Raw genomic sequence first — 111354 nt, forward strand, 5'->3', positions numbered from 1 at the left:
TTTAAAATAATTTCTGATTTTCATTATGGCTTTCTTTTCCTTCCATGAGGTAACCTTTGAATTTCCCATGGTGAGGCTTTTGTTTGTTTGTTTTTGTTTTTGCTTTTGTTTTTTGTTTTTTCGAGACAGGGTTTCTCTGTGTAGCTTTGGAACTCATTGTGACGTTTTTATAGAAGTTATGAGTTTTTAAATTCTGTCCTCTATTCAAAGACTGTGATGCTGACTATAATAGGTGTATCCAAACTTTTGACATTGAATAAAGTTTACCACACAATTGAGTTACAAAAAATTGCAAAGAAAAAAAATCTCTCATAAGGTTTTCAGTACGCTTATTATTTTGTGTTGAGTTGCATCCATAATTATTTTGGGTCAGGAGTTGCACATACCTGCTAGAATTTTCTGAGACTTATTTTGTGGCCAGTAAAGCATGAAGCATTCAAAATTTTCATATTTCCTTTAGAAAAGTGTTCATATTCTCATATGGGTTGTAATGATCTAGTTAGAGATTAAACCAAACATATTGATTGTGTTATTTATGTCTTTTATATATTATCACTTATTTGCCTTTGAACTATTGGTTATTGAGTTGTAATAAAATCTCAAGAATACACATTTGTCCATTTCTCCCTTTATGTATTTGGTGGCCTGTGCATAGAAATTTAGAATTGTAGTATTTTCCAGAGAATTATTAATTTTAATTTTAAGAAGTAACACTATTTCCAACAATACACTTTTGTCTGTGATCTATTTTGTCTGATATTGCGATTGCTAGGTGTGGTGGCGTGAGTGAGAATGACCCTTATGGGCTCATATATTTGAATACTTGGTCCCCAGTTGGTGGACCTGTTTAGGAAGAATTAGAAGTTGTGACTTTGTAGAAGGAGGTATGTCATTGGGAATGGGCCTTGAGGTTTCAAAAGACTCCCATCCCTAGTGTGTCTCTCTGTTGTGGGTTAGATGTACACTGTGTGAAGTTGTGATTGGTGTAATTAAAAGCTAAACAGTTAATAGCTAGGAAGGAGGTGTGGGCTGGATTTCCAGGGAGAGAAAGGAAGAAGAGGAAGATTATAGGCACACAGGAGAAGCCAGGAGACATGGAGAACACCAGGATGTGCAAGATGGAAGAGAGGTAACGCCACATGATAGCATGTAGATTAATATAAATGGGTTAATTTAAGTTATAAGAGCTCATTAGGAATAAGCCCAAGCTGTAGGCTGAGCTTTCATAATTAATAAGAAGTCCCCATGTCCTTATTTGGGAGCTGGCTGGAGGGACAGAAAAGCATCTCTCTGCTGCAAGGTCCACAGATTGATAGTGAGTTCTCAGCTATTTCTTCACTTTGCCATCACGAACTCTAATCCTCTACAAGATTAGAGTAGCCAAATTAAATGCTTTCTGCTATAAGTTACCTGGGCCATGATGTTTTATTGCAGCAATAGAAAAGTAGACACTGTATTTGTCTTTTCTTCATTCTCTGGATGCTCCAGATAGGTCAAGTCATTGGGCTATGCAATGATAGTTTGATCCCCAGACTCACATGACAAAGCTGGTTATGGTGGCATAGACTGCAATCCCAGCACTGGGGAGATGGCGGCAGGCCGGTCCTTGGGGCTCACTGACTAGTCAGCCTAGCCTACTTGGTGAGTTCCAGGCCGGTAAAAGATCCTGTAACAACAACAATTAAGTGAATGACACCTGAGAAACATTTGAGGTTGTCCTATGATCTGAACTTATGTATTTATGTTCACACACACACACACACACTTTAAAAGGAAAAAGAAAAATTTTAATTAAATTTGGTAAGTAAAACAGAAAGCTTGGGTTGGAGGAACATGAAGTTCGGGACCTGTGGCACTCAATGACAGTTTTAAATCACCTGAACTTTCTCTGAGATTTTAGGAATCTCAGTACCCTAAGATTTAGGATTAGAGTAAAGAATGAGTTTTCAGCACTTAGCCTTAGTAATTAAAAATTAATAATAGAACAGCAGGGGGCACCTGGGTTTGAACTAGAGACCTCTTGAGCTACAGTCAAATGCTCTACCCCTGAGCTATACCCCTGATAATAATTGGGATCTAAGTTGTGCCTTATACCTGTGTAACCATACTCAGCACGTCTAATATTGCTATGGGTATTAATTCAACCGTGGTTCCTAGAAGCCACCACGCTTGTCTCACTACAAATTTACCTCTATGACACATAAAACAAGCAATGGTTTCTTCTCTCAGATGCTTTCTTGAACTGTCTGGGACAGGACTGGTACTGCCACTGATGGCTGAAAGGGTCTACAGAGTCAGTCAGCTGTGCCCTTCCTAGCAGGCATTTGGCAACAGAGAGTCAATATGAACATACTTCTCAGGCACACATAGCATTAAGAACTAAGTCCATTCTTTGTCACTGGGTTTAGTACCCTTTAATAAACCATTTCATACCTTCCCCTTGTCTCAGTGCAAACACCATACCAGGAGTTTTACGAATAGACCCTTAAGGCATTGGAACTGGGGAACTGAAACAGAGATTTGAGAGGCAGGAACATCCTGCACAACTCAAGGCCCTCAGGGTTGGCAGATAGGGACCTTGAGGATTTGAACAGGTTCTGAATTGCTCCTTTGGGGACAGTCTACAGATTTTATGTCTTAGGGGGGTTGCTAAAGACATCAATTGAGATGGACAGTCAGGAGACTCCCTGGAAGAACTCCTGCCCCAGATGGAGATCTGCTGTCTGCTCTCTGCAGGAAGAAGAATCTGGCTTAGGCATCTCATAGTAGCATCCAGTGTTGGTGCAAAGTGCCAGGATTTAAGCAAGGACCTTGCTACATGCTCTGAAATGTGCTAGTGGCTCCTAAATTTAGGGTGCATCAGGGTACCAGAAGCAGGTTCAGAGAGTAAGCCTAGTGAGAAAGGGGAGCATTCCAGTGAGGAAGGTCAGTGCTGGAGGGGAGATGCTGGCAATGTGCCAGTCTTACATCTGCAAGCAGCACTCAGGAGGTGTCTGACCTTGTGACCAGGGAGTGTGAGAGCTGAGGGTTGGCTGGGCTTACTCCAGGGGTCTGACTTGGGAAGTGACACTGCCACTACAGACACAAACCCACCTCAGATATGTGCTGCACTGGGATCTGGGCTTTTATGTCCTTGGTCACTATAAATCTAAAAGTCCACATGGAGTGCTGCATGCAAGAACCTCTTGCCTGAAGCTTTGCTTGTGGGTGGAACAGGCATGCTCTGGCCAGAGTGACTCAGTTCCTTCAGATAATAGGATGCTGTTTTTCCTCAGAGCCTCCAAAAGGGAATGTCAACCTGTTCACACCCTAATTTTGGCCCAGTGACACAAATTTTGAATATCAGTCCTCCAGGCCTATATGAGGATAAATTTGTTTTGCTTTAAGCTATGAGTTTTAAATGGATTGTTGCATTCTTACAGGCAAACTTTGAAGTTCTGATAGTCTGACTTTGGAGGACAAAGTTTCTCAGTAAATAAAGAAGCTTCTTTTTTTTTTTATTAGTTCAAATTAGGAACAAGCTTGCTTCACATGTCAATCTCTTCTCCTTCCCTTCCCCTCCCCCTGCCCCTCCCCCAATCCCTCACCTGCTCCCCGCTCCATCCCCCCTCCACTCCCCAGGGAGGGTAGGACCCTCGATGGGGGCTCCCCAAAGTCCACCACATCATCCTGGGCCGGGCCTAGGTCCTTCCCTCATGTGTTCAGGCCGAGAGAGCTTCCCTTCATGTGGGATGGGCTCTCAGAGTCCCTTCTTACACCAGGGAAAAATACTGATCCACTACCAGGGGCCTCCTAGAGCGCTGAGGCCTCCTCTTTGGCAAACATGTTCAGGGGTCTGGATCAGTCCTGTGATGCCCTCCCAGACAGCAGTCTGGGGACCATGTGCTCCCCCTTGTTCAGGCCAGCTGTTTCTGTGGGTTTCACCAGCCTGTTACTGACCCCTTTGATCTTCATTCCTCCCTCTCTGAAACTAAGTTCCAGAGTTCAGTTCAGTGTGTATCTGTGGATGTCTGCCTCTGATTCCATCAGCCCATGGATGAGGGCTCTAGGATGGCATAAAAAGTAGTCATCAGTCTCATTACAGGGAAAGAGCATTTAGGTTATCCTCTCCACCATTGCCTGGATTGTCAGTTCCTGTCATCCTTGTAGGTCTCTGGAAATCTTCCTGGTGCCAGATCTCTCCTCGGACCTATAATGGCTCCCTCTGATATGGTATCTCTCCTCCTGCTCTCCTCTATTCTTCCCCCAACTCAATATTTCTGCTCTTCTATTTCCTCCTCTCCCCTCCTCTTCTCCTCCTCTCATTCTGCCAGCTTCCTCTCCCCTACCCTCATGTTTCCAGTTAGCTCAGGAGATCCTGGCCCTTTCCATTCTCTGGGGTTCATGCATTTTTCTCTTAGAGTCCTTCTTGTTTCCTAGTTTCTTTGGTAAAGAGGATTGTAGGCTGGTAATCCTTTGCTCTATGTCTAAAATTCATATATGAGTGAGTACATACCATGTTTGTCTTTTTGTGGGTTACCTCACTCAGGATGGTTTCTTCTAGTTCCATCCATTTGCCTGCAAATTTCAAGATTCCATTGCTTTTTTCTGCTGAGTAGTACTCCATTGTATAAATGTGCCACATTTTCTCTATCCGTTCTTCAGTTGAGGGGCATCTAGGTTGCTTCCAGCTTCTGGCTATTACAAACAATGCTGCTATGAACATGGTTGAACATATGTCCTTGTTGTATGAACGTGCATTATTTGGGTATATGCCCAAGAGAGGAAGTGCTGGATCTTGAGATAGACTGATTCCCATTTTTCTGAGCAACTGCCATACTGATTCCCAAAGTGGTAACCCTGATATTAACCCACACATGTATGAACACCTGATTTTTGACAAAGAAGCTAAATCTATACAATGGAAAAAAGAAAGCATCTTTAACAAATGGTGCTGGCACAACTTGATTTGCACATGCAGAAGATTGCAGATAGATCCATATCTGTCACCATGCACAAAACTTAAGTCCAAATGGATCAAAAATCTCAACATAAATCCAGCCACACTGAACCTTCTAGAAGAGAAATTGGGAGATACCCTTGAATGAATTGGTACAGGAGACCACTTCCTGAACATCACACCAGTAGCACAGACATTGAGATCTACAATTAATAAATGGGACCTCCTGAAACTGAGAAGCTTCTGTAAGGCAAAGGACACAGTCAGTAAGACAAAAAACACAGCCCACAGAATGGGAAAAGATCTTCACCAACCCCACATCTGACAGAGGACTGATCTCCAAAATATACAATGAACTCAAGAAGCTAGCCACCAAAACACCAATCAATGAATTTAAAAAGTGGGGTGCAGAACTAAATAGAGACTTCTCAACAGAGGAATCAGAAATGGCTGAAAGACACTTAAGAAAGTGCTCAAAATCCTTAGCCATCAGAGAAATGCAACTCAAAACAACTCTGAGATACCATCTTACACTGGCCAGAATGGCTAAAATAAAAAACACCAATGACAGTTTATGCTGGAGAGGATGTGGAGAAAAAGGAACACTCCTCCATTGCTTGTGGGAATGCAAACTTGTAATAAAGAAGTTTCTTAAAGAGAGGGCTTGCTTTGACATTCTGGAATCTTGGGATGTCTTTGGGAGAAAAAGACTTTCACAGTAACTTTACAGTTTAATTTCATGTCTGCGAATAATTAACCAGAGCAGATATTCACTTTTACACACTGTAGATGGAATTTTCTGCACAAAACCTTCCATCAACAACATACTGAGTTGATCATTAATTTTATGGCCTCCTTTTGTGGAACAACAACAACAAAAAAGCAAAACAACAATATAAACCAGAAAGTAAGCAAGGTGGATGAGACTTAGAACCAGGGACCTCATGACTAGCAGCTAAATAATGCTCTTAATTTTAATTCCAGTGTATTAAATTGGTACTTTTAATTCTTGGCAGCACATCCAAGACTCCAGTAACTCTTTGCTACTTGTGCATATCTGAGGAGGCCTTGAGTGTAGGTTGAGTTGTATCTTAAATCTATGTATATTAAATCTCTACTCCTGGTAAATGTGATCTAGTTAGAATTAGGGTCACTCAGTCATAATCAAGTTGATTCATGCTGGGATAGAATGGCTCTAATCCAATATGGTTGGTGTCTATAAAGGAGAGGAGACCTTCAAGCAGGAAGGAAGGCTGTGGTGACAGGGGATATATAAATATATATATTTATATTTCTCTTATTGGTTGATGAATAAAACACTGTTTGGCCAATAGCCAGTGGAGGCAGGAAGATAGGTGGGGCTAGGAAACAAGGAGAATTCTGGGAAAGGTAGGGAGAGAAAGACTGGGAGAAGATGCCATATAGCAGAGGAAGGAGTAACAGGTCCGGATTCTTCTCCGGTAGATAAGACCATGTGGAAATACTTAGATTTCTAGAAATGGGTTAATAATTAAGACAAAGCTACCCAATAAGAAGCCCTAGCCATCGGCCAATAGTTTTATAATTAATATAGCATCTGTGTGCTTATTTGGGGCAAGGTGGCTGCAGGACCAGGTGGGAAGAAAACTACAGCAACAAAATGGTGCCAGCAAGTGGGTTGAGTGAATTTCTATGTAAAACCCGGCAAAACTTAATTAATAACTGTCTCCATGTGTTTATTTGGGGCTGAGAAGGGCAGTGGGACCTGGTGGGACAAGAAAACTTCAGCAACATGTGGGGATAGAGACACCATGGGAGTGGTGTGTTTACAAGATGAAGTGACCCAAAGCCTGCCAGCAATTATGAGGAGATGTAAGGCCCTATAGATTAGTGTCTTGATTCCAAACAGAGCGATGAAATAAGAAAGTCCTTTGTATGGTGACTTCTGACCACAGCTCTAAGGAGCTGATTCACCTTCCAGTTAAGTGACATAGCCACTGGTCCTACCAGACTTCCCCTGTCTGGTCCTCATCTCTCCAGGCTTGGGTGAAGCCCCAGCAGGGAGAGTGCTTACCTCCATAGTCAGTGGAGATTTCAGCGATCAACTAGGTGTCTTGTCTTACTAAAAGAAACAGAGTATCTGACCCAGAGCCACCCTGCTGTTTCCTCAGCCCGCACCCAAGGTCCACATCCCAGACTCCTTACATTTTTATTTTGTTTGTTTTTTATAGGAAGAAGGACAATAATAATAAGTTACTTCCAGGAACGGGAGGAAGAATTGACCTCCAAGGAGATAAAATAATCCCCACTCAGCTAGGAAAAGTACTTCTGAAGACACAGAAAAGTACTTCTGTGGGGTGGCAGAGTTCCCGCTTTGGGGGTGGCAGCGTTCCTGGTTTTGTGGTGGCTCACAGTGAGAGTGTGTGGTGTGAAATACAGATGCAGATTTGGGGTTAAAGCTGAGTGAGCTCTTACAAACAACAGGAATGTCACTGATGGCACTTTTGAACCTCATTTTTTTTTTTTACTTTCACATGAGCCTGATTTACTGGGCTATGGTGGGAATTGTGTGGGATTTTATAATTGAAGGGGCTAGCGCACAGTATTGGCACACAGCATTGCCTTGTGAGAGTTCCTATCATGCATTTGTCTTCCGTGTCCCTATGGAAAAGTGACAGTCATTTTTTTTCCTAATAGGGTAAGGATACCCACAGTTTCCCTCACTCTTCTCACTCCCCTTCACCTCTCATTCTTCCCTTGCAGGGAAGCAGGACCTGACTTTGTCCTGTACTTTAGAACAACAGAGGGATCGGGGATTTGCCTTTGTTTCCCTACCATGGGAGCATCTACAGTGCACCAGCCAGCTCAGAACCGGGACTGCTGAGGACTTTATGTCTCTGTCCACACATATGTTAGCCTAGGAAGTCTAGGTTGTTATCAGGACTATACCAGGCTTTCAGTTTCATTGTGTAAACTCCACTTCTAGCTTCTGTTACTGTACATCAACCAACCAGGTATGCAGTGTGCCAGGAAACTGTCTGGAGAATGAAATTAAATTAAAGAGATTCATGGACTTCGTTTTTTTGTTGTTGTTGTTTGTTTGTTTGTTTTTGTTTTTTTTTTACAGACTTACCTATTTAAATTTATGTGTTCAAATGTTTTGCCTGCAGGTGTGTATGTATGTATGTGCATTACATGCATTGGTCAAAAGAAGGTGTTGGATCCCCTATGAACTACCATGTGCATGCTGGGAACTGAACCTCAGTCTTCCATAACAGCAACAAGTGCTCTTAATCCTTGAACCATCTCTCCAGACCCAACCTATGGGTTTTTACTTGCTCTATTTCAAGACTTTCTTCTTATAGTCTCTAAAACAAACAAAGCAATAAAGAGATAAAAATTAGGACAAAGAAGATAAAAAAAAATAGCCAAATTTTCCAATGTTAAAATTGAGTGTAGCGACTGGAGAGATGACTCAGTGGTTGAGAGCACTGGCTGTTCTTCCAGAGGTCCTGAGTTCAATTCCCAGCAACCACATGGTGGCTCACAACCATCCATAATGAGATCTGGTGCCCTCTTATGACCTGCAGGGATACATGCAGACAGAACACTGTATACATAACAAATAAATAAATCTTTTTAAAAAATGAGTATAATATATGAAATGCCAAGTTAAAAGACAAACTGATGGATTAAAAAAATAAAGTTCAGCTCTCAAGAGGAAGAGCCATGTGGATCTTTGGGAGTTCAAGGCCAGCCTGATCTACAGAGCTAGTTCCAGGGCAGCCAGGACTGCACAGAGAAACCCTGTCTCAAAAAAAAGCCCAATAAATTAATAAATAAAGTTCAGTCAACTAAATATTTTTGATTTGAGAGACAAATCTAAAACATAAGAATACAAAAATGCTAAGAAATGAAAGGACAGGAAGAAAAACCCTTCTAAAATAAGCATGAACTAAAGCAATTCATGACCAGTGAACCTCTACTGTGGAAGAATTCTGTACAGAAGTGAGGAAGAAATAGAGTGGCAAACATTAGAGCTCTGTAGAGAAATTTGATGAGAAGATTAACTGGAAGCAAGAATTAGAAAGGCATCAAACATATACTCAGTAAACTAGGAAATTCCCATACTAAGCAGACAAATCAACAAACAGTGCTTGTATCAACCAGGACAAAAAAATCCGACAAAATTTCAGGACTCATAATGCTCAATGGAAACCCTAAATGTAAATGATCTTAACTCTCCAATTTAAAAAATTCTGACTAGATAACTGGATTGAAAAACCCAGAGCCTACTGGCTTTTGTCTGCAGGTAACACACCTTACTGGCAAAGATCCACACAGGTTGAAAACAAAAGGATAGAAAATAATATACCAAGCAAATGGAAGCTGAAAGCACCTAGAATACATATATTTTAGCTAAAATAGTTGAGACAAAGATGCACTGTATATTAGGAAAATAAACAATCCACTACATAGATATAATGATATGAATATATCCACCAGATGCCGATGCCCCGGATTTCACAAAACTAACACTACTGGGTGTAAAGACTTGGATAGGTTGAGACACAGCAATGGTGAGTGCCTCCAGCACACCATTATCTTTGAAAGATAGATCACACAGACCAGAAGAATGAAGAGAAGGACTCCAGCGACACATGCGTCAAACCCCCGTGCACAAAGAGTTGCACCACTTGTCATGTCAAGTGTTTCAGAAAGAAATGATGTCTTATGCTTCTGGAGAATAATGCTGTCTATGAAATGGTGCCTTCTCTGAGTCTGTGATTCACCCACTCTAGAAAAGTGGCTCCTGTATTCATCTCATACACTGACAATATCTATTTCTGAAATAACCCAAACTAGGACAGCAGATTAAAGAAAAATCACATATCATTAAAACAGACGAAGAAGGCCTTTGCCAAGAGTGAATTCATGTTCATGGTTTCAAAATGGTTTTGGTCGATTAGGGCAAGCATTTTTACCTCTTTAGTGTGCTCTGAGGAATCTCTCTAGAATAAAATAAATCCTATTAATGGTGGGATGTTGAAAGTTTTCCACTGAAACTCAAAACAAGATAAAAATATCCATTGTAACTACACTGATCTTTGGTAAATGAAGGTCTTAGCCAGGGAAAAGGGAATTGATATAAACACCAAAATATATGGTTTTAAGGGGAGAGCACTTTTTTTTGAAGATGAAGTTATTATAGTATAGGTGAGAAAGTTGCAGATCGCCACATAACATAAGGCCAAATTAGAGTCCATCATTTATTGTTGGCTAGCAATCAAGAGTGGGCTACAGCCCCAGCCTCTGGATGCCAAAGCTCAAGGGTACAGCAGTTTTAAAGGTAGAACCCACAATTACATTTATCTTAGAGCTGAAGTCAGAGTTACTGCAACATCTGATTTGGCAGAACACAGAACTTACTTCCAACACAACATGGCAGTTCATTTTGACTTATCCTTTTCAGTTATTTTAGTTTATGTTTGGTTTTATAAACACTATGTTAGCTAATACATGTGGACCCTGATCAGGATCTTAGAAATCCCAAATGTGTTACCAAGGCAGACATGGGTGTTGGGAGCGTAGAGAACTAATTGAAAGGTGTCATAGCAGACACAAAATGGAGTCAGGACGTGATAGTGTTACCTAGCCATTTCAATATGATTGTATCCGTAGAACTTAAAAAGATGTTGAAGACACACTCACTAGGATTATTAGCTGTCCATCAATGTATCTGGACTTAAAGTTGAAATTATTAGACCAATGATTATATTTCAGTTTACCAGAAAGAAACTGGAAAGGGAGGAAAATTCCAGTTAGAATAACACAAAATGTCAACCTTCTGTACTAATTTCCTTATTGTTTTGAAAAATACCTGGTAAATACAACTCAAGGAAGAATGTATTTTGTCTTACAGTTTTAAAAGGGATACAGTCTTGTCATGGTGAGGAAGGCTTGGTGGCAGGAGCATAAATGGCTGGCCAAGTTACTTCTGCATTCAGGAAGCAGAGGAGATGGATGCTGGCGCTCAGCTTCCTTTCTCCTTTTCACTTAGTCCAGGGCTCCAGCCTGTGGGTTAGTGCACCCTGCCTTTAGGTTGGGTCTTCCCTCCCCAGTTTAAACCTTTCCAGAGTCACCTTCATGAATACCCACAGGTCTGTTTTTATGGTATTTTAAATCTAGTCAAATTTATGAGATTAACTGTCATTCCTTCTAAACAAAGATGAGCAAAAATTACACAAAAATTTTCTGCAACTGCAAAAGTCTGAGAAGAAACTGATGGATCAAAATGTTAAGAAGACAGATGACTTGTGGACTGGAAACGTAGTTATCAGAATTATGTAGATTCTCCCTGCATTTGTCTAAAATACCAATTCAAGTTAATAAAAGTACTGGAAGTGTGTGCTTGTGTGTGTTTAATTGTGCAAATAGTTTCTAAAACATATAAGCAAGAGCAGTAGCCAAAACAAGGATGGTTTGGGATAAATATAGAAGGATGTGTTAAACCAGACCTCAAAAAAAAAAAAAAAAAACTCATTTGAGAGAATGGAAGGAAGTATGGTGTTGTCACAAAGATGGCAGAAATTCAAAGGCTGAGGCTAGACCATTAGAAAGAATTCTTTCTGTGTGGATTGAATGTGAAATGTCCCCAAGGGTAAATTAATGTGTTAGAGACTAGGTCCCTCCCACCCCAGCCCCAAGCTAGTGGATCTATGTTGGGAGGCAGTAGAAACTTCGATGTAGGGCCTAGCTGGAGGAAGTATGTTACTGAGATGTTTTAAAAATATTTTTTTTAATTTTTAAATTATAATTATATCATTTCTCCCCTTTCCTTCTTTTGATACCTCCTGTGTACCCCCTTACTGTCTCTCTCAAATTATGGCCTGTTTTCTTTAATTGTTCACACACACACACACACACACACACACACACACACACACACACACACACACGAGCACAGACCCATGAGGCAAAACATTCCATAAAATAAAAATAATATAAAAAATTTAAAAACTTCTTTATTGCGTTTTTGGGGAATGTAAATTTTTAAAAAATGTTTCTTTTATTCCAAAAAAGCCAGGAGCCTGTAGCATTGCACAGGCTACAACTTAAAAAATTTCAAACACCGGGCCTGAACATATCAGTCAGCTTTAGGTCCCAGGGTTGGTTTTCATTTCTGGGTTCCCACTCATCCCTCCTTCCAGGTGTGACGCAAGGCTGTCGCTTTTCTCGCTGCTCCCATCTGTGCCATAGGAAACACTTCTCAGTGCTGCTGTGCAGGACTCCAAACCTTCTACTGAACCTCAATTCCTGGCCACAGGCTGCAGCCTTCCTCCCCCTGTCCGCTTCCATGGAGTTCTTTGAACTCTCACAGTTTCAAGGATCCTTTCCACAGTGTGTGGCAGTGTATCCTGTGGCTGACAGGAAAGAGCTGGAGAATTGCAATAGCCCCATAGAATTCCATGCAGAAGGCAGCATCTCTTCATCTCTCATGAGAAGGTGACTAGGACTCCAAGGGAGAGGCCTGTGGATAGAAGAAGAAATTTCCTTAAGAGGAAAATATGGGTCGGAGGGAGAGAGAGAGAGAGAGAAAGAGAGAGAGAGAGAGAGAGAGAGAGAGAGAGAGAGAGAGAGAGAGAGAGAGAGAGTCTGAGACAGATAGACTCATGTCCTTGGTTGGCTGAGGAGGTAAAATGGTACTAAGGGAAGTATATTTTTTCCAGATCGGGAGGGCTTTGCCCACTGATTACCAGATCTGCATTAGATGGGATTCATCACTGGTAGCATTTCCTGGTCTTGATCTATGCTGCCCTCTGTGCTTTCACAGGCTGGGAGATTCCAAATCTGCCTTTGCCTGTTTCTTTGAGGAGCCCATTGTCTATCATATTTATCTATTTTAACTGAAGAGAAAATGGAGGGGCCGTCATATATCCTAGTCTGTAGTTGCGTAGGAAGTGCCATGAGCTCTGTATTGGCCCGGGTGGGTCAGGCTTGACTTTTGTCATCAAGTGTGACAGGACAGGCACTTCAGTCCTATACAGTTTCTGTTTGTAGGTCTCCATCTTGGTGGGCTCTGGCTTTGGCTCTAAGGATCATTCTCACAGACAGGTCCATGCTTCACTAGCTGGCCCTAGGGGTTTGTGGAAAGAACAAAGTTGTAGGATTTCCAGGGGGGAGTGACCCTGCCATTTGGTACACAGCAGAAGCAGAAGATAGGTTTCCTTTGACTCGGGCTTGGAGTTCCTGAGATCGCCATCCTATAATGTGAATAAATAGATTATAAAGGATATGGGTGTGGCTCTAGGAGTAAAAGGTGTTAATTAAACTCCATGTGAGTAGGAGGGGGTATAGCTCAGGGGTAGAGCATTTGACTGCAGATCAAGAGGTCCCCGGTTCAAATCCGGGTGCCCCCTACTCTTACATTTGCTTTTGTGTGTTGCAGGTTGGCATCCACTTTTTTTGAGACACGGTCTCCTATTGCACCTGGAGTTTACTGGTTGGCTATATTGACAACCCCTCTTCCTCCTCCCTTGCACCTCCACTAGACTGGGTAGCTAGAAAGCTGCCACCAATCTTCCCAGCTTCTTTTTCTCTTCATCTTTGTCCTCCTGTGCTTGTCTCCCAGTGCTGGTATAGCAGGCACACTATACCTCTGTTTTTTTGCACAGGGGATGGAGATTTGAGCTCAGGGTTAGAACTCACAGGGCAGGGCACCTTTCCCACTGAGCTGTCTTCACAGCCCCATCACTAGTTGGAATTGGTCTTCTGACCTTCAATTTGAAGTGGCCTGGATTCTCGCTTCCTACCAGGGCTTTTCAAAACATGAAAGGTCTTATTTTGTGTTGTACCCTATGTCTTTGTAAAGGGGAGATATTCCCATTCTTTAACATTTTTCTTGACTTTGGTTCTTTTTTTTTTTTTTTTCTTTAAGCAACTGTATTAGTTATTCCCATTTGGAATACCCTGCAGCTATGCATGTCAGAACTTGTGACTTGCCTTCTGTTCCATTGCTGAGTGGATGGTGGGTAAGTGCATATCTGCATTGCACTTTTAGAAAACAATACAGTGCACTTCACCCGTGGGCTTCCTCAGCACTCAAATCAGAAAATATATGTCCACTCATTTGCATATACCAGGGCTGTACAGAGTTGGCCCTGCCCCTCACTGGCTGCAACACTAGGGAGAACTGGTCCTGAAGCACTCAGGATGTAGTGTCCTACACCTCACCTGGGATGCACAACAGAGCTGACCCTGTTGCAGGGGTATAGGCGAACTGGTCCTGAGGATCAGAAGATCATGCCCTTCTTGTATGCCATGTGGTGGCATGGGCAGGGAAAAGATTCCCTGCGCCTCTTGCATCTCACCACTTGCAGCAGGTGGGGGACCTGACCCAAGCCCTCACCAGCTGCAGCATTCAGGAGAGTGGGCCCTATACCTCGCCTGAGCAGCACACTAGAGCCAACCCTGTTGGCCGAGGTGTGGGTGAGCCAGCTGCAAGGTTGTGATCACAGGAAAGCTGTCTCCATTACTCATCTGTCTTGAGGCAGCATAGGCTGAGGAGAGATGCTCCCCATCCCCAATCAATGCCTGAGTCAGGTGGGAGAACTGGCCCTAAGGTCATAAGAACAGAAGAGCTGTCCCTGCCCCTACCAGCTTCAACACTCGGGAGAGTAGCACCTGCACCTCGCCTGAGCAAAGCAGTAGAGCTGGCCCTGAAGGTGTAGGTGTGGGGGAACCAACTTGAGGACATGGAAGTCAGAGAACACCCTGCCAGTTGACAGAAGTTTCTGTCTCACCTGGTCCTGGTCCCAAATAGACACACAAAGGCCTATATTAGTTATAAATTGTTTGGCCTATTGCTTAGGCTTCTCAATGGTTAGTTCTCTCTAAATTATTAATTCATTTCTATTAATATGCATATTTCCACATGGTCTTGTTTACTGTGATGCCTGGATCTCTTGCTTCCTTGGCAGCTACATGGCTTCTCCCTGACTCTGCCTACTACCTTTCTTTATCTCTGTTGGATTTCCTGCCTGGCTAAATCCTGCCTGTCCATTGGCCAAAACACCTGTATTCATCAATGAATAAGAGAAACATATAGTCATAGCACACATCCCATCTCATCATTTCCTCTTTTCTGTCTAAATAAAAAGGAAGATTTTAACTTTAACTTAGTAAAAGTATATATAACAAAACAGTTGTCAAGTAAGAACTATAGTTAACAATATTTAGTCCACTAACATTTGGCAAAATTTAAAGAAAATATTTTATCATCTATCCTATATTAGATCTAAAGTTTTATAACTAACTTATTTTTATGATAACTAAGGAAAACGATAACCATAATTAACTCTGTCAAAGACCCCAGAAGTATAATATATAAACTCTAAAATTGACAGAGACATCTTTTTGCCTGGACAGTCACCTCTTTAAGCTCCTCTGTAATGTTGGGCATTCATCTTCAGCCTAAAGCCCAGAGCGTCTGGCAAACATTTTTTTTGCGAAGCAGAAACCTTGAAGGAACATCCTGCCCCATGGCAAATTTAGCAGTCACTTTTCTTTGTAATTAAAGTTAGAATTCAACAACACAAATTGCAGAAAACCTACAAACTCATGTAAATTGAACAATGCATAATTGCACCATTCCTGGGTCAAGGAAGAAATAAAGAAATTAAAGACTTCCTAGAATTCAATGAAAATGAAGACACAACATGCCCAAACTTATGGGACAATTTGAAAGCAGTATTAAGAGGAAAGTTCATAGCTCTAAGTACTCACATGAAGAAACTAGAGAATAGTCACACCAGAGAATTGACAGCACAACTGAAAGCAACTTCTTAGGGAAGTGTTTTCTCACATTTATCCTGGAAGGCAGTTAGAGGATGGAGCAACTTGTGGTCTAAGGGGAGCAGACTACACCTTAGGCTGCAGCAGAACTTGGAAGCACAGTTCCGTGGTACTCGTTTTGCAGGCATGAAGGATGCAAAATTTAGGTGGTCCAGAAAGCTTTTGGGGCAGTCAGTGTATGGTAGGGTTGGATTCTCTGTAAGGAGGCCCTTAGACAACATTACATAAAGCTGGAAATCTGGGGATAGAGATGGCTCGGCAGGTAACAATACTAGCTGCTCTTGGAGAGGCCCCAGGTTTGATATATAGCACCCACATGGCAGCTCACAACCACCTGTAACTCTAGTTCCAGGGGATCCAATGCCATCTTCTGGCTTTTGTGGGGCCTGGATTCATATGGTACACAGATATACATTCGGGCAACTATTCATACATTTAAAATAAAATAATACATTTAAAATTTAAAAAATTAAAGCTGGGAAATTAAAGTTTAGATTGCAATAAAGACCCTGAGGTATAGCGAAGCCAGGTTTATGGAATGACCACTCAAGAAAGCTTTGGGCAGAGACTATAGCCAACCAAGAAAGAGCTTATATATGCTTCAGGGAGCAGAGTTGGGAATGTAATGCTTCCCAAGAGTGTTGAAGCATAGGTGTCCATTATGAGCCTTATACCAGGCATGGAACTGAAGGTGTCTTCCTGTTGAGTTTCAATCTTACTTTGGTCCAATCTTTCTTTTACTGCACTCCCATTCCTACCTTTTGGAACAGGAATGTTTATACTGTCTATTGTATGTGATGGTTTGAGTGAGCATGGTCCCCAAAGGCTTTTATATTTGAATGTTTGATTCATAGCTGGTAGAACTGTTTGGTACACCAATCAAGGTTCTCACAGGGCCCTAGCCAGCACTGGCAGCAGCAACACTGTAGGGTCCCTCTCTCCCTGGTACAGCAGCTGAGCCAGGCGTTAGCCTTTGAAGATGAACCAAGTGAGCAGTGGGCTCTGGCAGGCAAAGAAGCTCATGTGGGAAACTCCCACCCTCCACAGTGCCGGCTATGGCCCTGTGAGAACCTTGAGTGGTGGCCTGTTCTGTTCTCTCTTTAGAGAAGGTGGAGAGGTGTGTCTTGGGGCCCAGGTGGAAGGCAGTTGGCCAGGTCAGGAGTTAACCCAAGACAGCAGTGTGAAATAGGCTCAGGTCTCCAGGCTGCTCCTATCCATTTCCTTGGCAGGTGATGCTAATCAAGGATGGGCCTGAAAGCTGCAGAGCTGAGGAAGACATCTCACCAGTCAGGTCTGGCTGCCTCTGGAAAGTAGGTCTGAGAGGATCTGTAGTTTAACTTTATAGTCAGAATGTATCATCACTCATGGTGAAACTTATTAACTCAGTACACTGGTCCCAGTGGGGGTATAGCTCAGGGGTAGAGCATTTGACTGCAGATCAAGAGGTCCCTGGTTCAAATCCAGGTGCCCCCTTATTTATGTTGGATTCTGGTTATTGACCTACCACATTCATCTTAGTGAGGCCACTCATGAAGTTAGAAAGTCTTCATTTACTGAAGTTTCTAGAACCAGTTCTTCTATACCCCATTAATTCTATGGGCTACATTCTCAGTGACACTATAATCACCAAAAGGCCAGAAGCAATGGGAGTTGGAGACAGGAGATTCTGGAGGCTCCTGGCTGTTAGCCTACAGTGTATTTCCCAGTTTTAAGCAATAAGAGACACTCTGCTTCAAATAAATCAGAAATTGAGGTCTGACATCTCATGCTTTCCTTGCACCTTCCCATGTGCTCCATGGTATACATGTGCCCTCTTGTAGAAACACATCAAACATGCATGCATGCGTGCATGCACACACACACACACACACACACACACACACACACACACACACACACACACTCCCAGGGTTGGGAAATTACAGTGTCCTTTCTCTTCTTCATACTACTTTTTATTCTTGGTGAGTCTGGTTCCCTAGGGAACAGGAGATAAGAGTCACAAAGAACATTATGCCCTTTGGAGAGGCAGTGCAGGGATGCAGTAAAATGAGGAGAGTCTACACAGGGACAAGGGCAAAAGTCACAGGTAGAGCAATAGGCTACATGTCAGGTAACACCAGACCCAAGATTGTATGCTGCTGGCCATGTTATGCTCCTGAGACCATAGACTCTCTGGTTTTCACTCCTCCACAATTCTGAGGACTGATTCAGTTCTCAGGTTTATCTTCGTCTGATACACTGAGGGTGTATGCAAATGGAGACTAATAGGTAGGAAGAAGAGAGACAATGGAGGCTGCTCCATCCTTGCTCAAGAAGGTGGGTACAATGGCCCCTTCATCTTAAAATGTGATTCTGCTATGGCATGGTCATTATGAGGCTTGTCTTCTTTAGGCCTGATTTATCAAATGTTTTCCACATCTGTAGCATAGAAATGATTATGTAAAATTAATAGCTATAAACAACCCATGAGTCTGAATCATCCCCAGAGTGTCTTAGAGACAGATGTCATTCTCAGGTCCTGTTCCCAGAGAATCTGGTTCAAGGATTCTCAAGTGGAGACCAAGAACATTTGCTTCTGGCCTACCTTGCCCTACCTGCCATGTGTTCTTAGATTTGCAGTACCACATATCTAATTCCTTGTGTGGAGCAGGCCATGAATCCAACAAAAAGGGCTGGTTACACTCATAAACTGCCATGCAGGTCACTATTGCAGTTCACAGAGTCTACACATTGGTGAGACAATTGATAACTTTGTAAGTACCCTCCAGCAGGATGAAAGTTAATCAACAGGAAGGAAGGTTCCTGGTCAGTGCCAACTTGGTTCACATGTCTTGTGACTAATTTATGTGATGTCTTCAGCACATAGGTTTTTCTCAGAAAGTTCTCTTGTGCAATTGAGAGCAATGCCAATGGACTGTGCTGTCCTGGGGGGATCTATGGGATACCAGAGAGTAATTGGAATTGCCCTACACAGGGGATATGATTTTCTGAGAATCCATGTTTGTCAAATAAAACATCCCAGTTCCAGGGATGGGACACAACCTTTTGTGGTGTTGGTGAGGGGTGTCCTGGAGCCCCAAACATATTTATCGTCTTCTAGTGTCAAGAGTTCCTGTTGAAAAATTATCTACCCTCATAAATTCTTGTCCTGTATGCATCAGTTCTTGTAGCCTAGGTTTTTAAATCTTCCCTTTGGTCTTAGATTTCTTTAACATTTGCTACTGAGGTCACATTTCACTCATTGAACCCTGTACTTGCAAAAGTCTGAGTGAAGCCCACATCTTCCTTCCTTTGTGATAAATTTTCTTTCTTTGTCCTTCTGACGTCTTCAGTTTCTGACCATTATGCATATTAGGTAGAGTGTGGAGTCAGAGTCATGAGTGTCTGGGCCCTTGGGTGAGAGTTCTGCTAGGATACTAAGTTGTCCTGGTTCACACCATCAAATTACTACATTATGAAGCCCAGAGAGGGAGGCTCTCAAGTTTATTCATCACACCTCAACTAATGGAGACTTCCATGCCTCATTGATGTCCTCCCCATGATTAACTACCAAAATCATACCTAATTAAGGGGGCACCTGGATTTGAACCAGGGACCTCTTGATCTGCAGTCAAATGCTCTACCCCTGAGCTATACCCCCACTTATAGGTAAGGTAACCTCTCATTAGCACCTCTTTCACCCTGGCATCACACCAAGGCTCCCTACGTGTTCATGATCTACTGGTTCCTCCTAATGATCTTGGCTTGAAAGATTGTTTTATTGAAGTCTGCCTTCCTCCTTTCCCCTCTCCACACTTGGGCAGCCATCTCAATGCCCACTCTATTGAGGGGGTGCTAAAGACATGAGCTTTGGCCCTGGAAAGGACACTTAGCTGTGGTGTTTTTCTTGAGTTCACACATAAGTTTCTGTAAAGGACCAAAACAAGAGCTGATGGGTCTGGGTTTTCAATGGACCAAAGCTGTAGCCCGGAGAGACTTTACCTGTCCTCCAAGATATCAGAAGGCTGCCCTTTACATCATATATTCACTCAACAAACACCCATGGAGCTTCTTAAGGTCTGGTCACTATGAGCCATGCTGAGGACACAAAGGGAGGTCAGCATTTTCCTTTTCCTCAGAGTCTCAGTCTCAATAGGAGACAAACTCATGGATCAAGTCTTTCCTCAGAAGGAGCAGGAGCCAAGGCACAGTCTAGTGGGGAGTAGCATGTAAGGCACACCCTTTCTGGGGGGTTCAGCAGGGCCTTCCCAAGGGGTTGAATATAGAAAGTTGCCAGAGTAAGAATCCCACTCCTCAACTTCATAGGACTCCTCTTTGCTGACTTCCTGCACTGACTGAGCCCTGTGCAACCTTGGAGGGCAAGCCTGTACCACAACATGAGTGTGAACTGAATGAGTCTCACATTGAGTCCAGGATGAGCTCCTCTCAGAGAGGAGACCAGGGACCAGGCATGAACAGAATCCAGGAACACAGTACATTGGTTGTCTCTATGTTAACCAGTACTTCAAATTTTGTCTGTTGTATCTAAAAGATACAGTAGGAAGGGGGCACTTGGATTTGAACCAGGGACCTCTTGATCTGCAGTCAAATGCTCTACCCCTGAGCTATACCCCCATCTGATTCATGTATCTCTAATAAACATCTTTGAACCTGTATGGCCACTCCCTGAAATGTGTACTTGCTAGTATTCTGCTGTCATTTGCTTTCTCCTTTGAGGCCCAGCCCTGAGCCAACTGCAAGCCTTTCTTCCTCCTCCTCATGTCCTGTTCTCTCCTATCTGAATTCACAGCTGGGACAGAAGCACTGATGCCCAGAAGCCTACATACAGCTCCTTCTACAGCCCCACCTGTAAAGCCAAGCTCAAAGGATTGGGTCTTCAGCAATTAATGGTTTATGAGGAGAGAGAACAGTTTTTTAATTGGTGTGACTCATGGTATGTCAACAATATTCCAGTGGATGGCTCCACACCCAGAAGTGTGGGGATAGTACAAATTGGAGGACACAAAGCTGGGGTTGTAAAGGTGGGATGGATCTGTGAAGAGGAGTTAAAAGAAGGCATTGAAGGTGAATATGATCAAAATACATTGTATGAAATTCTCAAAAGCTAATGAAAATATTTTCAAAGAAACAGTTTTTTTCTCTTCGGTTATAGGGTCTTACCATCAGGTTGTGAATAGTTGGCGATGCTCATTTTGTTCATGCAGCCCACTTAGCCACCAATTCAGCCAGGTATAACAGATTCCTGGCCCTGGAGGTTTTATTTGGTGGCATTTCAATTCATGTGATATAGGTATATATTTTAGGGAACCTCTATTGAAGTAGGCTTCCACATCAGTTTCAAAAGGCCAGTGCTAATTGTCTCTCCCCATAGTACTTCTCTTTCCCTTCTTTCCCATTCTCCTTCCTGGTTAAATCTTCTATTCTAATTTCCCATTATCTCTCCATAGTGCTATATGCTCTTTTTCCCTTCTTTGGAAGATCCTTTCCTACCACATGGTGGCTTAATATGTACCTAACCTCTGTGGTTATTTCAGATGTAACTCACAGATCAAATGTTTAAAAGCTTGCATCTGCATATAAGAGAAAAATCCAATATTTGATTTTTTATTATTTAAACCTCATTCAGGATGATTGTTTCTAGCTCCATCCATTTTCCTGAAATTTTGAAATCTTCATTTTTCTTAATGTCTGAATAATAGTCCATTGTGTACATGTCCCACACTTTCAATATCCAATGATCAGTTGATGGATGTCCAGCATGTTTCCTGTCTCTGGATATTATGAACAGAGCAGCAATGAAAATGGATGAGTAAGTACATTTTCTGTACAAGGGAGAGTCCTTTGGATAGATACTTAAGGATGGGATTGCTGCATCTTGAGGTTGACTTATTCTCTGAAGCCAACACTTGTTTATGTTGTAAACATGGAGAAGCTAAGCTGGTGCTCTACTTCCTCATCCATATTGAGAAATACTCATGGTGCTGGAAGGTCCACACATTACCAGAGGAGATAGGTAATCATCAATATCACCCAGATAAAACCCTGTTACCTATAACAGTCATCTGCTTCTAAGACACACTGGTTCAATATTGACATGAATGTTATGGGAGTAATCACAACTTTAATTTATTATCTTTATTTGATGTGAAATATCCTTCTGTGAATATGTTTATTTTATTGCTTGTTGATTAAACCTGCCTCTTTAATTTTGGCAGTGTTGTTTAACAGTTAAAAGACTGTGTGGGCAGAATAAGGTAAAGATTTCCAATAAAGCCAGTTTCAGATGAAAAACCTCTAAATGTTTAAGCTGTGTTTAAAAATATATGTAGGCTGTGAGAAAAAAAGAAACAGGAAGAAATAGATTAGCTTGGTGTCTAGGTACATGCCTTTATTCCCAACACTCCAGAAGCAGAGGCAAAAAATAGAGTAGCTGGGCAGTGGTGACAGATGCCTTTAATCCCAGCACTCAGGAGGCAGAGGCAGGGAGATCTCTGTGATTTTAAGGCCAGCCTGGTCTACAGAGTGAATTCAAGGGCAGCCAAAACTACACAGAGAAACTCTCTCATAATAGAAAAAAATAAAAATAAAAGAAATAGAATAATAAAAAGCCACATAAAGATGGAAAATACTCACAGAATCTGGATACTATATGTTAAATTGTCTTTAAATTGCTGAGGAAAGAGTTATAGCTGCTAAAATACATTTGAATATATATGCTGCTAAATTAATACAACTTATATATTTTTAAAATGCTTTGACTTCAAAATTTAAGTCTAAAGACAGGCTACTTGGGAAAAGATTTCTTGCTTGTGTTTTCACAGAAATGAAAAGCTCTGGATTCCTTCCAGAATAAATTGGTTTGTTCAATCAAGACCCCCTGAAGCAGTGGCCCAAATGATCCTACATCCAAAACAGCTGAGATGATGTAGCCATAGATGACTACGGCCAGATTTCTGTGTTTTATCATGATCCATATGGTATGGACATTGCCCCCAACCAGCAGGAAGCAGTTTGGAATGAACGACGCTCAAATTCCCAAATTGTTTAGAAATGTTTGTTTTCATTTAAATGGGGTTCATTATAAATGGTAATGATCACAGCCAGTTCCTTTTTAAAGAAAAAAGAGGGAATAGGATATGGAGATTAATACATTGGTATGGATTTTCATTTATTGATACAAATTTAAGGTCAATTTTGTGATATGCATAATTAAATACAGATTATATAGTCACCAACAATAATCACAACCTACAGTTAGGTTAGTTATGTTTTCTAGATATACAGAGATGTATTTGAGATGGATAGATAGTCTTCAAACCTTTCAAAGATCTACAGAATACATGTCATTTAAATGGTTTAGGGTCCTTCTTGACAGTGAACCCCACTGCTCCTGGCACACCAATTACATCAGAATGGAGAATGGGCATCGAATAAACTCATTATGGAGTTTGCCTTCAACATGGAAAGATTAGCCATTTGGGCAAGAAACTGATCTTGCATGGACTGTTTGTTGCTGCATAAACTGGATATGCAGGACCCACAAAAAAGTGACTGATGAATTTACAAAACAAGATGAGCAGTCTTGAAGGGTTCCTGCTGAAATAGACAAGTGTGCCAGACACACTGTGGCCTATGGGCTGAAGATGGATGCCCCAACTTTACAGAGGAATTTTGGTTGACTGTCCAGGTAGTGAAATGTCTCTGTCAATTCTAGAGTTTATATATTATCCTTCTGTGGTTTTTGATGGAGTTAAAGACAGATTGTCATGGTTACAGTTTTCTTCAGTTATTATAAAAGATAAGTTACCCTTCTATTTATTTAGACAGAAAAGAGGAGATGATGGGAGATGTCCTTCTGTGTATGTTTATCTTATTGGTTGTTGAATAAAGCACTGTTGGCCAATAGGGCATCAAGTAAGGCTGGACTAGGAGTTGAGGAAGAATCTGGGAAATGTAGTAAAAAGAAGTCTTGAGATACAGGCAGGAAGTGACATTGCAGGCAGACTCATATATAAGCAGGACAAACCGGAAGTCATCCCTTCTCTCTTCCTCTTTCTTTTTCTCCTGCTCTCTGCTCTGGAGCCACCATGTGATCCACCAGCAAGAGAGGGCCCTTACCACCAGCATACTTCATAAGTTACGTCTTTTGATTATGGTTGATAAGACTGAGCTAGCATATAAGAAATTCTACTGAATTGGAGACCAGCATTGTTAAGTAATATAAGACTCTGTGTGTAACTTGGGACCTTACTGAGGCTGTGGGCAGAACTTGGTGGCCTGGCAGAGTGCGCCCACATGGCAGTAGGGCTTGACGAGAAGATTTATTGTTACAATTATTATTAAATTTTTTGTGGGAGACCGAATATCTCTGTTATGGAATATTTTGGGTCCCAGTCTCTGGCTGCTGTAAACAGTGGTGGTGCCAGGAAGCTCAGATCACCATTGATTTGTTAATTGCCACGAGGCTACTACTGTTTACCATGGCCTCTTATTTGCATCTGTATGTGCCTAAGCATCTGGGTAGGCCCTCACCTGGGTGGAGGAGCTAGAGGTGTGTGAATAACTTGTGAGGACAAAAAGTTAGTAGTTAAGAGGCAAGTGGCCAGAGCAACGAGGGAACAAAGAGAGAAATGGTTGCCTCGTGGTATTAGCAGGATGGTTAAGAAACACCAGAAAAGATGGCTAATAAAGAAATGACTCTAGTTCCACAACATGGAACTGAGAGCTCTCTGAAGATGACAAGATGCCTATGTTTGATCTTTATCGCCATTGGGTTGCTCGGAGCTTCCAGGTCCACACACCCCCACTCAGGTAGACCCTCATGGACTGAGGCTGAGACTTGCTGGGTCACGACAATTTTTATTGGAACAGGGTTTCTCTGTGTACTCTGGGCTGTCATGGAACTTGCTCTTTAGACCAGGGTGTCTTGGAATTCATAGATCCATCTGCTTCAACCTCCAGAATGCTGGGACTGAAGGTGTGTGCCACCACCACCTAGCATAACCACAACTTTTAAAACATTGGGTTTATGCCCAATTACATGAGATGGAACAACTATCAGACAATGCTAAACTGACCATGACTCTGAGATGAAATAGGGCATGGGCCCTTGGAGAAAAACCTTCTACTATTTCTTTTGCTAAATGAGCATGGCAATAAAATGACTCCTAAAGACACATTGCTATACCCATAGATCAGTGCTTTGCTCAATCCATATCAGAGAATTTCTCCTCATAGTACACGGAAATTAACCCAGAGACCCACAACTGGACAATGTACAGAGAATGAGAGACTTTGCAGCACTCAGTCCTAAATGGGATGTCTTCATCAAACCCTTCCACTAAGTCTCAGGGTTCTGTGTTGAAGACGAGGCAGAAAGGTGGTAAGAGCCAAAGGTGATGGATGACTCCAAGGAAACAATGTCATAAACTTTGTATTTTCCTTTGCACCTCTTGCTCCTTTTCATTGTAGATTTGTGTAAGAGTGATGAGCAATACCACATGGCACAGTCAACAACAAGCTGTCTTGGAATCTCCTCTGACATCATTAGTCCAAAACTCTGCACTTTAGCCTCTGGAAGATTTTTAAGACAAAGACAAGTAGCCACATTCTTTGCCAAAACATCATGATGACTAAGTCTCTTCCTCTCTAAAGCTGTTTGAGCTGGACCTCTACAACCACATTGCTCTGAGCACTGTTTCCCAAGCTCCTATTAACATTGGCATATTAAGTACCACTTAACCCATTCATCTGCTTTCAGAAACCAAAGTCCTATCTTCTTCCGTAATCCTCCAACAAGCAGCATGGTCAAGTCTGCCATTACAATAACTCAGGCCATGATATCAATTGCTCACTTACTATTATGTATTATTATAGTGTTACTTATAGTTACTATACTGTACTAGTGCCATGAAATCACCATGATCAAGGCAACTTGTAAAGAAAGCACTTATTGAGGGGAGATTGCTTACAATTTCTGAGGTTAGTTCATTATCACCATGGTGGCAAACATGGTTCCATATAGACAGGCATCGCACAGAGACAGTAAATGACAGTTAACATCTGATCCACAAGAAGAAAGCAGAGAGTAACATTGGGCCTGATATGGGATTTGAAACCATAAAGCCCCCTTCCAGTGACACATCTCCTCCACAGTCCATACCTCCCAATCCTTCCTAAACAGTCCCCAAGTACAAACCAAACATAGGAACCTATAGGGGTTGTTCTCATTCCAAAGCCACATTATTTCATGAAAAATCTTTAAATTAAATGTCCAGATTCTCAGCATAGAATGGGGAAAGAATTATAGGTCACATGAGGAACACAAAGGCTAGAAGTTTACTTCTATTTACCTCTCACACAAAGGGTTCATCTCCCAAAAGAAGGAATGTCATTTTGTTAAGAAACATTGGAGAACTTGCAATCTATGAAAGAGAAACTTCCACACAGAAGAGATGGTGGTAAAGAAGCATCTCATGGTGAAGGTGAAGGAAGTCACAGGGCCTTTATCATCAAACAGACCTTTGGGTCAACCAGAACAAAAGGATCTGGAGCCCAATTCACTCCTGGAAGACAAAGTAGAAATGTTCACTATCTGATGACCTATGTATGGAAAATTGTTCTTAAAGCATTTCATAGAGAACTTAAGGTCTGTGGAAAATGTACATGTGTAAAGGATATGCCATAGTTTATCCATAAGGCTGATATAAGCTTCAGGAATATAAAAAATTCTACCAGATGACTTCTTCCTGTTTAGAATGATGCACATTCAACATAACACAGTGTTAAAAATCATCATGATAAAAAAATAGACGGTCAACCAACTAAAGGTTGGGTCATGAAATTAATGGGAAAGAGAGTATTAAAGAAGAAAGGAAATACACTTTGCATCTATTAAGTCAGTTAGTTACTGATGTCTAGACCTGATTGAATAAGGCATACCATGGTGTATGTATTTTGCATAAGTGCACAGAGAAGAGAGAATGGTTTCCTTTGTGTGACAGGAGCAATAAGAAAAGAATTTGTAGAGGCTTTGTGCTTCTTTCTCAATAATGTTTTACATTAATAATGAGTTTTCACAATAATTGAATTGTGTCATATATGTTGATGAAAACAAACGGCAATGAGTCTATGTAGTGGTGATAGACCTGAAGGCCACGGTAGAGACCACATCTTCAGCATTCCCTGACCCTCTGTGTCCTCCTACTATGCTGTCATAGCTCATGGATGACAAACTCGGGCCTGAAGAGACATCTTTACCATCAACTCAGAAACCACCCTCAGGGGCTAACGCACAGATCATCCATAGACTGGAGAGACGAAGTCACATGCAGGGACCACATAGTTCTCCAAAGAAGTTAGGCAGGATCTCTTCACACTCAGAACATGGGAATAACTGAAGAAGTCATGCAGGTAAATCTAATGTCCTTTGTCATGGCTTATGTCTCTCTGTCCCAGTTGTGCTATTCACATAAGCTGATATGTGTGTGGGAGGAGCTGACATGACAACAGCAGACTGGAGAGGCACCTGTCTGGGATGAGTTTGTGGAGGCAGTGGTGCCGGAATGTCCAATATAAAGTATAAGTTAGGAATGTTGAACATACTATGAAGTTGAAAAGAACTTATTAAACATTTTTGACAGAGAGGGGGTATAGCTCAGGGGTAGAGCATTTGACTGCAGATCAAGAGGTCCCTGGTTCAAATCCAGGTGCCCCCTATAATAAATTTATGAATTGTCTTCTGTTCATGGATTGTCTTCTGTTTATTGCACGTTTGATCCTAAACAAAGCTGCCTCTTTTTACATGCTCAGTGTCCCTCCTACTCCTATTAAATGTCTCCATTATTGTTGTATATATCTAGTTTCTCTGGCTGTGCAGCCTTTAAAGAGAAGGCAAGGACATGATATAGAAATCTGCAATTTCCAGGCACTTCAGCCTTACAGACAGCCATTGTCCAGGGACCATAAATGAAAGTCATACCATAAATTATGTTCCTCCATGCTGTCTTCTGAACATGTGGTCAGAAATAAGAAGACAAAGCCCAGAACTGGGCTGGCAGTGGAGGGTGGGCATTTCCCATGTGAGCTTTTCCCCCCTTCAGATGGGTGGAGTACACTAGGAGAACATGGCCTACAGAATCAACTAAGCTGGGCTCATGGGGCTCCAAGACTGAAGAGGCAATCATGGCACCTGCAGGGAACTGTCTAGGTCCAGTGTATATATGGTTGTTTAGCTTGGGGTTTATGTGGGACTCCTAATAGTGGGAGTGAAGATGTCTTTCAGTCTTTCCCATGCTCTCAGTACCTTTTTTACTATTGGGTTGTCTAATCTCCTTGCATCTCATTGTGCCAGGTTTATTGATATCACCAAAAGGTCTTCTCTTTTCTGAAGGGAAATGGAGGAGCAGTGGTTCTTGAGCGGAAGGAGGAGCATGAGGGGTGACTGGCTGCTTTGGAGGGATGGGAGGCTGAGGTTGGGATGCGTTGTATGAGAAAAGAATCAATAAAAATTCAAAGGAAAAAGTATGGGCCTGAAAACTTCAGAGCTGAGGAGGGCATCTCACCAGACAGGTCTGGCTGCTTCTCTTAAGTAGGTCTGAGGGGATCTGTAATTTAACTTTATAATTAGAACACATCACCACTCAGATGAAGTTTATTAAGTGGGCGCATTGGTACCAGTGAGAGTATAGAACTGGAATGAATTACACCTGATAGTGTGTCATTCAGAATTGTTCACAGAGATTGTAGAGACACAACAGACACTGGGTCCCTCCCAGAGAGTCTGACCAAGGAGTTCTCAGTGGACAGAGAACTTCCCCTTTGCCTACTCCTGCCTCCCCCTCACCTCCAAAGGACATCTAAGCAGGCAGTGCATTTGCATATGGCCCCATTGGATGGGTTGAAGAAGGCTAGAGCTGCAGGCCCCCTGAATTTAATGCCCCTGCCTCAGCTAGGATCTAAAGCAGGAGGATGCTAGTCATTCCTGAGTACATGGCAGTCATGTGCAGAGACAGCACAGGGTTGGGCCTCATAGGAGGAAGCAGATGATGGCAGAGCACTGGCAAGTGCACCTGTGTTGCTAAGAGCCAGGGAGTGGCCATGCAGGTTCTGAGTGTCTGTGAGACAGTTACAGACAGGTGGGGGTATAGCTCAGGGGTAGAGCATTTGACTGCAGATCAAGAGGTCCCTGGTTCAAATCCAGGTGCCCCCTTTCCATGTGATTTTTGCAACCTAAGTGACCATATTCACAGTATGGACCTACTTACTTGTGTCAGATGGATTGGACCCAAGCAGTGATGGCAGGTCTCTGCTATCACCCATCAGACTCCTCATTAGTATAAGAATGTGACAGCTGGTTGTGTATATAAGTTCAAGTCTTCAAAGTCATCAAGTCCTCAGAATTTTTAGAACACAGAGTGAGTTCTCTAAACCTAAAAATGCAGTGTTTAATTATAAACAACCATTGGTGGTTCTCAGTCAGAGTATGGAAGTCAACACACAGATGCAATGGACAGCAGGTAATGGACCCTAAAGAAAATGGAGTGAGGCCGGTCGTTGGTGGCACGCACCTTTAATCCCAGCACTTGGGAGGCAGAGGCAGATGGATCTTTGTGACTTCTTGGCCAGGCTGGTCTAGAATCGAGTGCCAGGATAGGCTCCAAAGCTATACAGAGAAAACCTGTCTCAAAAAAACAATAAAATAAAATAAAATAAATGGAATTGGGGTACTGGAATGGTATTCCCCAGCAGTTGGAGACATCTAATTGGCTCATCAGAGCTGGTGATTTGGGATCTCAGGATGACAGAGGTGACATATCAGAGCCACAAATCATATGGATTCCAGAGACCACAGGCGTAATGCTAATGGGCCTGGTTCACAGCCAGTGGTGGCACCTGACTGGCATGTGTTCTAAAGGCTTAACATCTGTGCTGTGGCACCCATGTGACAATGTTTTAAATGTCACTCCTTGTAACAAACTTCCCACCAAAGACCCTGACTTTCTTGGCAGCTGTTCTCTGTGAAGGCCCAAAGAGCCTCACCGAGTTGGATCTCTGGTGCATATCATGGGGAGCTGCCTGATGTTTTTACTGAAGGCACAGAGGGGACATGCAGACACCCATACACTTTGCACTGTATTGATGGCCTCAGTGCTTTCTACAGACAGACTGAGATTTTGTAAACCAAACACAGAATTAAATCTGCACAGTGCTGGGGGCACAGTGTCCTTGTCTCTTGTGTAAATTGCCACATCAGTGACAGACTCCTGTGGAGTTTGGAGGATGTTGAAAGACAAGTTCCATGTCTCACAAGAGCCTTTCTTGGGATATTTTTCTGTAATGAGTGACAGTGGCAAGGAAGAGCCAATGCTGAATCCAGAAGTCTTCTGGAATATTCCTGTGAAACCCTGGGGAAAGTTGATGGTTAGTAGTCACCAAATACAAACAGCATGCTGTCTATTTCTAGTAACATGAAAACATTTACCTAAAAATCATTAATGCTCATCTGGAGAATCACACACACACACACACACACACACACACACTCACACACACACACACACACACACACACACACACACACACAATACAAAGGCACACACACACAGCCTCTCTGTAAACTGTATATTACGGTTGTGCTGACTCCACAGTGCATTGAGCTGTGGTAATCTTCTGTTCATGTTATTTGCTTACATATTTGTAGGAATTCACCCATGAGGCTCCTGAGCCTGGTGTTGATGTAATGGTTTTACCTCTTTGGAAAAGTCTTGTTCTATGGATGAAATCTACAGTGGAGGTATGTTTACTAGATAGAATGCAAATGAATATTTTCCCAAGAAGAAGCTTTCTGTGATTGTCCTGATCATCTTAGGTCAATCACAAAAGTTTGCTATAGCCTCCCTGGTTTCCTCTCTCATTCTGTCTCCACACTCTGCATCCTCTGGCTGCTGTCCTCTCTTACATCCTTGGCCTCGGTGAGGTCTTTTACCCTCACTGTGATGCTTCCTGAGAAAGGGTTCTCAGGTCAGAGATACCTGAAGCCACTTCAGTGCAGGCTGTGGGCTGAGCTCTGACTACCTGGTCCCTGCTGATGCTGAGATGATAGATTAGGTCAAGCATGGGGCTAAAATCTCTCTGATTTTAACATTTTTCTTTCAAATATAGGAGCAGAAAATGATGAGGCAGGAGAGCAGAGGGTGAAAAGCCCAGAAATGATTTCACAATACAAGCTTCTGCTGAGGGTCAGAGCCGGGTGGAGTGTAGCAGGCTTTCTTTTGGCAGCCAGTCCCCAAATCATGACATGGAGACTTATTCTTAGCTATGAATGCTCAGCCTTATCTCATGCTCATCCCAGCTGCTTCCGAGAACTTATTTGAACCTGCCTTTTCATTTGCCTTTTGCTTCTAGGTTTTTAATTTTCTTTCATTTTGTATGTCCTACTTCCTTTCTTACTCTGTCTGGTGCAGGCTTCCTGGATGACTGGCTCTGGGGGTCTCCCTCTCTTTCTCCCCTGTTCTCTCCTCTCGCCTTCTTCTATTTATTCTCTCTGCTCACCAGCCTCGCCCAGCCCTCCTCTTCCTAGCTATTGGACACTCAGGTTTTTATTAGACTAATCAGGTGCCTTAGGCAGGTAAGCTAAAACATAAACACATCTTTACATAAGTAAACAAATGCACCACAAATGCAACACATCTTTGCCTAGTTAAATGCAACTCAAACAAATGCAACAACCTTTACATGGTTAAAGGAATATAACACAACACAAACAAATGCAACACATCATTGCTTAGTTAAAGTAATATTACACAGCAGTGGGGAGAGAACAGCCAGGGTTGAGAACTTGGAGGCAAAACCACAGGAGGGAAGTAGAGCAGGACTCCAGCCCTGCACAGTGGGTCTCCACCTGAGGCCACATACTGCTGTTGGGGAATATTATTTTAAGGTGTGTGACTTTTGTTTATACTGCATTTGTTTAACTCTGTCAAGTTGTGTTTCTGTGCCAGTCTAATACAGCTGGAGGTCCTAATAAAGAGCTGAATGGCCAAGAGTGATGCAGGAGCAAGGAAAGACAGGGCTGGTAGGCAGAGAGGAAAGCTATGATAAACATGGAGTAAAGAGAAAGAGAACAAAGAGAGGACGCCAGGGGCCACTCAAGCAGCCATGGAGTAAGGAGGAAAGTAAGATACACAGAAGTAAATAAGGTAAAAGTCCAGAGGGCAAAGGTAAATGGGATGATTTAAGAAAAGCTGACAAGCAACAAGCCAAGCTGAGGCCTGGCATTCATAACTAAGAATAAGACACTGGGTAAAATTTACCTGGGAGCTGGGTTGCAGGACCCTCAAAAGAGCACAAAATCCAAAAGAGATAAAACATCTTACCACACATTGCTGAGTAGCAAAGGCTTCAGTGTGCTGGGCACACATGGATTCTGGGTGTCTTGAGGTAGGTCTGTGGGAAAGACATGGTAATTTACGCCTGAGAGAGTCCTATCTGAATGAGGTCCTTGAGGTCCTTGAAAATGAGACGTTCCATGTGTCCTAACTACATCCCTGCGTGAGGCAGTGCAAGTGGCCTGGGCCAGTGAGGGAATCTACACAGGTGTAAGGGTGAAAATCAGAGGCTCTTTGTCAATCAAGCCCTGCTCCAAGACTCTGTCACTTGCTGATCACAAGTTAGCAACCACTGTCCTGTGCCATGCTGAAGACACCAAAGTCTCCATAGGTCCCTTGTCATCATTGTGGACTTGGTCATTAAGCAGGAGTGTTTGATTTGTTCTTAATTTAATCACTGTCTTTTTATTTCGCATCTACAGCACAAAAAGGCAGAGAAAAGAGGAATAACATCTAATAGTGTGTAGGTCAGAATTGTTCACAGAGATTGTAGAGACACATCAGACCCTGGGTCCCTCCCAGAGCGTCTGACCAAGGAGTTCTCAGGGGACAGAGAACTTTCCCTTTTGTCTACTTCTGCATCCCACTCACCTCCAAAGGTCAGCTAAGCAGCCAGTGTATTTTCATATAGCTCCTTTGGATGGGTTGAAGAGGGCTGTAGCAGCAGGCCTCCTGAATTTAATGCCACTGCTTCAGCTGGGGTCCAAGGCAGGAGGATGCTAGCCATTCCTGAGACACTCATGTGCAAAGACAGCTCACAGCTGGGCCTCATAAGAGGAAGAATATGATGGCATAGATTACCTGTGATGTTAATAGCCAGGGAGGGGCCATGCAAGATCTGAGTGTCTGTGAGACATTTATAGACAGGTGGGGGTACAGCTCAGGGGTAGAGCATTTGACTGCAGATCAAGAGGTCCCTGGTTCAAATCCAGGTGCCCCCTTGCCAGGATTCCTTTTGGATGCCAGATCATAAAATATCTCATGTTGTCTTTGAAGAACCAAAAACACCCTGTGACCACCTTGTTCCTTGTCCCTTGTCGTGGATGTTTCCATATTATGTCCTGATCTTTGTTCACCTGGGTGCTGCATGCTACTCATGCCCTATCTGTGTGCTGCTTTCTGAGGCCCACTCAGGTCACAGTCACCCATGCTAAGTCATAGATTATCCTCTAAGGCTGTGAACAGGTGGCTCACTCACTGCAGGAAATTGAGCTTAGAGGAGTCTTGGAGTAGAACTAGCTTCTAGTGGCTCTTGCTTAATCTCCTCTCTGGAGCCCCATGAAGGTGTTCCTCACTCCTGGTTACCCTGCCCTGTCAATTCTAGTCCTGTCACCTCTGTGGAAACATTTTACCCATTAGTTGTCTTCTATTTAGAATAAAACTTTGTGAAGTAAAAAGACAATGTTTTATCTGTCTGTATGTACTCAACACTGTAGGGAGACACGGTAACCATGCCTCCTAAGGGCCAGCTACAAGTGTACTTCACCACGCCCTGAAGATGACAGGGTCCAGAAACTACCAAGCTACTCAAGTGTTTATTGAATGAAGATATCACAGAGTGTCCTAGTGTCTTCCTGAGTGCTTTGATCATGGGGAATACTCTCCCTGAGCTTCATCTGAGGGTCATCAATTACCAAAGACCAAAAGGTCTTGTCCTATCTCTGTGTGAATTTATGGACAAACCCACAGACAGGCATTTTTCAATGTCAACGCTGATGCCTTTACCACACCCTGAGAGAGAGAGAGAGAGTGTGTGTGTGTGTGCATGCGCATTCGGCTACTCAAAGCTGAAGAGGGCAGAGGAATGGGAGACATCAATGTAGAAAACCTGTGGATTTCTGGATCATTAACAGCAGATCATGAACATGTAGGTATCCTGGGTGTTGAACGAAGGTTGAAGAGATTCTAATGAAGTATTAGCTGTACTCAGCCTCTTTGGGGTATAGCTCAGTGGTAGAGTTTATGATGGCAGCTCAAGAAGGTCTTCTTTCAAATCCTGGTGCCCCAATACGTATCTAGTTTTGACCTTTTACATAGATACCTACTTTTAATTTCTTCTTACTACGCTCTAGTGTTAAAATATTTTCTCCTTGAACCAGTAAATTCTAAGGATATATTGTTGTGTTTCTTTACCCCAAATAAATTAGAATCACTTGAAGTATCTATAAAAGGTCTTTTTCCCAGGCCTTCCCCCAGAACAATTAAATCACAGTAAGAGTGTGGGGCGTAAGCATGGTGAAGGCTCTCCTGTGCCTTCCTGACTCCTGGAAAGTGAAGTGGGAACCAACCTTACACTTCCTGGGAGCCCCTGCAGGACAGGCTGCACCATCCCTCCTTTGTCGGCCCAACTACTCTGCTCTAGACTTGTGCTCATGTCTCCAGCACCTGTGCTCTGGAACTTTGCTCATATCTCCAGCATCTGTATTCTGGGCCCTCTCCTTTTCCCCTTGTTGGAGGCCTTGACTTGGGCACATTGCCTAGTCCTTACCAAATCTCCAGATACCTGAGGGAACCCAAACCGTCCAGCACAGCATCTGCTGCCATCAAAGCCTTGGTCCTGTACCCACTCAGAGAGGTGATTGCTGGGCCTTTTCCTTTCCCTCCTCGTTGAAGACCCAAATCCCCAGAGACCTGGGGGCAGCCCAAACCATACAGCACTGCATTTGCGGCCATCTGAATCTTGGGCCTACATGTACCAGAAGTGGCAATAACTTCACCCACTGGAAGGAAAGATGGGTAGAGACAGTGTAAGAACACATTCTACAACATAAAGAGTGATATGATACCACCAGTGTCTAGGGGCTCTACACCAGCAAGACGTGACATCCCAACTCAGATGGAACAGAAGAGAATGACCTTAAAACAACTTTACGAAGATGATAGAGGCCTTTAAAGAATAAATGTGAAAATCCCTTAAAGAAATGGAAAAAAAGACAAAAAAAATGCAAGAAATCAGCAAATCTCTTAAAGACAGCCAGGAAAGCCAAGAAAACACAATCAAGCAGGTGAAGAAGACAATTCAAACAGTTCAAGACTTGAAAACTGAAACAGAGGCAATAAAGAAAACACAAAATGAGGGAATGCTGGAAATAGAAAATCTGAGTAGGGATCAGAAACTACAGATGCAAGCCTAACCAACAGAACACAAGAGATGGAAGAGAGAATCTCAGGTGTTGAAGATACACTAGAGGAAACAGATTCATTGAACAAAGAAATGTTAAGTCCATCAAATCCTTGACACAAAATATCCAGGCAATATGGGACACCATGAAAATACCAAAGTTAAGAATAATAGGGATAGAAGAAGTTGAAGAAGCTCAGCTCTAAGGTGCAGAAAACATATTCAACAAAACCATAGAAGAAAAGTTTCTCAACCTAAAGAAGGACATGCCTGTGAAAGTACAAGAAACTTACAGAGCACCAAATAGACTTGACAAAACAAAACATAACAAAAGAAAACAAAACAAAACTCCCCTTGACACATTATAACAAAAAAAGCAAACATACAGAATAAAGAAAGAATATTAAGAGCTGCTAAGGAAAAAGGCCAAGTAACATATACAGGCTGACATATCAGAATTATACCTGACTTCTCAGTGGAATCTCAGAAAGGCTGAGAAGGTCCTGCATAGATGGTCTACAAACTAAGAGACCACAGATGCCAGCCCAGACTACTATAACCAGCAAAGCTTGCAATCATTATGGGGAGAAAAACAAGATGTTCCATGACAAAACCAGATTCAAAGAATATCATATCACCCATCCAGTCCCACAGAAAGTACTGGAAGGAAAACACCAACTCCAGGTAATTAGCTATACTCACAAAATATAGGCAATAAATAATCTTACATTACCAAAAGCCAAAAAAAGAGGGAAACACACACACACCACCAACAACAACAAACACAAAAGAAACAAAAAAGAACAATCAATGGTCACTAAGATTCCATAATATCAGTGGTCTTATTTCACCTATAAAAAGACAAAGGGTAACAGAATGGATATGAAGACAGAATCCATCCTTCTTCGGCATACAAGAGACACACTACAACTTAAAAGACAGACATAACCTCGGAGTACAGGGTTGGAAAGATTTTCAAATCCAATGGACCTACCAAAAAAGCTTGTGTAGCTATCCTATTATCTAATATGTTAGACTTCAAAGTAAAATGAATCAAGAGATGAAGTAAGTTCATATTTATCACAGGAAAAATCTGTCAAGATGAAGTCTCAACTCTAAACATCTATGCTTCAAATACAAAGGCACCCACATTTTTAAAAGAACTGTTACTTGAACTTAAATAGCACATGAAAACCCACATACTTATAGTGGGAGACTTCAACATTCCACTCTCACCAGACAGGACTATCAGACAGAAACTTAACAAAGAAATAAAGGAACTAAGAGAAATTATGACTCAATTGGGTTTAACAGACATTCCATACAAAAACAAAAGAACATACCTTCTTCTCAATGCCACATGGAACCTTCTCTAAAATCCACCATATAATCTACAACAAAGCAAACCTCAATAGATACAAAAACATTGGAATAACCCTCTGTATCTTATCAAGTCACCATGTTTTAAAGTTAGAATTTAACAATAACACAAAATGCAGAAACCCTAAGAACTCATGGAAACTGAACAATGCTCAGTTGCATCACTCCTGATTCTTACTGTGTTCTCAGCCTTTGAATCCTTTGTCCAAGGTTTAAATGTCCCCAGTGATATGTGACAAAATGATCCTACTTATAGTCTCAGAAACCACAAAAGGCCACCTTAATCCATCTCCTGGTGACTGGTATCCTTCCTGGTTCTCCGCATACTGCGCACATTGTGTGACAAGAAAACTCAGATGTCTGGGATTCACCATCTGCTAGCTCACCAGTGTAAAGTGCATCCAGCAGGCTATGTGTGTTCCTTGGATTCCAGATCTTTCAGGTGACTCTGTTTTCATCATATTTAGAAGATGGGGTGGGTTCCCTAATCTTCAGCCATGGCAATTTCAGTAGCATGAACCAGCATCTGCATCTAGAACTATGTGTGGAAGCCAGCACAACAACAGGAGTTGGCGGTGGACAATGAGCCCAAAGATGTGGGCTGTAAGAAGGGAGGTGGTTTTCTGCCTAAACTGGAGAACTCCAACTGATTCTCCAGAGCTGGGTATAGGGGATTCCCGTCAATGGGAGTGAAGCAGACTGCCTCTTGGATTACAGGCTGATTGTTGGAATGTGGACATCCAATAGAGGTTGTTGGCTGGCACCTCTTCTAAATTTTCAGGATTCCTGCTCTGGCTGTCATGCTTCAGCATTTTAAGTTCATTGGACTCAAATTTTCAGACACCATTTGCTACAAAACCATGTGTATGGCCAAGCAGAGCCTGACATGGCAGGAGCTCCATGGACAGCTCCACAGCCTGCAGTCTTTGCTGGAGACACAGAAGGAGCATGCAGACCCACAACACTGTGCAGAAGACTCAGCTATTTCTGCACAGTGACTAAGATGCCCCCCAAATCCAATTGTCACAATGCTGTCTAGTGAGTGGCTCATCATGCCACTTGTTGCACTAACCTGAGAAACTCTCTCTCTCTCTCTCTCTCTCTCTCTCTCTCTCTCTCTCTCTCTCTATCTATCTATCTCCTGTGTGTGTGTGTGTGTGTGTATGTGTGTGTGTGTGTGTGTGTGTGTGTGTCTGTGTGTGTGTGTATGTGTGTGTGTGTGTCTGTGTGTGTGTGTGTGTATGTGTGTGTGTATGTGTGTGTGTATGTGTGTGTGTATGTGTGTGTCTGTGTGTGTATGTGTGTGTGTGTATGTGTGTGTGTGTGTGTGTGTCTGTCTGTGTGTGTGTGTGTGTGTGTGTGTGTGTGTGTGTGTGTGTGTTATGAAGAATCCAGATGCAGAGGCACATATATGTAATCAAGAGCTCTTAAGCAAAAGTGGCAGTTGGACACAGGAGATTCTGGAGGGTCCTGGCTGTTAGCCTACTGTATATTTCCCAGTTTTAAGCAATAAAAGGCACTCTGCTTCAAATAAATCAGATATTGAGGTCTGACATCTTGGACCTTCCAATGTGCTCCATGGCAAACATATGCCCTCTTATAGAAACACATCAAACATGCATGAATGCTTGCCTGTGTACACACACACACACACACACACACACAACAGTGTTGGGAGATTACAGTGTCCTTTTCTCTTCTTAATATTACGTTTTATTCTTGGTGAGTCTGGTTTCCTAGGGAACAGGTGCCGAGAGTCACAAAGAACATTATGACCTTTGGTGAGGCAGTGCAGAGATGCTGTAATGAGGAGAGTCTACACAGGGACAAGGGCAAAAGTCAGTAGTAGAGCAATTGCCTACATGTCAGGTAGCACCAGACACAAGACAGTATGCTGCTGGCCATGTTGTGCTCCTGAGACCATAGACTCTCTGGTTCTCATTCCTCCACAAATTCTGAGGACTGATTCTGTTCTCAGGTTTATCGTCTTCTGATACACTGAGGGTGTATGCAAATGGAGACTAATAGGTAGGAAGAAGAGAGACAATGGAGGCTGCTCCATCCTTGCTCAAGAAGGTGGGTGCAATGGCCCCTTCATCTTAAATGTGAATTCTGCCATGACATGGTCATTATGAGGCTTGTCTTCTTTAGGCCTGATTTATCAAATGTTTTCCACATCTGTAGCATAGAAATGATTATGTAAAATTAATAGCTATAAACAACCCATGAGTCTGAATCATCCCCAGAGTGTCTTAGAGACAGAGGTCATTCTCAGGTCCTGTTCCCAGAGAATCTGGTTCAAAGGATCTCAAGTCGGGACCAAGAACATTTGCTTCTGGCCTACCCTGCCCTACCTGCCATGTGTTCTTAAGTTTGCAGTACCACGTATCTATTTCCTTGTGTGGAGCAGGTCTCAAATCCAACAAAAAGAGGTGGTTACCTTCCATGCAAATCACTATTGCATTCACAGAGTCTACATCTTGGTGAGACAATTGATGACTTTGTAAGCACCCTCCAGCAGGATGAAAGTTAATCAACAGGAAGAAAAGTTCCTGGTCAGTGCCAACTTGGTTCACATGTCTTGCGACTAATTTATGTGGTGTCTTCAGCACATAGGTTTTGCTCAGAAAGTTCTCTTGTGCAATTGAGAGCAATGCCAATGGACTGTGATGTCCTGGGGGGCTCTCTGGGACACCAGAGATTAATTGGACTTGCCCTACACAGAGGATATGATTTTCTGAGAATCCATGTTTGTCAAATAAAACATCCCAGTTCCAGGGATGGGACACAACCTTTTGTGGTGTGGTGAGAGGTGTCATGGTGCCCCAAACAAATTTATCATCTTCTAGTGTCAAGAGTTTCTGTTGAAAAATTATCTACCCTCATAAATTCTTGTCCTATATGCATCAGATCTTGTAGCCTAGGTTTTTAAAATCTTTCCTTTGGCCTTAGATTTCTTTAACATTTGCTACTGAGTTCACATTTCATTCATTGAACCCTGTACTTGCAAAAGTCTGAGTGAAGCCCACATCTTCCTTCCTTTGTGATACATTTTCTTTCTTTGTCCTTCTGACATCTTCAGTTTCTGACCATTGTGCATACTGGGGAGAGTGTGGAGTCAGAGTCATGAGTGTCTGGGCCCTTGGGTGAGAGTTCTGCTAGGAGACTAAGTTATCCTGGTTCACACCATCAAATTACTGCAGTATGGAGCCCAGAGAGGGAGGCTCTCAAGTATATTCAAGACACCTCAACTAATGGAGACTTCCATGCCTCATTGATGTCCTCCCCATGATTAATGTGGAAAATTAACTACCAAAATCATACTTAAGTAAGGGGGCACCTGGATTTGAACCAGGGACCTCTTGATCTGCAGTCAAATGCTCTACCCCTGAGCTATACCCCCACTTATAGGTAAGGTAATCTCTCATTAGCACCTCTTCCACCCTGGCATCACACCAAGGCTCCCTACGTGTTCATGATCTACTGGTTCCTCCTAATGATCTTGGCTTGAAAGATTGTTCTATAGAAGTCTGTCCTCCTCCCTTCCCCTCTCCACACTTAGGCAGCCATCTCAATGCCCACTCTATTGAGGGGTGCTAAAGACATGAGCTTTGGCCCTGGAAAGGACACTTAGCTGTGATGTTTTCCTTGAGTTCACACATAAGTTTCTGTAAGGGACCAAAACATGAGATGATGTGTCTGGGTTTTCACTAGACCAACGCTGTAGCCTGGAGAGAACTTTATCTGTCCTCCAAGATATCAGAAGGCTGCCCTTTACATCATATATTCACTCAACAAACAACCATGGAGCTTCTTAAGGTCAGGTCACTATGAGCCATGCTGAGGACACAAAGGGAGGTCAGCATTTTCCTTTTCCTCAGAGTCTCAGTCTCAATAGGAGACAAACTCATGGATCAAGTCTTTCCTCAGAAGGAGCAGGAGCCGAGGCACAGTCTAGTGGGTAGTAGCATGTAAGGCACACCCTTTCTGGGGGGTTCAGCAGGGATTTCCCAACCTAAAGAAAGTCATGCCAATGAAAGTACAAGAAGCCTACAGAACACCAAATAGACTGGACCAAAAAAAAAGGTCACCTTGCCACATAATAATTAAAACACCAAGCATACACAACAAAGAGAAAATATTAAGAGCAGCAAAGGAAAAAGGTCAAGTAACCTATAAAGGCAAACCTATCAGAATCACACCTGACTTTTCCTTGGAAACTCTGAAAGCCAGAAGGTCCTGGATCGATATTCCACCTACACTAAGAGACCATGGATGCCAGCCCAGACTACTATACCCAGTAAAGCTTTCATTATAGATGGAGAAAACAAGATATTCCATGCTAAAACCAGATTCAAACAATACATATCCACCAATCCAGCCCTACAGAAAGTACTGGAAGGTAAACTGCAGCCCAGGGTAGTTAATTTCAACCAGAAAAACATAGGCAATAGATAATCCCAATTTTTCAACAGTCAAAAGAAAAAAGACATAGAATCCCACACATAATCTTGCCACCATCACCAAATCAAAAACAAACAAGAATGAACAATAATCAATGGTCATTAATATCCATCAACATTAATGGTCTTAACTCCCCTATAAAAAGACACAGATTAGCAGAATGGATAAGAAGAATCCTTCCTTCTGCTGCTTACAAGAAACTCACCTCAACCTCAAAGACAGACGGTACCTAAGAATTAAAGATTGGGGAAAGATTTCCAATCAAATGGACCCAAGAAACAAGCAGGGGTAGCAATCCTAATATCCAACAAATTGGACTTTAAACTAAAATCAGTCAAAAGAGATGAAGAAGGTCATTTCCTACTCATCACAGGAGAAATCCATCAGGATGAAGTCTCAATTCTGAACATTTATGCCCCAAATACTAAGGCATCTACGTTTGTAAAAGAAACATTACTAAAACTCAAATCACACATAAAACCACACACACTTATAGTGGGAGATTTCAACACCCCCCCTTACACCACTAAACAGGACCTCCAGACAGAAACTTAACAAAGAAACAAAGGATCTGACAGAAGTTATGACCCAAATGGGTTTAACAGATATCTATAGAACATTCCATCCAAACACAAAAGAATATACCTTCTTCTCAGCGCACATGGAACCTTCTCTAAAATTGACCACATAGTTGGCAGCAAAGCAAACCTCCACAGTTACAAAAGAATTGAAATAACCCCCTGTATCTTATCAGATCACCATGCATTAAAGCTAGAATTCAACAACAACACGAATTACAGAAAACCTACAAACTCATGGAAATTAAGTAACACCCAATTGCACAATTCCTGAGTCGAGGAAGAAATGAAAAAAGAAATTAAAGATTTCCTAGAATTTAATGAGAATGTAGACACAACATACCCAAACTTATGGGACACTCTGAAAGCAGTACTAAGAGGAAAGTACATAGCACTAAGTGCCCACATGAAGAAACTGGAGAAAAGTCACACTAGAGAATTGACAGAACAACTGAAAGCTTTAGAGCAAAAAGAAGCAAACTCACCACAGAGGAGTAGATGCCAGGAAATAATCAAACTGAGGGCTGAAATCAATAAAGTAGAAACTAGGAAAACAGTACAAAGAATTAATGAAACAAAGAGTTGGTTCTTTGAGAAGATCAAGAAGATAGACAAACCTCTAGCCAAACTAACCAAAAGGCAGAGAGAGAGCATGCTAATTAACAAAATCAGAAACGAAAAGGGGGATATAAAACCTACACCGAGGAAATCCAGAGAATCTTCGGGTCATACTTTGAAAACCTGTACTCCACCAAATTCGAAAATCTGAAGGAAATGGACAGTTTTCTGGATATCACTTACCAAAATTAAACCAAGAACAGATAAGCAGTTTAAATTGACCTATAATCCCGAATGAAATAGAAGCAGTCATCAAAAGCCTCCCAACCAAAAAAATCCCAGGGCCAGATGGCTTCACTGCAGAATTCTACCAGAAATTCAAACAAGAGCTAATTCCAGCACTCCTCAAACTGTTCTGCACAATAAAAGCAGGTGGGTTATTGCCAAACTCTTTCTATGAGGCTACAACCACTTTGATACCCAAGCCACACATATGACTACAAAAGAGAACTACAGACCAATATCCTTCATGAATATCGATGCTAAAATACTCAATAAAATATTGGCAAACCTAATCCAAGTACATATCAGAAAAATCATCCACCATGACCAAGTAGGCTTCATCCCAGGGATGCTAGGATGGTTCAACATACGAAAATCCATCAATATAAACAAACTGAAAAAGAAAAACCACATGATCATCTCACTAGATGCTGAAAAAGCCTTTGACAAAATCCAACATCCCTTCATGATAAAGATCTTGGAGAGAACAGGAAAAACAGGAATATATCTAAACATGATAAAAACAATATACACCAAACCAATAGCCAACATCAAACTAAATGGAGAGAAACTCAAAGCATTTCCTCTAAAATCAGGAACAAGACAAGGCTGTCCCCTCTCTCCATATCTCTTCAATATTGTACTTGAAGTTCTAGCTATAGCAATAAGACAAGAAAAGGGATCAAAGGGATACAAATTGGAAAGGAAAAAAGTCAAACTTTCACTCTTTGCAGATGACATGATAGTCTACATTAGTGACCCAAAAAACTCTACCAGGGAACTCCTACAGCTGATAAACACCTTCAGCAAGGTAGCAGGTTACAAAATTAACTCAAAAAAATCAGTAGCCCTACTATATACAGATGATAAATCCAATGAGAAAGAAATCAGGGAAACATCACTTTTCACAATATCCACAAACAACATAAAATATCTTGGGGTAACACTAACCAAAAAAGTGAAATGCATGTACAATAAGAACTTTGAGACTTTAAAGAAAGAAATTAAAGAAGATACCAGAAAATGGAAAGATATCCCATGCTCTTGGATAGGTAGAATTAACAAAGTAAAATGGCAATCCTGCCAAAAGCAATCTACAGATTCAACGCAATCCCCACCAAAATCCCAACACAGTTTTTCACAGACATTGAAAGAACAATACTCAACTTTATATGGAAAAACAAAAAACTCAGGATAGCCAAAACAACTCTTTACAATAAAGGATATTCTGGAGGCATCACCATCCCTGACTTCAAGCTCTATTATAGACCCATAGTCTGAAAAACAGCTTGGTATTGTCACAAAAATAGACAGATAGGCCAATGGAATAGAATTGAAAACACTGATATTAACCCACACACCTACGAACACCTTATTTTTGACAAAGGTGCTAAAAATATACAAGGAAAAAAGATAGCATCTTCAACAAATGGTGCTGGCACAATTGGATTCGGACATGCAGAAGATTGCAGATAGATCCATATCTGTCACCATGCACAAAACTTACGTGCAAATGGATCAAAGATCTGACCCTAAATCAGCCACACGGAATCTTCTAGAAGAGAAAGTGGGAATTACCCTTGAACAAATTGGCACAGGAGACATTATGAACATTATGCCAGTAGCACAGACATTGAGGTCTGCAATTAATAATTGGGACCTCCTGAAACTGAGAAGCTTCTGCAAGGCAAGGGACACAATCAGTAAGACAATATGACCAACCACAGAGTGGGAAAAGATCTTCACCGATCCCACTTCTGACAGAGGGCTGATTTCCAAAATATATAAGGAGCTCAAGAAGCTAGCCACCAAAACAACAAACAATGAAATTAAAAAGTGGGGTGCAGAACTAAACAGAGAATTCTCAACAGAGGAATCTGAAATGGCTGAAAGACACTTAAGAAAGTGTTCAAAATCCTTGGCCATCAGAGAAATGCAACTTAAAACAACTCTGAGATACAACCTCACACCTGTCAGAATGGCTAAAATCAAAAATACCAATGACAATCTAAGCTGGAGAGGGTGTGGAGAAAAAGGAACACTTCTCCATTGCTGGTGGGAGTGCGAACTTGTAAGACCACTCTGGAAATCAGTATGGCGGTTGTTCAGAAAAATGGGAATCAGTCTACCTCAAGATCCAGCCATTCCTCTCTTGGATATATACCCAAATAGTGCATGTTCATACAACAAGGACATATGTTCAACCATGTTCATAGCAGCATTGTTTATAATAGCCAGAACCTGGAAGCAACCTAGATGCCCCTCAACTGAAGAATGAATAGAGAAAATGTGGTGCATTTATACAATGGAGTACTACTCAGCAGAAAAAAGCAATGGAATCTTGAAATACCCAGGCAAATGGATGGAACTAGAAGAAACCATCCTGAGTGAGGTAACCCAGTCACAAAAAGACAAACATGGTATGTACTCACTCATATATGAATTTTAGACATAGAACAAAGGATTACCAGCCTTTAATCCTCTTTACCAAAGAAATTAGGAAACATGAAGGACTCTAAGGGATAAATGGACCCCAGGAATGGGAAGTGGCTTGAACTCCTGAGCTAATTGTTAGCATGAGGGTAGGGGAGAGGGAGCTGCCACAATAAGACCAGGAGAAGAAGAGTAGAGGAGAGGAAATGGAGGAGCAGAAATATTGAGTCGGGGGCAGAATAGAGGAGAGAGAAAAGGATGAGAGATACCATATTAGAGGCAGCCACTATAGGTCCAAGAAGAGATCTGGAACTAAGGATATCTCCAGAGACCTACAAGGATGACACGATCTGACAATCCAGGCAATGGTGAAGAGGATAACCTAAAAGCCCTTCCCTTAAAATGAGAATGATGACTTCTCTTTATGCCATCCTAGAGCCCTCATCCAGTGGCAGACAGAAGCAGAGACAGACATCTACAGATATACACTGAGCTGAAATCTGGAATTTAGTTGAAGAGAGGGAGGAATGAAGATCGAAGGGGTCTGTACCAGGTTGGAGAAACCCACAGAAACAGTTGGCCTGAACAATGGGAAGCATATCTGACCATGTTGTCCGGGAGGACAGTACAAGACTGATCCAGACCCCTGAACATGGATGTCAATGAGGAGGCCTCTGCACTCCAGGGAGCATCTGGTAGTGGATTAGTATTTTCCCTGGTGTAAGAAGGGACTTTGAGAGTCCATCCCACGTGAAGGGATACATTCTGGTCCTGGACACATGGGGAAGGGCCCAGGACCAGCACAGGAAGATTTGGTGGACTTTGCAGAGCCCCTGTTGAGGGCCCTACCCTGCCTGGGGAGTGGAGGGTAGATGGGGTGGGGGTAGGTTGGAGGCGGGAGAGGAGGAATAGGGGTGAGGGAAGGGAGAGGGAGAAGGGACTTACATGTGAAACAAGCTTGTTACCTAACTTGAACTAATAAAAAAATTTTAAATAGAAAAAAAGATTTTCTTTGGTTGATGATTCTATTTCCTCTAGTGTGTCTTCAACTCGTGAGATTCTCTCTTCCATCTCTTGTATTCTGTTGGTTATGCTTACGTCTGTTGTTCCTGATCATTTACCCAACTTTTCTATTTCCAGCAGTCTCTCAGATTGTGCTGTCTTTATTGTCTCTATTTCAGTTTTTAGATCTTGAACTGTTTCCTTGAGAGATTTGTTGATATCTTGTATTTTTGTTTGTTTGTTTTTTCTTCCATTTCTTTAAGGGATTTTCCCATGCCCTTTTTGAGGTACTTTGTCATTTTCCTGAAGATGTTTTTAAGGTCATTCTCTTCTGCTTCCTCTGCATTGTGATGTTCAGCTCTTGCTAGTGTATGGGTCCTAGTCTCTGGTGGTGTCATATTGGGATTTCTGTTGTTGAATGTGATTTTACATTGACCTCTTTCCTCCTTTCTTCTGGTGGATGTAGCAGGAGTCTCTTCCTCTACTGGTGGGTATGGGACCAAGGTTCCCCTCTGGTAGATACAAACAGTTCCAATACTCTGGTGTCTGTCCTCTTGTCATGAATGCAGGCAGAACTGCCAGCGGGGCCTTGGCAGTTTCTGGGTGTGTTGGGTCCCACTGCTGATCTCCACAACTTTTAATTTATTATCATTATTATTTTTTGAGACATGGTTTCTCTGTGTAGTCCTGGCTCTCCTGGTACTTGCTCTTTAGTCCAGGATGGTTTGGAATTCATAGATCCACCTGATTCAGCCTCCAGCATGCTGGGACTCAAGGTGTGTGCCACCACTACCCAGCATAACCACAATTTTTAAAAAATTGGGTTTATGTCCCACTGAGTGAGTTGGAACACCTATCTGACAACGCTACAATGACCATGAATCTGAGACTAACTGGGGCAAAGGCCCTTGAAGAAAACCTACTAATATTTCTTTTGCTAAATGAACATGGCAATAAAATGACTCCTAATGACACATCGCTATTCCCATAGATCAGTGCTTTGCTCAATCCATATGAGAGACGCTTCTCCTCATAGTATATGGAAATTAAACCATAGACCCACAACTGGACAATGTACAGAGAATGAGAGACTTTGCAGCACTCAGTCATAAATGGGATGTCTTTATCAAACCCTTCCACTCAAGTCTCAGGGTTCTGTCTTGAAGACAAAGTTTGGAGCCAAAGGTGATGGATGACTCCAAGGAAACAGTGTCATCCATTTTGTATTTTGCTCTGACCTCTTGCTCCTTTTCATTGTAGATTTGTGTAAGAGTGATGAGCAATACCATGTGACACAGTCAACAACAGGCTGTCTTGGAATCTCCTCTGACATCATTAGTCCAAAACTCTGCACTTTAGCCTCTGGCAGATTTTTAAGACAAGGACAAGCAGGCACATTCTTTGCCAAAACATCATGATGACTAAGTTTCTTCCTCTCTAAGCTGTTTGAGCTGGACCTCTACTACCACATTGCTCTGAGCACCGTTTCCCAAACTCCTATAAGCATGGCATATGAACCCCCACTTAACACATTCATCTGCTTTTCTAAACCAAAGTCCCTTCTTCTTCCATAATCCTCCAACAAACAGCATGGTCAAGTCTGTCTTTACAATAACTCAGGCCCTGATATCAATTGCTCACTTACTATTATGTGTTATTATAGTGGTCCTTATAGTTACTATACTGTCCTAGTGCTATGAACACACCACGATCCAGGCAACTTGTAAGGAAAGCACTTATTGATGGGGGATTGCTTACAATTTCTGAGGTTAGTTCATCATCACCATGGTGAGAAGTATCACACAGAGGTAGTAAATGACAGTTAACATCTGATCCACAAAAAGGAGGCAGAGAGTAACATTGGGCCTGAAATGGGATTTGAAACCATAACGCCCCCAACCAGTGACATATCTCCTCCACAGTCCATACCTCCCAATCCTTCCTAAACAGTCCCCAAGTACAAATCGAATTTATGAACCTATAAGCGTTGTTTTCATTCTAACAGCTACACTATTTCATGAAAAATCTTTAAATTAAATGTCCAGATTATCAGCATAGAGTGTGGGAAGAATTATAGGTCACATGAGGGACACAAAGGCTAGAAGTTTTCTTACTATTTACATCATACACGAAGGCTTGATATCCCAAAAGAAGGAATGTCTTTTTGTTAAGAAACATTGGAGAAGCTGGGCTGTGGTGGTGCACGACTTTAATCCCAGCACTCGGGAGGCAGAGGCAGGTGGGATCTCTGTGAGTTCGAAACCAACCTGGTCTACAAGAACTAGTTCCAGGTCAGCCTCCAAAGCCACAGAGAAAACCTGTCTCGAAAAAAAAAAAAACAAAGAAAAAAGAAACATTGGAGAACTTGGAATCTGGGAAAGAGAGACTTTCTCACAGAAGAGATGGTGGTAAAGAAGCATCTCATGGTGAAGGTGAAGAAAGTCACAGGGCCTTTATCATCCAACAGACCTTTAGGGTCAACCAGAACAAAAGGATCAGGAGCCCAATTCACTCCTGGAAGACAAAGTAGAAATGTTCATTATCTGATGACCTATGTATGGAAAATTGTTCTTAAAGTATTTCATAAAGAACTTAAGATCTGTGGAAAATGTACACGTGTAAAGGAAATGATATAGTATAACCATAAGGCTGACATTAGCTTCAGGAATATCAAAAGTTCTACCAGATGACTTCTTTCTGTTTAGAATGATGCACATTCAACATACACAGTGTTAAAAAAATCATCATGATAAAAACATAGGCGGTCAATCAACTAAAGGTTGGGACATGAAATTAATGGGAAAGAGAGTATTAAAGAAGCATGGAAATACACTTTGCATCTATTAAGTCAGTTAGTTACTGATGTCTAGACCTGATTAAATAAGGCATACCATGGTGTATGTATTTTATGTAAGTGCACAGAGAAGAGAGAATGGTTTCCTTTGTGTGACAGGAGCAATAAGAAAAGAATTTGTAGAGGCTTTGTGCTTCTTTCTCAATAATGTTTTACATTAATAATGAGTTTTCACAATAATTGAATTGTGTCATATATGTTGATGAAAACAAATGGCAATGAGTCTATGTAGTGGTGATAGACCTGAAGGCCACGGTAGAGACCACATCTTCAGCATTCCCTGACCCTCTGTGTCCTCCTGTTGTGCTGTCATAGCTCATGGATGACAAACTCGGGCCTGAAGAGACATCTTTACCATCAACTCAGAAACCACCCTCAGGGGCTAACGCACAGATCATCCATAGGCTGGAGAGATGAAGTCACATGCAGGGACCACATAGTTCTCCAAAGAAGTTAGGCAGGATCTCTTCACACTGAGGGCATGGGAATAACTGAAGAAGTCATGCATGTAAATCTAATGACCTTTTCCATGGCTTATGTCTCTCTGTCCCTAGTTGTGCTATTCACATAAGCTGATATGTGTGTGGGAGGAGCTGACATGACAAGAGCAGACTAGAGAGGCACCTGTCTGGGATGAGTTTGTGGAGACAGTGGTGCCGGAAATTCCAGGTATAAATTATAAGTTGTAGGAATGTTGAACATACTATGAAGTTGAAAAGAACTTATTAAACGTTTCTGACAGAGAGGGGGTATAGCTCAGGGGTAGAGCATTTGACTGCAGATCAAGAGGTCCCTGGTTCAAATCCAGGTGCCCCCTATCATAAATTCATTTATGAATTGTCTTCTATTCATGAATTGTCTTCTGTTTATTCCACGTTTGATCCTAAACAGAGTTGCCTCTTTTTACATGCTCAATGTCCCTCCTACTCTTATTAAATGTCTCCATTATTGTTGTATATATCTAGTTTCTCTGGCTGTGCAGCCTTTAAAGAGAAGGCAAGGACTATGATATAGAAATCTGCAATTTCCAGGCACTTGAGCCTTACAGACAGCCATTGTCCAGGGACCATAAATGAAAGTCATACCATAAATTATCTTCCTCCATGCTCTCTCCTGAACATGTGGTCAGAACTAAGAAGACAAAGCCCAGAACTGGGCTGGCAGTGGAGGGTGGGCATTTCCCATGTGAGCTTTTCCCCCCTTCAGATGGGTGGAGTACACTAGGAAAACATGGCCTACAGAGTAAACTAAGCAGGGCTCTTGGGGCTCCCAGAGACTGAAGAGGCAATCATGGCACCTGCAGGGAACTGTGCTAGGTCCAGTGTATATATGGTTGTTTAGCTTAGGGTTTTTGTGGGACTCCAAATAGTGGGAGTGAAGATGTCTCTCACTCTTTCCCATGCTCTCAGTTTATTTTTTCCTATTGGGTTGCCCCGTCCATCCTTGATGTGAGGGTTTTTGCTAGTCTCCTTGCATCTCATTGTGCAGTGTTTATTGATATCACCAGAAGTTCTGCTCTTTTCTGAAGGGAAATGGAGGAGCAGTGGTTCTTGAGTGGAAGGAGGAGCATGAGGGGTGACTGGCAGCATTGGAGGGATGGGAGGCTGAGGTTGGGATGCGTTGTATGAGAAAAGAATCAATAAAAATTCAAAGGAAAATGTATGGGCCTGAAAACTTCAGAGCTGAGGAGGGCATCTCACCAGACAGGTCTGGCTGCTCCTGGAAAGTAGGTCAGAGAGGATCTGTAATTTAACTTTATAATTAGAATATTTCACCCTCAGATGAAGTTTATTAGTGGGTGCACTGGTACCAGTGGGGTATAGATCTGGGAAGAATTACACCCGATAGTGTGTCAGTCAGAATTGTACACAGAGATTGTAGAGACACAACAGACACTGGGTCCCTCCCAGAGAGTCTGACCAAGGAATTCTCAGTGGACAGAGAACTTCCCCTTTGCCTACTCCTGACTCCCACTCACCTCCAAAGGACATCTAAGCAGGCAGTGTATTTACATATGGCTCCATTGGATGGGTTGAGAAAGGGTGTAGTAGCAGGCATTCTGAATTTATTCCTTCTGTCTCAGCTAGGATCTAAAGCAGGAGGATGCTAGTCATTCCTGAGGACATGGCAGTCATGTGCAGAGACAGCTCAGGGCTGGGCCTCATAGGAGGAAGCAGATGATGGCAGAGAATTGGCAAGTGTACCTGTGTTGCGAACAGTCAGGGAGTGGCCATGCAGGTTCTGAGGGCCTGTGAGACATTTATATACAGGTGGGGGTATAGCTCAGAGGTAGAGCATTTGACTGCAGATCAAGAGGTCCCTGGTTCAAATCCAGGTGCCCCCTTTCCATGTGATTTTTGGAACCTATGTGACCATATTCACGGTATAGACCTACTTGTGTCAGATGGCTTTGGATTTACCCAGCGATGGCAGGTCTCTGCTATCACCCATCAGATTCCACACTAGTGTAAAAATTTAACAGCTGATGGTGTATATATGTTCATTGTTCTCAAGTCTTCAAAGTCATCAAGTCCTCAGCATTTTTAGAACACAGAGTGAGTTCTCTTAACCTAGAAATTCAGTGTTTAATTATAAATAACCATCGGTGGTTCTCAGTCAGAGTATGGAAGTCAACACACAGATGCAGTGAGCAGTAGGCAATGGACTCTAAAGAAAATGGAGTGAGGCCGGGCGTTGGTGGCACATGTCTTTAATCCCAGCACTCGGGAGGCAGAGACAGATGGATCTTTGACTTCTTGGCCAGGCTGATGGAGAAGCGAGTGCCAGGATAGGCTCCAAAGCTAAACAAAGAAAACCTGTCTCAAAAAACCAATAAAATATAATGAAGTAAATGGAATTAGGGGTACTGGAATGGTATTCCCCAGCAGTTGGAGAACACTTATTGGCTCATCAGAACTGGTGATTTGGGATCCCAGGCTGCCAGAGGTGACATATCAGAGCCACAGATCATATGGATTCAATAGACCACAGGGGTAATGCTAATGGGCCTGGTTCACAGCCTGTGGTGGCTCCTGACTGGCATCTGTTCTAAAGGCTTAACATCTGTGCTGTGGCACCCATGTGACCATGTTTTAAATGTCACTCCTTGTAACAAACTTCCCACCAAAGACCCTGACTTTTCCTCAGAGTCTCAGTCTCAATAGGAGACAAACTCATGGATCAAGACTTTCCTCAGAAGGAGCAGGAGCCAAGGCACATGGCTTGTAGCATGTGGGCAGTAGCATGTAAGGCACACCCTTTCTGGGGGTTCAGCAGGGCCTTCCCAAGTGGTTGACTTTGGAAAGTTGCCAGAGTAAGAATCCCACTCCTCAACCTGATAGGACTCCTCTTTGCTGACTTCCTGCACTGACTGAGCCCTGTGCAGCCTTGGAGGACAAGCCTGTACCACAACATATGTGTGACCTGAATGAGTCTCACATTGAGTCCAGGACTAGCTCCTGTCAGAGAGGAGACCAGGGACCAGGCCTGAGCAGAATACAGGACACAGGGAACACAGTATATTGGTTGTCTCTACGTTAACCAGTACTTCAAATTTTGTCTGTTGTATCTAAAAGATACAGTAGGAAGGGGTACCTGGATTTGAACCAGGGACCTCTTGATCTGCAATCAAATGCTCTACCCCTGAGCTATACCCCCACCTGCTTCATGCACATCTAATAAACATCTTTGAACCTGTATGGCCACTCCCTGAAATGTGTACTTGCTAGTAGTCTGCTGTCATCTGCTTTCTCCTGTGAGGCCCAGCCCTGAGCCAACTGCACACCTTTCTTCCTCCTCCTCATGTCCTGTTCCCTCCTATCCTAATCCACAGCTGGGACAGAAGCACTGATGCCCAGAAGCCTGCATACAGCTCCTCCTACAGCCCCACCTGTAAAACCAAGCTCAAGGATTGGGTCTTCAGCAATTAATGGTTTATGAGGAGAGAGAACAGTTTTTTAAATGGTGTGACTCATGGTATGTCAACATTATTCCTTTGGATGGCTCCACACCCAGAAATGTGGGGATAGTAAAAATTGGGGGACACTAAGCTGGGGGTGTAAAGGTGGGATGGATCTGTGAAGAGGAGTTAAAAGCAGGCATTGAAGGTGAATATGATCAAAATGCATTGTATGAACTTCACAAAAACTAATGAAAATATTTTCAAAGAAACTTTTTTCCCTTCAATGATAGGGTCTTACCATCAGGTTGTGAATAGATGGCAATTCTCTTGGGGTTCATGGAGCCCAGTTGGCCACATATTCAGCCAAGTATAACTGATTCCTGGCCCTGGAGGTTTTATTTGGTGGCATTTCAATTCATGTGATATAGGGATATGATGGGGGAAGTACTTCTGTGTATCTTATTGATTGTTTAATAAAGTTCTGCTTGGCCAATGAAACCACAAGTTAGGCAGGACTAGGAGTCAATGAGGATTCTGGGAAATGTAGTAGAGAAGTGGTGATCCAGGCAGGAAGTGACATAGCAAGGAGACTCACATTTAAGGGAAGGAGAAACAGGAAGGGCCTCTTTTCCCCTCTGCTCCTGCTCCAGCAGCACAATGTGATCCACCGACAGGGAGAGACGCCAATAAGGCGTCCATAAGATAAGTCTCATAAAATATATAGATGTATGATAATTGAGACTGAGCTAACAGGTGAGGAATCCTAGTCATTGGCCAAGCAGCATTGAACCTAATACAAGTTTCTTTGTATTCATTTGGGCCTAATTAGGTGGGGTGGCTGGCGTAAAGCTCACACGTGGCGGTGGGGCTCAGGCGGCTTTGGGCAGAAAGAGTTATCGTAACAGGTGTATATTTTAGGAAACCTCTGTTGAAGTAGGCTTCTATATCAGTTTTCAAAGGGCCAGTGGTAATTTTCTCTCCCCTTTGTAAATCTCTTTCCCTTCTTTCCCATCCCCCTTCCTGGTTAAATCTTCTATTCTAATTTCCCATTACCTCTCCATAGTGCTATATGCTCTTTTCCCTTCTTTTGATGATCCTCTCCTACCACATGGTTTCTTAATAGGTACCTAACCTCTGTGGTTATTTCAGATGTAACTCACAGATCAAATGTTTAAAAGCTTATATCCACATATATAGAAAAATCCAATATTTGATTTTTGATTATTTGAACCTCATTCAGGATGATTGTTTCTAGCTCCATCCATTTTCCTGAAATTTTGAAATCTTCCTTTTTCTTAATGTCTGAATAATAGTCCATTGTGTACATGTCCCACAATTTCAATATCCAATGATCAGTTGATGGATGTCCAGCATGTTTCCTGTCTCTGGATATTATAAACAGGGCAGCAATGAAAATGGATGAGTAAGTACCTTTTCAGTACAAGGGAGAGTCCTTTGGATAGATACTTAAGGATGGGATTGCTGCATCTTGGGGATGACTGATTCTCTGAAGCCAACACTTGTTTATGTTGTAAACATGGAGAAGCTAAGCTGGTGCTCAACTTCCTCATCTGTATTGAGAAATACTCATGGTGCTGGAAGGTCCATACATTACCAGAGGAGATAGGTAATCATCAATATCACCCAGATAAAACCCTGTTTCCTATAACAGTCATCTTCTTCTGAGACACACTGGTTCAATATTGACATGAATGTTATGGGAGTAATCACAACTTTTTTTTCAGTCTTATTTTTTTTCAACTTTTATTTGTATTAGAAACAGGATTGCTTTACATGACAATCCCAGTTCCCTTCTCCCTCTTCTCCTCCCCTAACAACCCCCCTCCCAGTAAAACCCTACCCATCATATATCCTTTCTGCTCCCCCTTAGGCCATCCATAGGGGGTCCTCAGAGTCTAACGTATCCTTTGGGATAGGGCCTAGCTCCACCCCCATGTGTCTTGACTCAGGGAGTATTTCTCTATGTGGAATGGGCTCCCAAAGTCCACACCTATGCTAGGGATAAGGACTGAACTACTACAAGAGGTCCCGTAGATTTCCGAGGTTTCCTCACTGAAATCCATGTTCCTGGGTTCTGGATCATTCCCATGCTGGTTTCCCAGCTATCAGTCTGGGGAGCAAGAGTTCCCTGATGTTCAGGTCAGCTGTTTCTGTGGGTTTCACCAGCCTGGTCTGGACCCCTTTGCTTTTCACCGTCCTTCTCTGCGACTGGATTCCAGTTCAGTCCAGCGATTATTTGTGGGTGTCTCCTTCTACTTTCACCAGCTGTTAGATGTAGGCTATAGGATGCCATATAAGACAGTCATCAATTTCATCATCAGAGGAGGGCATTTAAGGTAGCCTCTCCTCTGTTGCTTAGATTGTTAGCTGGTGTCATCTTTGTAGCTCTCCAACCTTTCCCTACTGCCTGATTTCTCGATAAACCTAAAATGTCTCCTTCTATTATGATATCTCCATTTTCTTCTATTCTTCCCCTGACTCAACCTTTCTGCTCCCTCATGTCCTCTGCATCCCTCCTCTTCTCCCCTTCTCATTCTCAAGCTCCCTCCCCTCCTTCCTGTGCCCCGAATTTGCTCAGGAGATCTTGACCCTTTCCCCTTACCCAGGGGACCATGTATGTAACGCTTAGGGTCCTCCTTCTTTATTAGTTTCTTTGGCAGTGTGGATTGTAGGCTGGTAATCCTTTACTCTATTTCTGAAATCCACATATGAATGAGTACATACCATGTTTGTCTTTTTTTGACTGGGTTACCTCACTCAGAATGGTTTCTTCTAGTTCCATCCATTTGCCTGCAAATTTCAAGATTCCATTGTTTTTTTTCCGCTGAGTAGTACTCCATTGTGTAAATGTACCACATTTTCTCTATCCATTCTTAGGTTGAGGGGCATCTAGGCTGCTTCCAGTTTCTGGCTATTACAAATAGTGCTGCTATGAACATCATTGAACAGATATCCTTGTTGTACAAATGTGCATCTTTTGGGTATATGCCTAGGAGTGGAATTGCTGGATCTTGTGGTAGACTGACTCCCATTTTTGGAGAGTCTCCATACTGATTTCCAAAGTGGCTGTACAAGTTGGCACTCCTGCCATCAGTGGAGAAGTGTTCCCCTTTCTCCACATCCTCTCTGGCATAAACTTTCATTGGTGCTTTTGATTTTGGCCATTCTGACAGGAGTAAGATGGTATCTCAGAGTTGTTTTGATTTGCATTTCCATGATGGCTAAGGATGTTACTTTCTTATGTGTCTTTCAGCCATTTTAGATTCCTCTATTGAGAATTGTGTATTTAGTTCTGTACCACACTTTTTAATTGGATTGTTTAGTGTTTTGGTGACTAGCTTCTTGAGTTCTTTGTATATTTTGGAGATCAGCCCTCTGTCAGATGTGGGGTTGCTGAATATCTTTTCCCAGTCTATGTGCTGTCCTTTTGTCTTTCTGACTGTGTCCTTTTCCTTACAGAGCTTAGCTTTGGTCTTTTCATGGTATCCCATATTTCCTGGACGTTTTGTGTTAGGGATTTGATAGACTTAAGATTTTCTTTGGTTGATGATTCTATTTCCGCTTGTGTGTCTTCAACTCCTGAGATTCTCTCTTCCATCTCTTGTATTCTGTTGGTTATGCTTACATCTGTAGTTCCTGATCATTTACCCAACTTTTCTATTTCCAGCATTCCCTCAGATTGTGTTTTCTATTGTCTGTATTTCAGTTTTTAGATCTTGAGCTGTTTCCTTGAGAGATTTGTTGATATGTTGTATTTTGTGTTCATTTTTTCTTCCATTTCTTTAAGGGATTTTTTCATGTTCTTTTTCTGGTCCTCTATCATTTTCCTGAAGATGTTTTTAAGGTCATTCTCTTCTGCTTCATCTGCATTGTGAAGTTCAGGTCTTGCTGGTGTAAGGTTCCTAATCTCCAGTGGTGTCATATTGGGTTTTCTGTTGTTGAATGTGCTTTTACATTGACCTCTTCTCATCCTTTCTTCTGGTGTTTGTAGCAGGGCTGTCTTCCTCTCCTAGTGGTTATGGGACCAAGGTTCCCATCTGGTACATGCAAAAAGTTCCAATACTCTGGTGTCTGTCCTCTTGTCACGGATGCAGGCAGAACTGCCAGTGGGGCCTCGACAGTTTCCGGGTGTGTTGGGTCCTGCTGCTGATCTTCACAACATTTAATTTATTATCATTATTATTTTTTGAGAAAGGGTTTCTCTGTGTAGTCCTAATTCTCCTGGTACTTGCTCTTTAGTCCAGGATGGTTTGGAATTCATAGATCCACCTGATTCAGCCTCCAGCATGCTGGGACTCAAGGTGTGTGCCACCACTACCCAGCATAACCACAACTTTTAATAAATGCTTTTATGCCACACTGCGTGAGTTGGAACACCTATCTGACAATGCTACAATGACCATGAATCTGAGACTACCTGGGGCAAAGGCCCTTGGAGAAAACCTACTAATATTTCTTTTACTAAATGAACATGGCAATAAAATGACTCCTAATGACACATCGCTATACCCATAGATCAGTGCTTTGCTCAATCCATATCAGAGACTCTTCTCCTCATAGTATATGGAAATTAACCCAGAGACCCACAACTGGACAATGTACAGAGAATGAGAGACTTTGCAGCACTCAGTCCTAAATGGGATGTCTTTAGCAAACTCTTCCTCTCAAGTCTCAAGGTTCTGTCTTGTAGATGAGGTTTAGAGCCAATGGTGATGGATGACTCCAAGGAAACAGTGTCATCCATTTTGTATTTTGCTTGCCCCTCTTGCTCCTTTTCATTGTTGATTTGTGTAAGAGTGATGAGCAATACCACATGCCAGAGTCAACAACAAGCTGTCTTGGAATCTCCTCTGACAACATTAGTCCAAAACTCTGCACTTTAGCCTCTGGCAGATTTTTAAGACAAGGCAAGCAGGCACATTCTTTGCCAAAACATCATGATGACTAAGTTTCTTCCTCTCTAAAGCTGTTTGAGCTGGACCTCTACTACCACATTGCTCTGAGCACCGTTTCCCAAGCTCCTATTAGCATGGCATATGAAGCCCCACTTAACCCATTCATCTGCTTTTCTAAACCAAAGTACCTTCTTCTTCCATAATACTCCAACAAACAGCATGGTCAAGTTTGTCATTGCAACAACTCAGGCCCTGATATCAATTGCTCACTTACTATTATGTGTCATCATAGTGTTACTTATTGTTCTATATAGAACAGTATATAGAACTATACTGTTCTAGTGCCATGAACACACCATGATCAAGGCAACTTGTAAAGAAAGCACTATTTGATGGGGGATTGCTTACAATTTCTGAGGTTAGTCCATCATCACCATGGTGGGTAGTATAGTACCAGGTATCACACAGAGGTAGTAAATGACAGTTAACATCTGATCCACAAAAAGGAGGCAGAGAGTAACATTGGGCCTGATATGGGATTTGAAACCATAAAGCCCCCTTCCAGTGACTCAACTACTCCATAGTCCATACCTCCCAATCCTTCTTAAACAGTCCCGAAGTACAAACCAAACTTACGAATGTATAGGGTTTGGTCTCATTCTAACAGCTACATTATTTCATGAAAGATCTTTAAATTAAATGTCCAGATTATCAGCATAGAGTGTGGGAAGAATTATAGGACACACGAGGGACACAAAGGCTAGAAGTTTTACTTCTATTTACCTCTCACATGAAGGCTTGATATCCCAAAAGAAGGAATGTCATTTTGTTAAGAAACATTGGAGAAGCTGGGCTGTGGTGGTGCACGACTTTAATCCCAGCACTCGGGAGGCAGAGGCATGTTGATCTCTGTGAGTTTGAGACCAGCCTGGTCTACAAGAGCTAGTTCCAGGACAGCCTCCAAAGCCACAGAGAAAACCTGTCTTGAAAAAAACAAATAAACGAAAAAGGAACACTGGAGAACTTGGAATCTGGGAAAGAGAGACTTTCTCACAGAAGAGATGGTGGTAAAGAAGCATCTCATGGTGAAGGTGAAGGAAGTCACAGGGCCTTTATCATCCAACAGACCTTTAGGGTCAACTAGAACAAAAGGATCTGGAGCCCAGGTCACTCCTGGAAGACAAAGAAGAAATGTTCATTATCTGATGACCTATGTATGGAAAATTGTTCTTAAAGTATTTCATAGAGAACTTAAGATCTGTGGGAAATGTACACGTGTAAAGGAAATGATATAGTATAACCATAAGGCTGACATTAGCTTCAGGAATATCAAAAGTTCTACCAGATGACTTCTTCCTGTTTAGAATGATGCACATTCAACATACACAGTGTTAACAAATCATCATGATAAAAACATAGACGGTCAACCAACTAAAGGTTGGGACATGAAATTAATGGGAAAACAGAATCAAAGGAGCATGAAAATAAACTTTGCATATATTAAGTCAGATAGTTATTGATGTCTAGACCTGATTGAATAAGGCATACCATGGTGTATGTATTTTATGTAAGTGCACAGAGAAGAGAGAATGGTTTCCTTTGTGTGACAGGAGCAATAAGAAAAGAATTTGTAGAGGCTTTGTGCTTCTTTCTCAATAATGTTTTACATTAATAATGAGTTTTCACAATAATTGAATTGTGTCATATATGTTGATGAAAACAAATGGCAATGAGTCTATGTAGTGGTGATAGACCTGAAGGCCACGGTAGAGACCACATCTTCAGCATTCCCTGACCCTCTGTGTGCTCCTGTTGTGCTGTCCTAGCTCATGGATGACAAACTCAGGCCTGAAGAGACATCTTTACCATCTACTCAGAAACCACCCTCAGGGGCTAACTCACAGATCATCCATAGGCTGGAGAGATGAAGTCACATGCAGGGACCACATTGTTCTCCAAAGAAGTTAGGCAGGATCTCTTCACACTGAGGGCATGGGAATAACTGAAGTCATGCAGGTAAATCTAATGTCCTTAGTCATGGCTATGTCTCTCTGTCCCAGTTATGCTGCTCCCACATGCTGATAGTGTGTGGGAGGAGCTGACATGACAACAGCAGACTGGAGAGGCACCTGTCTGGGATGAGTTTGTGGATGCATTGGTGCCATAATGTCCAATATAAAGTATAAGTTGTAGGAATGTTGAACATACTATGAAGTTGAAAAGCACTTATTAAACATTTCTAACAGGGAGGGGGTATAGCTAAGGGGTAGAGCATTTGACTGCAGATCAAGAGGTCCCAGGTTCAAATCCAGGTGCCCCCTATCATAAATTGTCTTCTGTTTATTCCACTTTTGGTCCTAAACAGAGCTGGGACATACAGACCACATCATCATGTGGATGGGTGGCTGCCTCTTGTTACATGCTCAGTGTCCCTCTTACTCTTATTAAATGTCTCCATTCTTGTTGCATATATCCAGTTTCTCTGGCTGTGTTGGTTTTAAAGAGAAGGCAAGGACTATGATATAGAATTCTTCTGAAATTTCCAGGCACTTCAGCCTTACAGACAGCCATTGTCCAGGGACCATAAATGAAAGTCATACCATAAATTATCTTCCTCCATGCTGTCTTCTGAACATGTGGTCAGAAATAAGAAGACAAAGCCCAGAACTGGGCTGGCAGTGGAGGGTGGGCATTACCCATGTGAGCTTTTCCCCCCTTCAGATGGGTGGAGTACACTAGGAGAACATGGCCTACAGCATCAACTAAGCTGGGCTCATGTGGCTCCCAGAGATGAAGAGGCAATCATGGTACCTGCAGGGAACTGTCTAGGTCCAGTGTATATATGGTTGTTTAGCTTGGGGTTTTTGTGGGTCTCGTAATAGTGGGAGTGAAGATGTCTTTCAGTCTTTCCCATGCTCTCAGTACCTTTTTTCCTATTGGGTTGCCCCGTCCACCCTTGATGTGAGGGTTTTTGTCTAATCTCCTTGCATCTCATTGTGCCAGGTTTATTGATATCACCAAAAGGTCTGCTCTTTTCTGAAGGGAAATGGAGGAGCAGTGGTTCTTGTGTGGAAGGAGGAGCATGAGGGGTGACTGGCAGCATTGGAGGGATGGGAGGCTGAGGTTGGGATGCGTTGTATGAGAAAAGAATCAATAAAAATTCAAAGAAAAAGTATGGGCCTGAAAACTTCAGAGCTGAGGAGGGCATCTCACCAGTCAGGCTTGGCTGGTCCTGGAAAGTAGTCTGAGGGGATCTGTAATTTAACTTTATAATTAGAACATTTCACCACTCAGATGAAGTTTATTAAGTGGGTGCACTGGTACCAGTGAGAGTATAGAACTGGAATGAATTACACCTGATAGTGTGTCATTCAGAATTTTACACAGAGATTGTAGAGACACAACAGACACTGGGTCCCTCCCAGAGAGTCTGACCAAGGAGTTCTCAGTGGACAGAAAACTTCCCCTTTGCCTACTCCTGCCTCCCCCTCACTTCCAAAGGACATCTAAGCAGGCAGTGTATTTGCATATTGCTCCATTGGATGGGTTGTAGAAGGCTAGAGCTGCAGGCCCCCTGAATTTAATGCCCCTGCCTCAGCTAGGATCTAAAGCAGGAGGATGCTAGTCATTCCTGAGGACATGGCAGTCATGTGCAGAGACAGCTCAGGGCTGGGCCTCATAGGAGGAAGCAGATGATGGCAGAGAACTGGCAAGTTTACCTGTGATGCTAACAGCCAGGGAGTGGCCATGCAGGTTCTGAGTGTCTGTGAGACATTTACAGACAGGTGGGGGTATAGCTCAGGGGTAGAGCATTTGACTGCAGATCAAGAGGTCCCTGGTTCAAATCCAGGTGCCCCCTTTCCATGTGATTTTTGGAACCTAAGTGACCATTTTCATGGTATAGACCTACTTTCTTGTCTCATATGGCTTTGGACCCAAGCAGTGATGGCAGGTCTCTGCTATCACCCATCAGTGATAGTGTAAAAAATGTGACAGCTGGTTGTGTATATATGGTCATTGTATCTCAAGTCTTCAAATTCATCAAGTCCTCAGCATTTTTAGAACACAGAGTGAGTTCTCTAAACCTAGAAATGCAGTGTTTAACTATAAACAACCATCGGTGGTTCTCAAGCAGAGTATGGAAGTCAAAACACAGATGCAGAGGGCAGTAGGCAATGGACCCTAAAGAAAATGGAATGAGGCCGGTCGTTGGTGGCACGCGCCTTTAATCCCAGCACTCGGGAGGCAGAGGCAGATGGATCTTTGTGACTTCTTGGCCAGGCTGATCGAGAAGCAAGTGCCAGGAAAGGCTCCAAAGCTACACAGAGAAAACCTGTCTCAAAAAAACCTATAAAAAAAATAAAATAAATGTAATGAGGGGTACTGGAAAGGTATTCCCCAGCAGTTGGAGACATATAATTGGCTCATCAGAACTGGTGATTTGGGATCCCAGGCTGCTAGAGGTACATATCAGAGCCACAGATCATATGGATTCAATAGACCACAGGGGTAATGCTAATGAGCCTGGTTCACAGCCTGTAGTGGCTCCTGACTGGCATCTGTTCTAAAGTGTAACATCTGTGCTGTGGCACCCATGTGACCATGTTTTAAATGTCACTCCTTGTAACAAAGTTGCCACCAAAGACCCCGACTTTCTTGGCAGCTGTTGTTATAGGTCTGTGTGAAGGCCCAAGCAGAGCCTCACGGTGCTGGATCTCCGGTGAATACCATGGGAAGCTGCCTGATGTTTTTACTGAAGACAGAGAGGGGACATGCAGACACCATACACTATGCACTGTATTGATGGCCTCAGTTCTTTCTACAGAGAGACTGAGATTTTGTAAACCTAACACAGAATTAAATCCGCACAGTGCTGGGGCACAGTGCCCTTGTCTCTTGTGTGAATTGCCACATCAGTGACAGACTCCAGTGGAGTTTTGGAGGATGTTGAAAGACAAGTTCCTTGTCTCACAAGAGCCTTTCTTGGGATATTTTTCTGCATTGAGTGACAGTGGCTCTGAAGATTCATTGCTGAATCCAGAAGTCTTCTGGAATTCTCCTGTGACACCCTGGGGATGGATAATGGTTAGTAGTCACCAAATTCCAACTGCATGCTTTCTATTTCTAGTAACATGAAAAGATTTGTCTAAAAATCATTAGCTCATCTGGAGAATCACACACACACACACACACACACATACACACACACACTATACAAAGGCACACACACACAATACAAAGGCACACACAATACAAAGGCACACACACACACACACACACAAAGGCACACACACACACACACACACACACACACACACACACACACACACACACACACACACAATACAAAGGCACACACACACAGCCTCTCTGTAAACTGTATATTAAGGTTGTGCTGACTCCACAGTGCATTGAGCTGTGGTAATCTTCTGTTCATGTTATTTGCTTACATATTTGTAGGAATTCACCCATGAGGCTCCTGAGCCTGGTGTTGATGTAATGGTTTTACTTCTTTGGGAAAGTCTTGTTCTATGGATGAAATCTACAGTGGAGGTATGTTTACTAGATAGAATGCAAATGAATATTTTCCCAAGAAGAAGCTTTCTGTGATTGTCCTGATCATCTTAGGCCAATCACAAAAGTTTGCTATAGCCTCCCTGGTTTCCTCTCTCATTCTGTCTCCACACTCTGCATCCTCTGGCTGCTGTCCTCTCTTACATCCTTGGCTCTGTGTGGTCTTTTACCCTCACTGTGATGCTTCCTGAGAAAGGGTCCTCAGGTCAGCAATACCTGAAGCCACTTCAGTGCAGGCTGTGGGCTGAGCTCTGACTACCTGGTCCCTGCTGATGCTGAGCAGATAGATTAGGTCAAGCATGGGGCTAAAATCTCTCTGATTTTAACATTTTTCTTTCAAATATAGGATCAAAAAATGATGAGGCAGGAGAGCAGAGGGTGAAAAGCCCAGAAATGATTTCCCAATACAAGCTTCTGCTGAGGGTCAGAGCCGGGTGGAGTGTAGCAGGCTTTCTTTTGGCTGCCAGTCCCCAAATCATGACATGGAGACTTATTCTTAGCTATGAATGCTCAGCCTTATCTCATGCTCATCCCAGCTGCTTCCTAGAACTTATTTGAACCTGCCTTTTCATTTGCCTTTTGCTTCTAGGTTTTTTAATTTTCTTTCATTTTGTATGTCCTACTTCCTTTCTTACTCTGTCTGGTGCAGGCTGCCTGGATGACTGGCTCTGGGGGTCTCCCTCTCTTTCTCCCCTGTCCTCACCTCTCGCCTTCTTCTATTTATTCTCTCTGCTCACCAGCCTCACCCAGCCCTCCTCTTCCTAGCTATTGGACACTCAGGTTTTTATTAGACTAATCAGGTGCCTTAGGCAGGTAAGCTAAAACATAAACACATCTTTACATAATTAAACAAATGCACCACAAATGCAACACATCTTTGCCCAGTTAAATGCAACTCAAACAAATGCAACAACCTTTACATGGTTAAAGGAATATAACACAACACAAACAAATGCAACACATCATTGCTTAGTTAAAGTAATATTCCACAACAGTGGGGAGAGAACAGCCAGGGTGGGGAACTTGGAGGCAAAACCACAGGAGGGAAGTAGAGCAGGACTCCAGCCCTGCACAGTGGGTCTCCACCTGAGGCCACATACTGCTGTTGGGGAATATTATTTTAAGGTGTGTGACTTTTGTTTATACTGCATTTGTTTAACTCTGTCAAGTTGTGTTTCTGTGCCTGTCTAATACAGCTGGAGGTCCTAATAAAGAGCTGAATGGCCAAGACTGAGGCAGGAGCAAGGAAAGACAGGGCTGGTAGGCAGAGAGGAAAGCTATGAAAAACATGGAGTAAAGAGAAAGAGAACAAAGAGAGGACGCCAGGGGCCACCTAAGCAGCCATGGAGTAAGGAGGAAAGTAAGATACACAGAAGTAAATAAGGTAAAAGTCCAGAGGGCAAAGGTAAATGGATGATTTAAGAAAAGCTGAAAAGCAACAACCCAAGCTGAGGCCTGACATTCATAACTAAGAATAAGACTCTGTGTATAATTTACCTGGGAGCTGGGTTGCAGGACCCTCAAAAGAGCACAAAAATTCAAAAGAGAAAAAACATCTTACCACACATTGCTGAGTAGCAAAGGCTTCAGGGTGCTGGGCACACGTGGATTCTGGGTGTCTTGAGGTAGGCCTGGGAAGGATGTGGTAAATCATGCCTGACAGAGTCCTGTGTGAATTGGATGGTAGAGGTCCTGGAGAGCCCAGAAGATGAGAAGTACCATGTGTCCTAACTACATCCCTGGGTGAGGCAGTGCAAGTGGCCTGTGACAGTGAGGGAGTCTACACAGGTACAAGGGTGAAAATCAGAGGCTCTTTGTCAATCAAGCCCTGCTCCAAGACTCTGTCACTTGCTGATCACATGTTAGCAACCACTGTCCTGTGCCATGCTTCAGACACCAAAGTCTCCAAAGGTCCCTTGTCATCATTGTAGACTTGGTCATTAGCAGGAGTGTTTTTTTGTTCTTAATTTAATCACTGTCTTTTTATTTCACATCTACAGCACAAAAAGGCAGAGAAAAGAGGAATAATACCTAATAGTGTGTAAGTCAGAATTGTTCACAGAGATTGTAGAGACACATCAGACCCTGGGTCCCTCCCAGAGAGTCTGACCACGGAGTTCTCAGGGGACAGAGAACTGTCCCTATTGTCTACTTCTGCCTCCCACTCACCTCCCAAGGTCAGCTAAGCAGCCAGTGTATTTTCATATAGCTCCTTTGGATGGGTTGAAGAGGGCTGTAGCAGCAGACCTCCTGAATTTAATGCCCCTGCTTCAGCTGGGCATTAGGCAGGAGGATGCTAGCCGTTCCTGAGACACTCGTGTGCAGAGACAGCTCAGGGCTGGGCCTCATAAGAGGAAGAATATGATGGCATCGAGTACCTGTGATGTTAATTGCCAGGGAGTGGCCATGCAAGATCTGAGTGTCTGTGAGACATTTACAGACAGGTGGGGGTATAGCTCAGGGGTAGAGCATTTGACTGCAGATCAAGAGGTCCCTGGTTCAAATCCAGGTGCCCCCTTCCCAGGATTCCTTTTGGATGCCAGATCATAAAATATCTCATGTTGTCTTTGAAGAACCAATAAACACCCTGTGACCACTTTGTTCCTTGTCCCTTGTCGTGGATGTTTCCATATTATGTCCTGATCTTTGTTCCCCTGGGTGCTGCATGCTAGTCATGCCCTATCTGTGTGCTGCTTTCTGAGGCCCACTCAGGTCACAGTCACCCATGCTAAGTCATAGATTGTCCTCTAAGGCTGTGAACAGGTGGCTCACTCACTGCAGGAAATTGAGCTTAGAGGATTCTTGGAGTAGAACTAGCTTCTAGTGGCTCTTGCTTTATCTCCTCTCTGGAGCCCCAGGAAGGTGTTCCTCACTTCTGGTTACCCTGCCCTGTCACTACAAGTCCTGTCACCTCTGTGGAAACATATTACCCATTAGTTGTCTTCTATTTAGAATAAAACTTTATGAAGAAAAAGACAAGTTTTATATGTCTGTAAGTACTCAACACTGTAGGGAGACACCGTAACCACGCCTCCTAAGGACTGGCTACAAGTGTACTTAACCACGCCCTGAAGGTGACAGGGTCCAGAAACTACCAAGCTACTCAAGTGTTTATTGAATGAAGATATTACAGGGTGTCATAGTGAGTGTCTTCCTGAGTACTTAGATCATGGAGAATACTCTCCCTGAGCCCTCTCCCTGGTGAAGCCTGTGGGATGGCACCACCCGAGGGATGCTGATGCCTGAGAGATGGTGCAGACACAACCTCTGCCCCATGCTCTTCACAGCTCTTTTCTCTCATTGTCTTAGACTACAGACTATTTCCGGCACAACCCTTCACTGTGCCTCTTCTTGTTATAGAAATGGAAACCCCAAGTCCTCTTGTTATGGGATGGAAACCCCAAGTTTCACATTAATTTCTTTCGTGTACCCATGTTCTCAGACCTCCATTGCACTTCATTGACCCACTATGGATTTACCAATTAAGGCCTTTGTCTGTAGTCTTTCTTTTTCTTTAAAATTTTTAAATTATGCTTTTTGCCAAGATGTCACAAAAGTGAAAAAGGAAGTTCTTACCCTAGGAAAGCTGAAAGTAAAGTCCTTGGAAGCCAAGAAGGCAGTGCTGAATGGTATCCACAGCCACAAAAGGAAGAAAAGTCCCATGTCACCCACCTTGTGGAACCCTGTGGCTCTAGAGGCAGCACAAATACCCTCCTAAGAATGTTGCCAGGAGGGAGCACAAACCATCCAGAATCTGCCCCCACCAGAGCCTTGGCTTCCACATCCACTGAGAGAGGTGAGCACCTGCCCTCTCCTTTCCCCCTTGTTGGAGGCCTTGACTGGGGCACATTGCCTGGTCCTGATACCAAATCTCCAGATACCTGGGGGAAGCCCAAACCATCCAGCACTGCATCTGCTGGCTTTGGAGACTTGGGCCCAAACCCAACAGGAGAGAGATCTGTGGAGAGCCCGAAACCATCCAGCACTGCATCTGCTGCCATCAAAGCCTTGGTCCTGTACCCACTCGGAGAGGTGATTGCTGGGCCTTCTCCTTTCCCTCCTCGTTGAAGACCCAAATCTCCAGAGACCTGGGGGAAGCCCAAACCATACAACACTGCATCTTCTGCCTTCTGAATCTTGGGCCTGTGTCTATCGATGGAGGCCATATCTTCACCCACTGGATGGAGAGATGGGTAGAGACAGATTAAGAACACATTCTACAACATAAAGAGTGATATGATACCACCAGTGTCTAGGGGTTCTACACTAAGAAGACCTGTCCATCCCAACTCAGATGGAACAGAAGGGAATGACCATAAAAAAACTTTATGAAGATGATAGAGGCCCCTAAAGAAGAAATGTGAAAATATTTTAGAGAATTGGAACAAAAGACAAAAAAATGCAAGAAATCAGCAAATCTCTTAAAGACAGCCAGGAAAGCCAAGAAAACACAATCATGCAGGTGAAAGAGACAATTCAAACAGTTCAAGACTTGAAAACTGAAACAGAGACAATAAAGAAAACACAAAATGAGGGAATGCTGGAAATAGAAAATCTGAGTAAGGATCAGAAACTACAGATGCAAGCCTAACCAACAGAACACAAGAGATGGAAGAGAGAATCCTCTAGTGTTGAAGATACACTAGAGGAAATAGATTCATTGTCCAAAGAAATGTTAAGTCCAACAAATCCTGGACAGAAAAAAAACAGGCAATATGGGACACCATGAAAATACCAAAGCTAAGAATAATAGGTATAAGAGAAGTTGAAGAAGCTCAGCTCTAAGGTGCAGAAAACATATTCAACAAAACCATAGAAGAAAAGTTCCTCAACCTAAAGAAGGACATGCCTGTGAAAGTACAAGAAACTTACAGAGCACCAAATAGACTTGACAAAACAAAACATAACAAAAGAAGACAAAACAAAACTCCCTTTGACACATTATAATAATGATACCAAACATACAAAATAAAGAAAGAATATTAAGAGCTGCTGAGGAAAAAGGCCAAGTAACATACACAGGCTGACATATCAGAATTATACCTGACTTCTCAGTGGAATCTCGGAAAGGCTGAGATGGTCTACAAACACTAAGAGAACACAGATGCCACACAGAACTACAACCAGCAAAGCTTTCAATCACAATTTCGGAGAATGACAAGATGTTCCATGACAAAATCAGATTCAAAGAATACATATCACCCATCCAGTCCTAGAGAAAGTACTGGAAGGAAAACACCAACTCCAGAAAATTAGCTATACTCACAAAACATAGGCAATATATAATCTCACATTACCAAAAGCCAAAAAAAAAAAAGATGGAAACATACACAGTACAACCACCACCTAAAACCCAAAAGTAACTAAAAAGAACAATCTATGGTCACTAAGATTCCTTAATATCAGTGGTCTTGTTTCACCTATAAATAGACACAGGGTAGCAGAGTGGATATGAAGACAGAATCCATCCTAAGCAGCATACAAGAGACACACAGGGTCCAGAAACTACCAAGCTACTAAGTGTTTATTGAATGAAGATATCACAGAGTGTCCTAGTGAGTGTCTTCCCGAGTGCTTAGATCATGGGGAATACTCTCCCTGAGCTTCATCTGAGGGTCATCAAGTACCAAAGACCAAAAGGTCTTGTCCTATCTCTTTGTGTGAATTTATGGACAAACCCACAGACAGGCATTTTTCAATGTCAATGCTGATGCCTTTACCACACCCTGAGAGAGAGAGTGTGTGTGTGTGTGTGTGCATGCGCATTCGGCTACTCAAAGCTGAAGAGGGCAGAGGAATGGGAGACATCAATGTAGAAAACCTGTGGATTTCTGGATCATTAACAGCAGATCATGAACATGTAGGTATCCTGGGTGTTGAACGAAGGTTGAAGAGGTTCTAATGAAGTATTAGCTGTACTCAGCCTCTTTGGGGTATAGCTCAGTGGTAGAGTTTATGATGGCAGCTCAAGAAGGTCTTCTTTCAAATCCTGGTGCCCCAATACGTATCTAGTTTTGACCTTTTACATAGATACCTACTTTTAATTTCTTCTTACTACGCTCTAGTGTTAAAATATTTTCTCCTTGAACCAGTAAATTCTAAGGATATATTGTTGTGTTTCTTTACCCCAAATAAATTAGAATCACTTGAAGTATCTATAAAAGGTCTTTTTCCCAGGCCTTCCCCCAGAACAATTAAATCACAGTAAGAGTGTGGGGCGTAAGCATGGTGAAGGCTCTCCTGTGCCTTCCTGACTCCTGGAACGTGAAGTGGGAACCAACCTTACACTTCCTGGGAGCCCCTGCAGGACAGGCTGCACCATCCCTCCTTTGTCGGCCCAAATTCTCTGCTCTAGACTTGTGCTCATGTCTCCAGCACCTGTGCTCTGGAACTTTGCTCATATCTCCAGCATCTGTATTCTGGGCCCTCTCCTTTTCCCCTTGTTGGAGGCCTTGACTTGGGCACATTGCCTAGTCCTTACCAAATCTCCAGATACCTGAGGGAACCCAAACCGTCCAGCACAGCATCAGCTGCCATCAAATCCTTGGTCCTGTACCCACTCAGAGAGGTGATTGCTGGGCCTTTTCCTTTCCCTCCTCCTTGAGGACCCAAATCCCCAGAGAACTGAGGGCAGCCCAAACCATACAGCACTGCATTTGCGGCCATCTGAATCTTGGGCCTACATGTACCAGAAGTGGCAATAACTTCACCCACTGGAAGGAAAGATGGGTAGAGACAGTGTAAGAACACATTCTACAACATAAAGAGTGATATGATACCACCAGTGTCTAGGGGCTCTACACCAGCAAGACGTGACATCCCAACTCAGATGAAACAGAAGTGAATGACCTTAAAACAACTTTACGAAGATGATAGAGGCCCTTAAAGAATAAATGTGAAAATCCCTTAAAGAAATGGAACAAAAGACAAAAAAAATGCAAGAAATCAGCAAATCTCTTAAAGACAGCCAGGAAAGCCAAGAAAACACAATCAAGCAGGTGAAGGAGACAATTCAAACAGTTCAAGACTTGAAAACTGAAACAGAGGCAATAAAGAAAACACAAAATGAGGGAATGCTGGAAATAGAAAATCTGAGTAGGGATCAGAAACTACAGATGCAAGCCTAACCAACAGAACACAAGAGATGGAAGAGAGAATCTCAGGTGTTGAAGATACACTAGAGGAAACAGATTCATTGAACAAAGAAATGTTAAGTCCATCAAATCCTTGACACAAAATATCCAGGCAATATGGGACACCATGAAAATACCAAAGTTAAGAATAATAGGGATAGAAGAAGTTGAAGAAGCTCAGCTCTAAGGTGCAGAAAACATATTCAACAAAACCATAGAAGAAAAGTTTCTCAACCTAAAGAAGGACATGCCTGTGAAAGTACAAGAAACTTACAGAGCACCAAATAGACTTGACAAAACAAAACATAACAAAAGAAAACAAAACAAAACTCCCCTTGACACATTATAACAAAAATACCAAACATACAGAATAAAGAAAGAATATTAAGAGCTGCTAAGGAAAAAGGCCAAGTAACATATACAGGCTGACATATCAGAATTATACCTGACTTCTCAGTGGAATCTCAGAAAGGCTGAGAAGGTCCTGCATAGATGGTCTACAAACTAAGAGACCACAGATGCCAGCCTAGACTACTATAACCAGCAAAGCTTGCAATCATTATGGGGAGAAAAACAAGATGTTCCATGACAAAACCAGATTCAAAGAATATCATATCACCCATCCAGTCCCACAGAAAGTACTGGAAGGAAAACACCAACTCCAGGTAATTAGCTATACTCACAAAATATAGGCAATATATAATCTTACATTACCAAAAGCCAAAAAAAGAGGGAAACACACACAATACCACCACCAACAACAAACACAAAAGAAACAAAAAAGAACAATCAATGGTCACTAAGATTCCGTAATATCAGTGGTCTTATTTCACCTATAAAAAGACAAAGGGTAACAGAATGGATATGAAGACAGAATCCATCCTTCTTCGGCATACAAGAGACACACTACAACTTAAAAGACAGACATAACCTCGGAGTACAGGGTTGGAAAGATTTTCAAATCCAATGGACCTACCAAAAAAGCTTGTGTAGCTATCCTATTATCTAATATGTTAGACTTCAAAGTAAAATGAATCAAGAGATGAAGTAAGTAAGTTCATATTTATCACAGGAAAAATCTGTCAAGATGAAGTCTCAACTCTAAACATCTATGCTTCAAATACAAAGGCACCCACATTTTTAAAAGAACTGTTACTTGAACTTAAATAGCACATGAAAACCCACATACTTATAGTGGGAGACTTCAACATTCCACTCTCACCAGACAGGACTATCAGACAGAAACTTAACAAAGAAATAAAGGAACTAAGAGAAATTATGACTCAATTGGGTTTAACAGACATTCCATACAAAAACAAAAGAACATACCTTCTTCTCAATGCCACATGGAACCTTCTCTAAAATCCACCATATAATCTACAACAAAGCAAACCTCAATAGATACAAAAACATTGGAATAACCCTCTGTATCTTATCAAGTCACCATGGTTTAAAGTTAGAATTTAACAATAACACAAAATGCAGAAACCCTAAGAACTCATGGAAACTGAACAATGCTCAGTTGCATCACTCCTGATTCTTACTGTGTTCTCAGCCTTTGAATCCTTTGTCCAAGGTTTAAATGTCCCCAGTGATATGTGACAAAATGATCCTACTTATAGTCTCAGAAACCACAAAAGGCCACCTTAATCCATGTCCTGGTGACTGGTGGCCTTCCAGGTTCTCCGCATACTGCGCACATTGTGTGACAAGAAAACTCAGATGTCTGGGATTCACCATCTGCTAGCTCACCAGTGTAAAGTGCATCCAGCAGGCTATGTGTGTTCCTTGGATTCCAGATCTTTCAGGTGACTCTGTTTTCATCATATTTAGAAGATGGGGTGGGTTCCCTAATCTTCAGCCATGGCAATTTCAGTAGCATGAACCAGCATCTGCATCTAGAACTATGTTTGGAAGCCCGGACAACAACAGGAGTGGGCGGTGGACAGTGACCCTAAAGATGGGGGCTGTAAAAATCGAGGTGTTTTTCTGCCTAAACTGGAGAAATCCAGCTGATTCTCCAGAGCTGGGTATAGGGGATTCCCGTCTATGGAGTGAAGCAGACTGCCTCTTGGATTACAGGCTGATTGTTGGAATGTGGACATCCAATAGAGGTTGTTGGCTGGCACCTCTTCTAAATTTTCAGGATTCCTGCTCTGGCTGTCATGCTTCAGCATTTTAAGTTCATTGAACTCAAATTTTCAGACACCATTTGCTACATAACCATGTGTATGGCCAAGCAGAGTCTGACAAGGTGGGAGCTCCATGGACAGCTCCACAGCCTGCAGTCTTTGCTGGAGACACAGAAGGAACTTGCAGACCCACAACACTGTGCAGAAGACTCAGCTATTTCTGCACAGTGACTATGATGCCCCCCAAATCCAATTATCACAATGCTGTCTAGAAGTGGCTCATCATGCCACTTGTTGCACTAACCTGAGAAACTCTCTCTCTCTCTATCTATCTATCTCCTGTGGAGTGTGTGTGTGTGTGTGTGTGTGTGTGTGTGTGTGTGTGTGTGTGTGTGTGTGTCTGTCTGTGTCTGTGTGTGTATGTGTGTGTATGTGTGTGTGTGTGTGTCTGTGTCTGTGTGTGTTGTGTGTGTGTGTGTATGTGTGTGTGTATGTGTGTGTGTGTATGTGTGTGTGTGTCTGTGTGTGTATGTGTGTGTGTGTGTGTCTGTGTGTGTGTGTCTGTGTGTGTGTGTGTCTGTGTGTGTATGTGTGTGTGTGTGTGTGTGTCTGTGTCTGTGTGTGTGTGTATGTGTGTGTGTGTGTGTGTGTGTGTGTGTCTGTGTGTGTGTGTGTGTGTGTGTCTGTGTCTGTGTGTGTTGTGTGTGTATGTGTGTGTGTGTGTGTCTGTGTGTGTGTGTGTGTGTGTGTGTGTGTGTGTGTGTGTATGTGTGTGTGTGTGTGTGTGTGTGTGTATGTGTGTGTGTATGTGTGTGTGTGTGTGTGTGTGTGTGTGTGTGTCTGTCTGTCTGTGTGTGTGTGTGTGTGTGTGTGTGTGTGTGTGTGTTATGAAGAATCCAGATGCAGAGGCACATATATGTAATCAAGAGCTCTTAAGCAAAAGTGGCAGTTGGACACAGGAGATTCTGGAGGGTCCTGGCTGTTAGCCTACTGTATATTTCCCAGTTTTAAGCAATAAAAGGCACTCTGCTTCAAATAAATCAGATATTGAGGTCTGACATCTTGGACCTTCCAATGTGCTCCATGGCAAACATATGCCCTCTTATAGAAACACATCAAACATGCATGAATGCTTGCCTGTGTACACACACACACACACACACACACACAACAGTGTTGGGAGATTACAGTGTCCTTTTCTCTTCTTAATATTACGTTTTATTCTTGGTGAGTCTGGTTTCCTAGGGAACAGGTGCCGAGAGTCACAAAGAACATTATGACCTTTGGTGAGGCAGTGCAGAGATGCTGTAATGAGGAGAGTCTACACAGGGACAAGGGCAAAAGTCAGTAGTAGAGCAATTGCCTACATGTCAGGTAGCACCAGACACAAGACAGTATGCTGCTGGCCATGTTGTGCTCCTGAGACCATAGACTCTCTGGTTCTCATTCCTCCACAAATTCTGAGGACTGATTCTGTTCTCAGGTTTATCATCTTCTGATACACTGAGGGTGTATGCAAAAGGAGACTAATAGGTAGGAAGAAGAGAGACAATGGAGGCTGCTCCATCCTTGCTCAAGAAGGTGGGTACAATGGCCCCTTCATCTTAAATGTGAATTCTGCCATGACATGGTCATTATGAGGCTTGTCTTCTTTAGGCCTGATTTATCAAATGTTTTCCACATCTGTAGCATAGAAATGATTATGTAAAATTAATAGCTATAAACAACCCATGAGTCTGAATCATCCCCAGAGTGTCTTAGAGACAGAGGTCATTCTCAGGTCCTGTTCCCAGAGAATCTGGTTCAAAGGTTCTCAAGTCGGGACCAAGAACATTTGCTTCTGCCTACCCTGCCCTACCTGCCATGTGTTCTTAAGTTTGCAGTACCACGTATCTATTTCCTTGTGTGGAGCAGGTCTCAAATCCAACAAAAAGAGGTGGTTACCTTCCATGCAAGTCACTATTGCATTCACAGAGTCTACATCTTGGTGAGACAATTGATGACTTTGTAAGCACCCTCCAGCAGGATGAAAGTTAATCAACAGGAAGAAAAGTTCCTGGTCAGTGCCAACTTGGTTCACATGTCTTGCGACTAATTTATGTGGTGTCTTCAGCACATAGGTTTTGCTCAGAAAGTTCTCTTGTGCAATTGAGAGCAATGCCAATGGACTGTGATGTCCTGGGGGGCTCTCTGGGACACCAGAGATTAATTGGAATTGCCCTACACAGGGGATATGATTTTCTGAGAATCCATGTTTGTCAAATAAAACATCCCAGTTCCAGGGATGGAACACAGCCTTTTGTGGTGTGGTGAGAGGTGTCATGGTGCCCCAAACAAATTTATCATCTTCTAGTGTCAAGAGTTTCTGTTGAAAAATTATCTACCCTCATAAATTGTTGTCCTATATGCATCAGCTCTTGTAGCCTAGGTTTTTAAAATCTTCCCTTTGGCCTTAGATTTCTTTAACATTTGCTACTGAGTTCACATTTCATTCATTGAACCCTGTACTTGCAAAAGTCTGAGTGAAGCCCACATCTTCCTTCCTTTGTGATACATTTTCTTTCTTTGTCCTTCTGACATCTTCAGTTTCTGACCATTGTGCATACTGGGGAGAGTGTGGAGTCAGAGTCATGAGTGTCTGGGCCCTTGGGTGAGAGTTCTGCTAGGAGACTAAGTTATCCTGGTTCACACCATCAAATTACTGCAGTATGGAGCCCAGAGAGGGAGGCTCTCAAGTTTATTCAAGACACCTAAACCAATGGAGACTTCCATGCCTCATTGATGTCCTCCCCATGATTAATGTGGAAAATTAACTACCAAAATCATACTTAAGTAAGGGGGCACCTGGATTTGAACCAGGGACCTCTTGATCTGCAGTCAAATGCTCTACCCCTGAGCTATACCCCCACTTATAGGTAAGGTAACCTCTCATTAGCACCTCTTCCACCCTGGCATCACACCAAGGCTCCCTACGTGTTCATGATCTACTGGTTCCTCCTAATGATCTTGGCTTGAAAGATTGTTCTATAGAAGTCTGTCCTCCTCCCTTCCCCTCTCCACACTTAGGCAGCCATCTCAATGCCCACTCTATTGAGGGGTGCTAAAGACATGAGCTTTGGCCCTGGAAAGGACACTTAGCTGTGGTGTTTTCCTTGAGTTCACACATAAGTTTCTGTAAGGGACCAAAACATGAGATGATGTGTCTGGGTTTCCAATGGACCAACGCTGTAGCCTGGAGAGAACTTTATCTGTCCTCCAAGATATCAGAAGGCTGCCCTTTACATCATATATTCACTCAACAAACAACCATGGAGCTTCTTAAGGTCAGGTCACTATGAGCCATGCTGAGGACACAAAGGGAGGTCAGCATTTTTCCTTTTCCTTAGAGTCTCAGTCTCAATAGGAGACAAACTCATGGATCAAGTCTTTTCTCAGAAGGAGCAGGAGCCGAGGCACAGTCTAGTGGGTAGTAGCATGTAAGGCACACCCTTTCTGGGGGGTTCATCAGGGATTTCCCAAGGAGTTGACTGTGGAAAGTTGACAGAGTTAGAATCCCACTCCTCAACTTCATAGGACTCCACTCTGCTGACTTCCTGCACTGACTGAGCCCTGTGCAGCCTTGGAGGGCAAGCCTGTATCACAACATGTGTGTGAACTGAATGAGTCTCACAGTGAGTCCAGGACGAGTGCCTCTCAGAAAGGAGACCAGGGACCAAGCCTGAGCAGAATCCAGGACACAGGAAACACAGTATATTGGTTGTCTCTATGTTAACCAGTACTTCAAATTTTGTCTGTTGTATCTAAAAGATACAGTAGGAAGGGGGCACCTGGATTTGAACCAGGGACCTCTTGATCTGCAGTCAAATGCTCTACCCCTGAGCTATACCCCCATCTGCTTCATGTATCTCTAATAAACATCTTTGAACCTGTATGTCCATTCCCTGAAATGTGTACTTGCTAGTAGTCTGCTGTCATCTGCTTTCTCCTTTGAGGCCCAGCCCTGAGCCAACTGCAAGCCTTTCTTCCTCCTCCTCATGTCCTGTTCCCTCCTATCCTAATCCACAGCTTGGACAGAAGCACTGATGCCCAGAAGCCTGCATACAGCTCCTCCTACAGCCCCACCTGTAAAGCCAAACTCAAAGGATTGGGTCTTCAGCAATTAATGGTTTATGAGGAGAGAGAACAGTTTTTTAAATGGTGTGACTCATGGTATGTCAACATTATTCCATTGGATGGCCCCACAGCCTGAAATGTGGGGATAGTAAAAATTGGTGGACACAAAGCTGGGGATGTAAATGTGGGATGGATCTGTGAAGAGGAGGTAAAAGAAGGCGTTGAAGGTGAATATGATCAAAATACATTGTATGAAATTCACAAAAACTGATGAAAATATTTTCAAAGAAACTTTATTCCCTTCAACTATAGGGTCTTACCATCAGGTTGTGAATAGATGGCAATTCTCTTGGGGTTCATGGAGCACATTTGGCCACCTATTCAGCCAAGTGTAACAGATTCCTGGCCCTGGAGGTTTTATTTGGTAGCATTTAAATTCATGTGATATAGGTATATATTTTAGGGAACCTCTATTGAAGTAGATTTTCACATCAGTTTCAAAAGGCCAGTGCTAATTGTCTCTCCCCATCGTATTCTCTTTCCCTTCTCTCCCATCCCCCTTCCTGGTTAAATCTTCTATTCTAATTTCCCATTACCTCTCCATAGTGCTATATGCTCTTTTCCCTTCTTTGGAAGATCCTCTCCTACCACATGGTGGCTTAATAGGTACCCAACCTCTGTGGTTATTTCAGATGTAACTCACAGATCAAATGTTTAAAAGCTTACATCTGCATATAAGAGAAAAATCCAATATTTGATTTTTGATTATTTGGACCTCATTCAGGATGATTGCTTCTAGCTCCATCCATTTTCCTGTAATTTTGAAATCTTCCTTTTTCTTAATGTCTGAATATTAGTCCATTGTGTACATGTCCCACACTTTCATTATCCAATGATCAGTTGATGGGTGTCCAGCATGTTTCCTGTCTCTGGGTATTATGAGCAGAGCAGCAATGAAAATGGATGAGTAAGCACCTTTTCTATACAAGACAGAGTCCTTTGGATAGATACTTAAGGATGGGATTGCTGCATCTTGGGGATGACTGATTCTCTGAAGCCAACACTTGTTTATGTTGTAAACATGGAGAAGCTAAGCTGGTGCTCAACTTCCTCATCTGTATTGAGAAATACTCATGTTGCTGGAAGGTCCACACATTATCAGAGGAGATAGGTAATCATCAATATCAATCAGGAGTTTGGCGGTTGCGGGTTACGAAACCGAACACCCAGAGGCAGCCCAGGCTCCATCTGCCGGCCCAGGTAGGCCAGGAACTGTTTCCAGTTCCAGTTCGTCGTCACTGCTCAGAGTTATCTGACACAAGTGACCATACGGATTGCAGCGGGATCCAACACCCCGAGGCCCAGTTACAGCTCTGCCTCCAACTGCCCTCCTGGCGGGACCGGCACACCTGGACATTTCCGACACCCGGGTAACAGTGACACCTCCATCCACTAAAAGAGGACCGACATCAGAGTATTGGATCTGTTTGCATCTACCAGAAGGAAACCGTGGTCCCACACCCACCAGGAGAACAAGAAACACTTGCTACACCCACCAGAAGAAAAGATGAGAAGAGGACAAGGTAAAAGCACATCCAACAACAGAAAACTCAATTTGACACCACCAGAGACTAGGAACCATATACCAGTAAGGCCTCAACATCATGATGCAGATGAACCAGAAGAGAATGACCTTGACCTTAAAAACATCTGCAGGAAAATGATAGAGGACCGCAAAGAGGACATGAGAAAATCCCTTAAAGAAATTGAAGACAAAAAAAAAAAAAAACAAAAAACATAAGAAACAGTTCAAGACCTAAAAACCGAAATAGAGACAATAAAGGAAGCACAATCTGAGGCAATGCTGGAAATAGAAAAGCTGGGTAAACGATCAGGAACTACAGATGTAAGCATAACCAACAGAATACAAGAGATGAAAGAGAGAATCTCAGGAGTTGAAGACACACTAGTGGAAATAGATTCATCAACCAAAGAAAATCTTAAGTCCTACAAATCCCTAACACAAAATATCCAGGAAATATGGGATACTGTGAAAAGACCAAACCTAAGAATAATAGGTATAGAAGAAGGTGAAGAAATCCAACTCAAAGGTGCAGAAAACACATTCAACAAAATCATAAAAGAAAAATTTCCCAACCTAAAGAAACATGCCAATGAAAATACAAGAAGCCTACAGAACACCAAATAGACTGGACCAAAAAAAAGGTCACCTCACCACATAATAATCAAAACACCAAGCATACACAACAAAGAGAAAATATTAAGAGCAGCAAAGGAAAAAGGTCAAGTAACCTATAAAGGCAAACCTATTAGAATCACCCCTGACTTTTCCTTGGAATCTCTGAAAGCCAGAAGGTCCTGGATCAATATTCTACCTACACTAAGAGACGATGGATGCCAGCCCAGACTACTATACCCAGTAAAGCTTTCATTATAGATGGAGAAAACAAGATATTCCATGCTAAAACCAGATTCAAACAATACTTATCCACCAATCCAGCCCTACAGAAAGTACTGGAAGGTAAACTGCAGCCCAGGGTAGTTAACTTCAACCAGAAAAACATAGGCAATAGATAATCCCAATTTTTCAACAGTCAAAAGAAAAAGACATAGAATCCCACACATAATCTTTCCACCATCACCAAATCAAAAACAAACAAGAATGAACAATAATCAATGGTCATTAATATCCATCAACATTAATGGTCTTAACTCCCCTATAAAAAGACACAGATTAGCAGAATGGATAAGAAGACAGAATCCTTCCTTCTGCTGCTTACAAGAAACTCACCTCAACCTCAAAGACAGACGGCACCTAAGAATTAAAGGTTGGGGAAAGATTTCCAAACAAATGGACCCAAGATACAAGCAGGGGTAGCAATCCTAATATCCAAAAAATTGGACTTTAAACTAAAATCAGTCAAAAGAGATGAAGAAGGTCATTTCCTACTCATCACAGGAGAAATCCATCAGGATGAAGTCTGAACATTTATTCCCCAAATACAAAGGCATCCAAGTTTGTAAAAGAAACATTACTAAAACTCAAATCACACATAAAACCTCACACACTTATAGTGGGAAACTTCAACACCCCCCTGATGGGGGAAATATTCTGTGTCTGTTTATAAATAAAGTACTTGCTTGGCCAATGAGACAGCAGGTTAGGCTGGACTAGGAGTCAAAGAGGATTCTGGGAAATGTAGTAGAGAAGTGGTGTTCCAGACAGGAAGTGACATAGCAAGGAGACTCATATTTAAGAAGAGGAAAAAGGAAGTGTCGCTCTCTTTTTCCCCTCGGCTCCTGCTCCAGCGGCACAATGTGATTCACCAGCAAGGAGGGACGCCAATAAGGCGTCCGATAAGATAAGTCTTATAAAATATATAGACATATGATAATTGACACTGAGCTAACAGATGAGAATCCTGGTCATTGGCCAAGCAGCATTGTAACTAATACAAGTCTCTCTCTGTGTATTCATTTGGGCCTAACTCGGGCAGGTGGCTGGTGTAAAGCACACACGTGGCGGTGGGGCTCAGGCAGCTTTTGGCAAAAAGATTTATTGTAACACCCACCTTACACTACTAAACAGGACCTCCAGACAGAAACTTAACAAAGAAACAAAGGATCTGACAGAAGTTATGACCCAAATGGGTTTAACAGATATCTGTAAACATTCCATCAAACACAAAAGAATATACCTTCTTCTCAGCGCACATGGAACCTTCTGTAAAATTGACCACATAGTTGGCAGCAAAGCAAACCTCCACAGTTACAAAAGAATTGAAATAACCCCCTGTATCTTATCAGATCACCATGCATTAAAGCTAGAATTCAACAACAACACGAATTACAGAAAAACTACAAACTCATGGAAATTAAGTAACACCCAATTGCACAATTCCTGGGTCGAGGAAAAAATAAAAAAAGAAATTAAAGATTTCCTAGAATTTAATGAGAATGTAGACACAACATACCCAAACATATGGGACACTCTGAAAGCAGTACTAAGAGGAAAGTACATAGCACTAAGTGCCCACATGAAGAAACTAGAGAAATTCACACTAGAGAATTGACAGAACAACTGAAAGCTTTAGAGCAAAAAGAAGCAAACTCACCACAGAGGAGTAGATGCCAGGAAATAATCAAACTGAGGGCTGAAATCAATAAAGTAGAAACTAGGAAAACAGTACAAAGAATTAATGAAACAAAGAGTTGGTTCTTTGAGAAGATCAAGAAGATAGACAAACCTCTAGCCAAACTAACCAAAATGCAGAGAGAGAGCACGCTAATTAACAAAATCAGAAACGAAAAGGGGGATATAAAACGTACACCAAGGAAATCCAGAGAATCTTCGGGTCATACTTTGAAAACCTGTACTCCACCAAATTCGAAAATCTGAAGGAAATGGACAGTTTCCTGGATAGATATCACTTACCAAAATTAAACCAAGAACAGATAAGCAGTTTAAATTGACCTATAATCCTGAATGAAATAGAAGCAGTCATCAAAAGCCTCCCAACAAAAAAAATCCCAGGGCCAGATGGCTTCACTGCAGAATTCTACTAGAAATTCAAACAAGAGCTAATTCCAGCACTCCTCAAACTGTTCTGCACAATAAAAGCAGGTGGGTTATTGCCAAACTCTTTCTATGAGGCTACAATCACTTTGATACCCAAGCCACACATATGACTAAGAAAGAGAACTACAGACCAATATCCCTCATGAATATCGATGCTAAAATACTCAATAAAATATTGGCAAACCTAATCCAAGAACATATCAGAAAAATCATCCACCATGACCAAGTAGGCTTCATCCCAGGGATGCAAGGATGGTTCAACATATGAAAATCCATCAATATAAACAAACTGAAAAAGAAAAACCACATGATCATCTCACTAGATGCTGAAAAAGCCTTTGACAAAATCCAACATCCCTTCATGATAAAGATCTTGGAGAGAACAGGAATAACAGGAACATATCTAAACATGATAAACGCAATATACACCAAACCAATAGCCAACATCAAACTAAATGGAGAGAAACTCAAAGAGTTTCCTCTAAAATCAGGAACAAGACAAGGCTGTCCACTCTCTCCATATCTCTTCAATATTGTACTTGAAGTTCTAGCTAGAGCAATAAGACAAGAAAAGGGATCGAAGGGATACAAATTGGAAAGGAAAAAGTCAAACTTTCACTATTTGCAGATGACATGATAGTCTACATTTGTGACCCGAAAACCTCTACCAGGGAACTCCTACGGCTGATAAACACCTTCAGCAAGGTAGCAGGATACAAAATTAACTCAAAAAAATCAGTAGCCCTACTATATACAGATGATAAATCCAATGAGAAAGAAATCAGGGAAACATCACTTTTCACAATATCCACAAGCAACATAAAATATCTTGGGGTAACACTAACCAAAAAAGTGAAATGCATGTACAATAAGAACTTTGAGACTTTAAAGAAAGAAATTAAAGAAGATACCAGAAAATGGAAAGATCTCCCATGCTCTTGGATAGGTAGAATTAACATAGTAAAAATGGCAATCCTGCCAAAATCAATCTACAGATTCAACGCAATCCCCATCAAAATCCCAACACAGTTTTTCACAGACATTGAAAGAACAATACTCAACTTTATATGGAAAAACAAAAAACTCTGGAGAGCCAAAATAACTCTTTATAATAAAGGATATTCTGGAGGCATCACCATCCCTGACTTCAAGCTCTATTATAGAGCCATAGTCTGAAAAACAGCTTGGTATTGTCACAAAAATAGACAGATAGGCCAATGGAATAGAATTGAAAACACTGATATTAACCCACGCACCTACGAACACTTTATTTTTGACAAAGGTGCTAAAAATATACAATGGAAAAAAGATAGCATCTTCAACAAATGGTGCTGGCACAATTGGATTCGGACATGCAGAAGATTGCAGATAGATCCATATCTATCACCAGGAGAAGAGGAGAAGAAATGGAGGAGCAGAAATATTGAGTCCGGGGAAGAATAGAGGAGAGAGAAAAGGATGAGAGATACCATATTAGAGGCAGCCACTATAGGTCCAAGAAGAGAACTGGAACTAAGGAGATCTCCAGAGACCTACAAGGATGACACGATCTGACAATCCAGGCAATGGTGAAGAGGATAACCTAAAAGCCCTTGCCCTAAAATGAGATTGATGACTACTCTTTATGCCATCCTAGAGCCCTCATCCAGTGGCTGATGCAAGCAGAGACAGACATCCACAGATACACACTGAACTGAAACCTAGAATTTATTGGAAGAGAGGGAGGAATGATGATCGAAGGGGTCTGTACCAGGTTGGAGAAACCCACAGAAACAATTGGCCTGAACAAGGGGGAGCACATCTGACCATGTTGTCTGGGAGGCCAGTACAAGACTGATCCAGACCCCTGAACATGGATGTCAATAAGGAGGCCTCTGCACTCCAGGGAGCCACTGTTAGTGGATTAGTATTTTCCCTTTAGGGTGTAAGAAGGGACTTTGAGAGCCCATCCCACGTGAAGGGATACATTCTGGCCCTGGACACATGGGGAAGGGCCCAGGACCAGCCCAGGAAGATTTGGTGGACTTTGCAGAGTCCCCTTTGAGGGCCCTACCCTGCCTGGGGAGTGGAGGGTAGATGGGGTGGGGGTAGGTTGGAGGCGGGAGAGGAGGAATAGGGGTGAGGGAAGGGAGAGGGAGAAGGGACTTACATGTGAAACAAGCTTGTTACCTAATTTGAACTAATAAAAAATTTTAAATAGAAAAATAGATTTTCTTTGGTTGATGATTCTATTTCCGCTAGTGTGCCTTCAACTCCTGAGATTCTCTCTTCCATCTCTTGTATTCTGTTGGTTATGCTTACGTCTGTTGTTCCTGATCATTTACCCAGCTTTTCTATTTCCAGCAGTCTCTCAGATTGTGCTGTCTTTATTGTCTCTATTTCAGTTTTTAGATCTTGAACTGTTTCCTTGAGAGATTTGTTGATATCTTGTATTTTTGTTTGTTTTTTCTTCCATTTCTTTAAGGGATTTTCCCATGCCCTTTTTGAGGTACTCTGTCATTTTCCTGAAGATGTTTTTAAGGTCATTCTCTTCTGCTTCCTCTGCATTGTGATGTTCAGCTCTTGCTAGTGTATGGGTCCTAGTCTCTGGTGGTGTCATATTGGGATTTCTGTTGTTGAATGTGATTTTACATTGACCTCTTTCATCCTTTCTTCTGGTGGATGTAGCAGGAGTCTCTTCCTCTCCTGGTGGGTATGGGACCAAGGTTCCCCTCTGGTAGATACAAACAGTTCCAATACTCTGATGTCTGTCCTCTTGTCATGAATGCAGGCAGAACTGCCAGCGGGGCCTTGGCAGTTTCTGGGTGTGTTGGGTCCCACTGCTGATCTCCACAACTTTTAATTTATTATCATTATTATTTTTTGAGACATGGTTTCTCTGTGTAGTCCTGGCTCTCCTGGTACTTGCTCTTTAGTCCAGGATGGTTTGGAATTCATAGATCCACCTGATTCAGCCTCCAGGATGCTGGGACTAAGGTGTGTGCCACCACTACCCAGCATAACCACAATTTTTAAAAAATTGGGTTTATGTCCCACTGCGTGAGTTGGAACACCTATCTGACAATGCTACAATGACCATGAATCTGAGACTAACTGGGGCAAAGGCCCTTGAAGAAAACCTACTAATATTTCTTTTGCTAAATGAACATGGCAATAAAATGACTCCTAATGACACATCGCTATTCCCATAGATCAGTGCTTTGCTCAATCCATATGAGAGACACTTCTCCTCATAGTATATGGAAATTAAACCATAGACCCACAACTGGACAATGTACAGAGAATGAGAGACTTTGCAGCACTCAGTCATAAATGGGATGTCTTTATCAAACCCTTCCACTCAAGTCTCAGGGTTCTGTCTTGAAGACAAAGTTTGGAGCCAAAGGTGATGGATGACTCCAAGGAAACAGTGTCATCCATTTTGTATTTTGCTCTGACCTCTTGCTCCTTTTCATTGTAGATTAGTGTAAGAGTGATGAGCAATACCATGTGACACAGTCAACAACAGGCTGTCTTGGAATCTCCTCTGACATCATTAGTCCAAAACTCTGCACTTTAGCCTCTGGCAGATTTTTAAGACAAGGACAAGCAGGCACATTCTTTGCCAAAACATCATGATGACTAAGTTTCTTCCTCTCTAAGCTGTTTGAGCTGGACCTCTACTACCACATTGCTCTGAGCACCGTTTCCCAAGCTCCCATAAGCATGGCATATGAACCCCCACTTAACACATTCATCTGCTTTTCTAAACCAAAGTCCCTTCTTCTTCCATAATCCTCCAACAAACAGCATGGTCAAGTCTGTCTTTACAATAACTCAGGCCCTGATATCAATTGCTCACTTACTATTATGTGTTATTATAGTGGTCCTTATAGTTACTATACTGTCCTAGTGCTATGAACACACCACGATCCAGGCAACTTGTAAGGAAAGCACTTATTGATGGGGGATTGCTTACAATTTCTGAGGTTAGTTCATCATCACCATGGTGAGAAGTATCACACAGAGGTAGTAAATGACAGTTAACATCTGATCCACAAAAAGGAGGCAGAGAGTAACATTGGGCCTGAAATGGGATTTGAAACCATAACGCCCCCAACCAGTGACATATCTCCTCCACAGTCCATACCTCCCAATCCTTCCTAAACAGTCCCCAAGTACAAATCGAATTTATGAACCTATAAGCGTTGTTTTCATTCTAACAGCTACACTATTTCATGAAAAATCTTTAAATTAAATGTCCAGATTATCAGCATAGAGTGTGGGAAGAATTATAGGTCACATGAGGGACACAAAGGCTAGAAGTTTTCTTACTATTTACATCATACACGAAGGCTTGATATCCCAAAAGAAGGAATGTCTTTTTGTTAAGAAACATTGGAGAAGCTGGGCTGTGGTGGTGCACGACTTTAATCCCAGCACTCGGGAGGCAGAGGCAGGTGGGATCTCTGTGAGTTCGAAACCAACCTGGTCTACAAGAGCTAGTTCCAGGTCAGCCTCCAAAGCCACAGAGAAAACCTGTCTCAAAAAAAAAAAACAAAGAAAAAAGAAACATTGGAGAACTTGGAATCTGGGAAAGAGAGACTTTCTCACAGAAGAGATGGTGGTAAAGAAGCATCTCATGGTGAAGGTAAAGAAAGTCACAGGGCCTTTATCATCCAACAGACCTTTAGGGTCAACCAGAACAAAAGGATCAGGAGCCCAATTCACTCCTGGAAGACAAAGTAGAAATGTTCATTATCTGATGACCTATGTATGGAAAATTGTTCTTAAAGTATTTCATAAAGAACTTAAGATCTGTGGAAAATGTACACGTGTAAAGGAAATGATATAGTATAACCATAAGGCTGACATTAGCTTCAGGAATATCAAAAGTTCTACCAGATGACTTCTTTCTGTTTAGAATGATGCACATTCAACATACACAGTGTTAAAAAAATCATCATGATAAAAACATAGGCGGTCAACCAACTAAAGGTTGGGACATGAAATTAATGGGAAAGAGAGTATTAAAGAAGCATGGAAATACACTTTGCATCTATTAAGTCAGTTAGTTACTGATGTCTAGACCTGATTAAATAAGGCATACCATGGTGTATGTATTTTATGTAAGTGCACAGAGAAGAGAGAATGATTTCCTTTGTGTGACAGGAGCAATAAGAAAAGAATTTGTAGAGGCTTTGTGCTTCTTTCTCAATAATGTTTTACATTAATAATGAGTTTTCACAATAATTGAATTGTGTCATATATGTTGATGAAAACAAATGGCAATGAGTCTATGTAGTGGTGATAGACCTGAAGGCCACGGTAGAGACCACATCTTCAGCATTCCCTGACCCTCTGTGTCCTCCTGTTGTGCTGTCATAGCTCATGGATGACAAACTCGGGCCTGAAGAGACATCTTTACCATCAACTCAGAAACCACCCTCAGGGGCTAACGCACAGATCATCCATAGGCTGGAGAGATGAAGTCACATGCAGGGACCACATAGTTCTCCAAAGAAGTTAGGCAGGATCTCTTCACACTGAGGGCATGGGAATAACTGAAGAAGTCATGCATGTAAATCTAATGACCTTTTCCATGGCTTATGTCTCTCTGTCCCTAGTTGTGCTATTCACATAAGCTGATATGTGTGTGGGAGGAGCTGACATGACAAGAGCAGACTGGAGAGGCACCTGTCTGGGATGAGTTTGTGGAGACAGTGGTGCCGGAAATTCCAGGCATAAATTATAAGTTGTAGGAATGTTGAACATACTATGAAGTTGAAAAGCACTTATTAAACGTTTCTGACAGAGAGGGGGTATAGCTCAGGGGTAGAGCATTTGACTGCAGATCAAGAGGTCCCTGGTTCAAATCCAGGTGCCCCCTATCATAAATTCATTTATGAATTGTCTTCTATTCATGAATTGTCTTCTGTTTATTCCACGTTTGATCCTAAACAGAGTTGCCTCTTTTTACATGCTCAGTGTCCCTCCTACTCTTATTAAATGTCTCCATTATTGTTGCATATATCTAGTTTCTCTGGCTGTGCAGCCTTTAAAGAGAAGGCAAGGACTATGATATAGAATTCTTCTGCAATTTCCAGGCACTTGAGCCTTACAGACAGCCATTGTCCAGGGACCATAAATGAAAGACATACCATAAATTATCTTCCTCCATGCTCTCTCCTGAACATGTGGTCAGAACTAAGAAGACAAAGCCCAGAACTGGGCTGGCTGTGGAGGGTGGGCATTTCCCATGTGAGCTTTTCCCCCCTTCAGATGGGTGGAGTACACTAGGAAAACATGGCCTACAGAGTAAACTAAGCAGGGCTCTTGGGGCTCCCAGAGACTGAAGAGGCAATCATGGCACCTGCAGGGAACTGTCTAGGTCCAGTGTATATATGGTTGTTTAGCTTAGGGTTTTTGTGGGACTCCAAATAGTGGGAGTGAAGATGTCTCTCACTCTTTCCCATGCTCTCAGTTTATTTTTTCCTATTGGGTTGCCCCGTCCACCCTTGATGTGAGGGTTTTTGCTAGTCTCCTTGCATCTCATTGTGCCGTGTTTGTTGATATCACCAGAAGTTCTGCTCTTTTCTGAAGGGAAATGGAGGAGCAGTGGTTCTTGTGTGGAAGGAGGAGCATGAGGGGTGACTGGCAGCATTGGAGGGATGGGAGGCTGAGGTTGGGATGCGTTGTATGAGAAAAGAATCAATAAAAATTCAAAGGAAAAAGTATGGGCCTGAAAACTCCAGAGCTGAGGAGGGCATCTCACCAGACAGGTCTGGCTGCTCCTGGAAAGTAGGTCAGAGAGGTTCTGTAATTTAACTTTATAATTAGAATATTTCACCCTCAGATGAAGTTTATTAGTGGGTGCACTGGTACCAGTGGGGTATAGATCTGGGAAGAATTACACCCGATAGTGTGTCAGTCAGAATTGTACACAGAGATTGTAGAGACACAACAGACACTGGGTCCCTCCCAGAGAGTCTGACCAAGGAATTCTCAGTGGACAGAGAACTTCCCCTTTGCCTACTCCTGCCTCCCCCTCACCTCCAAAGGACATCTAAGCAGGCAGTGTATTTACATATGGCTCCATTGGATGGGTTGAGAAAGGGTGTAGTAGCAGGCGTTCTGAATTTATTCCTTCTGTCTCAGCTAGGATCTAAAGCAGGAGGATGCTAGTCATTCCTGAGGACATGGCAGTCATGTGCAGAGACAGCTCAGGGCTGGGCCTCATAGGAGGAAGCAGATGATGGCAGAGAATTGGCAAGTGTACCTGTGTTGCGAACAGTCAGGGAGTGGCCATGCAGGTTCTGAGGGCCTGTGAGACATTTATATACAGGTGGGGGTATAGCTCAGGGGTAGAGCATTTGACTGCAGATCAAGAGGTCCCTGGTTCAAATCCAGGTGCCCCCTTTCCATGTGATTTTTGGAACCTATGTGACCATATTCACGGTATAGACCTACTTGTGTCAGATGGCTTTGGATTTACCCAGCGATGGCAGGTCTCTGCTATCACCCATCAGATTCCACACTAGTGTAAAAATGTAACAGCTGATGGTGTATATATGTTCATTGTTCTCAAGTCTTCAAAGTCATCAAGTCCTCAGCATTTTTAGAACACAGAGTGAGTTCTCTTAACCTAGAAATTCAGTGTTTAATTATAAATAACCATCGGTGGTTCTCAGTCAGAGTATGGAAGTCAACACACAGATGCAGTGAGCAGTAGGCAATGGACTCTAAAGAAAATGGAGTGAGGCCGGGCGTTGGTGGCACATGTCTTTAATCCCAGCACTCGGGAGGCAGAGACAGATGGATCTTTGACTTCTTGGCCAGGCTGATGGAGAAGCGAGTGCCAGGATAGGCTCCAAAGCTAAACAAAGAAAACCTGTCTCGAAAAACCAATAAAATATAATGAAGTAAATGGAATTAGGGGTACTGGAATGGTATTCCCCAGCAGTTGGAGAACACTTATTGGCTCATCAGAACTGGTGATTTGGGATCCCAGGCTGCCAGAGGTGACATATCAGAGCCACAGATCATATGGATTCAATAGACCACAGGGGTAATGCTAATGGGCCTGGTTCACAGCCTGTGGTGGCTCCTGACTGGCATCTGTTCTAAAGGCTTAACATCTGTGCTGTGGCACCCATGTGACCATGTTTTAAATGTCACTCCTTGTAACAAACTTCCCACCAAAGACCCTGACTTTTCCTCAGAGTCTCAGTCTCAATAGGAGACAAACTCATGGATCAAGACTTTCCTCAGAAGGAGCAGGAGCCAAGGCACATGGCTTGTAGCATGTGGGCAGTAGCATGTAAGGCACACCCTTTCTGGGGGTTCAGCAGGGCCTTCCCAAGTGGTTGACTTTGGAAAGTTGCCAGAGTAAGAATCCCACTCCTCAACCTGATAGGACTCCTCTTTGCTGACTTCCTGCACTGACTGAGCCCTGTGCAGCCTTGGAGGGCAAGCCTGTACCACAACATATGTGTGACCTGAATGAGTCTCACATTGAGTCCAGGACTAGCTCCTGTCAGAGAGGAGACCAGGGACCAGGCCTGAGCAGAATACAGGACACAGGGAACACAGTATATTGGTTGTCTCTACGTTAACCAGTACTTCAAATTCTGTCTGTTGTATCTAAAAGATACAGTAGGAAGGGGGCACCTGGATTTGAACCAGGGACCTCTTGACCTGCAATCAAATGCTCTACCCCTGAGCTATACCCCCACCTGCTTCATGCACATCTAATAAACATCTTTGAACCTGTATGTCCACTGCCTGAAATGTGTACTTGCTAGTAGTCTGCTGTCATCTGCTTTCTCCTGTGAGGCCCAGCCCTGAGCCAACTGCACGCCTTTCTTCCTCCTCCTCATGTCCTGTTCCCTCCTATCCTAATCCACAGCTGGGACAGAAGCACTGATGCCCAGAAGCCTGCATACAGCTCCTCCTACAGCCCCACCTATAAAATCAAGCTCAAGGATTGGGTCTTCAGCAATTAATGGTTTATGAGGAGAGAGAACAGTTTTTTAAATGGTGTGACTCATGGTATGTCAACATTATTCCTTTGGATGGCTCCACACCCAGAAATGTGGGGATAGTAAAAAATTGGGGGACACTAAGCTGGGGGTGTAAAGGTGGGATGGATCTGTGAAGAGGAGTTAAAAGCAGGCATTGAAGGTGAATATGATCAAAATGCATTGTATGAAATTCACAAAAACTAATGAAAATATTTTCAAAGAAACTTTTTTCCCTTCAATGATAGGGTCTTACCATCAGGTTGTGACTAGATGGCAATTCTCTTGGGGTTCATGGAGCCCAGTTGGCCACATATTCAGCCAAGTATAACTGATTCCTGGCCCTGGAGGTTTTATTTGGTGGCATTTCAATTCATGTGATATAGGGATATGATGGGGGAAGTACTTCTGTGTATCTTATTGATTGTTTAATAAAGTTCTGCTTGGCCAATGAAACCACAAGTTAGGCAGGACTAGGAGTCAATGAGGATTCTGGGAAATGTAGTAGAGAAGTGGTGATCCAGGCAGGAAGTGACATAGCAAGGAGACTCACATTTAAGGGAAGGAGAAACAGGAAGGGCCTCTTTTCCCCTCTGCTCCTGCTCCAGCAGCACAATGTGATCCACCGACAGGGAGAGACGCCAATAAGGCGTCCATAAGATAAGTCTCATAAAATATATAGATGTATGATAATTGAGACTGAGCTAACAGGTGAGGAATCCTAGTCATTGGCCAAGCAGCATTGAACCTAATACAAGTTTCTTTGTATTCATTTGGGCCTAATTAGGTGGGGTGGCTGGCGTAAAGCTCACACGTGGCGGTGGGGCTCAGGCGGCTTTGGGCAGAAAGAGTTATCGTAACAGGTGTATATTTTAGGAAACCTCTATTGAAGTAGGCTTCTATATCAGTTTTCAAAGGGCCAGTGGTAATTTTCTCTCCCCTTTGTAAATCTCTTTCCCTTCTTTCCCATCCCCCTTCCTGGTTAAATCTTCTATTCTAATTTCCCATTACCTCTCCATAGTGCTATATGCTCTTTTCCCTTCTTTTGATGATCCTCTCCTACCACATGGTTTCTTAATAGGTACCTAACCTCTGTGGTTATTTCAGATGTAACTCACAGATCAAATGTTTAAAAGCTTATATCCACATATATAGAAAAATCCAATATTTGATTTTTGATTATTTGAACCTCATTCAGGATGATTGTTTCTAGCTCCATCCATTTTCCTGAAATTTTGAAATCTTCCTTTTTCTTAATGTCTGAATAATATTCCATTGTGTACATGTCCCACAATTTCAATATCCAATGATCAGTTGATGGGTGTCCAGCATGTTTCCTGTCTCTGGATATTATAAACAGGGCAGCAATGAAAATGGATGAGTAAGTACCTTTTCAGTACAAGGGAGAGTCCTTTGGATAGATACTTAAGGATGGGATTGCTGCATCTTGGGGATGACTGATTCTCTGAAGCCAACACTTGTTTATGTTGTAAACATGGAGAAGCTAAGCTGGTGCTCAACTTCCTCATCTGTATTGAGAAATACTCATGGTGCTGGAAGGTCCATACATTACCAGAGGAGATAGGTAATCATCAATATCACCCAGATAAAACCCTGTTTCCTATAACAGTCATCTGCTTCTGAGACACACTGGTTCAATATTGACATGAATGTTATGGGAGTAATCACAACTTTTTTTTCAGTCTTATTTTTTTCAACTTTTATTTGTATTAGAAACAGGATTGCTTTACATGACAATCCCAGTTCCCTTCTCCCTCTTCTCCTCCCCTAACAACCCCCCTCCCAGTAAAACCCTACCCATCATATATCCTTTCTGCTCCCCCTTAGGCCATCCATAGGGGGTCCTCAGAGTCTAACATATCCTTTGGGATAGGGCCTAGCTCCACCCCCATGTGTCTTGACTCAGGGAGTATTTCTCTATGTGGAATGGGCTCCCAAAGTCCACACCTATGCTAGGGATAAGGACTGAACTACTACAAGAGGTCCCGTAGATTTCCGAGGTTTCCTCACTGAAATCCATGTTCCTGGGTTCTGGATCAGTCCCATGCTGGTTTCCCAGCTATCAGTCTGGGGAGCAAGAGTTCCCTGATGTTCAGGTCAGCTGTTTCTGTGGGTTTCACCAGCCTGGTCTGGACCCCTTTGCTTTTCACCGTCCTTCTCTGCGACTGGATTCCAGTTCAGTCCAGCGATTATTTGTGGGTGTCTCCTTCTACTTTCACCAGCTGTTAGATGTAGGCTATAGGATGTCATATAAGACAGTCATCAATCTCATCAGAGGAGGAGGGCATTTAAGGTAGCCTCTCCTCTGTTGCTTAGATTGTTAGCTGGTGTCATCTTTGTAGCTCTCCAACCTTTCCCTACTGCCTGATTTCTCGATAAACCTAAAATGTCTCCTTCTATTATGATATCTCCATTTTCTTCTATTCTTCCCCTGACTCAACCTTTCTGCTCCCTCATGTCCTCTGCATCCCTCCTCTTCTCCCCTTCTCATTCTCAAGCTCCCTCCCCTCCTTCCTGTGCCCCGAATTTGCTCAGGAGATCTTGACCCTTTCCCCTTACCCAGGGGACCATGTATGTCACGCTTAGGGTCCTCCTTCTTTATTAGTTTCTTTGGCAGTGTGGATTGTAGGCTGGTAATCCTATACTCTATTTCTGAAATCCACATATGAATGAGTACATACCATGTTTGTCTTTTTTTGAGTGGGTTACCTCACTCAGAATGGTTTCTTCTAGTTCCATCCATTTGCCTGCAAATTTCAAGATTCCATTGTTTTTTTTCCGCTGAGTAGTACTCCATTGTGTAAATGTACCACATTTTCTCTATCCATTCTTAGGTTGAGGGGCATCTAGGCTGCTTCCAGTTTCTGGCTATTACAAATAGTGCTGCTATGAACATCATTGAACAGATATCCTTGTTGTACAAATGTGCATCTTTTGGGTATATGCCTAGGAGTGGAATTGCTGGATCTTGTGGTAGACTGACTCCCATTTTTGGAGAGTCTCCATACTGATTTCCAAAGTGGCTGTACAAGTTGGCACTCCTGCCATCAGTGGAGAAGTGTTCCCCTTTCTCCACATCCTCTCTGGCATAAACTGTCATTGGTGCTTTTGATTTTGGCCATTCTGACAGGAGTAAGATGGTATCTCAGAGTTGTTTTGATTTGCATTTCCATGATGGCTAAGGATGTTACTTTCTTATGTGTCTTTCAGCCATTTTAGATTCCTCTATTGAGAATTGTGTATTTAGTTCTGTACCACACTTTTTAATTGGATTGTTTAGTGTTTTGGTGACTAGCTTCTTGAGTTCTTTGTATATTTTGGAGATCAGCCCTCTGTCAGATGTGGGGTTGCTGAATATCTTTTCCCAGTCTATGTGCTGTCCTTTTGTCTTTCTGACTGTGTCCTTTTCCTTACAGAGCTTAGCTTTGGTCTTTTCATGGTATCCCATATTTCCTGGACGTTTTGTGTTAGGGATTTGATAGACTTAAGATTTTCTTTGGTTGATGATTCTATTTCCGCTTGTGTGTCTTCAACTCCTGAGATTCTCTCTTCCATCTCTTGTATTCTGTTGGTTATGCTTACATCTGTAGTTCCTGATCATTTACCCAACTTTTCTATTTCCAGCATTCCCTCAGATTGTGTTTTCTATTGTCTGTATTTCAGTTTTTAGATCTTGAGCTGTTTCCTTGAGAGATTTGTTGATATGTTGTATTTTGTGTTCATTTTTTTCTTCCATTTCTTTAAGGGATTTTTTCATGTTCTTTTTCTGGTCCTCTATCATTTTCATGAAGATGTTTTTAAGGTCATTCTCTTCTGCTTCATCTGCATTGTGAAGTTCAGGTCTTGCTGGTGTAAAGTTCCTAATCTCCAGTGGTGTCATATTGGGTTTTCTGTTGTTGAATGTCCTTTTACATTGACCTCTTCTCATCCTTTCTTCTGGTGTTTGTAGCAGGGCTGTCTTCCTCTCCTAGTGGTTATGGGACCAAGGTTCCCTTCTGGTACATGCAAAAAGTTCCAATACTCTGGTGTCTGTCCTCTTGTCACGGATGCAGGCAGAACTGCCAGTGGGGCCTCGACAGTTTCCGGGTGTGTTGGGTCCTGCTGCTGATCTTCACAACATTTAATTTATTATCATTATTATTTTTTGAGAAAGGGTTTCTCTGTGTAGTCCTAATTCTCCTGGTACTTGCTCTTTAGTCCAGGATGGTTTGGAATTCATAGATCCACCTGATTCAGCCTCCAGCATGCTGGGACTCAAGGTGTGTGCCACCACTACCCAGCATAACCACAACTTTTAATAAATGCTTTTATGCCGCACTGTGTGAGTTGGAACACCTATCTGACAATGCTACAATGACCATGAATCTGAGACTAACTGGGGCAAAGGCCCTTGGAGAAAACCTACTAATATTTCTTTTACTAAATGAACATGGCAATAAAATGACTCCTAATGACACATCGCTATACCCATAGATCAGTGCTTTGCTCAATCCATATCGGAGACTCTTCTCCTCATAGTATATGGAAATTAACCCAGAGACCCACAACTGGACAATGTACAGAGAATGAGAGACTTTGCAGCACTCAGTCCTAAATGGGATGTCTTTAGCAAACTCTTCCTCTCAAGTCTCAAGGTTCTGTCTTGTAGATGAGGTTTAGAGCCAATGGTGATGGATGACTCCAAGGAAACAGTGTCATCCATTTTGTATTTTGCTTGCCCCTCTTGCTCCTTTTCATTGTTGATTTGGGTAAGAGTGATGAGCAATACCACATGCCAGAGTCAACAACAAGCTGTCTTGGAATCTCCTCTGACAACATTAGTCCAAAACTCTGCACTTTAGCCACTGGCAGATTTTTAAGACAAGGCAAGCAGGCACATTCTTTGCCAAAACATCATGATGACTAAGTTTCTTCCTCTCTAAAGCTGTTTGAGCTGGACCTCTATTACCACATTGCTCTGAGCACCGTTTCCCAAGCTCCTATTAGCATGGCATATGAAGCCCCACTTAACGCATTCATCTGCTTTTCTAAACCAAAGTCCCTTCTTCTTCCATAATACTCCAACAAACAGCATGGTCAAGTTTGTCATTGCAACAACTCAGGCCCTGATATCAATTGCTCACTTACTATTATGTGTCATCATAGTGTTACTTATTGTTCTATATAGAAAAGTATATAGAACTATACTGTTCTTGTGCCATGAACACACCATGATCAAGGCAACTTGTAAAGAAAGCACTATTTGAGGGGGGATTGCTTACAATTTCTGAGGTTAGTCCATCATCACCATGGTGGGTAGTATAGTACCAGGTATCACACAGAGGTAGTAAATGACAGTTAACATCTGATCCACAAAAAGGAGGCAGAGAGTAACACTGGGCCTGATATGGGATTTGAAATCATAAAGCCCCCTTCCAGTGACTCAACTACTCCATAGTCCATACCTCCCAATCCTTCTTAAATAGTCCCGAAGTACAAACCAAACTTACGAATGTATAGGGTTTGGTCTCATTCTAACAGCTACATTATTTCATGAAAGATCTTTAAATTAAATGTCCAGATTATCAGCATAGAGTGTGGGAAGAATTATAGGACACACGAGGGACACAAAGGCTAGAAGTTTTACTTCTATTTACCTCTCACATGAAGGCTTGATATCCCAAAAGAAGGAATGTCATTTTGTTAAGAAACATTGGAGAAGCTGGGCTGTGGTGGTGCACGACTTTAATCCCAGCACTCGGGAGGCAGAGGCATGTTGATCTCTGTGAGTTCGAGACCAGCCTGGTCTACAAGAGCTAGTTCCAGGACAGCCTCCAAAGCCACAGAGAAAACCTGTCTCGAAAAAAACAAACGAAAAAGGAACACTGGAGAACTTGGAATCTGGGAAAGAGAGACTTTCTCACAGAAGAGATGGTGGTAAAGAAGCATCTCATGGTGAAGGTGAAGGAAGTCACAGGGCCTTTATCATCCAACAGACCTTTAGGGTCAACTAGAACAAAAGGATCTGGAGCCCAGGTCACTCCTGGAAGACAAAGAAGAAATGTTCATTATCTGATGACCTATGTATGGAAAATTGTTCTTAAAGTATTTCATAGAGAACTTAAGATCTGTGGGAAATGTACACGTGTAAAGGAATTGACATAGTTTAACCATAAGTCTGACAAACTTCAGGAATATCAAATGTTCTACCAGATGACTTCTTCCTGTTTAGAATGATGCACATTCAACATACACAGTGTTAACAAATCATCATGATAAAAACATAGACGGTCAACCAACTAAAGGTTGGGACATGAAATTAATGGGAAAACAGAATCAAAGGAGCATGAAAATAAACTTTGCGTATATTAAGTCAGATAGTTATTGATGTCTAGACCTGATTGAATAAGGCATACCATGGTGTATGTATTTTATGTAAGTGCACAGAGAAGAGAGAATGGTTTCCTTTGTGTGACAGGAGCAATAAGAAAAGAATTTGTAGAGGCTTTGTGCTTCTTTCTCAATAATGTTTTACATTAATAATGAGTTTTCACAATAATTGAATTGTGTCATATATGTTGATGAAAACAAATGGCAATGAGTCTATGTAGTGGTGATAGACCTGAAGGCCACGGTAGAGACCACATCTTCAGCATTCCCTGACCCTCTGTGTGCTCCTGTTGTGCTGTCATAGCTCATGGATGACAAACTCAGGCCTGAAGAGACATCTTTACCATCTACTCAGAAACCACCCTCAGGGGCTAACGCACAGATCATCCATAGGCTGGAGAGATGAAGTCACATGCAGGGCCCACATTGTTCTCCAAAGAAGTTAGGCAGGATCTCTTCACACTGAGGGCATGGGAATAACTGAAGTCATGCAGGTAAATCTAATGTCCTTTGTCATGGCTATGTCTCTCTGTCCCAGTTATGCTGTTCCCACATGCTGATAGTGTGTGGGAGGAGCTGACATGACAACAGCAGACGGGAGAGGCACCTGTCTGGGATGAGTTTGTGGATGCATTGGTGCCATAATGTCCAATATAAAGTATAAGTTGTAGGAATGTTGAACATACTATGAAGTTGAAAAGCACTTATTAAACATTTCTAACAGGGAGGGGGTATAGCTAAGGGGTAGAGCATTTGACTGCAGATCAAGAGGTCCCAGGTTCAAATCCAGGTGCCCCCTATCATAAATTGTCTTCTGTTTATTCCACTTTTGGTCCTAAACAGAGCTGGGAAATACAGACCACATCATCATGTGGATGGGTGGCTGCCTCTTGTTACATGCTCAATGTCCCTCTTACTCTTATTAAATGTCTCCATTCTTGTTGCATATATCCAGTTTCTCTGGCTGTGTTGGTTTTAAAGAGAAGGCAAGGACTATGATATAGAATTCTTCTGAAATTTCCAGGCACTTCAGCCTTACAGACAGCCATTGTCCAGGGACCATAAATGAAAGTCATACCATAAATTATCTTCCTCCATGCTGTCTTCTGAACATGTGGTCAGAAATAAGAAGACAAAGCCCAGTACTGGGCTGGCAGTGGAGGTTGGGCATTACCCATGTGAGCTTTTCCCCCCTTCAGATGGGTGGAGTACACTAGGAAAACATGGCCTACAGCATCAACTAAGCTGGGCTCATGTGGCTCCCAGAGATGAAGAGGCAATCATGGCACCTGCAGGGAACTGTCTAGGTCCAGTGTATATATGGTTGTTTAGCTTGGGGTTTTTGTGGGTCTCGTAATAGTGGGAGTGAAGATGTCTTTCAGTCTTTCCCATGCTCTCAGTACCTTTTTTACTATTGGGTTGTCTAATCTCCTTGCATCTCATTGTGCCAGGTTTATTGATATCACCAAAAGGTCTGCTCTTTTCTGAAGGGAAATGGAGGAGCAGTGGTTCTTGTGTGGAAGGAGGAGCATGAGGGGTGACTGGCAGCATTGGAGGGATGGGAGGCTGAGGTTGGGATGCGTTGTATGAGAAAAGAATCAATAAAAATTCAAAGAAAAAGTATGGGCCTGAAAACTTCAGAGCTGAGGAGGGCATCTCACCAGTCAGGTCTGGCTGCTCCTGGAAAGCAGTCTGAGGGGATCTGTAATTTAACTTTATAATTAGAACATTTCACCACTCAGATGAAGTTTATTAAGTGGGTGCACTGGTACCAGTGAGAGTATAGAACTGGAATGAATTACACCCGATAGTGTGTCATTCAGAATTTTACACAGAGATTGTAGAGACACAACAGACACTGGGTCCCTCCCAGAGAGTCTGACCAAGGAGTTCTCAGTGGACAGAAAACTTTCCCTTTGCCTACTCCTGCCTCCCCCTCACTTCCAAAGGACATCTAAGCAGGCAGTGTGTTTGCATATGGCTCCATTGGATGGGTTGTAGAAGGCTAGAGCTGCAGGCCCCCTGAATTTAATGCCCCTGCCTCAGCTAGGATCTAAAGCAGGAGGATGCTAGTCATTCCTGAGGACATGGCAGTCATGTGCAGAGACAGCTCAGGGCTGGGCCTCATAGGAGGAAGCAGATGATGGCAGAGAACTGGCAAGTTTACCTGTGATGCTAACAGCCAGGGAGTGGCCATGCAGGTTCTGAGTGTCTGTGAGACATTTACAGAAAGGTGGGGGTATAGCTCAGGGGTAGAGCATTTGACTGCAGATCAAGAGGTCCCTGGTTCAAATCCAGGTGCCCCCTTTCCATGTGATTTTTGGAACCTAAGTGACCATTTTCATGGTATAGACCTACTTTCTTGTCTCATATTGCTTTGGACCCAAGCAGTGATGGCAGGTCTCTGCTATCACCCATCAGTGATAGTGTGAAAAATGTGACAGCTGGTTGTGTATATATGGTCATTGTATCTCAAGTCTTCAAATTCATCAAGTCCTCAGCATTTTTAGAACACAGAGTGAGTTCTCTAAACCTAGAAATGCAGTGTTTAACTATAAACAACCATCGGTGGTTCTCAAGCAGAGTATGGAAGTCAAAACACAGATGCAGGGGGCAGTAGGCAATGGACCCTAAAGAAAATGGAATGAGGCCGGTCGTTGGTGGCACGCGCCTTTAATCCCAGCACTCGGGAGGCAGAGGCAGATGGATCTTTGTGACTTCTTGGCCAGGCTGATCGAGAAGCAAGTGCCAGGATAGGCTCCAAAGCTACACAGAGAAAACCTGTCTCAAAAAAACCTATAAAATAAAATAAAATAAATGTAATGAGGGGTACTGGAAAGGTATTCCCCAGCAGTTGGAGACATATAATTGGCTCATCAGAACTGGTGATTTGGGATCCCAGGCTGCTAGAGGTACATATCAGAGCCACAGATCATATGGATTCAATAGACCACAGGGGTAATGCTAATGGGCCTGGTTCACAGCCTGTAGTGGCTCCTGACTGGCATCTGTTCTAAAGTGTAACATCTGTGCTGTGGCACCCATGTGACCATGTTTTAAATGTCACTCCTTGTAACAAAGTTGCCACCAAAGACCCTGACTTTCTTGGCAGCTGTTGTTATAGGTCTGTGTGAAGGCCCAAGCAGAGCCTCACGGTGCTGGATGTCCGGTGAATACCATGGGAAGCTGCCTGATGTTTTTACTGAAGACAGAGAGGGGACATGCAGACACCATACACTATGCACTGTATTGATGGCCTCAGTTCTTTCTACAGAGAGACTGAGATTTTGTAAACCTAACACAGAATTAAATCCGCACAGTGCTGGGGCACAGTGCCCTTGTCTCTTGTGTGAATTGCCACATCAGTGACAGACTCCAGTGGAGTTTTGGAGAATGTTGAAAGACAAGTTCCTTGTCTCACAAGAGCCTTTCTTGGGATATTTTTCTGCAATGAGTGACAGTGGCTCTGAAGATTCATTGCTGAATCCAGAAGTCTTCTGGAATTCTCCTGTGACACCCTGGGGATGGATGATGGTTAGTAGTCACCAAATTCCAACTGCATGCTTTCTATTTCTAGTAACATGAAAAGATTTGTCTAAAAATCATTAGCTCATCTGGAGAATCACACACACACACACACACACACATACACACACACACTATACAAAGGCACACACACACAATACAAAGGCACACACAATACAAAGGCACACACACACACACACACACACACACACAATACAAAGGCACACACACACACACACACACACACACACACACACACACACACAATACAAAGGCACACACACACAGCCTCTCTGTAAACTGTATATTAAGGTTGTGCTGACTCCACAGTGCATTGAGCTGTGGTAATCTTCTGTTCATGTTATTTGCTTACATATTTGTAGGAATTCACCCATGAGGCTCCTGAGCCTGGTGTTGATGTAATGGTTTTACTTCTTTGGTAAAGTCTTGTTCTATGGATGAAATCTACAGTGGAGATATGTTTACTAGATAGAATGTGAATGAATGTTTTCCCAAGAAGAAGCATTCTGTGATTGTCCTGATCATCTTAGGTCAATCACAAAAGTTTGCTATAGCCTCCCTGGTTTCCTCTCTGATTCTGTCTCCACACTCTGCATCCCCTGGCTGCTGTCCTCTCTTACATCCTTGGCTCTGTGTGGTCTTTTACCCTCACTGTGATGCTTCCTGAGAAAGGGTTCTCAGGTCAGCAATACCTGAAGCCACTTCAGTGCAGGCTGTGGGCTGAGCTCTGACTACCTGGTCCCTGCTGATGCTGAGATGATAGATTAGGTCAAGCATGGGGCTAAAATCTCTCTGATTTTAACATTTTTCTTTCAAATATAGGATCAAAAAATGATGAGGCAGGAGAGCAGAGGGTGAAAAGCCCAGAAATGATTTCCCAATACAAGCTTCTGCTGAGGGTCAGAGCCGGGTGGAGTGTAGCAGGCTTTCTTTTGGCTGCCAGTCCCCAAATCATGACATGGAGACTTATTCTTAGCTATGAATGCTCAGCCTTATCTCATGCTCATCCCAGCTGCTTCCTAGAACTTATTTGAACCTGCCTTTTCATTTGCCTTTTGCTTCTAGGTTTTTTAATTTTCTTTCATTTTGTATGTCCTACTTCCTTTCTCACACTGTCTGGTGCAGGCTTCCTGGATGACTGGCTCTGGGGGTCTCCCTCTCTTTCTCCCCTGTCCTCTCCTCTCGCCTTCTTCTATTTATTCTCTCTGCTCACCAGCCTCGCCCAGCCCTCCTCTTCCTAGCTATTGGACACTCAGGTTTTTATTAGACTAATCAGGTGCCTTAGGCAGGTAAGCTAAAACATAAACACATCTTTACATAATTAAACAAATGCACCACAAATGCAACACATCTTTGCCCAGTTAAATGCAACTCAAACAAATGCAACAACCTTTACATGGTTAAAGGAATATAACACAACACAAACAAATGCAACACATCATTGCTTAGTTAAAGTAATATTCCACAACAGTGGGGAGAGAACAGCCAGGGTGGGGAACTTGGAGGCAAAACCACAGGAGGGAATTAGAGCAGGACTCCAGCCCTGCACAGTGGGTCTCCACCTGAGGCCACATACTGCGGTTGGGGAATATTATTTTAAGGTGTGTGACTTTTGTTTATACTGCATTTGTTTAACTCTGTCAAGTTGTGTGACTCTGCCTGTCTAATACAGCTGGAGGTCCTAATAAAGAGCTGAATGGCCAAGAGTGATGCAGGATCAAGGAAAGACAGGGCTGGTAGGCTGAGAGGAAAGCTATGAAAAACATGGAGTAAAGAGAAAGAGAACAAAGAGAGGACGCCAGGGGCCACCTAAGCAGCCATGGAGTAAGGAGGAAAGTAAGATACACAGAAGTAAATAAGGTAAAAGTCCAGAGGGCAAAGGTAAATGGGATGATTTAAGAAAAGCTGAAAAGCAACAACCCAAGCTGAGGCCTGACATTCATAACTAAGAATAAGACTCTGTGTATAATTTACCTGGGAGCTGGGTTGCAGGACCCTCAAAAGAGCACAAAAATTCAAAAGAGAAAAAACATCTTACCACACATTGCTGAGTAGCAAAGGCTTCAGGGTGCTGGGCACACGTGGATTCTGGGTGTCTTGAGGTAGGCCTGGGAAGGATGTGGTAAATCATGCCTGACAGAGTCCTGTGTGAATTGGATGGTAGAGGTCCTGGAGAGCCCAGAAGATGAGAAGTACCATGTGTCCTAACTACATCCCTGGGTGAGGCAGTGCAAGTGGCCTGTGACAGTGAGGGAGTCTACACAGGTACAAGGGTGAAAATCAGAGGCTCTTTGTCAATCAAGCCCTGCTCCAAGACTCTGTCACTTGCTGATCACATGTTAGCAACCACTGTCCTGTGCCATGCTTCAGACACCAAAGTCTCCAAAGGTCCCTTGTCATCATTGTAGACTTGGTCATTAGCAGGAGTGTTTTTTTGTTCTTAATTTAATCACTGTCTTTTTATTTCACATCTACAGCACAAAAAGGCAGAGAAAAGAGGAATAATACCTAATAGTGTGTAAGTCAGAATTGTTCACAGAGATTGTAGAGACACATGAGACCCTGGGTCCCTCCCAGAGAGTCTGACCAAGGAGTTCTCAGTGGACAGAGAACTGTCCCTATTGTCTACTTCTGCCTCCCACTCACCTCCCAAGGTCAGCTAAGCAGCCAGTGTATTTTCATATAGCTCCTTTGGATGGGTTGAAGAGGTCTGTAGCAGCAGGCTTCCTGAATTTAATGCCCCTGCTTCAGCTGGCGTCCAAGACAGAAGGATGCTAGCCATTCTTTAGACACTCGTGTGCAGAGACAGCTCAGGGCTGGGCCTCATAAGAGGAAGAATATGATGGCATCGAGTACCTGTGATGTTAATTGCCAGGGAGTGGCCATGCAAGATCTGAGTGTCTGTGAGACATTTACAGACAGGTGGGGGTATAGCTCAGGGGTAGAGCATTTGACTGCAGATCAAGAGGTCCCTGGTTCAAATCCAGGTGCCCCCTTCCCAGGATTCCTTTTGGATGCCAGATCATAAAATATCTCATGTTGTCTTTGAAGAACCAATAAACACCCTGTGACCACTTTGTTCCTTGTCCCTTGTCGTGGATGTTTCCATATTATGTCCTGATCTTTGTTCCCCTGGGTGCTGCATGCTAGTCATGCCCTATCTGTGTGCTGCTTTCTGAGGCCCACTCAGGTCACAGTCACCCATGCTAAGTCATAGATTGTCCTCTAAGGCTGTGAACAGGTGGCTCACTCACTGCAGGAAATTGAGCTTAGAGGATTCTTGGAGTAGAACTAGCTTCTAGTGGCTCTTGCTTTATCTCCTCTCTGGAGCCCCAGGAAGGTGTTCCTCACTTCTGGTTACCCTGCCCTGTCACTACAAGTCCTGTCACCTCTGTGGAAACATTTTACCCATTAGTTGTCTTCTATTTAGAATAAAACTTTGTGAAGTAAAAAGACAATGTTTTATATGTCTGTAAGTACTCAACACTGTAGGGAGACACTGTAACCACGCCTCCTAAGGGCCAGCTACAGGTGTACTTCACCACACCCTGAAGATGACAGGGTTCAGAAACTACCAAGCTACTCAAGTGTTTATTGAATGAAGATATTACAGGGTGTCATAGTGAGTGTCTTCCTGAGTGCTTAGATCATGGAGAATACTCTCCCTGAGCCCTCTCCCTGGTGAAGCCTGTGGGAGGCACCACCCGAGGGATGGTGATGCCTGTGGGATGGTGAAGCCTGAGGGATGGCACCGCCCGAGGGATGGTGATGCCTGAGAGATGGTGCAGACACAACCTCTGCCCCATGCTCTTCGCAGCTCTTTTCTCTCATTGTCTTAGACTACAGACTATTTCCGGCACAACCCTTCACTTTTCCTCTTCTTGTTGTAGAAATGGAAACCCCAAGTCTTCTTGTTATGGGATGGAAACCCCAAGTTTCACATTAATTTCTTTCGTGTACCCATGTTCTCAGACCTCCATTGCATTTCATTGACCCACTATGGACTTACCAATTAAGGGCTTTGTCTGTAGTCTTTCTTTTTCTTTAAAATTTTTAAATTATGCTTTTTGCCAAGATGTCACAAAAGTGAAAAAGGAAGTTCTTACCCTAGGAAAGCTGAAAGTAAAGTCCTTGGAAGCCAAGAAGGCAGTGCTGAATGGTATCCACAGCCACAAAAGGAAGAAAAGTCCCATGTCACCCACCTTGTGGAACCCTGTGGCTCTAGAGGCAGCACAAATACCCTCCTAAGAATGTTGCCAGGAGGGAGCACAAACCAACCAGAATCTGCCCCCACCAGAGCCTTGGCTTCCCCATCCACTGAGAGAGGTGAGCACCTGCCCTCTCCTTTCCCCCTTGTTGGAGGCCTTGACCAGGGCACATTGCCTGGTCTTCATACCAAATCTCCAGATACCTGGGGGAAGCCCAAACCATCCAGCACTGCATCTGCTGCCATTTGAGACTTGGGCCCCCACCCACTATGAGAGAGACCTGTGGAGAGCCCGAAACCATCCAGCACTGCATCTGCTGCCATCAAAGCCTTGGTCCTGTACCCACTCAGAGAGGTGATTGCTGGGCCTTCTCCTTTCCCTCCTCGTTGAAGACCCAAATCTCCAGAGACCTGGGGGAAGCCCAAACCATACAACACTGCATCTTCTGCCTTCTGAATCTTGGGCCTGTGTCTATCGATGGAGGCCATATCTTCACCCACTGGATGGAGAGATGGGTAGAGACAGATTAAGAACACATTCTACAACATAAAGAGTGATATGATACCACCAGTGTCTAGGGGTTCTACACTAAGAAGACCTGACCATCCCAACTCAGATGGAACAGAAGAGAATGACCATAAAAACAACTTTATGAAGATGATGGAGACCCTTAAAGAAGAAATGTGAAAATCCCTTAGAGAAATGGAACAAAAGACAAAAAATTGCAAGAAATCAGCAAATCTCTTAAAGACAGCCAGGAAAGCCAAGAAAACACAATCATGCAGGTGAAGGAGACAATTCAAACAGTTCAAGACTTGAAAACTGAAACAGAGACAATAAAGAAAACACAAAATGAGGGAATGCTGGAAATAGAAAATCTGAGTAAGGATCAGAAACTACAGATGCAAGCCTAACCAACAGAACACAAGAGATGGAAGAGAGAATCTCAGGTGTTGAAGATACACTAGAGGAAACAGATTCATTGAACAAAGAAATGTTAAGTCCAACAAATCCTTGACACAAAATATCCAGGCAATATGGGACACCGTGAAAATACCAAAGCTAAGAATAATAGGTATAAGAGAAGTTGAAGAAGCTCAGCTCTAAGGTGCAGAAAACATATTCAACAAAACCATAGAAGAAAAGTTCCTCAACCTAAAGAAGGACATGCCTGTGAAAGTACAAGAAGCTTACAGAGCTCCAAATAGACTTGACAAAACAAAAGAAAACAAAACAAAACTCCCCTTGACACATTATAATAATGATACCAAACAAACAAAATAAAGAAAGAATATTAAGAGCTGCTAAGGAAAAAGGCCAAGTAACATACACAGGCTGACATATCAGAATTATGCCTGACTTCTCAGTGGAATCTCGGAAAGGCTTTGAAGGTCCTGCATAGATGGTCTACAAACACTAAGAGATCACAGATGCCAGCACAGAACTACAATCAGCAAAGCTTTCAATCACAATTGCGTAGAATAACAAGATGTTCCATGACAAAACCAGATTCAAAGAATACATATCACCCATCCAGTCCTAGAGAAAGTACTGGAAGGAAAACACCAACTCCAGAAAATTAGCTATACTCACAAAACATAGGCAATATATAATCTCACATTACCAAAAGCCAAAAAAAAAAAAAAGATGGAAACATACACAGTACAACCACCACCTAAAACCCAAAAGTAACTAAAAAGAACAATCTATGGTCACTAAGATTCCTTAATATCAGTGGTCTTGTTTCACCTATAAATAGACACAGGGCAGCAGAGTGGATATGAAGACAGAATCCATCCTTAAGCAGCATACAAGAGACACACTACAACTTAAATGACAGATGTTACCTCAGAGTACAGGGTTGGGAAAAGAATTTAAATCTAATGGTCCTAACAAAAAGCTTGTATGGGTATTCTATTATCTAACATGTTAGACTTCAAAGTAAAATGAATCAAGAGATGAAGTAAGTAAGTTCATATTTATCACAGGAAAAATCTGTCAAGGTGAAGTCTCAACTCTAAACATCTATGCTTCAAATACAAAGGCACCCACAATTGTAAAAGGACTGTTGCTTGAGTTAAATAGCACATGAAAACCCACATACTTATAGTGGGAGACTTCCACATCCCACTCTCACCAGACAGGACTACCAGACAGAAATTTAAGAAAGAAATAAAGGAAATAAGGGAAATTATGACTCAATTGGGTTTAACAGACATTCCATACAAACACAAAAGAACATACCTTCTTCTTAATGCCACATGGAACCTTCTCTAAAATCCACCATATACTCTACAACAAAGCAAACCTCAATAGATACAAAAACATTGGAATAACCCCCTGTAGCTTATCGAGTCACCATGGCTTAAAGTTAGAATTTAACAATAACACACAATGCAGAAACCCTAAGAACTCATGGAAACTGAACAATGCTCAATTGCATCACTCCTGATTCAAGGAAGAAATGAAAAAAAATTAAATAGTTCCTAGAAATCAATAAAAATTAAGGAACAGCATACCCAAATTTATGGGACACTTAGAAAGCAGTGATAAGAGGAAAGTTCATATAGCACTAAGTGCTCACATGAAGAAACTGGAGACACTAGAGATTTATCAGCACAGCTGAAAGCTCTAGAACAAAGTGAAGCAAACACACCAAGATGGAGTAGATGCCAGGAAATAATCAAATTGAGGGCTGAAATTAATAAAGTAGAAACAAAGATGGAGGGCCTAGGCCTTCCCCACAAATGATATGACAGACATTGAAGGTCACTGGAAGAGAGCCTCACTATCCCTGGGTATGAGTTGGGGGATGTGTTGGGGGGTTGGTGGGGAATTTGGGGGGATAGGAGGGACAGGGAATGGGGCTTGGATATGTAAAAATTAGTAGTAATTAAATTTTTTAAATGAAAATAATAAAAAGGGGCTGGAGAGTTGGCTCAGAGGTTAAGAGCACCGACTGCTCTTCTAGAGGTCCTCAGTTCAATTCCCAGCAACCACATGGTATCTCACAGCCATCCATTATAAGATCTGGTGCCCTCTTCTGGTGTGTAGATATACATGGAAGCAGAATGTTGTATACATAAAAAATAAATAAAATCTAAAAAAAAACAATAAAAAGGAACAAAGAAAGCAATGCAAAGAATCAATCAAGAATTGGTTCTTTGAGAAAATCAAAAAGATAGAAAAACCTGTATCCAAACTAACCAAACGGCTAGAGAGAGAATATGCAAATTAAAATAATCAGAAAAGAAAAGGGGGCTATAATAACAGACTCTGAGGAAATCGAGAGAATCATCAGCTCATATTTTGAAAACCTGTACCCCATGAAATTGGAAATTTTAAAGGAAATGGGCAATTTTCTGGATAGGTATCACCAAATTGAATCAAGAACAAATAAGCAATTTAAATTGACCTATAACCGCTAATGAAATAAACAGTAATCAAATATCTCCCAACCAAAAACAAGGCCCAGGTCCAGAGGGTTTCAGGGCAGAATTCTACCAGAAATTCAAAGAAGAGCTAATTCCAAAACTCCTCAAATGGTTCCACACAATAGAAGCAGAAGGGTCATTGCCAAACTCTCATTCTGAGGCTACAATTACCTTGTTACCCAAACAACACAAAGACACAACTAAGAAAAAGAACTACACACCAATCTCCCTCATGAACATTGATGCAAAACTATCCAATAAAATACTGGCAAACTGAATCCAGGAATATATCCGAAAAATCATCCATCATGAACAAGATCAAGTAGGCTTCATAGCAGAGATGCAGGGATGGTTCAACCTAAGAAAACCCATCAATGTAACCCACCATATAAACAAACTGAAAAGAAAAACCACATGGTCATCTCACTAGATGATGAAAACGCCATCACCAGAATCCAACACGCCTTCATTGTAAAGGTCTGGGAGAGATCAGGGATAACAGGAACTTAATCTCGACATAATAAAGGCAATATACAACAAGCCAACAGCCAACATCAAACTAAATGGAGAGAATCTCAATGTGATTCCTCTAAAATCAGGAGCTAGACAAGGGAGTACACTCTATCCGTATCTCCTCAATATTGTATTTGAAGTTCTAGCTAGAGCAATAAGACAATAAAAACAGATCAAGGGAATATAAATTGGAAAAGAAGAATTCAAACTTGCACTATTTGCAGATGATATGATAGTTTACATTATGACCCAAAAATTCTATTAGGGAACTCCTACATCTGAAAAACACTTTCAACAAACTGGCTGGATACAAGATTAACTAAAAAAAAAAAAAAATCAGTAACTCTGCTATATGTAGATGGTAAATGGGATGAGAAAGAAATCAGAGAAACATCACACTTTACAATAGCCACAAACAAAATAAAATATCTTGGGGTAACACTAACCACACATGTGAAAGACTTGTATGACTAGAATTTTGAGTCTTTAAAGAAAGAAATCAAAGAAGATACCAGAAAATGGAAAGATTCCCCCATGCTCATAGGGCAATCTTACCAAAAGCAATCTGCAGATTCAATGCAATCCCCATCAAAATCCCAACACAATTCTTCACAGAGCTTGAAAGAACAATACTCAACTTTATATGGGAAACCAAAAAACCCAAGATCGTCAAAACAACCCTTTACAATAAAGGAACTTGATTAAAGTGCTACCTTGTCAGTTCTCTTAGATAGAAGAGAGCATCCCAGAAAAAATGAAGACTGTCACACAGAGGCCCAGTGCATGCAAAAATGCACCCCTAAGCTACATTATGATCATGGATTTTGAAAAATGGGTGAAATTACTTGGACCCAACACTGTTCCTGTGGGAGCTCTGCTGACAAGTAAAGACTCCCACACAAACTCCCCACCCACACCCATCAGGTACTGACCAAGGAGAAGGAGGAGTCTCTGGCTTATTACAGGACTTCACACTGATTCCCAATAGAGAAGACCCGTCTAGATAAGTGAGGGGTCTCTGGGGGTGGAGGAGAAAACTCGTAGTCCGAGTCAGCTGGGGATGGGTCTGCTTTAATAAGATGTCCAGTATATTATGGGATGTGCAGGCATGGTGACAAGGTGAAACAGCAAGGACACTTTCTCTAGCCCCATGGGTACATTCGTAAGTAGAATGTGTGACTGCAGACTCCAATTCTGAGTTCCATCACAGGTGCTTCCTGCGGCTTTCTCCCTTCATTTGAAAGTGTAAATCTGTCATGTGTCTTTAGAGTTCTTCTTAATAGTCACCTCTAAACTGTCCCTCCTAGGACCCTGTCAGTGTCTTTTGGGGAAATCAGATATCAATCATAAGTAATAGGCAGTCGATGGATAATGATCTGAGTCTATTCGGAAGTTCCTAATTAATTGCTCCATAAACCTCACGTTGTGGAGGGATGTCCCGAGTCAGAGGCTGTCCTGTAATTCTGATGCTGGGTCAGTTTGTGCCACTCTCCCCACTGTGCACACCACCATGTCCTTCAGCCTTTATTTCTTTTCCATTTCGTGTGTATGCATGTTTTTTCTGCATGTATGTCTGTACAACACATGGCTGCCTGGTGCCCAAGGAGCCTGGGAGAGCAGGTCAGACCTCCTGGAGCTGGAGAAGAAATCACTGTCAGCTGCCGAGTGGGTGCTAGGAATCACATCTGTGTCTCCTTCAAGGGCAATCCTAAACATGAGCTGTGGCTCCAGCCTCCCGACCTTCAGTCCTGTGTCTTTCCATCCTTCAGTCCCATCTCGTTTGTGGCATTGGTGGACGAATCTCACATTGGTTCCCCGTTTTTTACTGTGCTCTCTCCCTGTGAATCCTTTTCCAAGGTTTAAATATCCCCAGTGGTATGTGACAAAATGATCCTACTTATAGTCTCAGAAACCACAAAAGGCCACCTTAATCCATGTCCTGGTGACTGGTGGCCTTCCAGGTTCTCCCATACTGTGCACATTGTGTGACAAGAAAACTCAGATGTCTGGGATTCACCATCTGCTAGCTCACCAGTGTAAAGTGCATCCAGCAGACTATGTGTGTTCCTTGGATTCCAGATCTTTCAGGTCACTCTGTCTTCATCATATTTGGAAGATGGTGTGAGTTCACTAATCCTCAGCCATGGCAATTTCAGTAGCGTGAACCAGCATCTGCATCTAGAACTATGTGTGGAAGCCAGCACAACTGCTGGAGAGGTCATTGTACAATGACCCTAAAGATGTGGGCTGTAAGAAGGGAGGTGGTTTTCTGCCTAAACTGGAGAAATCCAGCTGATTCTCCAGAGCTGGGTATAGGGGATTCCCGTATATGGAAGTGAAGCACACAGCCTCTTGGATTACAGGCTGATTGTTGGAATGGTGGACATCCAATGCAGGCATTGGATGGCACCTCTATTAAAACGTCGGGATCCATGCTCTGGCTGTCATGCTTTAGCATTTTAAGTTCAATGAACTCAAAATTTCAGAAACCATTTGCTACATAACCATTTGTAGGGCCAAGCAGAGCCTGACATGGCAGGAGCTCCATGGACAGCTCCACAGCCTGCAGTCTTTGCTGAAGACACAGAAGGAGCATGCAGACACCCAACACTGTGCAGAAGCCTTGTTATTTCTGCAGAGTGACTAAGATGCCACAAAAAATCCAATTATCACAATGCTGTCTAGTGAGAGGCTCATCATGACACTTGTTGCACAAACCTGAGAAACTCTATGTATCTCTCTCTCTCTCTCTCTCTCTCTCTCTCTCTCTCTCTCTCTCTGTCTCTCTCTCGTATGTGTGTGTCTGTGTGTCTGTGTGTCTGTGTGTGTGTTATGAAGAAGTCAGATGGAGAGGCACATATATGCAATCCAAGAACTCTGAAGCAATAATGAGAGTTGGAGACAAGAGATTCTGGAAAACATGGCTGTTAGCCTAGAGTGTACTTCCCAGTTTCAATCAGTAAGAAGGACTCTGCTTCAAAAAAAGCAGAAATTGATGTCTGACACCTCAGGCTTTCCTCTGATGTGCCTGTGCTCCATGGCAAACATTTGCCCTCTTGTAGA

The 111354-nt window shown here is 42.6% G+C and overlaps 22 non-coding genes across 22 annotated transcripts; 15 read left to right on the forward strand and 7 right to left on the reverse strand.

Moving 5' to 3' along the window:
• The first annotated feature begins 13266 nt into the window (after nucleotides 1–13266).
• Trnac-gca lies at nucleotides 13267–13338 on the forward strand. The gene has a single exon. It is a non-coding gene; the product is annotated as a tRNA-Cys (tRNA).
• A 3835-nt stretch (nucleotides 13339–17173) lies between these two features.
• Nucleotides 17174–17245, forward strand: Trnac-gca. Its single transcript has one exon. It is a non-coding gene; the product is annotated as a tRNA-Cys (tRNA).
• Nucleotides 17246–19340: 2095 nt separating this feature from the next.
• On the reverse strand, nucleotides 19341–19412 carry Trnac-gca. The gene has a single exon. It is a non-coding gene; the product is annotated as a tRNA-Cys (tRNA).
• Nucleotides 19413–20314: 902 nt separating this feature from the next.
• Trnac-gca lies at nucleotides 20315–20386 on the reverse strand. Its single transcript has one exon. It is a non-coding gene; the product is annotated as a tRNA-Cys (tRNA).
• Nucleotides 20387–27417: 7031 nt separating this feature from the next.
• Trnac-gca lies at nucleotides 27418–27489 on the forward strand. Its single transcript has one exon. It is a non-coding gene; the product is annotated as a tRNA-Cys (tRNA).
• Nucleotides 27490–28910: 1421 nt separating this feature from the next.
• On the forward strand, nucleotides 28911–28982 carry Trnac-gca. Its single transcript has one exon. It is a non-coding gene; the product is annotated as a tRNA-Cys (tRNA).
• A 4047-nt stretch (nucleotides 28983–33029) lies between these two features.
• On the forward strand, nucleotides 33030–33101 carry Trnac-gca. Its single transcript has one exon. It is a non-coding gene; the product is annotated as a tRNA-Cys (tRNA).
• A 6891-nt stretch (nucleotides 33102–39992) lies between these two features.
• On the reverse strand, nucleotides 39993–40064 carry Trnac-gca. Its single transcript has one exon. It is a non-coding gene; the product is annotated as a tRNA-Cys (tRNA).
• A 9513-nt stretch (nucleotides 40065–49577) lies between these two features.
• Trnac-gca lies at nucleotides 49578–49649 on the forward strand. The gene has a single exon. It is a non-coding gene; the product is annotated as a tRNA-Cys (tRNA).
• A 1455-nt stretch (nucleotides 49650–51104) lies between these two features.
• Trnac-gca lies at nucleotides 51105–51176 on the forward strand. Its single transcript has one exon. It is a non-coding gene; the product is annotated as a tRNA-Cys (tRNA).
• Nucleotides 51177–52417: 1241 nt separating this feature from the next.
• Trnac-gca lies at nucleotides 52418–52489 on the reverse strand. Its single transcript has one exon. It is a non-coding gene; the product is annotated as a tRNA-Cys (tRNA).
• A 7409-nt stretch (nucleotides 52490–59898) lies between these two features.
• Nucleotides 59899–59970, forward strand: Trnac-gca. Its single transcript has one exon. It is a non-coding gene; the product is annotated as a tRNA-Cys (tRNA).
• A 1466-nt stretch (nucleotides 59971–61436) lies between these two features.
• On the forward strand, nucleotides 61437–61508 carry Trnac-gca. The gene has a single exon. It is a non-coding gene; the product is annotated as a tRNA-Cys (tRNA).
• A 4161-nt stretch (nucleotides 61509–65669) lies between these two features.
• On the forward strand, nucleotides 65670–65741 carry Trnac-gca. The gene has a single exon. It is a non-coding gene; the product is annotated as a tRNA-Cys (tRNA).
• A 9582-nt stretch (nucleotides 65742–75323) lies between these two features.
• Nucleotides 75324–75395, reverse strand: Trnac-gca. Its single transcript has one exon. It is a non-coding gene; the product is annotated as a tRNA-Cys (tRNA).
• Nucleotides 75396–76306: 911 nt separating this feature from the next.
• Nucleotides 76307–76378, reverse strand: Trnac-gca. Its single transcript has one exon. It is a non-coding gene; the product is annotated as a tRNA-Cys (tRNA).
• Nucleotides 76379–86998: 10620 nt separating this feature from the next.
• Trnac-gca lies at nucleotides 86999–87070 on the forward strand. The gene has a single exon. It is a non-coding gene; the product is annotated as a tRNA-Cys (tRNA).
• Nucleotides 87071–88527: 1457 nt separating this feature from the next.
• On the forward strand, nucleotides 88528–88599 carry Trnac-gca. The gene has a single exon. It is a non-coding gene; the product is annotated as a tRNA-Cys (tRNA).
• Nucleotides 88600–89841: 1242 nt separating this feature from the next.
• Trnac-gca lies at nucleotides 89842–89913 on the reverse strand. Its single transcript has one exon. It is a non-coding gene; the product is annotated as a tRNA-Cys (tRNA).
• Nucleotides 89914–97317: 7404 nt separating this feature from the next.
• Nucleotides 97318–97389, forward strand: Trnac-gca. Its single transcript has one exon. It is a non-coding gene; the product is annotated as a tRNA-Cys (tRNA).
• Nucleotides 97390–98825: 1436 nt separating this feature from the next.
• On the forward strand, nucleotides 98826–98897 carry Trnac-gca. The gene has a single exon. It is a non-coding gene; the product is annotated as a tRNA-Cys (tRNA).
• A 4163-nt stretch (nucleotides 98898–103060) lies between these two features.
• Nucleotides 103061–103132, forward strand: Trnac-gca. The gene has a single exon. It is a non-coding gene; the product is annotated as a tRNA-Cys (tRNA).
• The last annotated feature ends 8222 nt before the right edge of the window (nucleotides 103133–111354 follow it).

Source organism: Cricetulus griseus, chromosome 8 (assembly GCF_003668045.3).
Source record: "Cricetulus griseus strain 17A/GY chromosome 8, alternate assembly CriGri-PICRH-1.0, whole genome shotgun sequence".
NCBI lineage: Eukaryota > Metazoa > Chordata > Mammalia > Rodentia > Cricetidae > Cricetulus > Cricetulus griseus.